Here is a 133,945-nt window from a genome sequence, read left to right on the forward strand (position 1 = left end):
AAAGGGTTCCTGAGCCTTTAAATGGTCTCACAGTCTGGTTCAGTAGGAATCACAGCCATGGGAAAGACTGCTGATCTCACAGTTGTGCAGAAAACCATCATTGACACCCTCCATAAGGAGGGAAAGCCTCAAAAGGTAATTGCAAAAGAAGTTGGATGTTCCCAAAGTGCTGTATCAAAGCACATTAATAGAAAGTTATGTGGAAGGGAAAGGTGTGGAAGAAAAAGGTGCACAAGCAGCAGGGATGACCACAGCCTGGAGAGGATTGTCAGGAAAAGGCCATTCAAAAGTGTTGGGGACTTTCACAAGAAGTGGACTGAGGCTGGAGTCAGTGCCTCAAGAGCCACCACACACAGACAAATCCTGGACATGGGCTTCAAATATCGTATTCCTCTTGTCAAGCCGCTCCTGGACAACAAACAATGTCAGAAGTGTCTTACCTGGGCTAAAGCAAAAAAAACAGACCTGGTCTGTTGCTCAGTGGTCCAAAGTCCTCTTTTCTGATGAGAGAAACTTTTGCATCTCATTTGGAAACCAAAGACCCAGAGTATGGAGGAATAATGGAGAGGCACACACTGAAAGATGCTTGAAATCCAGTGTGAAATTTCCACAGTCTGTGTTGATTTGGGGAGCCATGTCATCTGCTGGTGTTGGTCCACTGTGCTTCATTAAGTCCAGGGTCAACGCAGCCATCTACCAGGAGATTTTGGAGCACTTCATGCTTCCTTCTGCAGACGAGCTTTATGGAGATGCTGACTTCATTTTCCAGCAGGACTTGGCACCTGCCCACACTGTCAAAAGCACCAAAACCTGGTTCAATGACTGTGAGATTACTGTGCTTGATTGGCCAGCAAACTCACCTGACCTGAACTCCATAGAGAATCTATGGGGCATTGCCAAGAGAAAGATGAAAGACATGAGACCGAACAATGCAGAAGAGCTGAAGGCCGCTATTGAAGCATCCTGGATTTTCCACAACACCTCAGCAGTGCCACAGGCTGATAGCTTCCATGCCACGCTGCATTGAGACAGTAATTGCTGCAAAAGGTGCCCAAACCAAGTACTGAGTACATATACATGCTTATACTTTTCAGAGGTCCAATATTGTTCTATGTACATTCCTTGTTTTATTGATTGCATGTAATATTCTAACTTTCTGAGATTGTGTATTTGGGGTTTTCATGAGCTGTAAGCCATAATCATCACAATTATGACAAATCATGGCTTGAACTATCTTGCTTGGCATGTAAAGAGTCTATCTCATATATTAGTTTCACCTTTTAAGTTGCATTACTGAAATAAATGAACTTTTGCATGATATTCTAATTTTTTGAGTTTCACCTGCATCTTATTAGAATGAATTTAATAAATGCAATGTGAACCCTAGTAGAGGCCTTTCATCATTTAATGAAACTAAAGAAGCTGTTTCAAGCCAATCTAATATTCAAAACATCAATTACCAGGCAGAAATTCTTAGATCTTTCAAAAATCCCATCTGAAAGGGGTATTATTTTCTGTAACCACTTGCTTCTTACTGTTCCACTTAACATTTTAACATAAACATTGAGAAAAATATTGTCCATTAGTTAAATATCTAGTAAGGTCTTTCTCAGATTTTAATATACAGTACTATGAAATATCCATTTAATAAATTATAGTTGGTGATACAGTCAGCCAACTGTTTAGAGTAGATTGAGCATTTTTGTCCACCTATTCAGTTCTTTCCATCCCTGGAAAGATGTAGGCAGATGTTATTATTAATATTAAATGTATTTTCGCAGGATGTAAACAATTCAAAGTAAAGCTGGCTTTTGCAATTAACTGCTGGTAATTTTCTCAATGCCCATGGTATTGCTCCAGATATTTTGGAATTCCACTCAACATGCCCATTATTATTTATGCTATCTTTGCTTTCTTTTGCCACAGTCATTCTACTTCTCTTTTCAGGTCTTTATATTTTGTGATCTTCTCCAGTTTTTTTTCTTCTCTTCTGTTGCCTCCAAGTATTGCAAAGTCCACTACCTGGACTTTTTGTCTTTCTTATCAATAATGGTTAAATCGGGGGTGCAGGTGCTTGTCTTTTTAAATTCTAAAGAACCAGAGCATTTTGCCTTCTTCGTTTTCAATTACTTTGGCTATCTTGCAGCCCTGTTTGTTCTTGCTTGCAAGGAAGTGGTTTTTTTTTTACAGACATTCTTATTCACCACTGTTGCTACTTTGTCAGACTGTTGGTTCTGGTTTCTTTACCAATGGTTTTGCCAATTAGCTTTTATCTTCCTGGGAAAAATCTTTTAGTTCAGTATTAATAATTTGTCCTTCAGTTAGAGAAGTCCTTAATTTATGTAACTGGGTATAAAAATAATAAACCTAATAATTAATAGGTTCCATTTTAGTTTTTGTTATTTCAGCTTGCAAGCCAGTAAACTTTGCAACTTTGCCCTCCGACTCTCAGTAATGCTGATTAATACATTTCAAGGAATATTCAAATTGTTCTGAATATCGTAGCTGCAATGTAAGCTTTGTTGCCATAAATGCTTAACCTTTTAAACTTCTGGTTTGGCTGAATCCCACTCACCCCTTTTGACCATGTGCACCAGTTAACAACAGTTCTCCCCCAAGGCAGCGTTTTAGGACCCACACTCTTTCTGCTTTATATAAATGACCGTTGCGATGATATTAGAAGCAGCTGCATCCTCTTCACTGATGTTGTAAAACTATTTAACACCACCGATAATGCTGCTACCCTACAAAGCAACCTTGACTATGTGTCAGAATGGCAACTCCAGATCTCATCTAACAAATGCTCTGTTCTACACATTGGCAACAAAAATCAGAACACCAAATACAAGCTGGGCGGATACGACCTTGTAGACCTTAACTCTGTCATGGACCTAGGAGTACTGATCTCAAATGATCTAAGCCCAGAGCTCACTGTTACAGCATTACCAAAAAGGCATTAAGAGTTGTTAACTAATTTTGCAATGCTTCTTCTCTGGTAACATTGTACTGCTAACTAGAGCATACAAAACCTTTGCCAGACCAATTCTCAAATACAGCTCATCTGCCTGGAATCCACACTGTTTATTGGACATTAATATAATTGAGTGGGTCCAGAAGTATTTCATGAGAAGAGTACTCCACTCCTCTGCTCACAATAAAATCCCTTATGCCACCAGGCTTGAAATTTTGGGCTTGGACAACCTGGAACTATGCCGCCTACGGTCTGACCTAAGCATAGTACACAAAATTGTCTGCTACAACATCCTACCTGTCCATAACTACTTCAGTTTCAACCCCAATAATAAACGGGCAAACAATAGATACAAATTCAAGGTAAATCGCTCCAAACTCGATTGCAGAAAATACAACTTCAGCAACAGAGTGGTCAATGCCTGGAATGCTCTACCTGACTCCATTGTTATATCCTCAAATCCTCATAACTTTAACCTTAAACTGTCTATCGTGGGCCTCACCCCATTTCTAAGAGGTCTGTAAAAGGGGCATGCAAAAGCGCACCAGTTTGCCTACCCTCTCTGTCCTACTGTCCCCATTTATTTGTATTCATTTTCTTTGTTCATGTTCATGTTTATACACCTGTTATCTTGTACTTTTTTGACAAACTAACTAAATATAAATAAAATAAAATAAAGATATAGGAGAATATCTCCTAACTCATCTAGTAGCAACGACTAATAATGAAAAAAGGGAACAAAGACCAAAAGAATATATGCAAATATGTTACTCATCTGATAAGCACAGAGCCTATAAAATTCCCCAGCAGCAGATGGGCTTGTAAATCTTTTGATCTCATCTCCGAGAAAGAGGCAAAAGATTGCTGGATACAAAAAGCATTTAACTTTCTTGTTCTCTGCTAGCGTACAGTTAAATTGAAATCTTTCCTCAGGTGAAGCATTTGTAAAGAAAGATCGGGATAAATCATGATTTTGCACTGATGATATTTCAATTGGTTAGATTGTCTGGAAAGTTGTAAAAGATGGCCTCTTGGACTAGATTTCAGAAATTTAGCAATTACAGGGGCAGTTTCTGAGAGAGATTGCCACTTGCTCTTAACTTGTGAGCACCCATCATCTCGAGTTTAAAATCAACTGGCAATGAAAAGCTTTCTGGAACACATTCCATGTAATTTAAGAAAGCTGCTCAGCATCCAAAGGAAGATTGTTTTTAAATGATATTGTATGAGTGGGATGCCCGAGTATTTTTAAAAGTTCCATCTGTAGATTTGTCATACTTCATCGTGAGATTGTTCTTTTAATCTTAATTCTGACTTTATGGGAGACAGTGATACTTCTCTCCAATGCTTTATCATATTTAAGAACTTAAGCACTCCTGATTTCAAGGTCCATAAGGATCTCGGGTATTCTAGTTTCCAAATCTGTAAATTAAGTAGTCACCTGTTTGGAAATGAATTGCAATTTAATTACTTAAAGCCTGTTTTCTCTAAGAAGTGATACACAAGGTATTAATCCAGTTCTAGCTAATTCACTGAATCTGGGGAGGGAGCCACTGCCCCTTCCTCTCTATCCAGGATTTCAATCAAGTAGTTAAGCTTTTCTCCCTGAAGAGGAGCTCTTGGTTTGTGATGACAGGCAAGGAATCGTCTCCATTTTACAGGACATTCTGTGTTGCTAAAATACTGGTGTAACAAATTTGGCAGTAAATCACTCACTTTTACACTTTCTATATGAGCAAGTCCATCCATAAAGTGGGTCCATCCACAAAGAACAGACCTTATAAAGAGTAGTATTTATGAGGCACAAACCTTCTTGAAGCTATGTCTTCCTAATTCTATGCAATAAATTTGGGTATCTATACTATATGAGTCTGCTTGGGAATGTGGAATCGGGACAGAGTTTAATTGGCATACGTTGGAATGTGTATGAAATGTAAATGTATATATTGTGGAAGTTGATCACCCTATATGGTAATGTTTTGTAACCAATTGGGTACTCACACTTTCGTATTTTCTTGTTGTTTTGTGATAAATGCACCCAATTATTATTTTAGGACTCTCGCCCTTGTGATATTACTGAACATACCCATGTGGAATTTACCAGATTCTGCGGAAACTTAATAAATTTTGCAGAAAGTACTAAAGTTTGTGTTGAATGAGTGATCTAACAAATGTGATTGCCTTAAGCAAGTGAGAAAAGAATGGAATGGAATGGAATGGAATGGAATGGAATGGAATGGAGTGGAGTGGAGTGGAGTGGTGGAGTGGAGTGGAGTGGAGTGGAGTGGAGTGGAGTGGAGTGGAGTGGAGTGGAGTAGAGTAGAGTAGAGTAGAGTAGAGTAGAGTAGAGTAGAGTAGAATAGAATAGAATAGAATAGAATAGAATAGAATAGAATAGAATAGAATAGAATAGAATAGAATAGAATAGAATAGAATAGAATAACAGAGTTGGAAGGTACCCTGGAGGTCTTCTAGTCCAACATCTGCCTAGGCAGGTAACCCTACACCACTTCAGACAAATGGTTATCCAACATCTTCTTAAAAACTTCCGGTGTTTGAGCATTCACAACTTCTGGAGGCAAATTGTGCCACTGATTAATTGTTCTAATTGTCAGGAAATTTATTCTTAATTCTAAGTTGCTTCTCTTCTTGATTAGTTTCTACCCATTGCTTCTTGGATTTGTTTTGTTATGTTGCAATAACCTTTCCAATGATACACAATTATCTTCTTTCATGTATGTCTCTCAGCTACCTCTCAAGTTCAATGGTCAGTTGAATGAAAAGTTGGTGCAGTATGCAGAAGTTTAAACCACAGATAGTCCTCGATCTTCAACAATTCATTTAGTGAATGTTTGAAGTTACAACAGTACTGAAAAAGGTGTCATGACCATTTTTCACTCTTACAACCATTGCAGCATCCCTGTGATTGTGATCAAAATTCAAACACCTGCCAACTGACTTTTATTTATGACAGTTGCAATGCTCTGAGGTCATATCATTCCCTTCGCAATGGTGAAGCCAAATTCACTGAACAGCCTTGTTACTAAGCTAACAACTGCAATGATTCACTTAACAACTGCAGCAAGAAAGGTCATAAAATGAGGCTTACAAATGTCTCATTTAGCAACAGAAATGTTGGACTTAATTGTGATCATAAGTCGAGGACTACCTGTATAAAAGTGAGTTGGAGCAGAATTCAAAGTAGCCTTAAGCCACCCATTTCATATATTTACATCTCACTGAACTTTCCAAACTTTGAAAATGGGAGCGAGGGAGGGAATGAATTTTTGCTCCATCCATTTTAACACATTTGGCTTGATTCGGGATTATGTGTTCTGACCTCAGCTACTGTAATTTACATAATTTTTACTTCATGATTTATGGTTTAGAATTATTTGTGAATTCAATTCAATATTGTTTATTTTATAAATCATGTTCTGACCTAGGCTTCCCAAGAACCTGAAGCAAACTCCTTGTTCCAACAAAGAACCTTTTTATTAATTTACTATGAATTATGCTCATTCACATCCAGCAAAGTCTTCCAAGGGACGATTTACAGTTATAGACCTTATCTGGCTTGGATAGGTGCCTGGCTGATATGTACAAAACTTGGCAAGGAGTCTTGGAGAGTCACAAACCAATTAAGCGAACTAATTATCTCTTGCAAACTCAACTCTTCTTTCCCTCCTCTTTTATTTCCTCTGGGAGAGGCCATTCATCATCCACCTGTGGCCTTAATCCCAAATCAACCCCTGTTCTTTAGCTGTTTCCTTCATCTGACAACTCTGTGCATGCACACTTTGGGAACAGGCTCCAGCTGTTCATCTGTCTCACTGATGTCTGACTCTGAGGGCAGCTGATAACTGGCATATGGATCTGGCCCCCTCTCTGCCTCTGACACAGAGCCCTCATCAGAGCCTTCCCCAAACTCCAGGACTGGCCCATGTTCCTCCCCAACTCCTCACTGTCAGAATCTGCTGTCAGATCCACTGGCCACTGGTGGGCCACAACAAATCATAGTTAGTCAAATTAGGACTCAACCATATACCTCTCTCAAACTTTCTTAACATTGGGTTTGTGCTATGGTAAAAACAGGACATAAAATGTTTTTTTTTAATGTTTGACATGCATTTTAACTCATAATGTTCTATTCAGTCATCAAGGAAAAACCAAGAAACTATAATCTGTCCAAATCAGATTCAACATAGGAGAGAAACAACCTTTCTAAGCCAATTCATTGGATTTATTTGTGAGGCAGAGCCATGTATTTTATTTAAACACATAAACAACACATACTAAATAACAGTCCTTGCATTCCGTCTTGGGATTTCAGCAATTCAAACTTCATTCTCTTGATTTATGGCATCATTAGAATCACTCAATAGATTCCCAGTCCTATTATTCACACTCCCTGTGTGTTTCTTTCTGTCTCTCTATATATCTCACATGCACACATTCACAAAGTGTTTAGGAACTAGAGAGAAGAGAAAAAAGATATTCATCACAAAAGCAATGGTAGTAACTACTTAATATCCTGTATTCATCACACTGTGATCAATTAGCATGGGATACATTAGCTTAAACCACAGCCACAATTTCACCTTTGGTATTAAAGTTTGTTGAAATTTAACATGAAAAAACTGCTGTGCATTTCATAAAACAAAAACAAAATACAAGTGTAGCATAAAGTGTTTACATTTCTTGTTTGCCATTCCCTTAGGGCAGTTCATAAAAAAAAAACAATTGAATAAACCAGCAGAAGGCAGCAAGGATTCCTTTGTTTCAAGATCCAGAATAAAACAGCAGTCAGTCCTTAAATGTCTGAATAAACTAAGATGCCCCCAAGAGCCTACAAACTGGCATTTGAACAAATAATAATATTGAACAAATATACCAAGGAAGGAATACACAATTTGAGATCTTTCTTTGCCCATCTAATTTCTAAAAGGCAGCACCTGTTATGAAGATGACACTCTAGGTTACGATGCCACATCTGTCAATTTGTCAACAGTGTGCTGGAGTTGAGTAGCCAATAAATTTAAATTAATTAATGATTAATAATAGCATCAGCACTTAGACTTATATACCGCTTCATAGTGCTTTACAGCCCTCTCACTAAGCGGTTTACAGAGTCAGCATATTGCCCCCAACAATCCGGGTACTCATTTTACCGACCTCAGAAGGATGGAAGGCAGAGTCAACCTTGATCCAGTCAGGATTGAACCGCTGGCAGTGGACAAAATTAGCCTGCAATACCACATTCTAACCACCGCACCACCTATTTTTTTTTCTCATGACTGAAGCTACATTTTGACAGCTTTTTGTATTTTTTTTTCTTTGCAAACCATATTATATAATTTGAAAAAGAAAAATCCAGTTTGATGTAGTGGTTAAAGTGCTGGACTAGAGAAGAGGAGACCATGGTTCTCTCTTATTCATGGAAACTGACTTTAGACCAGTCACTGTCTCTCAGCCTAAGCATTCACAGGCTTGTTATAGAGAAAATAGGAGGAGATGGAAGCATTATTTATATTGCTTGAAGTTGTACAAAATAAAGAGGTATGAATGTAAAAATAAAAGAAATAATGATGAAAAGTGCATATTGAATTAAAAATAAGGCTTAAGATATCTAATATAAACATAGGTAAGTTTGCATTTGCTTATGAACTGCCGTATTTTTTAGAGTATAAGACATACCGGAATATAAGACGCACCAAGATTTTGAAGAGGCAAATTAAAAAATAGTTTTTGTACTCTGCAGACCTCCCCAAAACAGCCTGTTTTTGTGGAAATGGGCACGTTTAAAAAGGGCATGAATAGCATCTAGGAGGCTTGTAGAGTGCTCCTGGGGGGTGCCCCCCCCAAAATGAGCAAAAATGGCCCGTTGTTCGTGAAAACAGGCCCATTTTTTGACAAAAAAACATCATCCATAGCCTTTAAGAGGTTTATAGAGTGCTCCTGGGGGCTGGGGGCCCATTGTTTGCTAATTTTGTCCTCCCTAGCCCCCAGAAGCACTCTGAAAGCCTCCTAAAGGCTGTGCACAGCCATTTTGGTGAAGAGGTGGGGTTTGGGGCGGCAAAAATGCTGTATTCAGTGTATAAGATGCACCCAAATTTTCAGCCTCTTTTTTGAGGGAAAAGGGTGCCTCGTATACTCTGAAAAATACAGTAAATAATTTTATTTTCTATACGGCACTTAATATATTATTTTTCTCATTGTTCAAATATATAATTGTCAGATACAGTGACGCTCCACTGAAGATGTTTTTACCAATCTTATAGGAATAGGAATAGGAAAGTTTATTTATAGGCCGCCCTTTTCCCTGGGGGGACTCAGGGCAGCTTACAATCCATAGGGGGGGGAGCACAAACAGTAAAACATATAACAATACATAATTAAAATAAAACACAACATTCATTCATTCGGGTGGGGACGGATTACAATCTAACCCCAGGCCTGACGGGATAGCCAGATCTTAAGGGCTGTGCGGAAGTTCTGGAGGGTGGTGAGGGTACGGATCTCCACGGGGAGATCGTTCCACAGGGTCGGAGCTACTACCGAGAAGGCTCTCCTCCGCGTAGTCGCCAATCGACACTGACTGGCAGATGGGATTATCTTCAAGAACATATGAAGAAGAACATGTAACTGTGTGCAAGGTAATTTCTTGTCGGGGGTGGGATTCTACCGGTTCAGACTGGTTCGGGCAAACAACAGCTGGTTCCATCCGCCCGCCTGCCCTTGCGCTATACTAACCTACATTCTCTTTTCTGAAAGCCAGCTGATAGGCGTGGCAGAGCGGACTCTCCAGATTCAGCTGTTTTGCCCCAGGGCTGCAGTAGAAGGTAAGTTTTCAAATGCACTGTGCATGAGCAAAGCACACACTCAGCGAAACTGGTTGAATCCTGGCAACGTTCATGACTAAGGTAACTGATAAAGAACTATCAGTTCTGCAGTGCTATCCTAAAACATAACACAGTAATTGAATTAACAGGAACATGAGATTCTTCCTACTGCTCAAAGCATTACCACAAGAATGAAGCAAACTTTCTCAGCAAATAAACTTGACATATATGGATCACTTTTTGTAACTGGCCTATTTGTTCCCAAACTCTTGGCCTCTGATCTTAGTCATTCTTGCCCTCACAACAAAGACTTTTCAAGCTTACTATATACATACATACATACATCATACATACATACATACATACATCATACATACATACATACATACATACATACGCATTGTCAATCAATAGTTAAAATTCCAAATGAAAATTGGTTAATAAAATTAAAAGCTGTAATTTTACCTCTTGTCTTGCATTTTAAGTAAATACCAAAACCATGTTGAATGACAACATGAATCACAATAAAGACCTGAATGCAAGAAATGAGTTATTAATTTGTCTCTTTAGCTTGGTATTTTGTAGCCCAAAGAGTCCCACCCACTTTCTGGAGAGCTTAAATGACCCCTCTGCTAAAGGATTTCACTTTATGAGCAAGAGTAACTTGGCTGCTGATAGTTATCCTTGTATTTTAACTATTTTAATTCCTCAATGTGCTCTGACAACCTGCCTGATTTGTAACTCCGGGTTGCAGGTATTGCTGAGGAAAAGGAAGGAAAAGGAAGACAGAATTGATTAGGTTTACTTGACTGCTGTGACTTCAGTGTGTATTCCTCCATTTCTAATCTAATGACTGGTTTTTAGGGTAGGTTTTTGCAAGCAAAGAAACTTTTTGTATTTTTGTACAGTTAATCCTTCACTTACAACAGTTCATTTAGTGACCATTCAAAGTTTCAAGGGCACTGTAAAAAGTGACTTATGATCATTTTTCACACTTATGACCATTGCAGCATTCCCACAGTCATGAGAGGGCAGGTGAGGCAAAGCACCTCTTGACATGACATTGAGTTGGCCACCCCCACCCGGCCACACCACCCAGCCAGTCATTAGGGCAGAGAATCAGTTGTTAAAAACTTGCAGCCCACCACTGGATTAGGGAGTCATTAAAAGAAAGATGATGAGTTTGGCGTAGTGGTTAAGGCATTAGGTTAGAAGCCAGAAGACCAGGAATTCTAGTCCTGCCTTAGGTGTTGGACTAATCCTTCACTCTAACTCAATCCTAGGAAGGAAGAGACGGTTGTAGACCATTTCTGAACTCTTGCCAAGAAATCAGCAGGGGCTAATCCAGGTAGTCACCAGGAGTGAAAAACTGATTCAAAGATGCACCAACCCAGATCCAGAAAAGCTACAATTCAGGCAAAGATTCATAATGTCTCCTCCATGCCCCAAGCCACCAGCTTCTGCAAGCTTTCAAAAGATATATTTGAATAGACCAACTCCATAATCATTGCTTTTGTATAGTGCTATGTATATAGCAAAACTTATCAAACTGCTGAGTGAACAAATATAATATGAGTAATAATTGGAGGATAAAGAGGAATGGCGTTGGATTTTATATAATTTTATATGTTCCATGTACAGCAAATACTGAAATCTGTCAAACTTCTACTTATTCATTAAAATAGACATCTTCAGGCTGAAATACTTGATCTAAAATATATAAGAAAAGGCCAGGTACACAATTAAAGCCAAGCATAACAACTCTTGTCTGTTTTAACACAGATATACAATTTTCCTGCCTTTGAAGAAAATTAGTAAAATAGATGTGGCATAACACTCAATAAAAGTACCTTTCCATTTTTTTGAGGATCTTGCTGAAACTTTTATCGTTCATAGTATAGATGATTAAACACATTAAAATGCTTTTAATAGGGAATAGTCTTGAGGCAATACCCCCAAAAATCCATTATTTAGATGCACTATAATAATTTATGGCAAGTTTTCTTAGAATAACTTTTTATTCAGGATGGAAGCTAGTCCTGCAAATAAAAAGGCTGCCTCTGAAATAACAGTCAATAAAAGGTAGAAAACTTAATTCTGTCAGGAAAAATACTTTTTTGTAATGGTCTTAATAAATCAGAGGATGAAGGGATAGAAAGAAGTAAAGAACACATAAAAATATTTTACAGAGGCTTTCAAAGAGTACTAAAAGTCTGTCAAATATGTAAATAAATCTCCATATCCTATTGTGATTTCAAAAACATTGGATATTCAACTGCAGTGGTTTTTAAAAGCATTTCGAAACATTGATAAAATGATGAAGGACTTTCATTCACTTGGCATAAATAACATTTCATAGCTTCTTGTAAATAGAACTCATCCTAATCTGTGTTCAAATTGCAATCTAAACTATGGAATTGTTGTTCCAAATAATGTTCCAAGTTAAAAAAGAAAAAAAGAAAGTTGGTATAATAAGACCTCCTACGTCACTATTTTATTAAAATTTGAATATTTCCATCTGTATTAAACAGAGAAAGCTAACATTAATCAGGGTGTATACAATGAAAGAATGTAGAAACTTTCTATTCTGGTCATTTACTGTAAATGTTGCTTAAGAATTACAATTTTATAAATTACATTATATAGTTAGCCTTGCAATTTTAAATGATTAAAACTGAAAGGTGAACAGGTTGCTACTAATTTAAACTTTACTAATTAATTGACTACTTTATATTCCTGATAGTTAATTTATAACTGAGGATCTGTTTGCACCTGTCAACTGTCAATAAATCCAATATTTCCATAGGTATTTACATATAGTACACTTGATCTTGGCTAAAAAGCTGAACAATATACTAATTCCTATACTATTCTGCCACAGTTTGCTTTAAAATGGTTTATTACCTCAGCTACAACAGGGCACTATGCCAAAATCATATAACTACATTCTGGCATAAGATGAAGCATTGGCCCCAGTTGGTATTCCCAAAGAAGCATTTAAGTGTTTATCTATTGGACAGGACAATTGAAAAGAGCAGCTTCTAACTGGCCACTTAATGAAAATGTGGTTTATTCTGTTGCTCATATAACAGTCAATTCACAATCAGTCAATTATGCTTGAAAAATCATTGGTCAGAGGCAAACATTTATTTTAAAATGTATATATGTATGTTTGTATGTTTAAGGGACTCAGGGCGGCTAACAAACAAGTAGGAAAGGGGGAGATACAAAAAACAAACAAAGACAAAGACAAGATATAAAAAACAGATTAAAAGCAACACAACAATCACAACAATTCAAGTGGGGCTGGGAACTCATCAGCCCCAGGCCTGCCGGAACAGCCAGGTCTTGACGGCTTTGCAGAAAGCCTGAAGGGTGGTGAGGGTCCGAATCTCCATGGGGAGATCGTTCCAGAGGGCCGGAGCAGCCACAGAGAAGGCCCTCCCCCGAGGGGTCGACAGTCGACATTGGCTAGCTGATGGTATTCGGAGGAGGCCTAATCTATGGGATATGGTCTGGGGTTATTTTCATTAATGCATTGTATGGCCAACTACCTTTAAAACATGAGTCCAGGTGCCTCACAACAGTTGTAGAATAAAGTGTAAGGAAAATGCAATAAAAGCAAAAACTTAGGATCCCAACTCCTTCAATGTAGGAGGCTGCACAATCTCTTTCTATTCAACCATCATTACTATCTTCTATCTCCCATTCCACCCTATTCCAGTTCATGGGAGAATAACCAGCTCTTTATGGCTTTGTGTAAATTAAGACAGGGGGGTTGTCTGCCAGATCTTGAGGGGAAGGTGTTCCACAGGACAGATGTTGTGAGGGAAAATACACACTTCATGCAGTGGTGGTGAGGCAGAAGAGAAAGTAGTATAAAAGGTGGGAATAAAATTAAATAAGAAAAATACTATACGATGCAGAGGCCAAGTTGCTGAACATGTTGCAATTTGCTTCTTACTTATAAAAAGGAGAACTTGCTTGATGTAACCTATAACCTAAATAATTCATCTAACCGACCATAGGACATGTGCAAAGGGATGTAAACCAAAAGTAACAGATGGTGTAAGATAAGACCCACCCATGTAACCCACCCACGTATAGAATTGTAGCAAATTCATCACTTATTGAGCTTTCCCTTTTCTTGAGCTTCTCCTTTCTTATGTTTTGTACTGATAAAGAAGCTAGCAAAGCATAATGGCCAGGCAGTGCTGGGTTTGCAAAATGTATAAAAGTAACACCCTGGGCGTAACCCCGGGGTTCAGAATTTGTCATGTTAATGCTCTGAACCATTGCGCAAATAAACCTGTGTTCTCCAACCCTCCGTGGTCTTGTTTGTTTGTTTGTTTATTGGATTTATATGCCGCCCTTCTCCCAAAGGACTCAGGGCAGTGTACAACATTAAAAAACAACATATTACAAAAGTTAAAAAGAAGATTAGCTAGAGTATCCAAAAACAAATCCAATTAATATTAACAATAACATTTAAAAAATATATTAACATTAACAATAATCAATCATTTATTTTATTTTGTTCAGGCCAGGCTGGCTTCCTGGAAAAGCCAACTTTTTAGGGCGCATCGGAAGGATCGGAGGTCAGGGATTATACGAAGCTCTGGGGGCAGATCATTGTCGAGGGAAGGCGCTCCCACAGAGAAGGCTCTCCCCCTGGAGGTCGCTAGCCAACACTGTCTGGCCAACGGCCCCCTGAGGAGGCCAACTCTGTGGGATCGCACTAGATGGTGGGAGGCTACCGGTGGCAGTAGGTGGTCTTGCAGGTATCCTGGGCCTACGCCATGGAGCACTTTAAAGGTCATAATTAGTACCTTGAATCGCACTCGGAAAACAACCAGCAACCAGTGCAGGCCACCTAAAAGTGGCATAACAGAATGAGCAGCCACATTCTGGACCAGTTGAAGCCTCCGGGTGCTCTTCAAGGGCAGCCCTATGTACAGAGCATTACAGTAGTCCAGGCGAGAGAGGACGATGGCATGAGTGACTGTGCACAGAGCATCCCGATCCAAGAAGGGGCGCAACTGATGTACCAGGCAAACCTGATAAAAGACCCCCCTGGTCACGGCCATCAGGTGTTCTAAACTAAGCCACATATCGAGGAGGACTCCCAGATTGAAGGCCCTCTCTGAGGAGGCTAAAATTTTTCCTCCTATCATCAAAGATGGAACAAGATGCACAAATCAGGATGACGGAAACCACAGCCACTTAGTCTTGGAGGGATTGAGCTTGAGCCTGTTTCTTCCCATCTAGATCCACACAGCCTCCAGGCATCAGGACATCACATCGAGGGCATCATTTGGGTGGTTTGGGGTAGAGATGAAAAGTTGGGTATCATCAGCATATTGATGACACCGTACCCCAAAACCACGGATGATCTCACCCAGCGGTTTCATATATATGAGAGAACTGACCCCTGGGGCACCCCACAAGTGACGCAACTTGGGGTCAATCCCTCCCCTCCAGTCAACACAAACTGCGACCGATACCACCATAAAATGGTGCCCCCACTCCCAACTCCTGAGTTGTCGCAGTAGGATACCATGGTCGATGGTATCAAAAGCCGCTGAGAGGTCTAATAGGACCAGGACAGAGGGCCCACCAGAGATCATTGACCAATGCGACCAAAGCCATCTCTGTGCTGTATCCAGGCCTGAAACCCGACTGAAACGGATCCAGGTAGACAGCTTCATCCAGGTACTGGGGAAGCTGACATGCTACCACACTCTCGACAACCTTCACTACAAAGCGAAGGTTGGAGACCGGACAATAGTTGGCTAAAGAAGCTGGGTCCAGGGAAGGCTTCTTAAGGAGGGGTCTCACCACTGTCTCCTTCAAGGCGGTGAGAAAGAACTCCTCCCTCAATGAAGCATTGGTAATCGCCTGGAGCCAGCCTCATGTCACCTCCAAGAAAGACGAGACTAACCAAGAGGGACACGGGTCCAGCACACAAGTGGTAGCACTGAGTCTCCCCATAATCCTGTCCATGCCCTCGGGGGTCACAGGGTCAAACTCATCCCAGATAGTCTCCACAAGATTCATCCCCATCGACTCGCCCGAATCTACCCAGAATCTCTGAACCATTGCGCAAATAAACCTGTGTTCTACCTTTAGTGGTCTTGTGTCCTGAATTGGTGACAAGATTTGCTGCAACAGTGGGATCTAGCCGGTTCACACCAGTTCAGGTGAACTAGTTGTTAAATTACTGCTATTGAAGTAGATCCTGGGCACTGCGCTACAATAGAGAAATGGACAATGGAGTGGCCAGTGTGAGAGAAGGAGAAGGCTGTTTTCCCTCTTTCTTCTCCCTGTTCTTCTTTCCCTCGTGCTGGCTACCCCATTGCCCATTTCTCCATTGCAACACAGCATCCACTTTGATAGTGGAGGGGGGGTGAATTGAACAACTGGTTTGCCCAGGATCAGGTTGGCCATCACAGGAGGCTCATCCCGCATGTGTGGTGGAGCTGGAGGATTAGGAAGGGCCATGCCTCCCACAACAGCCAACCTAATCCTGGGTAAAGCGGTTGTTAAATTATTTGAATCCCAGCACTGACTTCATGAGTCCCATTGGCAGCATCTGAGGGAAAGAATCTGGGCCATGCCTACATTATATGATGTAGTGGAACAGGTAGACATCCTTAAGAAGAAGCCGTCTTATAAACTGTGCCATGTAGGGCTTTACAGGTAATAACAGGTCCTTCAATTGCACCCAAAAGAAAACTGCGAGCAACTGCAGCTCATTAAACAGCGGTGCAACATGGATAGGTCTAGAGGAGCCCAACACTGCACACATCATCACATTATACTTTCAAAGTAGACTTCAGGGGCAGCCCCGTGTAGAGCACATTGCAATACTCCGACTGGGAAACAACAATGGTGTGAGTGATCATGAGCAAAGGCATCCTAGACCAGGAACAAATATAATTTGTACAGGATGAAGCTGTGCAAGGAGCCTAGGGTTATGGATAGTAGAAAAACATGGAAAATATAGCAAGTAGAGGCAGCAGGGAAGACAAACTGCCTATATGTCTTTTATTTGCTTTGCTTTTTAAAATTGTGTGCTAGTCTTCAAAACCAGGTTTGGAATTTTTAAGCTAAGACAATAAATCATATGCAATCATGGCTGGAGTGAACAAAACCCAGTCACCTCCAGATTCCCTATTGCATAATTTAAGATTGGATGTACCAATGCACTAATGAGATGGCATAACCCAGCAGAAATGCTGAATAAAATGCACTTTAATAAACAAACACACTCTAGATTGAGTATTAGGGGTTAGAAAAAGCCATTTACAGATCAATCAGAATATAATGGGAAGTGACTTTGGAGGTCTTCTAGTCCAACCCCCGCTCAAACAGGAGACCTTATATCATTTCAGACAGGTGGCTTGGAGTATCCAGTCTTTTCTTAAAAGCCACCAATGGTGAAGCACCTACAACTTCTGAAGACAAGCTGTTCCACTGGTTCATTGTCCCCACTGTTAGGGAGTTTCTCCTTAATTCCAGCTTGCTTCTTTCCTTGGTTAGTTTACATCCATTGTTTCTTGTCTTGCCTTCTGGGGCTTTGGAAAATAAGTTGACCCCTTCTTTTTTGTGGCAGCCCCTCAAATACTGGAATAATGCTATAATGTCACCCCTCATCCTTCTTTTCTCTAGATCCTTATTCATTTCATAGTATCCATGTTCTATTAGGCTAATAGACACTATTTGCAGATTACTGACTCTAAGAAAACTGATTCCTGTTAGCTCATTCGTGGAAACTTTTAGCCATTTATTCACCGAACATGTATTCCATATATTCCCTTTCCTTTCAGATTAGATATATCCACATTTACTAGCACCCTATATTTAGAGTGCAAACCACCTAACAATAGTGGCCTGACCATCAAAAAGATCACAAATTGTGATTGCCCCCAATCATGTTGCATTCTTCTGCCAAAGCTTAGATCTCTGCACTGAATAAAGGCAGTAATTGTAGTGGTAGGAATATCTATCTATAGATACTGCTCATGGAATACATCCTTTCTGTAGGATAAACATAGGGTAAGCTCTCTGACCATGGAAAAAAGGTAGCGAATACACAAACAGGGCTTGCCTGGGAAATGCAGTCAACCGTTAGTTATAGAATATGTGTTGATCTTATTGAAGGCTGAATAGGAAATGTTATGCATTAGAGTTGTCTGTAGATAACAGGCAAAGCTGAGAAAAGCAGCTTTTATACAGGAATGATCACAACTATGTGTCATCAAAGCACTGCTCTGCAAAAATAAGGGATTGCCTTTATGTGAAAGGAAAAGAGATGGAAGATTTAGAAGTGGCTGAATGATATGCTTTGATAATATACCAAGATCTCTAAAACCTTTTTTGCTTATATTCACTTTCCGGGCCTGGCTGTTGAGAAAGATACCCAAAAAGTATGACAAAGACTGCTGCCCGAGCTTATCAAAGCAAAAAAAAGTTTCAAATAAGCTTTTTTTTTCTTAGTTAAATGTAATTGAGCTTGTGTTGTTTCATGTTCTTAGGAAGACCTAAGTGCCACTGCCTTACAAAGTTATTTTAATAATTTTTCAATGAGAAAAGGAAGGGACAACTTGGTGCATTCCAGGTGTTGATGAATCACGATGGCCATTGTCTTTCACCATTGGCCAAGCTGGCTGAGACTGCTGAGCCATCTTTTAGCAACAACTCATGTGATGCAGGTTGGTTACACACATTAGAACATATGCATCATGAATACTTCTGCTTGCTGTAATGTACATCAGAAAGGTAGTCACATATTACTCATTGTCTCTCTTTATATTGAATGGGGTAGAGAAACAAAATAAAATTCATCAGGATTATGACTTCAGGAAAAACCTTTATGGTTTAAGGCAGTGATGGCTAATCTTTTTGTCCTTGCATGCTAAAAGTGTGTGCACGTAACAGCATGCATGTGTCCACACCCATAATGCAATGTGTGCGTACTTCCTCCTGTCCCACCACATGCCCCATTTTGGGCCGAGCAGTCCTCAAGATACTTGAACTCAAACAGAATCATAAAACCACAAGTACAAAAAACAGAAAGAGGAACACATAACTAAGGCGTGCACTCCCGCTACCAAACCGATAGTGAAGAGAATATAATACCATCACTGTTTTGCAAGATATCAGTTTAGACCACAGGCAACCACATATCCCATTGGACAACTCCTTCTTATCTACCCTCCAGTAGTGGGTTCTGGATTCCCCTCGGCATCACCCACATGCACCCGGGCAGCACACGGGCACGGTGCACACATGCGTTGTAGCTGGAAATGACACTTACGCAAGCCTCCGCAATGCTCCAGCTGCTCAGCGGAGCATCGCGCAGGCACTGTACGTGCCATGCACATGCGCGGAAGCGCCGAAAGCTTTAAAACACAGTAAGGAGCATGGGCAGGCGGGCCCTCTGGAGCACCATACCGGAACGGTATCCAGTGCTCCGCGCTGGCTCCAGTATGCCCGTACTGGGGCGTACCGCCTGCAACCCATCACTGCTACCCTTTCATCCTACTCCTTCAGGAAAGCAATTACCAATTACTTTCCTTTCTGTGGGTGGATCTTCCTGTACATATATATGTTTATATATAAACAGTTGAGTACATATATGGACACACACTTCTAAACAAGATATTAACTCTGCAGGAAGGCTAAAACTACTTACTTGCCATATTATCAATACTGGCTATTAAAACAGAATCTTGCAAATCTAATGTCTATTAAATTTATGTATACACGGATGAGTGCACCTACATGCAGGCAATAACAGCATTTTAAAAACCAAAATCCTTTGTTTCTGGCATCTACTATTTGTTATCAATTCTGCTGAAATAGCACAACAGCTAATATTTTGATTAGCATACAAAAGGTTACTTGAAAGAAAGGGCATTTTGGGGGTAAAAGGAGGTATACAAATAATATGTAGAGACAAAGGAAGATGAACTTGACAGAAATAGGCTAAATTCCTTACCAAAGCAAGAAGGCAAAAAACATGGCTTAAGTCCAAAACAAGTAGAGGTTATGTGAAAGCAACTCAGGCACATATTTCCATAACTGACATGAGACTAAACAAATATTTTTAAAAGTAGCTTCCAATCTTCATCACTACAAACAAACTTAATAATTTGTCACCTCTATAATATTACATGCAGATATTTGTTTTTCCATTATTCACATCTTATCCGTATGCAAATCCATGAATTATTATCAAATCTAATTCAGCAAAAAGTCTGTAATGGAATCCCAGATTTATAAAAAAATGTGCTTTATTTTAACTGTGATCAAACTAACTAACTTGGTGCTTTGTGCTTAATATTTAATGTATTCATATGTTGCAACAGGATTTAATTTCTCCTAAGTGGAAATGCAACAGACAAGCCAAGATATTGACCTGGATAAAGACTTTTCATTGGACTTGCAAAAAAGTTGATTAAGAAATCATCAAGATGAAAAAAAAATGCAAAAATGGAACAGACTTAATCAGAAGGTTGAAAAATATATCTTGTTAGAGCAAGGTAAAAAAAAAAAAAAGAACATTAGCCCTGTGCAAAGAAACCAGTGAAGTCTAGACAGTGTTTGAAACTAGGTCAAAGACTATGACAGATCAAAACAAGAGGAGGATGAGAATTTTATTCTGCTCATTAATAAAATACACAAATGTATTCATAAATGAGACAGAAAGAATTTAAGCTTTAAAAAATGAATATGGCCAAAAGTTGAACTGACATCTTCAGCAATCCTTAATTTAAACAGAAGGTCATGTGATATGGGTACTGGAATTCTTTGAAGTTAGAAGAGAGCTATTGTTTTCCATTTTTCCAGCTATAAAAATGCTAAACAAAAAAAAAACCTCTTAACAGGGAGCTTAAAACTGTTTCTGTTATTATAAGTATTATCGTTTTCCTCTTTCTATTATGGTAGCTGAAAAATATCTGACTTTTTTACTGAATTTTCTATAAGCTGATCCCATTTGCTGTCCAGAGAACCCCTGTCAAATAGAGTTTTCGGTTGAAATCCCGTCTACATACAAACCCATTAACACAGATCAGCCTACATTTTCTGCATGAGTTGGCAGCTTCTTGAAAGCCAGTGGCCTGGTGTGTCCTAATGTGGATCAGAGCCTTCCTGTGATATATTTTATCAAAGGTTACTCAAAGTACAAACTTGTGACATTCCTTAGATGAAGTTTCTATTAAATGAAATTTGCCTTAATTGTAAAAATAGAAGTTGCCTTTTCTTCTGTGTGCAGGAATAACACAATGAGAAAGATGATATTAAAATGGTTGCTGGCATTGCTTATGTCTAGTTTAATGAAGGACTAGGGGTGACATGATAGCGGTGCTCCAATATCTAAGGGGTTGCCACAAAGTGAGTCAATTTATTCTCCAAAGCACCTGAAGGCAGGACAAGAAGAAATAGATGGAAACTATTCAAGGAGAGAAGCAATCTAGAACTAAGAAGAAATTTCCTGACAGAACAATTAATCAGTGGAACAACCTACCCACAGAAGTTGTGAATGCTCCAACACTAGAAGTTTTTAAGAAGAGATAGGACAAGCATTTTTCTGAAATGGTATAGGGTTTCCTATCTGAGCAAAAGATTGAATTAGAAGACCTCCAAAGTCCCTTCCAACTCTGTTATTCTGTTAATTCAAAGTCATGACACCTTACAGCTTCACATTGTTGAACTAGATATTATTGAACTTCCTTGAGCATCCATCACAATAAAAATATGCAGTTTAAATTTACACAGGCACAGAAATAGTAGAAGGAACCACAAGAAACTACCACTGTACTAAATTGGGCTGTCTATTGAGGGATGGTGGCTGAGCTGTTCAGTGAGAACATTCCTGATCTATCCAGTTCCTTTCAAGAACTAGTAGCTATCTAAACATCATCAAGAAAGATAGATATAGGTATAATTAATCAGCATCTGCTAATGTATACACATATATTAGTACTAATAAAAGTACAGTAATTATAATTTTAAGTCACTAGGCAATACATCCTGATATAGTAGGGGAACACAATGACTGAGAAGTTTGAAGGAAAGTATAATATAGCATAGTAAGATGTATGGTAATATGATCACACTCAAGCTGGCTTTAACCATCTACAGCTTTTTAACCTTCTAGGAAGATAAGACTTGTTAATCACATACCTTAGTCACAAATGGTTCAAAGAAGTACATGAAGTACATATCCTATATGAAGTAGTATATGCAGGCATGGTGAATGACTTGGACTGAGACACAACTTGGAAGCAAGCTCTAAAATAGCAAGCTGTTTTTTTCTTCTGATTAGAAAAACAGAACTGATATAGTAGACAGGAAAGGCAGGGAAATAAGAGCCTCTGAACAGAACTTGTTAATTAAGTCTATCAAAAAAAAATCCTGGGTAACTGTTGTTTTCAGCCCATTTCCCTTTCATATTCTCCCATAGGACTGACTTAGCTTTGATTAATTTCTTTTTACTGGCAATTCTATTCAAGCTCCAGGCTTCCACTAGAGAAAATACTAGGAAGTGCTGCCCCCTCCTGTTACACATAAGGCAATAGAAAACTTATATAGTATTACAGTTAAGACTTGAACTCAGCCCCCCCCCCTCCCCTTTCATGGGGAATTCCTAGTTTGGTAACTGCATTTATGGGGAAAAAACTTGAAATAGTAGTTGAAGGCAAACTTTTAGCAATTTTTTTTATTTCCTAAATGAACAAAGGTTGCTATTTTTTTCTCTGTTAAATTCTGTATTATAATTTTAGTCCATATTACTTATTTAACCCAATGGCTTTGAATTTTTTATTTCTGTCTTGCAGAATGCTAATTATCCCATTCAATTCTGTATTCTCCGTGACTCTGATAAACATTCTCTCCACTTCTTCATTCAAGTCATGAATAAAAATATTAAAGAATGGAGGATTCATGACTTTCTTTGGGTCAGCCTACTCAATATTATTTTCAATTTCATGAGAATCCTACAATGAGCATTCACTGAGTATAATTTTTGAACCAGCTATTTATCCATTTCACCAGACTGCCTCATCTATTCGTCACTTACTTTTAGCACGCTTGTGCTCTGAACATCATGAGGTACTTTGCCCAATGCTTTGTAAGTGAAGACCAAGTTAGGGATGGGCTCTTGAAAAGATAAAAAGTTTAACTCTCTCTCTGTTTTACTGGAAACAGCTCAGCATATTGTGGGTGTTTGCTGTTACTTACAGTTTGCATGACTTTAACTTTATTGCTGAAAGCCAACTAAGAGTTTGATTGACCTATTGATTGATGTATTTGTATCCTGCCTTTATTATTTTTACAAATAACTCAAGGCAGTGAAAATAGCCAGCACACCTTCCTCCTATATTTCCCACAACAACCATTTGAGTGAGTTGGGCTGAGGAAGAATGGTGCAAGGTCACCCAGCTGATGCACAGAATGGTACAGAAGATTGAATAAGTAAATAAAAATATAATGTGTCGTTATCATTCACCGGTTATAATGTTGCTTCAATTTTATTTATGGTCTTCTTCAGATTTTTTTCCCAGCCATCTCCAAAGACAGCATCTCAAAAACATGATTGCACAATCCTAACGAGACACCATTGATAACTTTATTGGTGGCTATTTTCATCTGGTGGTGCCAGCTGTATTGGTTTCTTTGCACATACTATCAGAAACCAATTAAATGGAATTGGTAAACTTGAACTTCCACAATCATCATCCAGTTTATGACGTCAGCCTCTCAGACTTCAAGAGTAGCTCATCCTTCAAAGCTTTGCCATTCTCACTGTAGTGCCTACAAAATTGTTGTGTCTCAACTATCCTATGCCTACTCCAAAGAGGAAGGAAGTAGCAAAGTTGAGGTCATAGGCTACTCACAAGTATCAAGCCCAGAGTTTTGTCAAGTAGGGAACTGCTTAAACTTCCTTCTACAAAAATGATATTGATCAACATCACAAAGAAAGACTTTGATCAAGGTCATGTCTTCTTAGACCATCTAACTTGCTAAATAAAAGTCAAGGAGTAAAAACAATCTGAAAATTTGATTCAGTTCTATATCTCTGATCTGTCATGGCCTTCAAGAAATTTGTAAAAACTTGACTCTTCTAGAAAGCTTTTGAAGATTAATCAGATTGGAGCCACCAGCAGAATAGTTTTACAACATACCATACCTTATGTATATTGATATCTTTATCACTTTTTTTTTCTTTCCTACAGTTTTATCACAAGTGCAAGGTCTGCTTGTTTTCAAATGGACCAAATGTTGATCCATTGGTTGTTACATGAATTGACCAATCCACCTTGTCACGCCTGGGTTGAAGAAGAGTGATTGGCACAAAGTCACCAGCAGGCTTTCATGCCTCAGGTTGGGCTAGAATTCCTGGTTTCTAGTCTGATCTCTTAACCACTATCACCAAATTGGCTCTAAGATAAATTGATAGTGTTAGGAATATAATCTAATGGTTGGGTTGGCAATATATAAATCATGTACAATACTATACCTGTTTCTTTAAATCATACTGTAAAATGTGATTGGTTGCTGTTTCCTCAATCGGCCATAAGAGGGAGCCAGAATGACTGTTAGCTCTCTGTTTGTTAGATACTGGGCTGATCTGATCTGAGTGTTTTTGGAAGCTGGCTGTTAGAAAGTGCCATGAGCTATTGTAAGTTTTGCAACTGCTAGCAAACTTTGAGTACCAGACTGTTTCTATGATTATGGACTATGTTATTTGGATTATCCCTTAACTGAAAGACATTGATGACTGACTGTCTTATCCGTGTATGACTTGGACTGTTTGATGGACTCTGATACCTCTATTTCCATGAAAGTAAAAGGCTATTTAAACTGCAGTGTCTTCGTATGCTGGTTTGGGTATTCTCCAACACAACTCTCACAATGCTTCTCTGAACACACTCACTGTCCCAACAGGGAGCTTACCTAACAGATACAATGCTTTATTAATTTTGTATATTGTGCACTGTTAAGAGTCCTTCCTTGTGAGACAATTAAATAAATTCCTTTAATAAACCAATTCTATAATTTGGTGGCAGTCTTCGTCAACCCTTATTCTCACAATGTTTTTGCATTGGTTCTGGATTTAACAAGCATGGTAACCATTAAAACCTGACACAGGCTACACTTGTCCATCAGTTCAGGAATCTGAAAGCCTCTTCAGAGATCTCTGTCTCTGCCTTTCCTACTCCCCTGTAAAAATTTAGCTTTTGATTTGATCATCTATAATAAAACAGTAATAAAAGAAAGTGTGTACAACTTTCTCAATTGTTGTTTTCCCTTAATAACCCTTTGTTAGAATTTTACTTTCCCTAAACTTCTCGTTTCCTTAGTGCTTCAACTCAAGTTAAAATTAACCTCCTTATCAACTTTTGCTTAAACTGATTATGCTTCCTGTCGGGTTCATATAACCACTCAACCTCCAATTGCCCTCTCTGATTCATCTTGTTCTGTGCTTTTGATTTGCATGTTAAGGTTTGTCCTACATCAGCAAACTGACTTCATAAGAAAATATGCTAATATCTCTATTTCAGTGTGTGCCTCTATGTGTCATGTTGATGCATTGTTTATTTGTTTCTGAAGAATTCCTGTGTGTGGTTATTGATGGAATTCACCAAGACATATCTTAATAAGCTTGCATCATGATATTTAGCCAGATATGATAATAAATGGCTATGGGCAGGGAAGTTTTTCATTTAAATACCATTTTAGGATAACTCATTGTTTTCAAGTCTACAGTATATCTATATCTATAGTAGGGTTAAAACAATGTTTTAATAGTAAAGACTTACAATAAATGTCATACAAATGTATGTGAGATATGTTGTATGTTTACAACATATGAAAATTGTTTCACCATGAACATCATGTGGCACCATGAAAATTGTCAATATTTTTATTCCATACTTTTTTTCATCCAAACAATAAGAGTCTGTGACTCTTATTCTCCAACCACATATTATTTTGAAAGCAGAAACACTGTATAAGTCAACTTTCCTTACCTATATTTGTGTTAAACTGCAAGTTAAGATTACTCATTGATTTATATTTTACTCGTACACCCACATAAATTACATAAACCAAGTCATTTGTGTAACTATACTTTCCAAAGCAAATGGAGCCATTTTAGATAGAACAAGAAAAGCAAAGATAACATTTTTATACAACGAGGCCCCCTTTAACTTAACTGGAGGGTAAAAATGGAATCTCTAAACTAATGCTGATACCAAAAGGCACATTCATTATAATTCATAAACAAGTAAGCAACTATCTAAATCATAGGTCTCTGACCTTGACAACTTTAAGACTTGTGGACTTTAACTCCCAGAACTTGGCTGGCTGAGGAATTCTGGGAGTTGAAGTGCAACATGTCTTAAAGTTGCCAAGTTTGGAGAACCCTGATCTAGATCATTCACCCATTTTTTTAACTTCCAAACACAGACTTCCATATTGTCCTCTATAATACTTGCTGTTTTTTTTAAAAAAAATCCAAATTTTAATACATTAATTATGATGGTTCTGATTAAAAAGAGGAATAGCTGAAAGCCACCAAATTCACAATTCAAGACTATTTTTAATTGTCCCAGAAAATCAGGCTGTAAATATGTGATCTATTCCTGTAAAGCTTTATTTACAGGGAAAAAAATGTCACTTGAGTAATATAAATACTGAAAAGAAGTCCTGGATCTTAATGCAAATTTAATCTCATGCTTGAATATCTGCAACAAAGTTAGTTTGTGCAGAAAAATATGCTCTCACTTCCTGTAACATTGTCCCTCCCCTCGAATATAGGGGAGTCAAAGTTTTCATGCCATGAAAACAAAATGCATTTTAATTTCTTTTTTCTTTAAACAATGTCTTATTGGGTATATATTTCCAATAGGGGACCTTTGTTAACAAATAGACTGAAATAATACAGTATCACAGTAATGCTATAGTAATACTGTATTATAAGAACATAATAATATTACTGAATTGATAAATTTTAATTCATTAAGATATTTTTATCAGATCTGATCTGAGTAGACTTTTCTGCTGGCTGATCCCAGCAGCCTGGTATTTCTCTCAGGAAATAAAGCAAATTAAGAGATGCCTAGGTGATACAGCCATCAAACAGTAAGTAAAGAAGATGAAACACAGATACAAGCTACATTCAAGCCTACTGTGTTATGTGTGTGGCAATCAAGGTGGCAAGACATAGCTATTTGTCCATTCTTATTGCATCAATGGACTTTAGTTGCACTATTGAGTATAGCCTAGAAGATCTTGCCAGGGAAGAACAGGTGGAAATAACCCATGTTTACTGAAATTATTTGCATTTATTGTAGTCTTACCTAGAACAGGATGAACAACGACTCAGACATTATCACCTCATGGGTAAATTAATGCAATTGGCTTTGAGATTGAGACTGAGATTTATTAGATTTATATGCCGCCCTTCTCCCAAGGACTCAGGGCGGCGTACAACAATTAAAAGAAACACATAATATAAAAGTTTAAAAAAATTAAATGAAATATCCCAAACCCAGTTAAAATTGACAATACATTTTTTTAAAAAAAAATTAAAATTAACAGTGATCAATACTTAATTTTATTTTGTTCAGGCCAGGCTGGCTTGCTGGGAAAGCCAAGTTTTTGGGCACGTCGGAAGGACCGGAGGTCGAGGATTATACGAAGCTCTGGGGGCAGCTCATTCCAGAGGGAAGGCGCTCCCACAGAGAAGGCTCTCCCCCTGGGGGTCACTAGCCGACACTGTCTGCCCAATGGCACCCTCAGGAGGCCAATTCTGTGGGATCTCACTGGACGATGGGAGGCTACCGGTGGCAGTAGGTGGTCTCACAGGTACCCTGGGCCTAAGCCATGGAGCACTTTAAAGGTCATAATTAGTACCTTGAATCGCACCCGGAAGACAACCGGCAACCAGTGCAGGCCGCCTAAAAGGGGTGTAACATGGGAGCACCTAGGTGCGTGTCCCCATGATAATCCGCGCAGGCTTTAACAAGACTTCTACCATTGAGGACTATTCAGAAACCTTATCTGGTCCACAATACAATGACCTGTAAATGTATTGATCCATCATGGTACTGCCATAATACACACTGCTGCTGGTTCTGCACCGGCTATTGGTAAGTTTGCAAGTATAGGTTGAGATGTTGGTAGTTACCTTTAAGCCCTGAAATAGCTCAGGACCTGAATATTTCAGATATCACATTTCTTGTATTGTTTCTGTTTGTTCACTCCTATAGCCAGAGAGGACTTGCTAAAGCTCCCAGTTATGGTGGAAATCACATTGTGGGGTGGGGATGCAGCTGATAGTAGATATTCTCTTTTGTATATCTCTCCTATAGAACAGTCCAGCCACACCACCACCAGATGGCCTCTTTTCTTTTGACATCCCATAAGCTTGTAAGAACCTAATTCCGAGGACATACTTATGGAGCCATCAGTGCCAATATTGGTGTATTAAAGAACCTCTATTGTTTAGTTTTAGCTTTACATTTTTATTGCTGTTTTATTATATTTTTAATATGTGGAAATCACTTAGGGTCTATCCATCTTGAGACAGGGATACATTCCTTAAATGCATAAATAAGATTTTTAAATAAAGTTAAATAAAGTTATTGAATGCAGCAACCTCAGCTGATTCATACATGGCTCTCGACATCCAAAATAAATCACAAAGATATCAAAATGATGACACTTATATAGTGGTGTGTGTGCCTGTGTATACTGCAGAATTTCCCTTTGCTCCCATATGGAGACCTATGACAGCCAAAATCTGCCAGCCAATGGAAAAATAAGAAGAGAAGAAAGAAAAGAAGTGTTTTATATTAACAAACAGGTCATATTATTCCCTGTTAAACATTAGAGAAAGGTTTGCCTTACCTTGAAAGAGAAATGCTTTGCTGGCGTTATGTAGTCCAGAGACCTGTGTAACTCCGATAGTCATATTGACAAGATCCAATTCTTTGATAATATCAATCTGTAGGCTGGGGTCCATTCCAAGACCTACAACTATGAGATAAAAGATTTATTTCAGTCTAAGTGCAATAGCTAAAGATACTCTACAATAATGTACAGTGAGATATGCAAATATGATATTTAAATCAGCACTTGTCCTATAAGTAACAAACAAATTATTGATTGATTGATTTGACACCCATCTTATATACCACTTAGCACCTTGATTTATATATCACTTCATAGTGCTTTACAGCCCTCTCTAAGCAGTTTACAAATTATTGCCCCAAACAATCTGGGTCCTCATTTTACCGACCTCAGAAAAATGAAAGGCTGAGTCAACCTTGAGCCGATCAGGATTGATTTCCTGGTGGTAGGCAGAATAGGCAGAGTTAGCCTGTCATACTCCTGGTAGTAGGCAGAGTTAGCCTGTCATACTCGTGGTAGTAGGCAGAGTTAGCCTGTCATACTGCATTCTAACCTTTACTTATAAAATGTATTTGCCACCCATCTCATATCCACCAATTCTGGGCGGCTTACAACATAGGAAACATTGAAAAACATTACAATCATCCATTTGTAAAAAAAAACACAGCAGATAAAAAAAATTATCAGATAAAATCTGGACGCAAAATGACAAAGAGGGGAGCCTAACATAAGGGAGAGTGAGGAAGGACGGTGGGGGTTGAATTAATCAACTGAATTAATCAACCAGCTCAAGTATGAAGCTCCCACATTGGGTGCCTAAGCCCTCTGACAAGAGTCACATCTTAAAGATCTTATGAAACGTTAAGAGAGTGGAGCCAATCTCACCTCAGGGAGTGAGATGTTCCAGAGGGCAGGAACCACAAAATGTTGCACTGCCTTAACTGAACCCCATCGTTCAGAACAGTTATGAATTATAATGCACAATAAATTATCATTATTAATGCAGCAACATGACATATTAGCTCTGCAAATGAATATATCTTTAAGAACCAGAGAGATAAATGGTAAAACACAGTGGATGAAAAACATTTTAATTTCTTGGCCAAGCAATGTGTGCCTAATGGTTGCATGGTAAGCGTGTGTCAGATTATAAGCCACGCTTTTTCTTTTAACAGGTTTGTTCTAGGTTTTTGAATATGATTTAGAATGTACTTTGGATGCATTTGCAGTTTCCACTAGAAGGGAAAAGGTTTTACATTTGGAATTATTGGGAGCACAGAGTCAGGATAATTGTTCCCCTGAGAAACTTGGAAAGCTCAGCTGTTGGATTCCCACTAGCTGAGACTAACCTACTGACACAAAGCCAAATTTGCATTTTCTAGGTTCCAGGTTTCCAGGCTGTCAACCCAATATTATTATAAAAAGCCCCCTCTTAGGCAAGGGCCCATTTACCTTAAGGCAACTTTGCATGGAAATGACTTCTAAACAGGTACAAAGCATGCATGCACAATGGTTTTATACTGACTCGGCACAAAAGAGACTTTCAAGCCTGCAGTTGCTTAAAGAAACAACTGTGAGCTGCCTAAAGGCTGCAAACATCTGCACCACAACAAGGATTCCAAGCTTTTCACAGTCCAGCAGGCAGTCGGCATTGTCAAAACTGACATGCCTCATGTGTCCACCCGCAAGATCCTCACATGCTCTGGCACATATGCTCCACTGTCACAAATAAGGAAGATGTCTCCTCAAGAATATTATTTTGTTCATACAGTTCTGAGTTCTGGTTCATCTATTTTAGAATTTCTAATACTGCAATGGTCTGTGTGAGACAAAAACAAGCCAACAGCCAGAGCACCCACGGGGGAAATGATGACAAGAGGGGGCTATGTCAAAATCTTAAAGATCGCAGCTTCACAGTCCAAACCTGCCCTTTTATACATATGTTCAATATTGCATAGTTTACAAAGGCAACCAGGCTTTTATGCTCACTATTTGACACATTTTTATCTCCTTCCTAGGAACACCTGTGTCAATACCTTTGTCATTTCTGACAAAAGCAGGTTTGCAACTTGACTTTTATTTCTCGCAAAATAAAATATGATTACTGTCTACCATTGTTATTTTTCCTTCCTTTTTTGACTAAATCACTTAAAAACACTTAATATAGACAATGTAATTCCAAAGTAAGTGAAGGACGCCCTCAGTCAAATAAACTAATAAGGGGAGGAGTATCTATTAAGGCTATATGTCTGTTAAATGGCAAAAAAAAAAAAATTAAGCCCCCCCCAAATATTTAAAGCATGTGCCCCTCCTGTTATTCCGTGGAGCCCCCTGTAGCACTACTCCTCATACATGGCTTAATAATCCACATTAAATCATACAAGATTCTGAATTAATTGATCCCATTCCTAAATTGATTCCTCAATTTAGTGGACCTCAGTTTTAGCATATTTCAGATTTAATGGACAAAATCTGTGGTATATAAATGTTGCCTGACTGTTCATTATTATATTAGGACTTCTTTTTTCAGTAATAATTTTTCAGAAAATGTTTTTTCTATTTCTTTATCTACAATAAAGAATGGCATTTAGGAGGTATAAATACAGCTGTTAAATAAGGAGTGGGATTTCAGTCATTGCACTTGTAGCATACATTGATCAAGTCATGGTTTAGTCATTGAAACCAATTTTCCAAGTTTCACACTCCTTTGCTTGCAGTAATTAAACAAAATGCTTAGGTAGGAAGGCAGGTTTACTCATACACATCTTTGCTGTACTTCAAGGTCCTCCTCCATTACCTCAGAATTGACGATTGAGCCACAGTTCCACGCTTACCACATAGATCAGGCTTGCAGTATTAATTTGTCTAAATCATCTCTAATATAACAGCTGCCTGTGAAATCTCATCATCCACTTCAAGAGTGGAGAACCAGCAGTAGATCTTGGAACTCAAAAGTGAAGCATTGTGTCCATAAGGAATCTGCTGGAAAGAGTTGCACAAGGAGAAGGTGGTGATTTCACTGCTGTACAAGTGTTTTGGGGGCTCAAAAATCCCATTTGCCATTTAACTGACAGCCTTAACAGCTACCCTTCCCTCAGTTCTCTTAAATTGAGGGTTTACTATATGCTGTACTCAATGTTTCAAAATATCATTTCCCTGCAAATTATGTATACCCCACAAACCCCTACATTGGAAAGCTTCATCCACATGCTTTGTGGCTTGAAAATAATTCGAACTGAAAGCATCTATAGGAAACAAGCTGCAAAACTAAGGAGTAAGCTTTCTTTACTCCTGGTTTTTTTTTAATTTTGAATGGAAAAAACAACTGAGAAGCAAGAGTCACATTCATTTAACTTCTTAAAGTTAAATGGATGATTTAACTTTGGATGATACCTTGAAAAAAAAGTTGGACTGGTTGAACAAGCAGCAGACTGCACAATCCAGAGCATTTCTTCAAATCCTTTTAAAAATAAAACGTTCTAATAAAAATATTCTCTGTTTTCTGTCACCCAGACTTACTCTATGTTTTAATATTTTTTTAAAAAAGTGAATTTTCTCTTTCCCTCTCTTTCTAAAATTATATTAAGGGCATAAAACAATCTGAGATTGCCTTTAAGAGGCAAATAATGTAGCTTGATATGTAAAACTATAGCAAGCAATAGCAGTTAGACTTATATACCGCTTCATAGGGTTTCAGTCCTCTCTAAGCAGTTTACACAGTCAGCATATCGCCCTCACAGTCTGGGTCCTCATTTCACCCACCTCGGAAGGATGGAAGGCTGAGTCAACCTTGAGCCGGTGAGATTTGAACCGCTGAACTGCAGATAGCTGAAGTGGCCTGCAGTACTGCACTCTAACCACTGCGCCACCTCGGCTCTTCAGTAAAACTGACTTTAACCCCTGGGATTACTTTAGCTGGTTCAGGATCAGCTCTAGGCTAGGCCACATCAAGGCTCTATGACAGGGGAGTCAAACTTGATTTCATTGAGGACCGCATTGCGTTTGACTTCGGGAGGCGGCGGCATGGCCAGGATGGGCATGGCCAGCTTGATGTCACTCATGTTGGGGGTGCCCGCAGCCTTTCCAAGTTTGGTTTTCGCTGACAGAGGCACTGTGGCCAGTCCTTCACAGTTTCCAGGGCGACCCCACGGGCCAGATCTAAGCATCCCACGGGCTCCCTCCCAAGGTTGATTTTCATTGGCAGTGGCACCATGGGCCAGTCCTTCACTGTTTCCAGGATGGCCCCAAGGGCTAGATCTAAGCATCCCACAGCTGGATCCAGCCCAAGGGCTTTGAGTTTGACACTCCTGCTCTTTGACTTGGGGGGCATTAATTTGTAATGAATAGATGAATTTTTTAAGATGAGAGCAAGGAACTCTTCTCGACGGGTACCCTCTCCCATCCCAATTCTCTCATGCGCGCCTCCTCACCCTGTCTGCAGCTGAAAATCATAAGTTTAAAACTCAAAAATGTGAAAGAAAGAAACAAGAGGGCACACTTTGAAATTCCTAACAAAATCAGACGATGAGTCAAACTATAGGGGGGCGCCAGTATATGATTTTGCTTAGCGTGCCTAATTATCTAGAGCTGATTCTGTGCAAGTTATAAGTGTGATTAATAAGTTAATCTGCTCAAACCTATTTAGTTTGACATGAAGGAACCTCAAATGTCTATATTGGCATCTCTTACTTCGGGGAAGCTAAAAGAATTCTGAAGTTTTCATTTTTGTTTAAGTAACAGGTTTTTGGGCTGTCTGGCACAGAAGACTGTAAAATAAGAATGAATGGAATACTTAAGCATAAATTAACATAAAATCAGTTGTGACTATCTGTAATTTCAAGGCTAGACAACATGCCAAACTTCAATAAATGAAAAGCAGAAATTACCGACCTCCTTTTTTTCTTTCATGAGTGAGTAGCATTCAGAAGACTCATTGCTATACATTTACGCTACACTAAATTGTGATTTAGCTTTTCCATGATCACGCAATTCACATTTCTGCCTCTATTCGTGAGCTACACTCTATCATCTGTGAAGCTTGCCTGAGTTGCCCTAATTATAGGATATGTGGTTAATATTATTTCAGCGTTGAAGCAAAATATTCCTCCGAAGTTAAAATAAAACAGTGGGTGTTTATGTTCTTAAAGCAGCATGAAAGATGTTTTACATCTGTTTACACAACTACAAAATTCGGAAATAATTCAGAAAAGGGTCTTTCAAAATTCAGAGCAATGCCAATGCAGCATCTCTCTGTTACTCTTAAAAATAGCCACATCTTTTTCCTAAAATATTTCCTAATATAATATTTGCACTCTGCAGCTACCGATGCTCCATTTGATCTCCTGAATGCTCTGAAGGATTTTTAGTTTTATTTTTAGTCAAATATGAAGCGTTGTACAGACTGGCTATTTAAGCAGGAAGGGAAAGATAATGGATAGTCTCAAATAGAGTCTCAAAGTCTCAATTACTTTGCTGGTGAGTAAACATCTTAGTAGGGGTCATATAGGTTCAACTAGGTCAGAGGAAGGTAACTTAGGGTTCAAAGATCATATTGAACACTCCTTGGGAAGCTGAGAGGTTGCAGTGTGACAGGAGCTAGTTACTTATGTATTTATCAATCATATTTTAAAAAACGTCCATCTCCTTCATAAATCAACTCAGGGTGGTGTGCACATAGACATAAAACATAAAAGCTACACATAAACATAATAAAAACCAATTATAAACAGCAATAAAATAGTATATAGATGTATACAATTTATTATACAAATGGGCAGGGTTTGGAAGGTTTTGAAACCCAACGAAGAAAGAAATGTGTGAAGAACACACACTTTACATGATTTGGCGGAAAAGAAAGGGAAAGATGAGATTCAATAGATTAAAGCTATAAAATATAGTTTGGAAAATTCACATTTTCTGATATTTATCATCCACTCAAAATGTTTGTGGGATTTATGAACCTTATGTGGTTAATCATCATCTCTAAAAGGCAGGTGCCTCAAAATCTGCGCATGAGGAAATGTTAAAGACTTCTCTCAAAGGTGGTTTTTCAAAAGGCAACTGGACTATTTCTTCTTTGAGGAAGAAGACGACGTTTCACTTCTCATCCCAAAACTTCTTGGATAAGAAGCAAAATATCTTCTTCCTCCTCAAAGGAAAAAAAAAACCAGTCTAGTTGCCTTCTGAAAAACCACCTTTGGGACAACCATGACCTGGATTACTGAGAATCTCCATAGACGTGGAAGTCTTCACTTACTGATCTCATTCATAAATCAAAGAAAGAGCTGTTCCAAAGCCATGTGGGAAATCCAAACTGCTCTTCTCCATGCCACCAAACTTCATAATAAAATATTTAATAATTTGTCCTCCTTTAAGAGACCCCAAATCTACAGGCTAATAGAAGGAAACTGGAATATGCCCACTCTGCCCAAATGAACCAAGGAGAAAGAAATAAACAAGAGGGTTTTTTTAAGAATACTTGGATGTATGCGAAAATAAAGGGTGGGGAAAGTACAGTCGTATTTTATTAAGTGCTATAAAAAAGGGGCAGGATGAGGTATCAAATGCCTAACTTTAGACCTTCCTTCCCTCTTTCCTTCCTTCCCTTTACTTCCCTGTAGTCAATCTTGATTCCTGCTGATTGCATGAACAGATCCTCACGGCTTTTCTTAGAAATATTTTTCAGAAATATTTCTCCTTCAGGCTAAGAGAATTCCAGAAGTTAACTGTATGTTGTAAAAGAGACAACAATATGGAAAATAGTCCTTCAAAGTTGTAAAGAGATTAAATTATATGAATAGAGTTGAATTACTCCGCATCTACAATCTCTGACTGTAGAATTAAGTACATCTAGACAAGAACAATTCTGAGCCAAGTAGATTTTCATGTGTAGGTTAGGAGGAAATGTCTACTATCCAGAATATAATGTGGGGTCTCAGGAATTGTTTAGCTCAATACTTTACTAATTAGGGAAATGACAGCATGATGGAACTGCAGTCATCCTCCCCAGAGAGAATACTGAATCGGCAGCATTCAAAATCACCACAACTATGCTATGTTTGTGATGCCAACATGGTAGATATTTAAATGTAACTCCAGTCACAGACTCCCAATTGTAGTATCCACTGCTGAAAATCTCTAGGTAACATCATTTTCTTCCGACAGTCAATGAAGCTTACTTTCCATTGAATTAACAGTAAGAGAGGACAATTTCCAGTTTGCAAAATCTGAGGAAATAATCAAGCTGTAAGGGATATTATTGGGAAATGGTGAGGGAAGATAATTCCAACCATTTAAAAAGAAATCTCAAGAGGTTTCTATAAGATCTGTTTTGTAATTACCATTCAATATGCAAATGCACTAAAGTGGGAACACTCACTGCTTTAACTATTGCCTATATATCTCCCTAGATAAAGTTTCATCCGCATCAAGAAAATTATAACATTTAAAAGAACTATGTCAAGTCTATAAAATTATAGGAATACAATCAAGACTCTGTGATTTTGTCCAATTAAAAAGAGCGACCTTAGCCAACTCAAGATTAAGCTTTTTGACTGAACATGAATACTGTACTCCAGAACTTCCTATCAGTCCTCTTCTGCTGGCTTTTGATACTATGGTGTGTGTCTGTGTGTGTGCTTGTGTCTATATACATGCAAATAAGCAATTTGGACAGTGGGGTTAAAGTAATCATAAAATCCTAGAATATAAGGTTTGGAAATGACCTATGAGAGCATCTAGTCCAATCCCTAGATGATTGTGTTGATTAATAATTAATCAACCCAACGCTGCAGCTTCAGTTGTATAGCCACATCTGCTTTCTTCCCTGAAGCTTTAAAATCTCCTATCAAATCTTAAGTAGAAACATATATGGCTATTTCATTTGCATCCAGTAGAATAAATAGATGACTGAATTCATTTTGCTTCTTATAAATCAAAAGATCAGTTAAATGGAAAATCATTTGCTCTAAAAATTGCAGAGATAAGATCCTAAGAGTCCACATCCTGACTTTTTCTTTCTCGTTCAATCTGATTAATCTAATTTTGCAAAAATAAAAAATAAAATAGAAGACTTTGACTAATTCATGGTCAAAGCATTAGAAGTTATCATAAGACTGAGCCAGATAATTCCTAATATCGACAAGAAGCAAAGCCAGAAAATAACCTATTTGTATCGTATGCCTTAGACATGCATTATCTTAATATCTTTTAACAACCATTCCCTGACATGGAACATGACTGTCACAAAAGTGTTTTGGCTCAATTTATACATGCATTTATATCTTTAAACTGTAGGTCAGATTTCAAATATAGCATATAAAACCTGTTAAGACTCATTTTGGTGTAAATACACTAAAATTCCCTATTCTTTGGCAAAATACACTCCTGAGCAGTTTGATGAAACTTCTTTCCAAATTTAGTTCCAAGCACCATTCTTATGAATGAGAAATATTTCATCTAGCTAGACCAGTCAAGCAACATTTCCATGCAGTCCTCAGAATTAGGACCTGATTGCTAATTAGGTCCAATTTGCAAAACTCAGGAACAAGTTGAAGGGGTGACTTATTCATCAAAGGACATACAATTCATTGCCAGTGAAGCATTGCTATTGGTGTCCCTTTAGCTCACTTCACCAAAATGAATAGCAGTTGCAACTGAGTTTAGACCGAAAAAAATGTTTTTCTGACACAGTCCCGCTTCTTAAATACTTTTAATATTTAACAGTTTTGCAATCTTTCACTTCTCTATAAAAAGTTCGCTACGTCAATCATTTGAAAAGCAATGAAAGCTACCCAAGATCATAGTTAGTTTTCCTGTGCAGTGATTTGAATACAGGTGTAAATATGAATAATACATACTTGACCATAGAAATCTTAAGTATAGAGGGATATAAAATAATTGCTCCTCTAGTTCTATAGCTTGGGGTATAAAATATAATATACATTTCTACTATATAAGAGCTAAATTATAGTTGCTGAAGATGTTGTGCTCTGCAGTACACACCGGTAAGAGTACCAGCCTGTTCCTTAAAAGTGCTTTATTCTAGGATATAAAAGCAGTTATATTGAACACATCTTAGTAAGTACCATAGCCTATAGAGCTACACTGTAGATTCAGAAGCAATAATATAATGTGTGAAGGAACTCTCTAAATACACGTCCCTCAAAAATCACCTAGAGCTAAATTAAGAATCCTTTTAAGAAAAAAAAATACAAATATAAACAAACATAAAGGTTAAAAACAAACCATTAGCACACATTTTTTTCACTAAGCAGCAAGGCTGTTGATGTTGGCTTATTTGTTTCAGTTAATTTGCACATGTGAAAGCCATATTGCTCCAGAGCATAAAAACTAAAATGAGAGTAGTTTAATTACTGGAAGCTGCAAATATTTGGGGAAAGACACAATTATAGCAACACCTGTGTGCCCATTCTTTACTTTGATCTGCATCCTGTTGCCCCAAAAAGCAGCCAGTTCTTTACAGTTAGCTGAGACTCTTTTTCTTTGTAATGTATTTGTTTACATTCCCAGCCATACCTTCTATGCCCTAGAAGACAATCAGGTAAAAAAAAGAAGTTCATCCATAATAAGACACTTGGGGTGGGATCAGAGAAGAAAGAATATAGTGATTTTATGCCTTAGAGAACTCGACCCAAGTAAATATTTCAGTGGGCAGCACTGAGGAAATAAATGTTCCTGTAAAGGACTCAGGAAATTTCTTCCTTTGATCTTGGTTAAAACAACTTGGCCAAAAGCAAGGGAAGAGTTTTTCTGTTTCTTCTTCCATTTGCTTTTTGCTCTCTGTCAAGTGAAGGATGGGGGGTATCCCCCTCACCACCAAGTTGCCTTTTCATCTTCTGTATAAATAAATAAAAAAACCAAGCAGAAAACTGGGAGAAGCATCCCTAAACTTTGGATTATTTTTTGGATGAAACAATGGGCTGCTTTGGAGAGCACAAAATAAAAGCCAATGGAAGATTGTCATCTCCCTTTCCGCCCCCTCCTCCCCACGTCTCCAACGGAAGCTAACGGGGGTGAAAATAGTGTAAAACCAAGTGTCAGATTTGCGCTACTGAGTCAGTCTGCTTGTCAAACCACGCCGTTCCCTCAAGCTTCAGCACCAGATTTCCTCGAGGGATGGGCGTGAATCTCCGCCCCCCAACATCTCGCAAGGCCATTTGAATGGAGGGCCATCCCCGCATCCGATTCCCAGATGTCAGCCGGTCTTGTATCTGTGCGATCTCCACCCACCCCCATCCACCCCCGCCTCCCCCTTCCACAGATCTCCCCCTCCTCCCGAAACAGCCCTCTTCTTTCAGAAGAATGAGGAGGCAGCTGCTTGTTAGCGGCTGAGCGAAGACAATAAAAGAGTGTCAGCCCCGTGCAAAGAAACGGGCACTTTGCTTCTTCTCCGGCATAACCTTCCCTTAATGTTCGGGATGTGGAGGGGACGCTCCCTTTGCTTTGACCCTCTCCGAGGATCTGATTTACCACTGACAGGCAATCTTCACCTGCTGGCCCCGGCGGCAGTTGGGATAGCAGGAGAGGAAGATCAACCACCCCACGGTTGCCGCTGGCCTGGTGCCTCTTAGCAAAAGACTAGGTCATTAAAAGAATGAATGGATGAATGAATGAATGAATGAATGAATGAGGGAAGGAAGGAAGGAAGGAAGGAAGGAAGGAAGGAAGGAAGGAAGGAAGGAAGGAAGGAAATAAAAGCCCGGAATTTGGATGGGGGAGAACAGGGACCATGTGGCAGATCGAAGATGATTTGCATCCAAGCACGCACTGCCTTCCCCAACCGGCTATCCTTTCTCGCGTGTCCCCGGCGCGGGAGCTTCCTGACGCCGTTCTACTGGGGTGGGGTTTTGCCCGGTCCTCCGAGAGCAAATGCCATTACGAGGCAAAGTTTCCGAGTTCCGCCTGGCAAGGACGAGACCCCGCAGGGGCTCCGGGGCGGCGCGCCGAGTCCCCTCCGAAGCCACTCCGCGCGATTCTTCGGCCGCTCTTGGCAGCCCCTTCTTTTTCGGTTCCCCATCCCCACTGACCACTACCGTCACACACACACACACACACCGCCACTTTTCAAAAGAGAGATTAAGCCTCCGGCAGTTTATGTTTTTTTTTTGGGGGGGGGGGTATTTTTTATTTTTCAAATATAAACGCTCCACCCCTTCCTCCCCTCCCGATCCCTTCGGCTACCATCACTAACACGCAGCCCCCACGTTGCCTCGCGAACTCGCAGGGGAGCGCAAACGCGGTTCCACGACCCTACTTTGTAGAGAAAGCGAGGAGGGGGGTGGGAAGGAAGGCAGAGCGAAAGAAAAGAAAGGAGGTGAGTGGAACCTCCCTGCCGTGTACCGGCTACCTATTGTCTTTGCATTTAGAGAGCCCGATTCCTACTCTTAGGAGGATTCCCCCCCCCCCCGGAACAGCCTCCCCGGCGGTACCAAGACGCCTCTTTGCGAAGCTTTTCTCCCATTCCGGTCCTCACTCACCACCATCCCCATCTCCGTCGCGTGCGAAGCCGGGGCGGAGATTCCCCCCCCCCAACCCACTCCTTTCCCGGCTCTTACCTGTTCTGGCCGCTGCCAGGCAAACCCAAACGCCTACCATGACATCCATCGGGGCTGATCGCGCTGTATTCTCCGAGGAGACCCCGCAAGGCAAAGCCTGGCTCTAGTTCTCTTCCGAGCATCAGAGCCTTCAAACTTACAGCGCTTGTTTGGCCGCTGCTCGGAGCAGGAGCAGCAGCAGCCGAGAGAAAGAGAGAGAGAGAGAGCAGCGAGACAGCAGTGCAAGCACTAGCATCGGTCAGACCTGCTACCCTGGAAGAGCCCACGTGCTTTCCGTGGGGATGATGCCCGGCTCAGACGGCCCTTTCCCGTGGGGCTCCGCAAGCTCACGCCCAGTTTTGACGTTCAATCTTTGTTCGGCTCCGTCGCGTCGACGCCCCTGCCGCCTTCAGTTGCTTCGGCTTGCCGGGGAGGAGAGGCGGACCCGCCAGCTCGCGGGTTGGGTGCGGGATTTTCCCCCTCCCCTCTTGGATCTTAATGGATCGGTCTAAACCACCCCCGCCCGCCCCCGCCCCAAAGAGGGAGGTAAAAGCATCTCGGAAAGAACTGAGCAAGTGAACGGGAAAGGAGGCTGTTATCCAAGCATCTGACCAACTTGTCGCTGCCCTCCCCCTGAGTGATAAGGAGGCTGAGTTATCAGGAGGAGAGGAGAGAGCGGAGTGCTAAAGACGCCTTTTTCTTGGGCCACGGTGATTGGTGATGATCCCTCTTTGGGGATACCCTCTACACCCTGGGAACGAGGCTCTGGGCAGCAGAGAAAGATGCCTGTCCTTCACCTGATTTTCCCTAACCTGTAAGGTGCCTTCCTTGTTATTTCATACCCATAGCTATTTAAAGACCGGGCTCTCAAGCAAGTCCCCAGCATGGAGGAGCGGGCTTCAGCATGCCCACTCCCGCCCAGTAGCAAGCTAGGGCTGCCTTGGATAACTCACTCCCTTAGCCCACCCAAGAAAGCTTCCATATGCTGAAATGATCTGATGCCCATTCTGAAAATCAGCGGGAGCAGAAATTCCTGGGTCAGGTTTATCCTATAGTGCAAGAGAGGTGCAGCATGTCTGAGCTCTTGATCTGAACCCAAAACTCTGAGGAACCCAGCATAGGATTCTCCAGAACATTAGGTTACTTCAGGACAAGCTGGCCATGTCTCGCGAACGCAATCACACTTCTTTTTTAATGATTCATGGTAGGTCAAGAAGATGCAATAGTGAATAAGAAGGATAATTTGTCAGATTAGTAATTAGCTAGGATGTGAGGATCTTCCCTGAGACTTGCATCACATTAATAGTAGTTGATTCATCACAAGAACTGTTATGGGATATGACAGTCAGGTCTTTCCTAGTTTTCAAATTCTTAAGGAGTTTGGGGTTTAAAAATAAAATGGCTTATATTCAAATTGTGCACCACGGTTTTCCTTTCAATAATTGGCTTGGCAACCCCAACTAAAACTGACACATCACTCCAATGCAAGAAGACAATAAGTGCAATAAGTTACATATTTTTTTAAAAAAAGAGAGAACTATATCAAGGACCATGAAAATCCAAGCTACAAGTAGAGCATAACAGAAGTTCATGAATATATTAAAATCATTGTCCATGACTCTGGCAATTTTTTTAGAAACCAGAAGGTGAAACTATGCTGACTAAAATGTGTTAAACATTTCCTGGAGGTTTCCCAGCTAATTCTGTTAGTTCTAATGCATTCTGGTTTTAGAGGAATTCGTTATTTTTTCGAGGCTGGATTTATTTTAAGATTTTGATGCAGCCATTCAACAGCAACAACACTTCCAGGAGGCTTTTAATTTTAATGTTTTAAATTATTAGTTTAGTGATTAAAACAGCAGAGGAAAAATTCAGAGTAGGTCACAAAACAGAAAAGAAAAAAAAAGTCATAGTTGAAATAGGCTTCCAGTTAGTGAAAATATATTGGGAATGACCTACTAAGCTCAACTTCCTGCAGAGAAAACAGGTGCTAAAAAGAGCACGGAGTCTTACCAACATGTAAGACATGTGACCTCAAGAGAGGGCGTGCATTGCAAGTCAAGATAAAGCCATTTGCATTTGGCCTACCCAACCTGATTTTTGGTAAGATCAGGTTGTTTGGAAGACACTTTCAAAGGAAGTACTCAACCAAGGCACCCGTTTTAAGCTTCTTGTGTGCTTCGTTTCCCCAATATTTTGGACTCTCCCAATTCCTATCTCTGCTTAGAATTGCCTTATCAAATGCCCTGGAGTCAAAAGTTGCATTCATTTGAATGTCTCATGAATGGTCTATTCCAGGGGGTCAGCAGCCCGTGGCTCTGAAGCCACATGTGGCTCTTTCATCCCTCCCTCTCACTGCTCCACAATTTGATAGGGCTTTCAGTTAGGACAGGTAGAGGAGGAGACTCTATGGTGGGGGAACTGGACTTTTGGTTGGCTCCAGAATTGAACGGGGGACTTCCAGTTAGGACCTTTGTGGCTCTTTGAGTATTTAAGGTTGCTGACCCTGCTCTTTTCCAAACAGGTGACAACTCTCTTCCTGTATAACATGGGCAACTATCAAATGTTTTCTAATTTGCATTTTACCAGGACTAACTGCAGCAGCCCCCATGTGATCATCTCTTAAGATTTATCTGTGTTGGATCCAGAGACATCATGCTAAGATAAAAGAAAAACCAAAATAATTTGTATCATAGGAAGATGCCATGTAACAGATCAAGCCATTTATTTCTGCCACATAATATAATTGCTGACTGGAAGTTACTCTCCCGTATCAGAGCCTTTTTAAAGTTATCCAAAATGAAATCTGGAATATGAGTTCAAACATTGAGCTACAGAAGGTCTATCAATTGTGGGTTGCAGAAATCTAGAGACCCACTACATGGCATGAAAGTCTAATTTTGCTGCCATCTAGTAGCCATCTGGATTTTTTAAATATAAAGTACTAAGCTACATTCTTCCCCTGCTCAATATCAGATCAGGCCATTGGACTGTATCTCAGTAAGCTCTAGCCAAGGACCATGGAACCTTTTAAATTTAAAATGCATGTACTACCAATGAGTTATAGCCTTTCACTTAAATAAGGTAAAATGTATTTTTTTCTTTAATTAAATGGATTTCTAAATCAACCAATAACCAGACCTCTCTCGGCAGTCAAAATGTTTAATCAAAAATAATATAGCTTGTGTAGAAAAATTAATCTGATTGTGTTGATATTAATGACAAGCCCACTATTCAGTATTGGAATATTGGACTAGATTCAATATAGCAGAATTATGCAGCATTCTGATTCAGGACTTAATGGAGAAAGATAGCACTAAGCACATAGATTTACTATGTATACCACTTCACAATGCTTTACAGCTCTCTCTAAATGGTTTACACAGTCAGCTTATGGCCCTGAACAATCTGGGTCCTGGTTTTAACCGACCTGGGGAAGGATGCAAAGCTGAGTCAACCTTGAGCCGATGAGAATCAAACTGTTGAACTACAGGCAGCTGGCAGGCAGCAGAAGTAGCCTGCAATACTTTATTCTAACCACTGCACCATTGAAAAATGCTTTGGAATGCACTCACAAAGTACAGGTTGCCCATATTAAGAGACCATTCACAATTGCATAATTGAAAAGTAATTTTGCAACCAATCCTCTATTTATTACCTTTGCAGGTTTGTGAGGCAAAAGAAAGTTGATGTAAGATCATTAAGAGTTGTAGTTTCACCTAGTAATCACTTCGTTTAATGGTAGAGTTGTGTCTATGCAGAATCTCAGTCATCCAGGTCACAGTTGTTCCAAAGGTGCTTTTTTCCAGAGTCAATTGGACTTTTTTGTTTTTCCTTGAAGAGGTTTCGCTTCTCATCCAAGAAGGTTCTTCAGTTCTAGAAGAAGCTTCTTGGATAAGTAGCAAAGCGTCTTCAAGCAAAAAACAAAGCCTCATTGGCTATCTGCATCTGTTGGCAATTTCTTAAAGGTGCAGCATCTTTCATTGGAATTATGACTTTCTTTAACTGCTGTGTGGTCTCAGGAAAAGATGGTCAACTCTATGGGCCTATTTCAGTATTATTGGCTATATTTCCTCATAGGAAAAAGCCAAGTAGATTGTCTTAAGTTGTTTGTAGGAAAAGAGGGTTTTAGCATGTTACAGATATGCCTGTGCTGTATAATAGGCCTGCTAAGATAAAAGAGAAAATCTCCAAAACTAGCTGTTGCTAAGATAAGGAATATTTGAAGGAATCATATATACTGTATGTTAGTTTTGTTTTCCTTTTTTCTTCTCTTTTTTTTGGCTTGAGTAACATTTTTAACTTCTTGCTGTCACTAGTCATTTCAGCGTAGGTCACCTTCATGCTGCCTGTGAATCCCTCTCAGTTGTTGTTCCTGGCAAAAAGAATCCTATATATTTCAGACGGATATCTTCATCTGTGACTCATCAACCTGTTATTTGTCTTCTTTATGATTGTACATGATTCACTGAAGGGGGGGAGTGGGTCCATTAAAACAAGCGCTAGATAATCCCATGCGGCCTTTAACCCTTGCTGAATGGCATTGAAGAAAGAATATGAGATAACAATTGTACATTGCTTTATTCTTACACTGAAAAATACAATTAATACATTTCAATGTTATTTAATCACCTAGAATCAGATATATATGTGTTCGTTAAAATGGGAAAAATTGGATCCATTGGATATGGACATTCTTTGGGATTAATTAAATTTTCCACCACAAGCATTGTTAACCAGATTTCACTTAATCAGATGAGGTGCCCGATTAGAATATTACATGTTATTAGAATTAGTATGATTAAGATATTACCATGACTTACTGATTTCTCCCCTCATCATTTTTAAACCAACACAATCTATTTATATTCCATACAATATATGTAACATGTATGGATCTTACTGAGAAGGTGCATAGATTTGTTTCTGATTGCCTGTGGTAAATAAAGATTGGTACAGTAGGAAGTCTTAAAATATTTTTTGTACTCTTCTCTTGTTTTAGTTGCTGGCTTTACACAATTGATATTTGTTTCGAGATTCAAGATCTTCACATTTCTCTTTACCTAAGTGTGCTGAATAGTTTTGGATGTCCTTTAATAAAATATGGGATAAGACTATTTGGGGAAGTGCCTCTCCCTGGTTACATCCAGGGTTGGGATTCTACCAATTCGGACAGGTTCAGGAGAACTGGTAGCTCCGAAGATCAGCTGGGAGTGAATCGGTTCACTCCCACTTGCAAGTCAGCCCACCCGCCCGCCCCTTGCTTTACCTATCTTTATCTTCTCAGCCAAGTCACGCAGCAGAGTGAGTTGCCATTCCTCAGATGTTTTCCTTCCCAAGCAGTAATCTGGAATATAAACCTTCTCTAAGGCTTATATTCGCATGCACGCATAGCGAACCGGTTGTTAAACCAGTAGGATCCCCCCCCCCCGGTTGCATCTACCTGTACCATTAGGTCCAGCAGGAGAGGCCTTCTCTGAGCCCTATAAAGGAGTGCCATCTCACAGGGCCCTAGAAGAGAGCCCTTTCTGTTGTCATGCCCACCCTTTGGCCATCATCTCCAGAGAGAAATCAGTGTCAGATGACTCCAACCCTACCGATAAGGTCTTAAAGACATGGTTTCATTACTAGGCTTGGGGATTTATGTGCCTGTGTCTATCAGTCGTTTGGTTGGTTGTGGTTTAAAGTTTTTTATACCTCAGCTGCGGATTGTGTTATATGCTTTTATATATATATATATATATATATATATATATATATATATATATATGTGTGTGTGTGTATTTTATTTGTGCTGATAAATAAATAAAGGGAGACTAGTATAGATCTATTTCAAGCTATTTAGCTCTCATCAGCTAGCCATACCCCTACTGGGATTCAAACCTGTGCTGTATTGCATCTTAGGCAAACGTCTTAGCCATTAAGCCACAGGTCTCCTCCTTATTAGCTGAAGGTATATATTTAGTGTCACAACCCCTGGTAAGCCCCAATTATGGGAGGAAGCTAACTGCCTCCATCATCTGTCAATCGGCTCGTCACAAGAGTCCATTATGACAGAAACCCAATATTTTTACTGTTGCCTTTGTTATATTTGTGGTTTTTTTATTTATTTATTTATTTATTTATTTATTTATTTATTTATATGTGTGTGTGTGTGTGTGTGTGTGTTCTTTTTAATATTGCATTTTGTTGTTGTTTTTTAATTGCTGTAATCAGATTCAGGTATTTGATATAGGTGGCTATACCAATCAATCAATGAAAAAAACAAATAAAAACAAAAGTAACTGGAAAATGAACTGAGAATGTGAGACCTGGAAATATTTCAGGAAAGTATCATTCAGATACAAAAGTGATTTCCTAAATGAAGCCAAAATAAGCACTGTCCAATGCAGCACAAAATGTTGTATGCAAATTCTCCAATTTAATAACTTTCCAAGTCATCAGATTTTTTTAAAAAATGGGGCAGAAAATTGAATTATGTCTTTATTTTGAAATCTAGCTCCAAAATTATAGGTGCAAAATAAACACATAGGTGAATTTACTTCATAGGATTAATGCGACTAGCAAGACATTAATTTATTATACTCTTCTAAAAATCAAAGCATTCATTACTTAGGGGAGGAGAACCAAGTTTACGGTCTCAGTGAGGTTGAGGAAAAACTGAGAAGGGCGAATCTACCACGCAGCAACAAAACACTTTCTAAGTCCAAGATATTGTACCATCTTCTGCTTCATAATTTCCTAGTAGTTCCCTGTACTTTCTATGAGGTTTTTGGTAGGTAAAGGTGCAGTCCTATTAACTCTGTGATTTCATTGAATATGTGCTGATATACCCACTCGCTTGTAATTTTACATCTGTGATGTATCCCAGTACCGGTGGTGTTTCTAATGGGAAAAGTTGCTTTCAAAAAGATAGTACCTTGCTTCTTCTTCCTGACAAATTAAAGATTGTGCTTTCATTTGAGGAGATATCTGGCACTCCTTATCTCTTACCTGCTGGGATCCCATCACAGCAGAATGGTAACATGATTTAGATAAAGGAGCCCACGTGGACAACTGCCAGCACGCCAGCACTGGAAGTTTGAAAGCAAGATAGAGAGAAAAATTACTTTGTGAAAGAATGGATGTGTGGGAGGTTAAGGGTGGACTTAGAGAAACAGGATGAGGGGGGGGCAAGCAAGCAGGCATTTATTGGCTGAACAATGTCTCCATTCAACTATTAGCCAGAAAAGACATCTGTCAATTTACTTGTGGTTCTCCAATATAGATACAGGCAACTACCGTATGTGGCAGAACCCTGAATAAATTTGGAAATAGCAAACCTGGCTCCCCATGGATGTGTTTTAAAGTGGCCTCAAAGGGAGTAGAAATGGAATGAATTGTTATTTTGAAAAGACTTCTATAATACGTTCCTTCTTTGCTTGCCATTTACCTCCTCAGTTCCTAGTAAAATACAGGTACTTGGTTTGAAGCTTCCATTAGAGATTTCTGCTGGAAGAATGTTGGCCTACTTTTCTTCTCTCTTCCTCACTTCAGCACTACTTGAGTTCTTTGGAGATCTTCCAGAACAGCAAAGTGTCATGAGAATATAATAAAAGGAGGAGAAATAAAAGTAGCCTGCATTATTTTCTTTACCTTCTCTAACTGTCTCTTTTTGAGCAAAAATTAGTGGCTATCTTGTGCCAGGAGCCAGAACAAAGCAAATCAATATAGTGTATGCAAGGATTCCGTCTTGTCGTGAGTTTAGAATTTGCTGTCTTGATTTGTAGGATAATATATATCTGGGTGAAATGTATGGTGCTTTTTAAAATAAAATTCATATTTCTGGAATTGTTTAAATAGAATAGAAAGGGGAGATGTTTTATGGGTTTAAATGAATGCAACTCATGGGATAAGAATAGTTTTGATAATTTTATATCATCTTTAAAAAGTTAAAGAAATTTTAAATAAAGACTGTAAGAGAAACTAAAGATAATAAAGAATTATAAATACTGAAAAATAAAATAGAAAAGGAAAAAGAAGAAAAAGAGAAGGAGGAAAAGGAATACTATAAAGAAGTGAGTTCCATCTTCTTGACAGTGGTTATGTATTTTTACTTTGTTCTCTTTTCAGGTTATATCATAGCAGTAGACTTATATACCGCTTCATAGGGCTTTCAGCCCTCTCTAAGCGGTTTACAGAGAGTCAGCATATTGCCCCCAACAATCCGGGTCCTCATTTTACCCACCTCGGAAGGATGGAAGGCTGAGTCAACCCTGAGCCGGTGAGATTTGAACCGCTGAACTGCTGATCTAGCAGTAGCCTGCAGTGCTGCATTAACCACTGTGCCACTTCAGCTCATATCATAATGTCCTTCTTTCCATAAGCTACCTTTCAGAACTGTATATGTCACAAAGATATGATACTATCTTTTGGAGGAAGGCCAAAAGTGCTTTTAAATGTAGAAAGAGACCAAAATGCTGGTGCAATTGGGCACAGATCAAACTGATGGAAGTTGCAGTCTATAAGACACTCCATTGTCTATATCAATCCAATATAAATCTCCCAATTACTTTGTCAATTAGTGGTGGCAGTCCCAATTATATATGCAAGTTATTGCCTAAATATATATTTTATATAGAAAAGCTAGTCCCTAAACCTTTGAAGTTATTCACTTCAGGTGAACTGCATATTAGCTCTGCTGTGTGTGTGTAGGAAGCTGATGTGTAATTTGAATTGAGGTTCTGGTTTGGAAATAGAAGGAAATGAATATTATTGTCCTGCTAAAAGTCTCAGTGGATTTATACCTTAACCTATAATTGATATGACATAGTACACAGCCCCTGTTACCTATAGCAAAAAGAAACAACATTTTGAGTTAGTCATGGAGTTCAAATGTAATTTGTGGTTTGGCTCTTAACTTCATAACTGTAATATAATGGAAAGGTTTCCCTTTGGTATGCTTAGCCTGATTATTTTTTCTGTGCCATGCTGTGGTCTTCAGATTGAATGTCATTTTTGTCAATTTAGATCTTAGAGATGGTTTGTCAAAAGCATTGGTACATCAACATTTATCAGTGCCAACTCCAGAAATGGATATAATTACTACATAGGTTCTTCTCTTTGCATTACAAATACTAATCTAGGTAGGCACCAATTGTCTTTACCTTTCAGCTAGAAACATTCCTGAAACTTTATATGTAGAGGAGCTGTGGGTTAGATGTATGGATTGTTCAGAATGAAGCCACTTTAAACCCAATAATATTTCGGGAAGGGGGAGATTTAGCTACAGGTTTAAGACTTCCATGCAAGTGAATGGGTGTTTCAATTGCTTTACTCATACCTGAATGTGATCCTGTTTTGACACACTGGCCAATTGAACTGCACATTTTTAGCACAAATCTAAGAATAGTTGTTCAAGCATGAGAACTGCTGAGTTAAATGGGATGTACACTCAAAAAAAATTACCTTTTGCACTCTGGAGTCTCTTTTTGTCTCCCTTAAGGAAATAAATTACCGCAACTTTTTTCCTCTTTTCTTCTACTTCTTTTTAATATTGTGTGTGGTTGGATTAATGTAATAAAGGAGTTAAACAAATCCAATATGTTCTTTGTTAAGTAATTAATTATTCCATGTGCTGCAGTGCATTCAAATCATTAAGACTCTAACCACCTAATTAACATTTGCTTCTGCATCTGTGTACTACTTTCTTCCCTTCAAACTACTGAGAATTTTATTTTTGTTATTCGGTGACCACTCATATTTGTTATGCTCAGGAGAGAGAGAGAAATGGAAGAAACATGTTTTGAAACATTGAATACAGTCACAATTATTGCTTTTTTAAACACTAAACGTTTATTTAGATTTCTTTTTTTTTCCTTTCCTGACCTTATAGATTAGAGGATAAATTCTAATTTGTAACATCAGAATATAATAGCCAAATATATAATACAATAAATTGCATTTGTACACATAATACAAAATTTGAGGTAGGGCCTCAAGGACAATGATATTTTTAATGAATAATGTATAATATATCATTATAGGCGCTATATAAGATATATGTATATATATGATACACATCCTTTGAAACATAAATGCTTTTTATTAGCTTATATGTGGACAAAATATAACTTCCTGATTAGGGTACATATCTTTATCCATAGGCAGCAGTACCCCTATTGAATGCCTGTAAGTATTTATGACATTACGCAAGTAATTAAGAATTAACCTATTCCATGATAGGTCCACAATAAAGTGCCTAAAACTACAATCCTATATACTCTTACTTGGGAATAAGACTCAGTAAAGACAGTGAAACTCACTCCTGAGTAAATCGGCATCGGATTGCCCTGTAGAAGACACAAAGTACACTATATACTCTAGGTGATGGACAGCAATATATTCTAGTCAAATATTAATTTTATTCTTAACAATGAAATACACCTATAAGGCAAATGGTTACCTGAAGATGTATTTAAAATATGGTGGGCAAAATCATACTATTGCAAGCAATAAAGTCTAGCCCAGCTTTCACATTTTAAATTCAACCTGTTGAAAATACAACACTTGTCCCCTCTTTCTTTGGTTATTGGCTGCCTCGTGGTAACAGAAAGCAGAAGCCATTATTACCATAAATCCATCCCCCCCCCCCCTACTCCTTCCTCTTTAGTCAAAGATGGAATGCTACATTCTAGGCCACTATTCAAAGTTTTAGTATATGCAAGAAGTTTAGCTACGGTTTTGGACAATAGAATCATTAGCCAATGTAGAAAGACTTTTGAGGTTGTCAGCATATACCTAGATCCTTGCATCTAAACTCACCACCTATGCTTTTGGCTTATGTTATTTCCTTTCAAATAAGTATGCCTTATATTTTCAAGACATTTAGTAAGGCTGCGACTGCCACACTTTTTTTAATTGTTAATTAAACAAATTATTGATAATTCATTAAACAATGATTGCCTTCCATGATTTCACTTGATCTTGCACTGCTGGGGTTCCAGTTTTTAACAAGTGTGCCAAGGTAAGTGTAACAGGTACAGCGTTCTATTTCCCAGAAGGAAAACAGCTGGCTAATGTAAAAGGAATCAAAGCAATATATGAAGCTATTTTGTATCCAATCATTGGTCAATCTAGCTCAAAACTGTTTATACCAAGTAGCAGCAGCAATTTACTATGGCTGATGGCAACAGTTACAGTTTTCTCTTGAAAACACTTGCTAGGAACCATCTAACAAATACTAACACTGCACACCTGTTCTTACTTTCATTGGGACCTATGTTGAGTTATGATGTCCCATTCAAGTTACATATTAAAGGACAACAGCAACACCTGCTAGATTAGCCTGTCCTTGCAGCAACGGAACCCCTGCCAAGCTGCAACTCAAAGCACTGGCATTTTTTTCCTCGTTTTTATCAACCTGAAATAGAAAACCTGCAAAAGGTACCATTTAATAAGAAACAAAGAAAAATAGCAACTGCATGAAAACAGCAGTTAACTCTAGCAAGAGATCATTCTGAACTATACAAGGGTGCACATATGCTAAATGGTATGGCACAGCAGTGCAGAGGCTAATCAATGCTAAGTGCTATTTTATTGCCACAACTCCTGCCACCATAATTGATGTGAAAAGCACACCAATCCAATCAATGGTACAGAACATGATAGAACTTGATAGAAAGAATAACTTGATCCAAATTAAACATAAGCCTAGACACATTTCAAATCATTTTGAAATAGATAAAAGTTAAAACCATTTTTCTTAAACAAAGTGCCACTGAGTCAAACCAAAATATATTCCACAGGTAACTATAAGGAATTTGAAGGTGGAATATTTTTGCATTGATCTTCATTTTAATATATACATTAAGAAGAGTACATCTGATTCATTAAAAATTGACCTCATTTGGTTAGACAAATTTGCCACACAGACAATTTACATTAAATTTCAAGAGTGTTTCTATTCTTTGTAAGATCAACAGTTACAGAAATATTTATGACACTTCTGCAATATGGCTTTTTATTTTACTCTTATTAATTTTTAAAAATTACATTTACTAAAATATTTTATGATGTTCAGGATGTGCTCATAAAATATATGCATTTGCTACTAGACAATTCAAAGAGCTGTAAAATACACATTATTTCTTTTCAACAAATCAACTTTTGTTGGGCAAATCAGAGGCATACTATATTTGATAAATTTAAAAATGAAATGGTTTTGCTCTTACTGAAAAGGTCACAGTAGCGTAGCCTGATTTTCTTTCTCTTCTTAATTTTCTGATTCTATACCATAGGTGATTCGACTAACTAATAATTAGGCTGTTCGTGTTGAACACCCTCGACTGAAGCTTCAAGTCAAAAGTGGCTTTGCCATCAAATTCAGTGGAAAATTACTACCATTTGAACACCAGGAATAATTTAAAAGCAGTTATTTTTCTCTACACAATAAAATTAGAAACTAATGTTAGCATCAGGTGGTCCATTCCTTGGTCAAGCTAAAACTGCATAGTCTTGGTCCAGATCAGGAAAATGCTGTGTATATTTTAAAATAATTATGTAGATTTTTATGGCATCAAGAGGTAATTTATAAAATGTACAGAAATGGACTGTTCGAAAGACTAGCCTTTAAAATATTATATAGACTAAGTTCTTGTTTGTGAAAAGCACATAGATTCTACATTAAGAAGAATGCAACTTTTAACATCTTCCCTTTTCAGCATTATTTAATTATTACCAATGTTTCTGTACAAGGGTGACTACAGACCAACATATTAACACTTTTTAGGTAATCAGGCGTGCTCTAAAACATGCCATGCATATTTTCCTTTCAAATTCATGCATTATCAACTTACTGAATGAGTCAATTTACAGATAATTGTTTTAAGTAATTTTTTAAAAATGGTTTATCTCCAGTTTGGCTTCATGTTACTGTGGTTTCATTTATGAACAGCAATAAGATAGCAGACATAAACTCCCCTTTCCTAACAGAAATGGAGTCAAATCAACGAATGAAATTATTTGAGACAAATCATTGGCTCATGTACCAGAAAACTATTTCTACAAATTGATAGCCAGAATTTGAATTTATAAGCTAGCCAATTTTCATGGACTCCATTTTTTAACCTAAAATTTTCAAGAGTTAAAAATTGCATTTGTAGCACCTAACATATGTGCTCTTGCTTGGAATATAGTTCTTCAATGTTCTATGATATTGTTGCTTTCTTGACTCCCAGGAAAATATGTTGGTTGCATGGCTATTACTATCTCATTTTGATTACTGGAACACTAGCATTTACCTCCAGTAAAGTTTGAAATGACATCTAATTGACTGCGCATTGACATATTGTTGGTAGAGATAGGTTGACATATCATTGGTAGAGGGGGAAATTATATTTAATTGATATTTGCTTGATAACATTTTTACTATTTTATTTTGTAATAGTTTTAAATGTTCTTTCTGAATGTTTTACCAAGTTTAAAATAATGGCAGGAAGATAATTAAGAAATATACAATGTATATTGTATACATTGTCAAATATACAATTTGATTAAAAATATATAAGGTCAGACTGAAAATAAAATATGCTAGTTTCTTCCACTGTTATTTTTTTTTTAAATGTAGTAGTTAATTATTCATTTCCATGTGCAACAGATTTTTATTCCCCAGCTACTAATGCCTACAGAAGTTAATTTTCCAGCTTATGTTTATGAAATTTTGTCATGCCAAGAACAAGAGGTATTTCTTGAAAACATAACTTGGACAAGAAATAAATCCCAGAACAAATACAAAATAGCAGTTTCCCACGGAATCATCTGGCAAAAGGGCTCTCAGCACTAAATTTAGGCTGGTAAGTTTGACTTAATGCTTCAAGCTACACAATAGCAATAGCAATAGCAGTAGACTTATATACCGCTTCATAGGCCTTTCAGGCCTCTCTAAGCGGTTTACAGAGAGTCAGCATATTGCCCCCAACAATCTGGGTCCTCATTTTACCCACCTCAGAAGGATGGAAGGCTGAGTGAACCCTGAGCCGGTGAGATTTGAACCGCTGACCTGCTGATCTAGCAGTAGCCTGCAGTGCTGCATTTAACCACTGCGCCACGTTGGCTCCCTCAACGAAGAACCTTAAAGGCATACACAACATGCTGACTATCAACTACCGCAGTGGTTTTCAACCTGTGGTCCATGTACCCCTAGGGGGCACTATGTCATGACAGGGGGCCTGTGAAAGCTTGACGAAATGTTATGATTTAAATCTTGAGTTAAATCTTGGGGGTCTGTGGCCATAGTCCCTGGCCACATAAGATATTTAAGTGAAGAAAAGATTGAGAACCACCGACCGTGAACTTTCACACTTCTCCCCTCATTTCATTGGAACCTTTTGGATGAAAATTCCAGCAAATTGTAATATGTAACATAAACGAGAACAGGGTTAATAGATTTTTTTTTTTAAAAAAACTATTTTCTACTCCAACTGATGGCAATTTGTTTAATTGTGCTTCTCCTTGGCGGCTCAATGATTGACAGTCATCCAATAGTGGGAAAGAATTGGCAATGCCATTTGCCCCATGAAAAAGAAAGTTCAGCAAAAGGATTTCAGGCGACACTTTGGCTAGTCTCAAGCCCATGTAAATGTCAATTATTTCCATGAAGTGATCTAAACACATTTTTAAAGGTTTTTTTTTTTACTAAAAATAGAAGAAAGTGCTGAACTTTGGCTGGAATACACCCCATTTTATATATTTAATATAAATATAAAATAAATATTTTGAGAAATATTTTTTAAACCTACAACAAAATTTAGAGTCATTTTAGTTTTCTCTTTTTACATTTATCACCCCCCCATCCCCCAAGCAAGATGAAATCTGCCTATCTACAAACACAGATTTTAAACACAAGAGTTACCTGAGACCCTGTAATGTGAAGACAAATAGACAAAAGGAATTAAAAACAGTCCCCTGAAAGAAATACAATTAGTTCAGCTCTTACAAACACAAGGAGTGGAGAAGAAGCAAGCAAGCTACTGTATTCAAAATTCACCATCTCTACACTGGTTGCTAAGATATTTTATAGGGACATATAACAGCCCTACCTAGAACATGCTACATGAACACTGATCACTTTTAAAACCTCAAGAGATGCATGTATAAAGTACAAGAGGATGCTGTAGGTTACAATTGTGCCAATTATTAAAAGACATGTCTATCTCCTCCATGGGTACTGCATTTACAATGAACTGGTTTGTTTCAGTAGAGTTCATTGTTCTTACGAAGCTCTCATCCCAAACTACTCAATAGATTAAAAAATTTTTGTAAATCAATACTTTCACAGCACTGTATATACTGCAGGGAAATTCTATGGGCTATACTGTGTGCAGAAATGCAGAGTTTATCTATGGAAGGAATGCCATTGAGCTAAATTCTTGCCCTTTCTTGAGTGATAACATTTCTTTATCATCGCAACTTGTAAAGGTGGGTGTATGATGTGACTACGGATGTGACTGGTGGGATTGGGTGAATGAAAATAAGGTGCGCGCACCTCAAAACAGTTGTTCTGAAGAAGAATCTGTCTTTGTGAAGTTATGTATTATATATCATCATAACAACAACTATTACTAACACTACATTTATATAGAATGGGGTCAGGATTGAGCTATTTCCCTCACCCTGTTGACTGAAAGAGAAGAATACATCAAAAGGTTGTATAAATAACTTTGTAAGAAAAAAGCAGGGGCAAATCACACAGTGAACTACAGAGCTAAATACTAATAACTGTTCTGTACGTGGAAGCTAAGATATATATTCTGCTATATCAATATAAAGTTAGGCACAAATTATACGATGGCTTCTTCAGAAGTAAAAGTTAGAACTCAAAAGAGAGGAGAAAGGAACAGAAATCAATCTGGGACCAACCTGACATTAGAACCTCTTCAGTGTGCCAAGAAAATCAAGACACAATCAATACTCATAAATGAAGCATTTCTTTAAGGAATAAAAGGATGGGGAATGCTGAATTCTTAAAATTAATAAATTAGTGCATGGGTGCCCATCTGCCTCAGCTTGGTATTCTTTTTTAGCAGACAAATACATCTTTGTGAGACATGACACAAGTCAGTATGCTTTGCTTTGCTTTGTTTACTATATACAACTTTTTTTAAAAAAATCCTGAAAGGCATATTCATCTTTCTCCAGATCTATGCTAAAACATCATTCTGTATGAGTGCATTATATTAAAAGGCTGCAAGTGGTAAAAAGCAGCTCAGTGATGCCAAAGTGACTAGCAGCCACTGAATGGAAGACATATTGGCAGAATCAGTGGGCCACATTCAACTCCTAGGGCACAATATTGAAGAACTCCGTTCAGACTCAAGTGAAGCCCTTCTGCACTTGGATAGCGAGGTAGGAATCTAGTCTCAGCTGTTGTGTACCGTTCTTAGCTGCATCCTCTCCTTTGTTTCATGCATCCAAATCCAACTTCACTTCTATGTGTGACATGCCTAATGACTACTTTAGAATAAGCTCCAGATGAGCATATATTTCGAGCTACAGTATTTTAAGTTGAAAACTCAGCTTGTTCCATAAGCAGATTTTTACAGTGGAAAACACTGGCTTGAGGCACCAAGTTTCAGAACTGGCCAGGCTTGGCAGCAATAGGCCACTGGCCTGACGTATCTACTATTACATATAAATAGTTGCTATCACACATTTTCATTAACATATGAGACTGATGGTATCTTGGGAAATACAGATATGAACAATGGATTTGTCCCGAATGCAGCCCTACAACTTAGTTGTCAGCTTTAGACAGTTTTGCATATACAGCAATCTGATTCAATGATTCCTAGGTCTAATTTAATGTCCCTTAAAATTAATGAGCACAAATATGATAAACCCAGTCAGGGAAAGCTGGTCAGCTTAACTCGTTATCTTTGCTTTGCCCTTGCTGGCTTTTCCATATCATATAATTATGCAAAAGATACTTTTGTGCTAGGTTGGTTGGTTGTTTTTTTAAGATCCCAAGAAGATAACAATCACAGGTGTACAACTCCCCCCCCAACAAATTAACAACCCAGTGCTGTACAAAGTTGCCAATCCACTGGTCTATCAGTAACAGTGAAGCAATGTTCTCTGGATGTCCATATGGTGTCAGCAATTGCATTATTGTATTCTACCCATGTGGCTGCAACAAACAAACCAAATTATGTAAATTAGCCCTAAGAGCAAAATTGGCCCAGCATTCACAAAACAATTTATCCTACTGCAACATCTGTTACCGTTCTACAGTGAAGTATTCCTTCCTGGCACCAATGGGTATGAAGAACAAAATCTAGTACTTAAAGTGGTCTATCTAGTGTTTACTGTGAGCATGCAACAATAAATCTTACTTGCTAAAGAACCACTTTTAGAGATGAATGAAAGAAAGAAAGAAAGAAAGAAAGAAAGAAAGAAAGAAAGAAAGAAAGAAAGAAAGAAAGAAAGAAAGAAAGAAATGTACAACATAGCCACAAGTAGGAGAATTACTAGGATTGCATTTCCAATTCAAAATCTTTTGGTGGCAGTTTAAGTCCAAGGGAAGACGTTCCCAGTGGGTCTATCATATTCTGATAACGCACACCACGATGTTTAGCCAAAAATGGCCCCCAATCTGGCTGTGGAGAGCAGACCAACTTGAGCCTCTGTAAGGGAAGGGAGAATCAGTTACAAATACAGATCAGGATCAGTTACAGTAACATTACTCAATGTTAGTCTGGAAAACAATATTAAAGTATCTGAGGTACAGAGTTTGTTTAGCTCAAGATCAATAAATAAAAACTCCATTTACTTATGTAGCCTTCACCATTATCAATTATCTCTCCATTTGAGTCACTAGTAACTAAGCTCAAATGCCACGGCAAATGTTCTCAATTGCTTAACCAAATCATCTGAGCAGTTGGTTCGGGCATCAAGATAATATGACTTCTGCTTAGCAAATTTCTGAAAAAAATGCAGTGATGACCAGGAATGTAATAAACAGCAGGAAATGAAAATATATATATTTTAATTATCATACTACAATTTTATTTCTATCCGCAGGCAGGAAACTAGGATATTTCTGCAGAGTTTGAGGCAATGAAAATCTGAATTCCGTGTTCAAGACATAATTTGGTACATGTTATACAGAAAAAAGGAAACATATTTATGACAGTATTAAAGGGAACAATTATATGTTTACTACCTATTAAAGGCAATTGAGTCTCCATACCAATTATTTTAATTCTTACTTAATTACCACTTTGCAACTTATGCCTCCCTAATCAATTGCAATAAACTGAGAAGCTCAGGAAATATTCTGCTGAAAATGAAATATGAACAAATTGTTTCAGATGGAGTCAGGGGAATTTTGCCCTATCTTGAACCTCACTGGAAGCCTATTTCTCTAGTAAAAATAAATAAAAACAGTACTTTTAAGGATAAGTGCTGTTATAAATTAACTTTGAAAGTTTCTAAAATATCACTCTTATCTTTGTTTGTTGGGGCAGTGGTGGGATTCAAATAATTTAACAACCGGTTCTCTGCCCTAAAGATTTCTTCCAACAACCAGTTCACCAAACTGCTCAGAAAGCTAACAACTGGTTCTCCCGAAGTGGTGTGAACTGGCTGAATCCCACCACTGAGTTGGGGTAATGTGAGAGGCACTAAGCAAAATGCACAAACTGTGGTTCTTCCCCATATTTTACCTATTTCAGTGTGTTCTTCACATTGGAACGATCTAAAGTATAAAATTTTCTGGATATTTCCACGGATTTCTTACAGTTGTACATGTTAGACGTATGTTTTGAATTCATCTGATCACAACAGTCATCCTTCAGATGATGCTCATTCATCCAATGGAAACAATGATCAATAATAACCAAAGAGTAAAACTTTCTAAACATAATTTTGGAAACATATGATAGGCCAATCCTATACTAAATTCTGAAAAAAAGGGGAACAGAATAGAAGGCATAGGAGTTACCTCAATGAAGTTCCCAGGAGCTAGATGCATTTTTATCACAAACATAATAGGAATCCAAATAACAGAGCAAGCCAACATCAACCATCCTAGTACCATTGACCAGCCTGGATAATGATAGGTGGCATAAGTCATTGGCTCCCATTGGTAGAAGCTGAAGGAAAGGATGAACTAGAAAAAAAACATGTGTGATTAGCATCAAGATATTAAATGAATACAGATAATTTCTATGAAAGTGTAAACAATTGTGCGTATAGATATACGACTTCATAATAAATGACTGTACAGGTAATCCTCAATTTACAACACTTCATTTAGTGACTGTTGATTGCAGCATCCCCATAGTTACATGATCAAAATTCACATGCTTGGCAACCAATTCATATTCATGATCATTATAGCATCCCAGGGTCATGCGATCCCCTTTTGCGACTTTATGACAAGCAAAGTCAATGGAAAAAACAGTTCACTTAACAACCATGTTACTAATTTAACAACTGGGTCAAGAAAAGTCATAAAATGAGGCAAATTAACACATTTCTCACTTAGCAACATAAATTTTGGGCTCAATTGCAGTCATAAGTTGACGGCTACCTGTATATGATCAGATTTAAGGCAATGTCACCTAATGTAAATATTATATAACTCAATGGAAAAAGTTAAATATTTTTTGAGTAAACGAAACCACAATATTATATCTACAGTTTAAAACAAGTTATTATTCAGTCTATTGGCAGCATAGCTTAATGTAATTATCTTATTAGTCCACTACATTTACAGTATAAAGAGCCACATGTCCGTATGTTGGTGCATAGCTCGATGTTCTCTGTGAACTGCCTATAGATGCAATAATTTAATGGAGGTTTATCAAAGAGAACATATAAAAGTGGCTGAGTTAACTTCAGATTAACAGGGATCAATTCAAACTGTAAGATTAATTATTTCAAGGTATCAAATATTAGTTTTACTGAATGCCTTAACCAAAAAGAAAAAATGCAAATGATTATAATGCATCTTCAATAACCTCATAATATGAAATATATTTAATTGCTCCATAGCTAAATTGGATCCATCTTTTCCTGATATGGAACAACAAGAGTAATATATTTAGATGAAGATTTAAAAGTAAACAGTTAAAAATGGATCCATTGCTACTCCCCATTCCATTTATTTTGCTTCAATCCACATTCAATAATTGCTGTGTTGTATTTAAAAAAATAGCTAAGGGAAAATACAAGTAACAGCTGCACATCAATGTTGTATTGCTAAGGAACACAAAGGGAAAAAAAGGAAAGCATTTTAGAGGTATTTAGGAAAAAGTCTAAGCTGCAGCCAAAAGTATTCTGTTTGGATCCTGAAATATAAAACAGTTAACCTGCACTATGTTACTGCTGAGAGTCGCACCTGGTGGGAAAATAACTAGTAATCTGGGACAGGCAGGGGATTTGGACTAAGCTGAAGCTCCTTGACCCACTTGCACCCATGTCAACTTTGCAGTGACAGCAAGGCAGAAAAGAGCCAGCCACGTCTGGCACCAACAGCTAAACTGAATGGCAGAGATACATCTTTGCAGAACTTGGCAGATGACTGCCTATTTTCATTTCCCCCAATGCTGCCACAGGCCAATCTGTTCCTGCTACCCCAGTGCACCTGCTCAGGAATAATAAAAGAGAGAGAGAGATGCATATGTATGTATGATGAAAAGAAAAGAGTTTGTGTGTCCTAGATGCTTAATTCTTAGCATTATTTTGTATTCCCTGCAGCAAACCAAATTCTTAGGTTACATGATGTGCTTAACACTGTTGTGTGACTTTCTATAGCAGGGGTGTCAAAATCATGTCATCATGGTGGTGTCACGTGACATGTCGGGACTTTTCCCCCCTTCATTAAACTGGCTGTGGGCGTGGCCAGCATATGCCGCATATACCCCACAGACCAGGAGTCTGACAGTCCTGTTCTAGAGCAATCCATGTAGAAATTATTTACTGCTTTCAAGTCAGGCCAGTTGAATCTGGACCAGATTGTTTCAAAGGCCTGATCATTTATTCAAATGCTGTTGGTTGCTGATGAACACATTATTTACTGTAGGCTGTGCCCTTTTCTTTTTTTTCCAGAAGACTCCGTTCTTTTAACTAACAGGCACTGCCTGCTGAAACACGAGGCTTTAATCTTCAGATGCACTGAAGTTTGGACTTCAGTCACATCTGATAGGATTAAAGCAGGTTCTCAACAGCTGAATGACTTCAATGCATGAATGATAACAACGTCCTTCCAAGTGTTTACTTTGCCTTCTGAAGATATAAAAAAAAAGAGATATGCTACTATAGAATTTATGGATTTAGGAAAAAAATGAGTCTTAAGTCAGAAAAGACCTCATCTAGTTGAGAAACCTTTTTCCCTAATGCAGTGTAAGGACAAACTTTTGTTTGTTTCTTATTCTATATCCTACTGGATTATAGCTGGGAAGGATCACTGTCAGACAGGGATTACCCACCTTTCAAATCTCAATTTTACATATAGCAATACTTTCAGGGATCTCTAACCACTTAACCTTGAAATCCTAAGCATATGTGTAGAGACTAAAGACAATGCTGCTTGGAGCAGAAGAGGAACAAAGAATACAATACAAATTGAAAGCTTCTCCTATGATTTTTTTAAAAAGTAGGCAAAGTTTCCATGCCATAATGTGATGATTTGAGATTACAGCCAACAATTCAGACATAGGAAACCCCTTTTTACTTTCTCACTAAATTGTTAGCTGTATTTAGCAACAATGAGATATGTGTATACTGTGGACAAAAATGCAATAGGTGTAATTGTGTACAAAAACATTTATAAATGAATAAATGCCTAAAACTCCCTCTATGCTGACTTTTAAACAAAGAATGACAAATAAATGCAAACTCAATTCAAAGTAAAATTATTTAAGAGAGAAAGAGAGAGAGAAAGAAATTGACATTTGCCTTTATTTATTGTACTATCTCAAAATGTGTTATGTTTTAAAAGTGGAGTTGCTTCAACAGAGTGACACCTAGTGGCGCTGGGAATTAGCTGTTCCTAAATTCTCCTGGATGTCTGTCTGTCTGTGCTTTCCTTTGGAATACATTAGCTTTGATCTAAAAAAGGAAAGCCATGTTTACTAGAACAATTTGTCACAATTGCTCAGCTTCAATGAATGAATTTGAGTAATGGAACAACTGTTGTTCTAAAAAGTAATGAACATTTTGCAAGAGATGGCACTACCAATTCACAAATATGTTTTTTAAAAATAGTAATTTTAGTGCTGCACAGAAAGCAGCTTTGTGCCATTTCTATTTTTTTTAAAAGCATGTAAACATACAACTTATTTTGAGGATTCTTCCAATTACCTGACACTAATAATGAGATACATGTGAATGTTCAGTGCATTCCAAACAGTGTTTGGATTCAAATTTTTTTACTATCGGTTCTGTGCACGTGGCTTTGTGGGTGTGGCTCAGTGGTGGGTTTCAAAAAAATTTAGAACTTCTTCTGTGGATGTGGCCTGCTTTGTGGGAGTGTCTTGCCAGCCATGTGACCGGATGGGAGTGGCTTGCCAGCCATGTGACTGAGTGGGAGTGGCTTGGCAGTCACGTGACTGGGTGGGCATGGCCAACTTGTAAAATGTAGTGAAACTCACTTAACAACGCTCTTACTTAGCAACCAAAATGTTGGCTCAGAAACTCTGGCATTTGAAGCACACAAGTCTTAAAGCTGTCAAGTTACAAAACCCTTGCACCCCTAACTCTTTAGAAAAAAACCCCCAGGGGTATTCAAACTTGACAGCTTTAAGACTTGTGGACTTCAACTCCCAGAATTCCTCCTCTCACTCTTCATCTTGATGATGTGTGGACGGGCAGGGGACCAGTTCTAAATGGCACTGTAGATTTGTGGAACCTCCTCTATAGAAGAGGTTAGAACTGGCAGGAACCCACCCCTGGTGTGGCTTGATTGGTGTGACAGGGGAAGGATGCTGCAAAATCCCCCATTCCTTCCCCATCCCACTAACCTGCTTTCCAGCTCCATTCTCCTGTTCAGGGCAACAAAAGAAGATTGGCAGGGGGGGAGGGAAATCTATTTGCCAGTTCTCCAAACTACTCAAAATCTCCACTACAGAGTGGAAATTCAGAGCCTGTCTCTAGAGCCTGTCAGAACTGGCTGAATATCACCTCTGATTCCAAGCATAATAATGGTTTGGAATAGACTAAAGAGTGGTTATACTGTTTATGTTTTGCAACTAATGACATCATTCTGAAACAACCTATGCAGTAATCTTTGGTTTCTTTTAACCAGGGTGTTACTAAATGAGCCATATGGCTTGGTTGACATATAATGCTAAGCAATAATGGACTGAGTCACTGAAACCATATCGCATTATGGTTTACTGTTAAGCATAAGCTGGGGCACTGTTTTCATGTACTATATTTGTACTAATTATTTCTGGGCAATTTGATTTCGTCAAGACAATTTAGAAAGAACATCCGAGCAACATTCTGTGCTGTCAATATAAGCCTGAGGTCAATTGCACAATCTTAGCCTTCTGTATCCAAATTTAATGACTATTATATGGGAAAATATCCCCACCCAAATGATCCTGGCATACATATTCCTGTTATATTAATATGCAATCTCACCATTAAGCGGTTCCCACATGGCTATTTAAAAGAAAGACATAAAAGCATCCATTAATTGGAAATGTGCTATGAAATATGCAAGATTTCCACAATGACACTAGAGAAAATTACTATAGAAAGCAAATATTTCTACATGTAGGAAATTGCAATGGGAGCGGTATTTTATTGTGAGTATAGACACATATGCACATACCCACACCCACTTTAAAGGTTTGTTTAATTCATATTTATGCAAAATATAATCTAATATACCCATGGGGAAGAATTCTGGTTACAGTCCACTAAAATTTCTTTTGCTTGGATGCCAAAGATAATAATAGAAGATGCTATGCAGACACACAGTACTTCATTTCAGCACATTTCAATAGGGCTTTTAATGGAGAGTTTCTTGGCATCTAATTAAACTCTACCAGCATAGTGCTAGATAAGAATTGAATAGATTATTTATGCATATCAAGTATGAGAACATGGAAGCCAAGGATCAACATTAAAAGGAAAAATAACACCCAGTGAAGAAGGTTCATGCTGAGGTATATCCTGGTGCTTGAAATTTACATAAATGTAATTCTAGTGCTTAAATACACCTTAGAAGTCTGTATTTTAGCTTCATGATTTTTGCTTCTATGAAAACCAAATTTAACCTAATGTATGTTTTGGCCATTAATAGCAATCAATAGTGAAAAGCTGCCCAGACACACCTATAGAGATTTTTTTAAAATAATTTGATGGCATATAAATACCAGAAATAAATAATAAAGACAATTTCCCCTTTTAATCCCCGCTCCTTGAGTTCTTACTGTTAAAATAGTTGGGGTCACAAAAGCCCAACAGACTCTCCAGAATCTATTTGGTTGGAATCCAATCATCATTTCAATGTCTTCACAAAATCGTTCCAAGCCTGTAAAATAAACACATGTAAATCCAAATGCAAAAAGAGACTGAGCTACAATTAAGATCTCTGGTGATCCCCCTTGTGTCTAATTATAGAAAAAACAGGCACTCTGATTCGTCAGTCAAGCTGTTCAAGACCATAGATATTATGATATCTATAATACGGATTACTCATATGGGAAGCCATACTAATAGGTGAATTACAAAGTTACATTTTATATAAACATTAATTTAATATATTGCAATATAAGGAATAAAATGAACACAACCTGTGGTCTACAGCAACAAGTACTTAAGATTCTTATTTTCAATTCTGAAGCATTTTTTTTATTGATGAAGACATGTGAATATTTAGAAACTTGAGTTGAGGGGTCTCAGTTTCAGAATTCTGAAATTGCTTTCTTGAAAGCAAATTGAACCGAATTTTGGAAAATATGATTCTTTTCTATTTGATTTAGTAATGCTCACAGCTAATATTTATTTTCAACACTGGTTGATTTTAAAAAAATCCCCTTAGATGAACAAAAATCTTTCATTTTTTAATTGGGTACTATTATTTTAGATATTTATACAACATATAATAAAAAAAGCTGTATGTGTTCTAATCTCAAATCAAGAGTAAAAATTAGGGGGATGGAATTTAAGAATATTTTGGATATAAAGCTTTGGATTCTCCAATAAGGAAAAGAAATCAAGGCCTGAAATTTAACTTTGAAATTGTTCAACAGCAATACAATATTATTGTAAATGTAATGTAAAATACCACAAAGAAATCCAGATAGTTTTCCATTAGAAACAGAATTGTTTCTTTTGATGGCAATAATGTAGACAGGGCCATCATTTCCACATTATTTCAGTCCATTACTTCTTTTGATTGCCAGGCCTTTGCAAGACTTTCACATTATCTAGTTTGCTGCACCAGTTTTATGCACACAGCAGGTATATTTTTGCCTTAATGAAAAAAGGACTAATATTGAACTGGTGCAGCTTCCTTTTCAGTCTTGCAATTCAGCAACAGAACACCATCCAGTACCAACCAACGATGGATGGATTGTGTGACTTCCTTTTCTTTGACTTGTTCATCGCCATTCTTCACATCTCTTTATCACTAAGCAAGCTCAGTGACAAATGCTTTCCAACAGGAACTCACATAACACTGAATCACTGCAACAAACATTAATTATTCACTCCCAAAGTACAAAACATCCCATCTCGAAAACAAAAACAAAAATGTGTGACTTTTCTTCTGGAGAGAGTGACAGAACAAGGCTGACTGCTGCTCTGAATATGTTTAGATATTACTCCAGCATGAAATCTCAACCTTTCATATACACCAGCTTCTGTTACCACAGCAGCAATCTATCATAGTAGATGGAAAGTGTATAATGTAAAGGAAGGAAGAAAGAAAGAAAGAAAGAAAGAAAGAAAGAAAGAAAGAAAGAAAGGGGTGGAGAGAGAGAGGGATGGAGAAAGGAAGGGAGGGAGGGAGGGAGGGAGGGAGGGAGGGAGGAAGGAAGGAAGGAAGGAAGGAAGGAAGGAAGGAAAAGTAAGTAGGTGTTTGTGTGTCAGTGTGTGTACCAGTGGTGTGATTCAAAAAATTTTACTACCGGTTCTGTGGCATGGCTTAGTAGAAGTGGCGTGGCTTGGCGGGTGTGGCTTGGTAGGCATCACAGGGGAAGGATACTGTAAAATTTCCATTGCCACCCCACTCCAGAGGAAGGTTACTGCAAAATCCCCATTTCCTCCCAATCAGCTGCGACTCGGGAGGCAGAGAATAGATGGAGGCGGGGCCAGTCAGAGGTGGTATTTACCAGTTCTATGAACTACTCAAAATTTCCACTACCAGTTCCCCAGAACTGGTCAGAACCTGCTGAATACCATCTCTGGTGTGTGCATGTACACATGCATACTTCTCATTGCTCAACAATGCAGTAACCATTAATTTGATTCCCCTTTTAGATGCTCTTCATTCAATCATTATATCTAAGACATTCTTCTCAGGACCTTAATACAACATACCAAAAGCCAAACAGATTCCGAGTACCAAATGCTAACCTTTCTCCGATAGTAACACGACAACAATAATAGAATGTTTAATAATCATTTCCCTTTTTTAAGGATTCTAAAAGCTTGCTGCCGAATGAGCTTATTGTATGGATTCTCCTAGATTAAAACCTAAACTAAAGTTTGCAAGAAGGAATTCAAGGAGACATTATTGATAAAATAGATACCAAAAAAGCAATCAGTATGGAAAAAAAACAAGACAACAACAAACTATAAAACTAAAGCCTTTTTTTGCAGATTCAAGATTAATATGTCTCTTTTTACCATCTATATATTCTAATGAGAGCCCTTTGTTTTACAGCAGCAGGAATGCATCAAACCTATGCATTGTTAGTGGATAGGTTAGCTCAGGGGTGTCAAACTGGTGGCCCGCAGGTCAGATGTGTCACGCGCAGGCCACGCTCACCCACCTCCACGAATGGGAAAAACATTGTGAAACATCACATGATGGCAACGTGACATGGTGAATTTGACACCCGTGGGTTAGCTCACTGTTAGCAGATAAGTTGGCTCAGTATTAGCAAATAGATCTGCTTCTAGAGTTGTCTGATCTAGATCTAATTCATCTCCCAATTATCTCATTTCTCCATAAAGAAGTGAGCTTCTCCCAGGAATGAAGAGCTGGTAAAGTTTTTGAATCTCTCTGTATTGTCAGCATTTTGGCTTGAGATGTTGAAGTTCCTCCCTCTTCCTTCTCTAGCTCAGGAAGAAGGGAGAGAGGAAGAAGGTTGGAATATCCACAGTCTGAATGGAACAACCAAATGCTTTAGGAATCTTGTTGTTCATGCCTGTTTCTTCATGTCCCATTGGATCATAGGATGCTAGGACCCCCTAGCATCCTATGTCCCCATTGTTTCCCAGAATTGCCCAAATTCATGTTCATTTCATTGATGATGCTATCTAACCATCACATAATCTGCTGTCCACTTCTCCTTGGGCCTTCAGATTTTCCCAACATCACAGTCTTTGCCAATGAGTCTTTTCTTCTCATTAGATGGCCAAAGTATTTGAGCTTCAGTATCTGCCCTTCCAAATAATAGTCAAGGTTGATATCTTTTAGGATTGACTATTGTTCGCTACTTGCAGTCCAAGAGACTCTCAAGAGCCTTCTCCAGCACTACAATTTGAGACATTTTTCATATTTGCATCATCAGAAATTGAGAGGTATCAAAGGTCATATTTTAAAATCCTAAAAAACTTACATAACATTATCTCTTTTTTAACAACCTGGATTGTTGTGAGTACAATAAATCCTCACAAACCTGTAGGGGACCCTGGATATAATATACTTTTTTTGTTGTTCAGATTTTGCCCATTTTTCATAGATACTGTCTGTTAATTAATTAAAGAATTTGTGGATTAAATCAAGATTTTAATGAAAATGGGGCATTTACAGCCATTATGTAATTATGCAAATGATGTAAATTTATAATATTAACCAATATTCAGATTCAATAGATATCGTCTCTCTTAACAGCCCATTAAAGTTTTACTGTTTATATAGCTTTTGGCCTATAATTGTGCCAAAAGTCACATCTATTCACGCTTTCTTCTAATGAATTAAAAAATAAAATGTCCAAGCTCAGTGTGTTAATGCTCATATAAAAACTAACCCTGCTAATGACAAGGGATTTAACACCATTATCATAAATAGCACCAAATGTAGTATTTAAATTTTGTCTATCAGTTAAAGTAAATGAAATGTTCATCAGTTTGTTTTGTTTTTAATCTGGCTTTTGCTTTCTCGTGTAACAGATATTCTAATAATTGTATTTATTTTAAATTATTGCATTGGTGTTTTCTGGGGTTCTCTGCATTACCTTGTCACCAATTGCCCTTCTGCACCACTTAAATTTTTAAAGTTTGAAACAGTTTAAACATATTACTCATGAATAAAAAATATAAAATGTTGATGAGCTATTTCCAGATAGTCCTTTTGTTGGGACTGTTTTTCACATTGTAATGACTCCCTCTTTATTACAATTTTCACAATCTGATTATAAAACCAATTATAAGTTGTGAGACTAAAGACACAAATCTGATTGTATTAATGGAGATGGAGGAGTAAGATTGAACTTTAATGGAATTGGGTGAAGAGGTTTCTGTTTACTTGTTTGAGGTGGGAAGAGGGTATCTCTCACTTTTGGACAACAGTACTGTTAAAACATCCTAAGCCAGTGTTTCTCAACCTTGGCAACTTGAAGATGTCCGGACTTCAACTCCTAGAATTCCCCAGCCAGCGAATGCTGGACATCTTCAAGTTGCCAAGGTTGAGAAATACTGTCCTAAGCATTCAGAATGCAAAGGTCCTGAATAAAAGTATATAACAGAAAGAGCAGTTAACAAAAGTACACAATTTGTTAGGCCCAAGAATCAAGAACCAAGTTTGTTCAAATGAGTGCAGGTTTAAACCATGTTAGCTCACTTCAAGACTCTGAATAGGTAAGGCAAATTGGTGGTAGATAAGAATCAATGGAGTTCAGGGGGCTGGACTAGATCACTTGCGGGTGCTAAGGGACTTCAAACTGAGCCCGGTCATTTCCTAAACCAGAGGTCTTCAAACTTGGCAACTTTAAGACTTGTGGACTCAAACTCCAAGAAGTCCACAAGCCTTAAAGTTGCCAAGTTTGGGGGTTCCCTGTCCTAAACAATTCTAATCTTCTCTACTTTGGCTTTGGCTATTCCAAATAAGTTACAAACATTCTTGGAACTCTCAATAATGTCCGAAATAAACCTAGTTTTATGAATGAAGGCAAACCTAGTTTTGATTATGCTCTCAAGAAATAGGAGGGAGAATGGAGTATGTTAAATTAGTTTAACTTAAAATCCAATTTATTAATTTGATTTATGGATTGTTTAGGTCTACTGCTACAGGACCTCTGCATCCCAACCATTCGCTTTTCATTTAATAAATTAAAATGTATATAGGTATACCTTATACATATAGTATACAGCATATGAAATGGATATCATGTTTTCTGAAAAATTATAACATTGAATTAACCATCTTTCAAAAGAAAAACTGATTCCTTTCCCTTGCTTCCTGACGTTTCTAATTTAAAAATCTAATTTAAAAATGGAAGAGAAATGAAATCTATCATAAAAGCCCTTGCCAGATACAATAACAACATGCCCATTAGTTTTAAATGCTCAAAGAAAGGTGTTGCCTAAATGTTAAAGAACTTAATTCTCTACAGTTAAAACATACAGCATATCAAATTGAAAGAAGTATTTAGGAAAAAGAGAAAGAGACAAAATCCAAAACAAATTAGAACAAAGGTGTAAATGGCATTTGCCAAGAACTGAGATGCTTTTACAAGGGGTTAGTCTGGAGGATATCACTTCGGAATTTTGTTAATGTGCTACCGAAAAGAGAATCACTCTAAAATCAAATCCTGTTCAATTGAGCAGAGTGAGGAGTAAAAAAATAAAATAAAATAAACTTTGAAGCATAGCATCTTGTTACAGCTTGCAGATAGTCCTCGACTTAACAACAGTTCATTTAACGAACATTTAGTGGCTCTGAAGTGACTTATGACCATTTTTCACATGACCTTTCCAGCATCCCATGATCATGTGATCAAAATTCAGATGCTTGGCTACTGGTTCATATGTATGATGGTTGCAGTGTCCCGGGGATCATGTGATCAGCTTTTGCAACCTTCTGACAAGCAGAGTCAATGGGAAATCCAGATTCACTTAACCACCCCGTTATTAATTTAACAAAGGCAATGATTCACTCAGCAGCTTTGGCAAGAAAAGTGGTAAAATCAGGCAAAATCACTTAACAAATGTTTCATTTAGCAATATAAATTTTGGGCTCAGTTGTGGTTGTAACTCGAGGACTACCTGTACTTTCAACCCTGATTGAGAACGAAACGGAAGTACAATGTTATCGTTGTTGCTATTACTGCTATTATTATTTTCATCCTATACAACTCTTTCCTGAGATTAGTCCTCTACAACAGCAGTCACCAACTAGTGGTCCGTGAGAAAATTTTGGTGGCCCGAAGAAAAATTATTTGCATTTTTTATACTGCACTAAATACTAATTATCTTTTTTAAAAATTCATATTAGTGGTCTGTGGGATTTAAAATTATGAACTTAGTGGTCCCTGAGATCCAAAAGGTTGGCGACCCCTGCTCTACAAGGTAGAGCTGGTGTAAACTACTCCTGGATCCAAAGGCACTCTCAGACTACATCATTTTGGGGACAATGCAGTAGATTTCATCTCATCTTTCATATCAGAACCTCTACAATCACAACCTCCATCTTATTTGGATTTACATTTTGCATGCCTGCAAACAGACATTTAGGGAGATAAGGCAAGAGCAGTGATGTGCAGAATGTTGTGTGGGTGTCATCAGTATATTCATAACACTTTACACTGGACTATATATCAGAATAGTTGCTATCTCACCCTTCTTCACTATCATTTTTCTTACTGCTATCAACTTAAATATTACATATTATTGAGAAAAATGATTGATGTTTCAGAGAAGCGACAGAGGTTTCAAAGGCGACCGCAAGCTGTGATAAAGTCATTCTTCCCAATTTCACCTTCAGTTAAAGTGAAATTGCAGATATTTATTTTAGAAACCAATATAATCTTTTAGAATGGAGATGAAGGGGGAAAAAATACTGTATGGGTACATGCAGTTTAAGGGTGATTCACTCAAATTCCTTTGAATTCCTTAAAAACTATTACAAAATGAAGATTGATGTTATGTAACTTGGTTCTGTGAGTTCTGCATTAATATGCATTATTGTTTAAATTTGCTTGTGGTCTACTACATGCTTTTGATTTTTTTTTTCAACACTGAATTACTACATTTTTATCCTTATATTTTGCTTGCCCTCCTTAGGTGGGCTTGCTCCAGAACCTTTGTTTTATAAATAAGCAAATCAATCAGTTGTTGAGAACAACGAGCATGAAGGGATAATAAGAGCCGTGTGATCATAACAACTGACATTTCATTTGATATCATCTGTACCTCTGTTAAGAATAACCCTATTCTGTCAGGTAGAATTTGTTGTACTTCTGCCACTCTGTGGCCAAAACCAGAATAGCATAGAAGTTTCATTGGTTATGGAGAATAACTCAAAACGCATTTTCTTTAACTTTTTCTGTTTCAATGCACTGCCTTCCATTAAACTGTAAACAAATTTTATTGTAATGTACTGTTTAGCCATTGTTGTACAAGTTTTTTCATTAGCCAAACTGAAAAGACTATCAACAAGAACAGGGGTGAAATGCTACCAGTTCACCCAAACCTGTAGTAAAAAAAATGCTACCAGTTTGGGTGAACTGGTATTTCAAGCAGGATTTACTGTTTTCTAGGTAATCTAAATTGCATGGCACAGCGGATTTCCCCTTCCTCATTGTTTTACTTACCTTTGCAGGTGTGCCTAGTAGCAGGCTCTGTTCACCTGCCCGAATGTCATCACATCCATTTTTTATGCTCAGCGCATGGGCGCACGCGCTCACATTTGTGAACCAGTAAGGAAGGTAAGTAGATTTCAACCCTGAACAAGAAGTATTATTTTCTGACATATGCAGCTTCCCAGAAGCAATTAAAGAACTAAATAGGATTTCCCTTTAGATATGTTGAACTTCAAGTTCCATAATTTCAAGGCAGCATGTTTCTAACTGGCTAGAAATTACAATAGCATTATAATGTAATCTAAATTATCCAAAGGGCTTTACGTCAGAAAAGATTACATCTTGATCAAAGACACCAAAACTCTTATGTTTACAATTAAAATACCATTCAATACCCTTAAAAGGAATACATGCTTAATAATTTTTATTATAATATTTAATTAGTATTCCATCCTGTTTTTAATATTTAATTAGTATTGTATCCTGTTTTTCATGAAGGAATTTAAGGTAGTATACATAAGATATGGTCTGCTCCTAGTTTTTCTCTGCAACACAGAGAGTAAGTAGAGATTGCTCAGGATTTCCCATGATATATCTAAGAATAAGGTTGAACCTTAATCTCCCAAATACTAATCTAACAAGAAAACCCGCAAATGGCTGAGTGATTATAAGCACTATGGGAGGCACCACATATAGCATGTTTTTCTGCATTAGATACTACAACGACTTGGATGGTCAGTCAAGAGACCATGTCCAAAGCTGAAGAGTCATTTAATCCCAAACTTCCTACAGTCCTAATTAATAAACATAATGGTAAACTGGTCTTATAAGACATTATAGATGTAGTGGGGCATAGTACTGAAACATGGTAGTCAAATTACAAGGTATATAGTTGTTCCTGGTTGTTCCCAAATTCTGTGGGAAACACAGGGAGCACCCTATGGAAGAGGCATGGCCTTGTATGTGAAAGGGACTATTGACTCAAATGATCTTCACATCCCCCAAGTGGAAGATCAACAGAATCACTCTGGGTAGAAATATCAGATCCTAAAACAAGTAAATACTGGAAGTGTACTATTATCCCCTTATCAAGATGTTAGCTCTTGAAATGGAGAGGGATATCAGAGAGACATCCCAAAAAGGAAGTCTTGTAATTATATGAGATGAATGTGCATTCAAGTTATGACCAAGGAAATATTCTTAGATATTATAAATGACTGTCTGCCAGAACAGATAGTCACGGAACTGACCTAAAGAAAGGGGCAACGCTGAACCTATCTACCTGCTCAGGAGAAATATATGTAGTTGAATGAATTTGGGATAGTTACTGTAATGCCATAAAGCTGAACATTGAAAAAAGCCATAGCCTCGCTAGCAAATCCCGTACAGTCCTATTAGACTTCAGAAATATAAACATCTCAAAATTAAGAAGACTAGTGAAACTCGGGAAAAAATATCAAAAGGGTATCCCCCAGAAAGCTTGATTGTTGTTTAAAACTTCAATAAGACACAAATAAGGAAAATGCCCCTAAAGTCCAAGAAAAGTTCTGCATGGTTCATTGACATAGTAAAGGAGGCTATGGGCGCCAAGAAAGTATTGATTGAAAGTAGAAGACCTGTCTTAATCAAGAAAACAAGAAGCAACATTAACTCTAAAGAAATGCAAAGAGACAATGAGGGAGCCAAAAAGAAAATTTAATAGGCATGTTGCCAAAGCTGTGAAAACACATAATAAAAAAATTCTTCAATATATTAGAAACAGAAAACCAGCCAGGGGAACCATTGGTCTCTTGAGCCAGTGGTCTCCAACCATTCCTGCTGTGCAGACTGACAACAGTGGTGGCAGTGCATGGTGGCAGTGGTGGAGGAGGGGATGTTTCATGCATTCAACCAGTTGCACAGCCCAGTTCCCAATGACCCACGACTCAGTACCTGTCCACAGCCCAGGGGTTGGGGACCCCTGTCTTGAACAATGAAGGAATCAAGTGTGCTAAGAAAATTGCAAAGAAACTGAATGAATGCTTTGCTTTTGCCTTCCTAGGAGCAAAATTGGGTGAGATTCTCAGGAAGAGACTCAGATGAACTGAACTATATTATAATGGGAACAAGAAAAGAAGCACTAGACTACAATGACAAACTGAAATTCAACATGTAATATTGACAGCATCTATTGATGGGTTAAAATCCAAGTCCATAAACTTTCTAACTAAATATGAAACTTGTCTTTACACATGGCCTTTGAAGAGGAGAAATGGAAGATGTAACTCCAATTTTTAAAGGTTGGATTAATTTATGGAAATCACTGAGATTATTGGCTATTAGCCTTGATGTCAATGAGACTATCTCTGAAGACCATCTGCTGGGAGATTAGGGGGCAATGGATTGACCACTATAACAACAGATTGCTGAGCAAGATGAACCCATGTTCTTATGTTCTTAACCTAATTAGCTTTTGAGCCCAATACAATCAGTCAGAGGTTGCCACCAGTTGAGATTGTTAAAGCACCTTTTTATATTCCAAGTCATAAAAATAATCAAGGAAAGAGAGAGAGGAAAGATCAAATAGGACATTACAAGTGTTTAATCTAACTGAATCTGTATGAGAGGGTCAGATGGAATAAGTGAAAAGTAACATTTGAAAAGGGTATCAAAGCAAAAAAAAACATATACTCTTTAGATTAAAGGGAGAATAAAAAAGAGAACAAGTCAGAGGATAAAGACTGAACTAGAAAAAGTTTAAGGGGAATGAATTATGCTGGTATCTCTCAGTTTCTACTCTGAATCTCTATTTCTTTACGAATTTTGCAATAGTGTTGCACAGAGCTTGATCATTTCTCAGTGAAAGAGAGAAAAATTCCTGACCATTTGACTCTTTCCATTTGACTCTTTCCTATATTTTAGGTTTGCTGTATTAGTTTAACATAGAAGTAAATCACTTTTCCCATAGATAACATATTCCCAATAATTGTAGGGTAATGCCTGGGGATAAGAGAAGCAAATAGCAACTATGAGCCATGGTGGCACAGTATCTAGAGTGCAGAAATGCAGGCTACTTCTGCTGACTGCTGATTGCCAGCAGTTTGGTAGTTCAAATCCCACCAGCTCAAGGTTGACTCAGCCTTCCATCCTTCTGAGGTCAGTAAAATGAGGACCCATATTGTTGGGAGCAATATGCTGATGCTGTAAATCGCTTAGAGAGGACTGAAAAGCGCTGTAAGTCAGTATACAAGTCTAAGTGCTATTGCTATTGCTACTTGACATTCTGTACCAGAAGCAAGAAGATAATTCCATTTTTATCCACTCTAAGGAGAAACATAACTTATAAGAATATTCCTTTATGGGAAAGCTTTCCTCTTCCAAGTAAGTCTGCAATGAGTTTCTATTGCAATAAAATAGCACAAAGAAGCAATACAAATCTTGTTAGGAGGTCCTAAAGTTGAAATGTCGTACAATATTTCTAGTGAGTATTCAATTCATTTGCAATCATTCAATTTGGAAGATGTAAAGAGTTGCCTGTCATTTAAATGTTTCCTTCTTGAGACATACGGCAGCATGCAATCACCCATTTTATAAACAACATCTGGAGCAGTGTTTCAAAATATTGCTGTATTTCAAAGCTACATGAAAACGAGGAAAGCGCTTTACTTCAAATCTATACCCAATATAATCCTGGTAGGACTATTTCCAACTTCAGAATCTGAGATGTGTCGGCAGCTTATTTATTTATAAATCCTTCTCTTGACTAAAGATACATATGTCTTCCATTGGTTCCCATGGAAACAGGGTATGTGCATCATTTGGCTTTGAAAGGTCTTGTGAATAGTTATTTCTGGGCTAATCTACAGTATTGGCAATTTTTAGAAAGTGAAATCTTCTCACAAGTGATATAGGCTTATTTAGACAGATTTCTCATTCCTTCTGGTAAAGCCTGGAATCTTTCAAACCATCATGATTTTTGGGTTGTGTAATTGTAACAAAGAAGACTATTTAAATCAAGGTCTTCTCACTTGTGTTTAGGGAAAAGTACCTCATTCATTCATCATCTGCTGTAATGGCAAAATGTGGGCCAATATAGTAAAGAATTTATAATTTATAATATAAAAATTTGTTATTTATAAGAAAGTGCTCTTGAGATCAATGATAAAAAAAACCAAATTAGTCTGCTATATATTTCATATTAGCACTTGTTTTTAAAAGTAAAAATAAAACTATCAGCATGGAAGATAGATATAATAACTTTTAGAATCTTCCAATTTAATGGCAATATACTATCAGGTAACACCAATTATCAGGTGACCAATAGCTGGTACCTGTGAACAAAATATTCCTTTGTTCTGTTTGGGTGTTGTCTGTTTGACAACACCCCTGCAGTTATTTTTATAAAAATGAAATTCCATGAATGTGCCAGGTTCTAAATTATAGCTAAAAGCCTCTCTTAGAAATCCCAGATCTCAACATGCATACCGGACCAATTATAAATCTCCGTAACATTGAAGGATGGCAACAGGACATTAATAACAACACTCTTTATTGACATCCCTATTGACCTTTGGTAACAATGCAGTGTTACTAAACACCATCAGCCTCTTCAGGAAAAGAGGTTGCTGTTGTAAGCGGTAGATAGAAAATTGCTTTTTCTATAAAAGGAGATTTAGTCGTACTGGATGACCTAGAACATCTTGTGGCATTATGGAAAGCAGGCAAACAAAATATACAGGGGAGGATCATCACAGTGGAATAATGATATTTATGCAAAGATCATATATATGGAAATCACACTTCACTTTTAAAGTCATAAACATGCTAGAGTTGTCAGTAACAGCCTGTTCTACAATAGTCAGACTAAATTAAGTAAATTTGATTTTTAGCTTAGATTCAGTCGTTGCCACGCATGTCTGTCTGTATTAAGAAACTTTGCTGTCCAAGACAGATATATGGTCAATTCAAAGTTAATTGCCAAAAGAAATGTCTTAATTGTCTTAAAGTACCTGCAAGAGCAGGATAGACGACATTGTCACAGGCAATACTTTTTTAGGCAATATTTGCAATTACACAATGGAAGAGGGGAAATAGTGATGTTATCAAAAAGGGCAGGCTTTTTAAGGAGGGGGCTGAAGTTTCTTCTTGAAAAGCATATTGAGCTATCAGCCATAGTTTACTAGAAAAATTATGTCAGCCAAGATCAGAAATTTGCCAACAAATTTAGCACTGCTATTCTTGGGATTCCAAAGAACACACAAATGTATTCCACAGGATACACATTCGTATCCTAGAGAAAAAAGAGTTATGAACATTCTTCCAATGGATAATAATTAATATTTTCTGTGAGTAAAGCTCGGGTCATTCTTTGTAAGAGATGGTAATCTAAGAAGGATGAGGAATCAATAATATCATCTCCATTGGCAGGATCATGAAGTCTTCCATTGATGGAACAAGTTCTTCCATTTGGAGACAGCAATTACCTATTCTACTGGTCATAATTCTGTTGTTACCATTTTGTATTTTCTATGAATGCATCTTTGTAATTAAGCTCAAATATGCCATCATTATTCAGTCATATATTCCAGTTAAAATATTCACGTGGATTGGCCTTGAAAAATCATAAGAAATACATTAATTTGTAATCATTTTAGAACCCTAATCTTGACTGCTGCACGCCTACATACTTATTTGAGGGCTGTATTAATTAGTGTAGATTATATGCTTCATTATTACTTTTATATCTCTTACTAAGTCATATTCACATTAATGATAAACTTGCTATCTATTTACTGACTTAATCAGTTTTAATATAATTGTAACAGTACTAAACATTGCCCTTGATAGAATATCCAAAAATATTTGGTTAAGATTCTTTTAGACATATATTTTGAAATGTTAAATGAATAACATTTTAAAACTTGTATTTGTGGAATTATCTGTTACTTATCAATATCCCAATTTCACATGTAAGAACTATTTGCATAACCTAAGGATAACATATCCATTTCTTACCATAAATGTACGAAATGCCAACAAGTTCAAAGATGGCTATTATAACAAGAGAATAAGATGCTGCATAGGTGTCCACAAGCTGCAACATGTACATCCCACCCTAAAATTAAAAACAAATAGTTATTAATAGAAATGCCACTGGGTGGGATGCAGTCAGCAGGAACCCAACTAATAATTACGGTAAGAAAAAAAATACAATTACTGCTGTTTTGTTATCAAGCCACATCTCACTATGAAAATACAAATATGAAAATATGAACTATAAATATAGACCTTTTCAAGAATGTCTATTTTTGATAAGCCTTTACAAAAAAAATGGGGGGAGGAGTAGCCAAAATGAAATGAATATCAAATTAGGTTTTTATATGATGGCAGAGCTTTTCTATTTGAAATTCCTATATACACTAGAACCATGAGAGCAAACCTATGGCACGTATGCTACAGGTGGCACGCTGAGCCATTTCTGAGGGCACGCGAGGTGTTGTCCTGTCAGCTCCAGCACTAGAGGTAGGTTCCTACCAGTTCGCATCAGTTCGGTAGAACCGGTTCGTCAAATCTACCGAACCGGTTAGAAGAGGTTCCACCAGTGGACCTGGAAAGCAGGCCACACCTAAAGAAGAGGTTCCAAAAAATTTTGAAACCCACCACTGTCCAGCGCGCATGCGCATACTGGCCAGCTGCTTTTTGGGCTTGATTTTCAGCTGTTTTTTGTCTTCCAGAGGCTTCCTTGAAGGCTGGGTAGGGAGAAAAATGGCCCAAAGGGACCCACCAGAAATCTGGAGGCTTCAATGAGCCCTGCGTGTGTGTGTTACAACGGCATTGGAAAAAATGACTTATTTTCACACTGTTGCAGCATCTCCATGCTCACAAAATTCAGGCATTTTGCAACTGATTCATATTTATAATGGCTGCAATGCCCTTGGGGTCATGTGATCAACTTTTGTGGCTTTCTAACAAGTAAAATCAATGGGTAAGCCAGATTCACTTAACTACTGTGTTACTAACTTAACATCTGCACTTATCAACTATGGCAAGGAAGATTGTAAAATTCACTTAACAATGGTCTCGCTTAGCAACTTTAATTTTCGGCTCAGTAAGTCAAGAACTACTTGTATATGCTTATCGGGGCCTTCAGAACTGTCATACATTTTCATGATCAGTGAAATTTCTCTTCAAACTGCACTTCCTCTGGAGTTAATCTACTCTTAGAGCTGGTTTTTCTAATTGGATCTGGCACATAAACAGCACATAATGTAATATATGTTTACCTGAGTGATCATAGGAAAACCCATGATGAAAAAGGAAATGCAGCATCCAAGAGTGAACAGTGGCTTGTGGGTTCGTAAATACTTCGGAAATTCATCTGAAACAGATGTCACTATGGTTTCAATAGTGGCAAACTGAAATGTCAAAGAAGAAAGAAAAAAATCAGTAGCAATCAGTGAGTAAAACATCAGATTTCTGGTTAGTTTGAACATCATATTTTAAGGGAAATCCCTTATCTCACTATGTTTCTGCTTTGTCCATTTTATATTTTACAGATTAAAAATTAGGAATGAATAAATTATATTCATGACAAACCTAAGTATTTTAAGTAAGCCAAATATTATTAATAAAGTACAGATCATTTATTACAGTCGAAAATTAAAATAAAAAAAGATGGGGAGAAAATCATGTGTCATTCAAATGATTTACAGAAGCAGTTTTCATCTTAAACATTAGCTACCCAATTTCACCACATTGATTCTTCTTAATCTCTTGTCATTCGCTATGTTTATGACTTCAGCCTTTCTGGAACAATAATACAGGTGGGTACACAGCATCCTATTCTCCCCATTCACCAAGTTGATCTAAATACATTTTAAGCCCTCCCATTCTTCCATTTTGCTTCAGTCCTTATTTGGATTTCCATCTGTTTGAGATTGAGATTTAGATTTATTAGATTTATATGCCGCCCTTCTCCCAAGGACTCAGGATGGCGTACAACAATTAAAAGAAACACATAATATAAAAGTTTAAAAAAATTAAATGGAATATCCCAAATCCAATTAAAATTGACAATACATTTTTTTAAAAAAAATTCGAATTAAAATTAACAGTGATCAATACTTTATTTTGTTTTGTTCAGGCCAGGCTGGCTTTCTGGGAAAGCCAACTTTTTGGGCGCGTCGGAAGGACCGGAGGTCGGGGATTATATGAAGCTCCGGGGGCAGCTCATTCCAGAGGGAAGGCGCTCCCACAGAGAAGGCTCTCCCCCTGGGGCTCACTAGCCGACACTGTCTGGCCGACGGCACCCTGAGGAGGCCAACTCTGTGGTTTCGCACTGAACTATGGGAGGCTACAGGTGGCAGTAGGTGGTCTCGCAGGTACCCTGGTTTGAAGCATGTGAGTGATATGCTCCATACAGTTCTGATTAATGTTCTGACACACACACACCCTTTTTTATATAGCAGTTTAGCAATTGTCTGTAATTGATAATTAGTCTATAGATACTATTAGTTTATTTTTTTTTATTTGATTTCGATAGCCACCCATCTCAGCAAGGCTAGGAGGTTTGCAATTCAGAAACATATATTATACAATTAAAATCTTAAAACATTCAAACCATTAAAATGCCAAAAAATTAAAACTTCTAATTTGAGTCCATATAAAGTACAACATCTGGCCTGTTAACTATCTATCCAGGAGGCGGGCCTTTGGCACATGTAGCGCCCTAGGCTCAGGAGCATAACAATATCTTTAAAGCTTTATGGAAGGCTGACAGGTTTGAGGCCATTTTAATCTCCAAAGGGAGAATGTTCCAGATAGGAGGGGCTGCTGCAGAATAAATTTATATTCTAATTCCTGTCAGCCAACATTCTTTGGTTGACAGGATCTGCAGCATGGCCATCCAATTTGGTCTAATTGGAAGGGTAGAAATTCTTGGGACAAGGTGTTCCAAGTCATTAGTTATTTGTAAACCAAAGGCAATTATAATAATAATCTCAAATCCTGTATAAATGAATTCAGTGTCACTTACTTTGAAGAAACATGTATAGCATCATCAGTTGTATGCTAAATTTGTCAGAAAATCTGTGCTGAATCCCAGCCTGCAACCACTTACATTAATTCAATGTACTGTTGACATTCTGAACTTTTAATAAACAAACTGGAAGTCAAATTAAAAAAAAAATATCTACCATTGTGTCCAATCCAAGTGTAAGAAGCATCAAGAAGAAGATTATAGCCCAAAATGGAGAAAGTGGAAGCCTAGTTAAGGCTTCAGGATATACCACAAATGCAATGCCAGGACCTAGAATTCCAAATAAAATAGACAGAAATCATATTGATAGCTTAAATAAGAAGCATCCTTTGAATTGTGCGGTCAAACTGACAAAAAAAAATCAATTTCAATTTAAGATGACAACATTTAGAAGTCAGTTTCCCACCTTCCAATTGAATAGTGCATTATAGGGTCACAGAATGTAATATTCCAATCATACACTTTGAGCACAAGCAATCTTCAGAAAAATCTAGCTTTTCACAGAAAGGGGATGGCAAAGATCATTATTAGAACAGCAGGGAGTTTGCTATGTATCTATTAAATACAAATATGCCCTGACTTTGAAAGAGAATGTGATATAGTGAAACATTTCGAGAAATGTTTGTGACTCTTCAGAGTACACCCTGTTTCATTTTATTGATGCCCAACAGCAACATAGAAACACAACTTCTCTTTAAAATATTTGTCTTTTTAATTGCACTCCCACTTGTTTCATTTACTATACACAAATTTCCTCCATCACTTTTATGTACCAGGCATCATCTGTTGGAGAAACTGGTGCCATCCCAATATTTTTATTACCAACGTGAACAATGGTTAGTTTGGCAAAGCTACTGCATTGGGTATTTAAACCCAAAACATCTGGTAGGCAACAGATTTCCCTTTCCTGAGTTACTCTGTAATACATCACTGCCCATTTATTTTAGCAAAGCAAGAGTTAATTTCACAACCATTATATATTTCCCAAAAATGTTGGAAAACTCTTGTCAAACATAAAATACTGCTTGAAGACTTTTTTTATTATTATTACTGGTGTGAGGCAATGCAAGAGGCTGACTTTAAAGCCTGCTGTTAACTGGGAGTTTTTCTTGGCAAGAAGGCTTAGGGGATGTTATATATTCATGAACATGCTCTTTCATCTCCTGATTAAAGATTTTTTCTTGACTACTACAGATAAAAATGCTGCTTGCAGTAGCTTCTTGCACGTTTTGGAAATTAAATTAAGGGATCAAAATAATGAGTTTCTAGAATTCATCATACTGTGGGAAAACCTAATTGCAGGAAATGAAACTGCAAATCTCTCTTGATTGGGATCCTTTAAATTAATTTCATGGAGAGTTGGAGGTTATGACCAGGGAGAGCTAGATACAGATAAGGGCAGTTGCTGGGCTTCAATACCCATTTGGGAAAAGACAAACATTACCCTTTACAAAATTAATTCACAATTCAAGCAATAATTCAAATAGTACCTTATAGTAATGGAATAACTGGCATCTTCCTTTTGGGACAGCCATATTATACAAATATCCACCAAATTTGGTTATTTGGCATTTCAAAGCACACATATAGTCATACTACAGAACAGTGGCGAGATTTTAAAAATTACTACCAGTTCTGTGGGCGTGGCTTGGTGGGCGTGGCATGGCTTGGTGGGCATGGCAGGGAAAGGATACTGTAAAATCTCCATTACCACCCCACTGCAGGGGAAGGATACTATAAAATTTCCATTCCCTCCCCATTTCAAGGGAAAGTTACTCCAAAATCCCCATTCCCTCCTGATCAGTTGGGATTCAGGAGGCAGAGAATAGATGGGGTGGGACCAGTCAGAGGTGGTATTTACCGGTTCTCCAAACTACACAAAATTTCCACTACTGTTTCTCCAGAACAGGTCAGAACCTGCTGTATACCACCTCTGCTACAGAAGAGCGTTGGGCCTTAAGAAAAGGTTGCTATATGTCTGCCTTAATTCTATGAACTTCTGAATCACATGAATGCAAACATTGTAGTTCCGTTCTAGAGTTCTTATTCTTCAGCAAATTCTATTGTGCTTCTGTTTGGAATCAAAAGCCTACCTTATCAGGTTGTTTTGAAGTTTTAAGCATTAATATACAACTTTTGCATCATTACAGTTTGCAGTTGTCTGGATTCTGAAGCACTTAAACAGTACTAAAGCCCCCTTTTGTAAGCTGAATCTAAACTTTCACAATCGCCTAAATGCTCTTGAGTTTTTATCTCTTACTTGAAATCCTAGAGATTTTAAAGCAATTTTTAAACATTTCTAATACAGCAAACTAGACAAGAGGAAAGGAACTAAAATATACATGCTGCTTTGCACTCTTGCACATGTCATTTTAAAAGAAAGAACCATTCAATTTAATGGGATCATACTTCGTGAAAAGCAGAAACCAAAACTTACTCATTAGCTGTATTAACTATTTTATGGTTTTATTTAGCATTTAATGGTACTGTTTAATAACTCATAAAGTGAAGTAGGTTTATTTATATAGGTAAATTCTGAAAGAGGCCTGCACATTTCTTCACATAAAATACAACTCTTAGAAACTGAAGAATCTGGATAGAATAGTTGTCCAAATGAATATTACATATTGTATTAAATCAGACATATCCAAGCAGTGGCCCATGGCCTCGTGCTTCCCTGGATAGCTAGTAATGCAGCCCCACAATATATTTTAACATTATTTGTGTGTGTGTGTGTGTGTGTGTGTGTGCGTGTGTGTGTGTGTGTGTGTGTGTGTGTGTGTTTTCATAGAATATATATATATATATATATATATATATATATATATATATATATATATATATATATACATACACACACACACACACACACACATACATATATACATACATACATATATTCACACAAACACATACACACATTCACACATACATACATACATACATTAACTATATAATTTATACACAGCCAAAGATAATCCCTCTTCACTCATTGCAAATCAGGCAAGCCAAAAGGTCAAACCCACCTGTATTCAATAAAGAATTATGAGTAAACCTTTCAAGGAATGAGTTGCAAATTTAACATGATACGTTCACAAAATGAACAATTTTTGCCTTTGATGACATGCAGGTATATATCAATACCTCTTAGTACTTAGACTTACATACCTCTTCGTAGTGCTTTTACAACCCTCTCTAGGCGGTTTACAGAATCATTATATTGGCCCCAACAATTTGGGTCCTCATTTTACCCACCTCGAAAGGATAGAAGTCTGAGTCAATCTTGTGCCAGAGAGATTTGAACTGGCAAATTGCAGGCAGCCAGCAGGCAGCAGAAGTAGCCTGCAGTACTGCACTCTAACCACTGTGCACCTTGGCTCTCATATACATGTTTTCCCCTGGAATTCATGGGTAACTTGTTTCTGAACCTTGGATTATTGCAGGTTTCAGTGAAATTCCTGCAATCTCTTTACACACACTCTTCTGTCACTGCTGAAATATTTTACAGAAGCATAGAAGGAGCAAATGCTTACATGTACAGTAATTCAGCTTGGACTGGCCCAGCATTTCAATATTCAATAGGTAAATTCCCCAGTGTTTGCACCTATTAAATAAATTATTATTACGTGCCAGGAAGGTTTTGTGGAGTCTGAAAGTGGTTTAGGAATAGGCAAGCTCATAAGACAATTATCCCAGTGATCAAATATTTATAGCTTGAGAACATATTATCAAATGCATGTACATTACCAAGATCGTTTGCAAACCTTAAAATTCAAATTATATTTTGACCAATTTGACAGCAAAGATAGAAGAATCAGTTCCATTCTGATTCTACACTGACAATTTTCAGCTTCAACTTGTATAAATAAGGCAATTGTATTATGTCTCACTGCATTAAAGAATCAGTTAAAGGAAGCACTCATCTTAAGAAAAGATTGTGATATTACATAGTTAAACCTGTCAATATGTGCTGTTAGGCAGCCTATACAAGATATGAATGGGGAATTAGGGCTTTGAGTGCAGCTTGACTTGTAGTTACTTCATGGACACACCTACATAGTTTCCTTAGCAACCATACAGAAGTAGTTTGCTTCTTGCTTCTTCAAGATATTTTTTCCCACTGACCTATAAATGTAATATTTCCTGCTGCAGGAAATCAACTAATTTCTTTGTTGTCCTCAGAGGATGTAAAGGGAACACAGATACTGTCTGACTAGCTTCTACACAAAGCAAAGATAGGAATGGAATGTTATCCTTTGACTTAGATGGCAACCATTCTTATAGCATGTTTCAAGGTGTTCCGAGTTGTGGCATTTTGCTCAAATGCTTCGTCTGCTCTAATCCCTAGGTATATGCAGGATATCTTGCCCAAAAGAAACCAGGACAAAATCAGTACTGCCCAATAATTCAATATTCCAAAAATACATTTATATGAAAAACAAAAGATCCTACCTTGGTCTGCAACATCTTCAATATCCACTTTGAGTTCATTTGCCATGAATCCAATCACTGAAAAGATGACGAAGCCTGCAAATATACTTGTGGCACTGTTGGTACAAGTTACTATCAAGGTGTCCCTGAAGAAAGGAAAGGCAAAAGAAAATATGTTTACCAGATTTTTAATTGAGTAATAATGATGTAGCAGGTAATGTGTTCTGAGTATGTAATTATGTCACACTAATGACATACCAATATTTAGTAACTATGATACCAAATGCTATTTATTATTTATTCATTCCATTTGGATAGCTGCTCATTCAACAACTGAGCCTGGGCAGCGAACAAAATTAAAATAAAATAAATAATAATAACAATCAGAATCAGGAGCAGGGCTATCCATAGGGTGCTACAGCAGAAAAGCTTCTTCTGTGCCCAGCAAACTAACATTCCTTAACCCATGGGGCCCTAAGCATGCCCATCTTGCCTGACTAGTTTGAACAAGTAGATATAACTGGGAAGTAAGCCAGTCCCAAGTAATTTAAATTTGAGAAGCAATACCTTGATTTGAGCCTGGAAGCTAATGCAGCTCACAAAGAAGCGGTGTTACATGCACTAAGTTACCAGTGACATCTACTACCTATTGTGTCACCAGTTAAAGCTTCCAAGGGTTTTTCAAGGACAGCCCATGTAGACTGCATTGCAATAGTCCATATAAGAAGTCACTGGGGCATGAGTAATAAGTAGGGGGTCTTACTCCCAGAGAGGGTGCAAATGATGTACAATCCACATTTCCATTAACAACACTCCCCACCCACAAAAAGGCTTCACTAATAAAAATAATTTGATTCACTTTATCAAGGTAGATATTATACAATACTAATGCTTTTAAATACAGTCATTCTAAGAAAGTGATCACTAATTCCTGACTTCATTGTGTCTTTCAATTCAAGTATTTCACTATTAGCATCAACAGCATAAATCTTATTTTTTAAAAATTTAAATTTAAAATCTTAGATTTTAAAACAAGGAAAACAATAAGTCAGCATTCACAAACCCTAGTACAGTGATGGCAAACCTTTTTTGGCTCACATAGCAAAAGTGGGTGGAGTGCAGTGGGGTCATGCATGGGCATGCCACACATGTGTATGCTTCTCACCTCTGCACGCATGTGCACACGACCAGCACCCTTTCCACCCCCTGCACTTTTGGCACTCTTTTTTTGTCCTCCTCAGGCTCCAGAGGCTTTCTAGGAACCTGGGCGGGGCGAAAAGAGTCTCCCTGCCGCTCCTGGAGGCCCTTCGAAGGCTTCAGGGGCTTCCCTGAATCCTCCAGAAAAACCACCCCTATGGGCAAACCGGAAGTTCGGGAATGGACTTCTGGTTTTCTTGTAGGGCTGTTTTTCGCCCAGGAGGCTTCCCTGAAGGCGAAAAATGGCCTTATGGTCTTATGGCCAAACCGGAAGTCATTTCCTGTTTGCTCATAGGGCCATTTTTTGCTCTCCAGAACTTTCAAGGAAGCCTCCTGAAGGCTCCGGAGGGCAAAAAAATGGCCTCAAAAGAAGGCCAAAGTCAACTGGCCAGTGCGCACATATACGCTGGAGATGACAAGGCAATATCTCACGTGCCCTGACAAATGGCTCCGTGTGCCATCTGTGGCATGCATGCCATAGGTTCACCATCATGGCCCTAGTACAAACCTCACAATGCCTAAAACAATGAAAGGTAAATCTTAGGTGGACCTTATCAAATAATGGAAGTGACCACTTATAGGCATTTAAGATGTTCAAGTGAAGATTTGGGGAAAAAATTATGTTACACTACATACCATATTTTTCGGAATATAAGACTTTCCGAAGTATAAGACATACCTAGCTTTTAAGGAAGAAAACAAGGGGGGGCGGATCTGCCTCTGCCTCCTAGCAATTTGCTTCCTTGCAGCAAACAGCAAGTTTCATTTTCAGTTTAAGCATGGTGTCCCAATGATCAGCTGTTTCAGGCTGCAGGGATTGCCATAGCCTATTGCTGCCTACACAAGCCCCATTTTCTCTGTTTGCTGCAAGGAGGTAAATTGCTGGAAGGCAGAGGCCAAAGGGTGGGGCCAATGGGTAGGTGGACCTACAGTCGGTGTATAAGACACACCCAAATGTTTACCCTTTTTTAGGAGGGGAAGATCCGTCTTATACTCTGAAAAATATGGTAACTAAGAAAACATTTGAGATAAATTGTATGTTCTTATGATGAGTTCAGTTTTTCCCATCCTGTACCTTCTTCATAAGTTATCCAGTTTTAATACAACCAAAGGGCAACAGATTGGAAATCCTACTTTGGGTGTTATTTCTGAATGCTGAAACTCCAGTTTCAAGTGTCTAATCAGCATCCCATTACTAAGCTGCTTCAAGACAAACTCATTGTATACAGAAAAGTGATACATTGTGCACGCATAGTAGATCACTGAACATAAAATTCAGTCTACATAATCATCAAATGCATGCCTCAATAATTTAATGTTTATAAAAGACAGATGTCAACAAAAACATTTAACTCGCAGAGAGCTTTAAGAATGGGCACACGAAATGTGATGCTAAGCATGTAAGGAGATTTAGAAGAGTTCCTTAGCCATTACTTTGAAAGTTCAAAAGTTCAGTTCACACTTATCCAAGGCAGTTACAATAGTAGGCATTTCTTCCTCTACTGCCCACAACAGTTTCATGCTGATTGAGGCTACGTGTATTTGGAGAAGGCCTTGTTTTTTTACTTGATTTTGTTTTTTGGCCTGCCACAATCCCATGATCTCAGCAGTTACAATGTCACAATTAAAGCAACAAAAAAAGTAGAACACACAGAGGAAGGAAGGAAGGAAGGAAGGAAGGAAGGAAGGAAGGAAGGAGGGAGGGAGGGAGGGAGGGAAGGAAGGAAGGAAGGAAGGAAGGAAGGAAGGAAGGAAGGAAGGAAGGAAGGAAGGAAGGAAGGAGGAAAAGCCCCAGGTGATGTTAGACACTAGCTCTTCAAAAGAATTCCTTTTTTTAATAAGTTCCTAAAAGCTATCAGGAAGATCCTTCTGATCAGAGTGGAGGATGCATTCCATTGGGTCAGCATTGCTATGGAAAAGCAGTACTTACTAACTTGAGCTCCCCTGACATTTCAGAAAAGTGGACAACACAGAGCTCTCTCCCACAATCTAATAGATTGAACTAAATCCAGTTAGAGGAGGTAGACCTTCACATTACCAGGGGCCAAGTATCAAAGGGCTCTTTAAATTTAGCTCAGAAAAACTGAACCAGTGCAGAGCCTGGAATATACAGTGTAGGACAGCTAAGGACATGTAAAGTTCTACCATGAACTTCATATGCTATTAAATAGAAGAAGACATGAGGCTAAAAGATAAGATTCCCAAATCATGAACTACTCCTAGAACAGATACAAGTAGTTCTCAACTTACAACCATTCATTAATAATTATTCAAAGTTACAACAGCACTGAAAAAAAGTAATTTATGATCATCCCCATGTTCATGTGATCACAGCTCGGAAGAATGGCAACTGGTTCATGTGATCTTGTTGTGACTTTTTTATAACCAAAGTCAATGGTTATATCAGCTTGTTAAGTGTTACTATCTCATCCACTTAACTGTGGCAAGTAAGATCATAAAATGGGGGCAAAACTCACTTAACAACTGCCTCACTTAGTAACAGAAATTTTCGGCTCAGTTGTGACCATAAGTCAAGAACTACCTGTAGTCTCATCTAAGGACATCACTGGTATTACAGGAGACATGTGAATGTCAGTTCTGTGTTACTTGGGTTTAATCTGAGCCTGTTCTCATCCATCCAGACCGTCACAGCCTCCAGGTCCCAGGACAGAATATCAACAGCATCATCCACACAGAGGAAAATTATAATTGGGTATAATCAACATACTGCTGGTACCACAGCCCAAATTACTGGATGGTTGCCCCATCAGTTTCATGTAGCTGTTAGAAAATGGGAGGATAAGGACAAACCCTTGCAATAGTCCATTAAGTGGAAAACCACTGAATCAATCTATCCTCCCCACTAGAACAAACTGAAATATTTATAAAGGACAGTATAGAACTAATGCAAATCTTTGCAAACAGTGCAGTAATATACCATGCCTAATATTATTAAAAATTGCTGAGTTATCTGAAAGGACCAAAGGGAGATGCAATGCCCCAACTCAGGTCATACACAAAAGTGAACCTTTTCACACACACACACACACACACACACACACACACACAATTTACAATCGATTGGAAATGAAAAATTCCTTTTTATTCCCTGTATCTGAATTTATACCTATTTACCAATACCGTGTCTGATTTGTTAAAAAAAAATCAGTGACAAGTTTATTTACACAATAAATATGTACCATATACCTCATCAAATTATACTCCTCCAATAGAAATACGACAACAAAATTGATTCTGTCAACATTTTAACGACATATAAAAATAAATGTTGTTGTTTCTGTCTTGCCCTTCACCATGCTAAGCATACATCTGTGCATGCATTAAGCATGCATTGATATCAAGATCTCTTTCAGACTCTATCTCAAAGCAGTGCATTCATGATTTCATACTGGATGCAACTGCAGTCACATACCCAACAGCAATAAGGAATTCAAATAAAGGTGGTAGATTTTTTTTTCCTTTTTAGTACAGCAAAACAAAACAGCATATCATTGCCGAATTGATTATTATTAGTTCACAACACTGTGACGTCACAGCTGCCAGTTCTTTAAATGCTGCTGACCTTCATACACATTGGATTCTTCCCAAGAGCTCAATGTAAAATGTATCAGCGTAGCTTATATGTGATTTTTGCAAATGACAGATGCAGAGTTTGTCAATATACAGATTTTCTAAGTAGTATCCAATATTTTTTGTATGACACACGGTGTGCTGATAATTGTGGAACTACCACAATTTCAATTTTCAGATCTTAATGCTTTGTGATCTTTTCCAATTCTTTGTCTTTTGTTCTACTATCTCCTGGTAATGCCTCATCAACTATGATTTGATGATGGCCGTGATCATAATGATTTACTCACACAGGCCTTGGAATTTCTGTCTTGAGCACGTACTACTTTTCTCTATTACTTGTTATTGGATTTTCTTGTTATTCTTAATTTGCTATTTTAAATTGGGTAAATAGGAAGGAAAGTATATAAATGTTTAAATTTATAAGAGAACAGAGAGAAGGATGGAGCATCAGCTGTTGAGCAATTTTAAAGCTGTTCTTCTCAGTTATATACGAGCTTACCAATTAAATTAAATCAAATATTCTATTCTTATGACACTGGGAGCTTTTTCTTTATCTGAATTTGGAATTAATGCAACGACCAGAATTATTAATGTGCTACTGATACCGTAAAAATAATGGCACAGTAATTATAGCAGTGAAAATCACAAATTATCTTTGCTGCTTCAGAGCGTTCCTGACCTATTTCTCAATTACAAAGCTTTCTTTAACAGAGATTATGCGTGTGCTGTATTTCATGCTGCTATCCTTGACTCTTGACACTCCTCTACATTGCTTTCAACCCAACCTATTTATAATTAGGGCAGCCATTCAGGAGGAAATAGGACACACTAACCCCAGTAGTCTCATGATTTTTTCTATCAGATCTGCAGTGCAAATATTCATACAACACTAAATGCAGTTTTTGAGTACCATCCTGTTTTCCAGATTTTGCAACTCATGTCTGGTAGTCTTACTTTGAAGTTTTAGTGACAGATTGATGCTATACATGACAATAACAGAGATGACATCAAACATCATTCCAGAAGTACCTGGATTTATCTTTGCCATCTAATTATTGAAAACATTGCTGAATGTTCGCATGTTACCTGTATAGATTGTTATGGAATTTGTTATAGGAAGACAGAGTAATCAGACCACCCCATGCAGCAGATAAAGAGAAGAATATCTGAGTAGCAGCATCTTTCCATACCTTTAAAAAAAGATCAATAGAGAAAATTAGGTTTTTAAAAAAAAAAATAGAAATAGCAATAAGAACAATTAATGTGATTACAAACAAAGCTACCAACCATGCCATATGTAAGTTGTGTGGCAGTACTATGAATCAGACTGACCCAATAGGAGAATTCAGGAACTATCTGTAGTAACAGATACTTGAATGAAGAAGGAATATGATCTATTTAATTGCCAGATCTGGAAGAAGGGATGTCTTTAGTCTGCACTGATAGCTGGCTTTATGAACTTCACTACATGGATATGTAAACCAACAATGAATGGACAAAACAGCAATGAATTTTGAGCTGTGATTAAATATTTAGCTCCTAGTGGACAATATACATAATTGTGTATGTCAATGTTCCCTCTAATTTTTTTTCAGTGTGAGCAGAAAAGTATAGTGTTTGAGCGGCATATTTTCATGCCTGAGCACCTGAATTTTTTTCACAGATGTCACCTAAGACAACAACAAAATCAGTATTATTTGAAACTCAGTTATGTTTATTCAAGGTACCCTTAAGTTTCCCCCCATCTTAAGATTGCAGGCGGCCCTTCTATTAAATCTATTTTGCATCATTTGTACTAACACCACATTTGTTTCCAACTTCCAAGTCCAGTTTAAGATACACTGCTAGCATTAGGCTTTAACATATAAACAGCTTGGGATCATGCTATCTGAAGGGCCTCTCCTTCAGATAGCTTGATAGATGGCTATAGATAGTCCACCAAATTTTAAGCTGAACAAGTGAGGTCCTGTCGTCTGGTTTCTGATAGATCAGAGAGAGATGGGCAAGCAGGTGGCCTATAACTAAGTTTTTGTTAACTTTAAAAAGATGTTACATCAGACTACAATACAAGTAATTAAATGAAGACTAAAATAAGTGTTTTGGCATATTGAGCTTTTTATATTTCTTTCTTATATTGCTTCCTTAGTTGAGAACTTGCTCCTCAGCTTACTTACGCATTAACTGTTTGTTGCTTTTATGGTTTATTCATTCACTGCTCCATCTTCAGTTTTTTTCACAGGGGGCAGGGCTGCCGTTGAAGACGCCGACGAGCCCCTGCCTCCACTAGAATAACTGCTGCCTCCTCCTCCTCCAACAGCAGATAGGCCGGTGATGGGAGTTAAAACACTCCTTTGGCCATAAGTGCAGGCAGGCTGCCAATCTGAACTTTGATCATGTGACTGGGGGACTGTAATGGTTTTAACTTATCTTTGTTGCTGGTGTTAAATAAATTCCACCAATTGTTAGCCAAGAACCCACTCTAATCCAAGTGATTCTGTCCCTCTTATTGGGACTAGCGGAATTATCTACAGATCACTCCAGGTTTGTTTTTGTTCTGAGTCCATTGAAAGAAGAGGCTACTGAAAGGGATATGCTCCTTATTGAAGGCAAAAATCAATTGCTGAATTATTACCCATATTTCATGCAAAGATTTGTGATGAACTGGAAAGAACAACAACAGTGATTTGGGAAATTCACAAACTAAAGAAAGGTCATTGCAGAATTGGTATTTATATATTGGATTTCCAGACATTGTCAGGGATATGGAATGGAATAAACTTGCTTTGACCAGTTTTGGAAGAGACTTGCTGACAAATTGAGAAATGAGTTATTGGCATATGAGAGAGTTTGGAGAAATTGTTCCAATGTTGTGTTGTAGTTGATGGGCAATTAGAGGAGTTGAGACACAGAGGAAAGAATAAGAGAAAAGAGCTTTTATAGTTCTCTTCTCTCTAGAGTCCTGGCCCGGAAAGTAAAAGCCACCAGGGCAGGGCGCCCTGCCTCTCCTCTCCTCGCCCGCCCCCTTTGTGAAGGGCCCCGTCCGCTGGGCTGCACCGGAACGCAGGTGCCGGACCCCCCCACGCCCACTTGCCCCTCTGCGGACCAGGTTCAAGTTAGGGGTGCGGCGGAAGGAGGGGGAAGCAGGTCGAAAACCGCCGCAGAGGGGGCAGCGGTGGAAAGGCAGCCAACCAGCCTGCCACCGCCGGCCACCGTCAGCCCCGCTGCTCTTCCCGTCCCCTTCCCAGCCCCACAGTCCAGCGGTCGCAGCAGAAGCAGCCCTGGGTCTCCGCTACCACTCCCCGCATTTTCTGGACGGGGTCTCGCAGGAAGGAATCCCCTCTCCAAGGGATCCCCCGAACATGGACTTGAAGAGCCATGTTCTTCAAAACAAGTCTGGGGAGGTCCTTTGCAGGCGGCCAGTTCTAGCCGCCTGCAAAGAACTTCCCCACGTTTGCTTTACAGAAATCTCTGCGCAGCAGATAGAAACTGCTGCGCGGGGTTTTCTTGCCATGTGTGCGGCCGCGCAGCCGCGCACCTTAGAGGGAACAGTGGTGTATGTATGTATGTATGTATGCATGCATGTATTTGTGTATACAGTATGTGTACACACATGCAACCACACACACACACACACTATACAAAGATAACAAGTTTTGGGTTCACCCAAAAGTAATAAACTCTTATCACCTAATTGCAAGTATTTGAGCTGCTGCTATAAAGGGTATGTGTGAAGGGTATGTGTCTTGAAAGGGTAAAGAAAAAGGCAAAAATGCTGTTACCACTAAGGAATCTAATCATTTTGAGATATATGCATGACTCCCAATGTTTATATAATTCCAATATGTAACATATATCCTGGAGTTAACTTTTTTTATGAATGAAGTTAAATATACAGTATTTGTCCCAGGATAATGTTGCAGGAGCCAATCAGAGTTAGTCACCAGGACAGGTTTAGTATTCCAAGCTTTTGGACTTGTGTTGGAACCCATCCTCAAGGAACTTCTCTCTAGCAGAATGTGTGCTTTGGCTTGTTCTATGTGTAGTATTTATGGGGTGGCTTGTTATGCGTGGCTTTTTAGTTGTGGTTTGTGGTGTTAATGGCTGGATATTAAGTTGTTGGTGGTTGTTTCCTTGGGCTGCAAAGCTCTCTGCTTCCTAAGTATCTGATAAGTTAGTAGTAAATCAGCACTCCTGTTGACGGGCAAGGGGCCCATTTCCCAAGCTTCAATCATTTCCCTGGCTATTTTTGTCCCTGCTTAACCAACAATCTTATTAGCTGCAAAATTTCAAAATTATCAGTCAACAAGAGTGCTGATTTACCATCAGCCTATCATGTACCTTGGAGCCAAGGGCATCACAGCACAAGGAAACAGTAGCCAACCAGCCATTAACACCCCAATAAAAAAAAAGCCACACACAACCAAGTATTACAATGATACTACACCTAGAACAAATCAAAGCACACATTCTGCTAGCGAAAAGTTCCCTGAGGAGGGGCTCCACCATGTGTCTGAAAGCTTGGAAGATTAAAACTCTGGTCCCAGGGACCTACCCAGATTGGATTCTGTAACTTGTTTTACTTTCAGACAGAAATATTATTATGATACATACTTCTAACTTGCTTTTACATTTTTATTTCATCATGCATTCAATAGTAAATAATAGAATCATTAAAACAATCACCCTTTATTAAAGAATAATGCAGTTGTAAAACCAATAAAATCTATAGTATTAGAAGCAATAATAAAACCTTGGCAGATAAAGCAATAAAAATATATAAAAAGCTGAAACTAATAAAATAATGTTAATTCAATACCTAAACTCATCTAGGTAGTGCCAGGAGAAACTTTCCAGGGAGATACAAGTCTCAGAAGAAGAAAATATATTTAATCATCACTTGTCTAATTTTTAGAGGATGTGGTAGCTAAAGAATATGCGCTGCAAACAATTTTTACAATTAAAAACATTCATATGGAAGACAAAATATTTTAGATACATGGGCCCCAAATCAAATCAAGAACTTTTCTAAAAGTTAAAATTAACACTGTGAATTGTACCCAGTAAGTGGGCATATTTTTAAAATGCTGATACATCTAATGTAAATTTCAAAGCCAGCTTCCTATACACCACTATAGTAGCTCTTCTATATATCATTAGGACATAATGACAAATTAGTAGCATACTTAACTATTCCTCATTTGACATTAGAGATTATAATGACAAAGCAGATCTTCAGCCTTCCTCGAGTATCTATTTAAGGTTGTTCAGACTATCCTACTGTGCTACCTTATCGTGGTAAGGAGATGTTCCAAGAATGGATGAGCAAAGGATACCAGTAGTGTATGCCAAGTTTATACATTCCCAGCAACATCATTCATTGTACGAAGTTCATCTCAGATACCCAGATAAAGTTCTAACTGATGGTTTAGCATTAGATGCTGTCCAGAGTCACTGGTGTGAAATAGGCAGCCATTCAAACCATATAAATAAATGAATAAATTCCATAATTAGTAACAGATTACTGTTTCTCTTCAATTTAGCTACTCTGTAGGAATCCTTAAGAATGGAATAAACAGATACCAAATAGCAGAGTTTTTAGCTTAGAAAAGCTTAGAAAAGTCCACAAAGTAAACCAGCTAAACTCACATAACAAGTATTCATTATGTTACAAAATTCTCAGAATATAGTTCAAACTACTGACTGGTTATAATCTGAAAGTAAACTTATAGCTATAATTTTTCTTTCAAGCATCAAACATTTGGAATGTTTCTATTCCTATATTGGTTTCTATGTCTTCTCTTGGGTGTCTCTACTTGGTTGTGTAGCCTCTTTTGAGTGTCATCTATTGTCATTTAAAATTAGTATTGTGATTAAGAGTAGCAAAAAACTGCATTACTCATGATTATACCGTCATGAAATGATCTCCATTCTGAAGCACGTAATTCTAAGACAGTTGTTAGGACTACAGGCTTAGAATTGAGTTTAAACTCAACAGCAATATCCAATTTGTGTACACAACAAGTAGAGCTAAGTATACTTCTGGAAAACATAATATTCTTCCAATATACCTGTAACATATGTTTACTACATCTCTTCCTCTGATTGTGGAATTTTCTTCCAACTGATTGTACCTATATCTTTAGGATAGGTAATTGCATGTTGTATTCAGGAACACTTGGTTAGATTTATAGCAAGTGACTTTTTCACATAGTACTCTGGATCCAATGCACAACCAAATATGTAAGATGGACTTTAGTTTAACCAAACATTCATCTTCACAGCCATGCTGTAGTCCATCATGGTTTGAACAGGATATTATGCCTTAAGCAAATGAAGTATTGTCCTGAAGGAGCCAATAACATTGATCAGATAATGTTAGAAATACAGCTGTCATTTTTTTTAAAAAAAAAATATTCTTTTAAAATACAAAAATACCAAATTAAGAAATACAAGCATGGTTAGAGCAGAAAATAAGCTGTCATAAACATTCATATCACATAATGCTTTCTTACTCAAAAATAATTCTATATGTGGCTTTATTCCATTATAGTATTATATCTGGCATAACAAGCTTACCATAGCGTCAATTAATTTCTCCCATTTAGGTGTGATAAAGTACCACATTCCAGCCCCAGCTCCTGGCAGGGTAACTCCTCTGATAAGTAAGATGATAAGCACTACTATGGGAATGTAGCAGTAAAATATACCACCTAAAGAAACATAAACAGATAATATAACTATTCATTCAACTATTCATTATAAGAATTTATTTACAATTACACATATTTCTATGCTACTGCAATCTAAGTCACCCTCAGAGACTTACGTAGAAAAAAAATGTTCTACGTAAAAAGTTAAAACAGCCATGGAAAAAAATAATATCACTGGCTTACTGTTCACAGTAAATTATTGCACAACTTGTCGGTGACATTTGCTCATGGGAATATAAACATAAAAACAATAGAATGGTTGCTAAAATGGTGTGATGTATGCAAAGCCTAAATTAATAAAATAGCAATGTCTGGGGATAATTAATGCAAAAAATAACTGCATGTCTCTCTGTAGAGAATATCTATTCTCTAAAGAAATATCATTTCTGTAGATAAATGTTAGTATATTAGAGATACATTTCTCTCTACACTATGACTACTACCAAAAGAATGAAAATTGCAGAGTTGTCAGTTTTCTAAAACAGAAGCGACTAGTGTAAAATAGTCAATTCCTAAGCTCTTTTTTAGATATGAAATAAATTACGTTGCGGCTTTTATTCCAGCAAATGTTTTTCCACACATAAAGGTGAACATAAAAAAACACATTCTCCAAAAGTTCTGTTACATCAAGCAACCGGAAGACCAATGTTGTCTTCGGAGTCTGGGTATGCCTGTGTGATTACAAAAGGGCAATATTTCTCCCCCATGGCATGCCCTCCTGGATGATTAAATGGTCTTGTCTCCAAAACAAAACACTAATAAGGTAATCGAGACTGATTGCTAAAAAAGCGAGGAACATTCTGTAGATCCAGCAGTCAACTCTGAGGTACCATTTTCATAACTCCGAAGGAGAAATAAAATAAGCAATGTGTTAATCTGATGAGATTGTAGGAAAAGGAGTGGCAGAGCCTCGGGGTAGAGTTTAAAAAAGGAAGTAGAGTTTTTTTAAAAAAACTAGAATCCGTAGATAGTCAAATCTAAATTAAATTCAACTTCCTTTGGATTCTGTTGACCCTTATCTAACTCCAAGCAGTGCTAACCATTGGTTATTTCTGTGAGAATATTTCTGTGCATAGGCATGATTAACAATACATAGTTTAATGGACCTTCAGGTATGGACGTGATGTTTGTGCCTGATAGAAATTGAAAGAAAAGAAACAAACTGGACTTAAGTCCTACATTAACAAAAATCCATCTTGTCTAAATAAACCCAAAATAACTTTCAGGACCCTGAAATGGGAACAGATACTTGCCTTTAAGAATTAAACTTGCAGATGGTATGACAGGTTTCACGAGGGGGTTCTACCACAAATGCGCGAACGACAAAAGCGCGCCTGACTAAACCGCGGTGACAAAAGCGCGCCGACAAAAGCGTGCTGACGAATGAGCACTGAAGCGCGCCGACAACAGCGCGCCGACAGAAGCGCACTGTAACCCTAACCCTAAACCTAACCCTAACCTAACCCTAAACCTAACCCTAACCTAACCCTAAACCTAACCCTAAACCTAACCCTAAACCTAACCCTAAACCTAACCCTAAACCTAACCCTAAACCTAACCCTAAACCTAACCCTAAACCTAACCCTAAACCTAACCCTAAACCTAACCCTAAACCTAACCCTAACCCTAAACCTAAACCTAAACCTTACCTTAACTTAAATTGCGCTTCTGTCAGCGCGCTTTTGTCAGCGTGCTGTTGTCGGCACGCTTTTGACATCACGGTTTTAGCGCCGCGGTTTTGTCGGCACGCTTTTGTCGTTCGCGCATTTGTCGGGTCACATCACGAGGGTTCTCCAAATACTGTTAAATTCTAACATTCATACTACTACTACTTCTGGGTCAGCAGCACTGATGTGCTTCCATGATGAAAGTATCTGCTGATGACATCACAGTTGCCCCAAGGATGAAGTTGCCCACAAAAGTGGTACACATTTATCTACTTCCTGTTGTCCACTTTCAAACTGCTAGGTTGGCAGGAGCTGGAGCACGTGACGGGAGCTCACCTCATCACAAGGCACAACAATTGGATCTCAAACATAAGCCTGCCAATTGTCAGCCCAACATTCTAATCTCATGAACCATCATGCTCTTCTTCTAACATTCATTAATCAACCCATAATGGCCAATAATCAAGGATGATAAAAATTTTACTCTAATAACATCTTAGAAGCAACTGGTTTCCATCCCTAGAATACATGTGTATTTCCCGTCTCCCTTTTCTTTTTAACAAAGCCTGTTAACACAAATAATTGAACAATATTAATACTAGAAAACATATCTTTCATTTATTCTAGCCTAAAAAGGAGGCAGCTGGCACAGAGAACATATATACCCTTAATTCAAGTTATTTATGTGTGACTTCAACTGGGAAGTTCTTGATCAGGAATTGATAGAAACAAACAACTCACCAGAAAAGATGAAAGCTAATCTTTATTATCATTATAGGTACTAGTTACTCAGTTACTATGATTTTTGGACTATGATTACCTAAGAATAACATAAGGACACCTAAACTGTAAAACACTATAAAATAGCATGTTATTCTATTCTTCTATAAATAGCATTATTATATTCTGATTTTCCCAGCTAGCTAATCTTTGTTGCCCAAATTCATATTTTACCATCTTCTTTAGTCATATGATAAGCAAATTTCACTTCAATATATAACCTCTCGCCTTTACTCCTCCTGAAAGCCAATGGAATCAAAAAGCCATGCCATGAAAAGGCCATGTATGAAAAATGAGAACTTAAAGTTTAACCAATATGCATATCAAAGAAAAATATTTCACTAGCTGTTCTCAAGCTATCATACAAAATGGCAGGTACTAAGTTGCTACAACATTTCCCAAAAAGCTATTACATATTCCAGGAATGCATAGATTTTGGTATTGCAAATATAGTCATTTCTGAATTAAAACTAGAAATGGTCTAAAATAATTTCTTACTTTTCCTGATGTTTTTATTCCTTTAGCCAGGGAAGCATAGACAATAGCCCAAGCTAGAAAGAGAGCCAGTACCAAAGGCCACCTGATTTCACCAGGATATTCAATTCCTGCAGAAATCTTCAACACAAAGTACCTAAGAGCCAAAATGTCAGTAAGTCATGACCATTTGTGAATACCTAGCATCAGCATTAATTAAAGTTGCTGGAGCATTTAAGATTCTATTCTTTTACTTGTTCATTATGATTTTTTTAAAAATAAAAACAGAGAATACTTCACAGTCATTAAAGTCAACTTACAAAGTCCCATTGTCTTCTAAGATACATCTATCTTATAATTTAATTTAACATCCATTGTAAAATGTTAACAAAGGGGAGAACATAGGAGGGGAAGGGATAGGGAGGGCAGGGCAGGGCAAGGGAGAGGAGGGGACAGGAGGGAAACTCTAACTCTCTAAATGATTAGAACCTTTCAAGATTTACCGTATTTTTCAGAATATAAGACGCACCTTTTTCCCCCAAAAAAAGAGGCTGAAAATCTGGGTGCCTCTTATTCACTGAATACAGCACTTTTTTGCCTCCCAAAACCCGCCCCTTCACCAAAATGGCCCTGCAGAGCCTGTAGAAGGTTTTCAGAGAGCTCCTGGGGGCTGGGGAAGGCAGAAATGAGTGAAAAACAGGCCATTTTTGCTCAATTCCCCCCCCCCCCGCAGCCCCCAAGAGCACTCTATAAGCCTCTTAAACATGCAATTTTTTTGACCAAAAAACAGGCCCGTTTTCGCAAAAAACTGGCTGTTTTTTGCTTTGGGGGGCTTACCCCTCAGGAGCACTCTGCAAGACCCATAAAGGCTAGCCATGTCTTTTTGGGAGGTTTGCATAGTGCAAAAACTTTTTTTTTAATTTGCCTCTTCAAAACCTTGGTGTGTCTTATACTCCGGTACGTCTAATACTCCAAAATACGGTACCTATTTCATGAACAAATTTCATGAAGTCACTTTTTCAGTAACTAGATTCCTGTATCATTTCCAGATTTTGTTACTGATTACGATCTGTTTCCTAAGTAGAAATGTATTAAATGATCTCAACCTGGAATTTATTCAGATGGATTCCAACAAACCTTGGACATTTTATGAGTTGATTTTATGACTCCCACCAAAACTGTGGCTCCTTTGCAATATAGAAGTAATTAAGAGCTAATTTCTTCCAAACTCCCAGTGCTGCTGTTTTTAATATACACCAAGCTGAGTGCAATGAAAGTTTCAGAGACAGATAGAATGCAGTGAAGAACATTTCATGATAAGTCTAATCAAACTAAAGCTAATTACTGAGCCCATCCTTTGGTAAAGGGGAAGAACACTTTTTCTCTACCATTACTGTATCCTAACAATATAATCTATCAGACTTTTCCAAGAGTTTATTACTAAAAAAAAAAAAAACCAAATAGATTCTCAATGAGGTTGTCAGGCCTGCAATTATATTCCTTTTAGAATTTTGGCCTGCCACACTTTCTCTTATTTCATTATGTTGTTTTCATAGTATAGTTGATGGGAGGGGGAATAGGACAGGAGTGAGATTGTGGAATGTACTGTTATGATTCTTTTCTAGAAGCTCAAGTTCATCTTTTGTCTCCGTACTTTCACACCTGACCAGAAGCAGCTGGGTGTGGATGCCAGTGTGGAAGAAGAAGATGGACCATGTGATGGAATGTGGGTGTGGGGACAAGATCATGAACTTTTAACTGGGTGAAATTCTGATGTCACTTCCAGTATTGGGATTCCATAGCACGATGCCAACATGTCTGTCTTATTAAATTGGAACTTTAAGGATAGCTCTGCCTTGGACTCTGATTTAATTCTGCATGATATTTGGAACGCTATTGTAACATGCTTCTAAAATATTTTGAGATCAAAATCTCTTAGGATTATCACAATTACAATTATTAGATTTTTATCCCAATATAGATATATGATATATAGTAAAGTAAAGGTGGTGAACAACCATGATACTCCTGTCTCTTAATTTCCTCACAACAACCCCCATACGTAGGTTGAGCTGAGAGGGGCGTGAGTGACCCAAAGTCACCCAGCTTGCATTCATGCCTAAGGGAGGCCGAGAACTCACAGCCTTGTGGTTTCCAGTCCCGCGATTTAACCTCTACACCAAACTACCTCTCTGGAACCTGAATCTGGTTTAAATATCATGGAAATATCTAAGGATATCACTAATTCTGGCTTTTGAGTCTTAATATAGGGGCAAGGTACTTTGCAAATTCAAACTATTTTTTTATGTCTACCACTCCTCACCCAACTCGTCCCCAATAATATATATTACATCTAGCAGGAATATCCAGTATTACTTTGGTGCTAAGGCAGTGGTACCCAATGTTTCCAGTTCTGTGGACCAGTGACAGTGGGCAGCAGGGGAGAAGAGGGGATAGTGTTTCACATGCGCACCACTTGCACAATGAAGCTTTGGGTGGTTACCCTTTTGCACGCCCCAGTTTCTAATGGGCCATGACTCTGTACCGAGATGTGGAACAAGGGTGGGGACCCCTGCTCTTTGGAATTAACATTGAAGCAATATTTAGGAAATGTAGTCACATAGTTAAAGTAATATTCTGATCACTGAATGCCAAGCATGTTTGAATCCAAAACCAGGACTTGTTTTGCCGACACATGTACAATGATTAAATAACCTTTGTCCGAATATTAGCATCGCTTCATATTAATCAATATAAACAGAGATTAGATATGCAAAAAAATCATATAGCAAAACTAGAGGAAAAGCATATAGACAATATTGCATTATTCTTTTCACTTGTTTTGATTGAGAGTTTCAGTATATGGCTTATCATACATGGACTAGCACTATTTCTTACCATTTCACCTAGATTAGTAAAACACAATAAAATATAAATGTTAAAAAGATCTATGCCCACATACCAATGTCTAGGCCAGTGATGACGAACCTTTTGTGGCTCGCGTACCAAAAGTGGGGGGAGCGTAGGGAGGTTTCGTGCATGGGCATGCCACACCCGTAATGCTATGCACACGACCCCAGCACACATGCATGCATGACCAGCACTCCCCCACCCATTTTTGGTGTGCTTTGTTCACCCTCACAAGGCTCCAGAGGTTTTATAAGAGCCTGGGGAGGGTGAAAACAGCCTCCCTGCTGCCCAGAAGCCCCTGAAGCCTCCGGAGCGCGAAAAACTGGCCCTATGGGCAAACCAAAAGTTCAAGAATGGACTTCTGGTTTGCTCATAGGGCCAGTTTTAGCCCTCCGGAGGCTTCAGGGGCCTTCCCTGAAGGCTCCAGAGGGCAAAAAAAATGACCCTACTGGCAAACCGGAAGTTCAGGAATGTACTTCCATTTTGCTTGTAGGGTTATTTTTTGCCCTCCAGAGCCTTCAGGGAAGCCTCATGAAGGCTCATGAAGGCTCCGGAGGGCTACAAACGGCCCTTCGAGCAACCCGGAAATATGTTGCTGAATTTCCGGTTTGCCCATAGGAGCGTTTTTTTTGCTCTCCGGAGGCTTCAGGGAAGCTCCTGAAACCTCCGGGGGGTGAAAAATGGCCTTAAAAGAAGGCCAAAGTCAGCTGACCAGCACTCATGCGGGCTGGCCAGCTGACTGGGCAATGCCTTGCGTGCCCAGACAAATGGCTTCGGGTGCCACCTGTGCCACACATGGCATAGGTTCACCATCATGGGTCTAGGCCATCCAACATATTGATTGAGAAGTGTAAATGACCGTTTGGTCCTGCATCCAATGTTATCTGAATGATTTTCCATTTCCGTAAGCACTGTTGGGAATCAAGTGACATATAAATTTGATAAATACATAAGTTAGGAATTTTCTTTACCTTCTTTTCTGATATTTGCTCTGGAGAAGTTTTCAATCTTTTGAATCAGATATGAAAATTGCAGAGAAAAGTGGGGAAATCAGCAATGTTCAATTGCTAATTGCTTAGAGCAGGGGTATCAAACTCAAGGCCCGCGGGATGGATCCAGCCCACGGGATGCTTAGATCTGGTCTATGCGCCACCCTGAAAACAGCAAAGGACTGGCCCACGATGCCTTTGCCAGCAAAAACCAAGCTCGAGGGGCTCACAACGGCCCTCGCGAGGTCCGTTTTTAGCCACAATGGCCTCCTCCTCTTTTCCTGGCAGTGAAAATGGAGCTCAGGAGGGCCATGTACAGCCCTCCCAAGCTCTGTTTTCACTGGCAGGGGGTTGCAGGAGGTTGTCACAGTCAAATATGAGCTTGGGAGCCTGTTTTCACTGGCATAGCGCTTGGGCCACCACAGGGCACCCCTGACATAAGTGATGTCAGACCGCCATGGCCACCCTGGCCATACCCACCCAGCTTTCCCGAGGTCAAACACAATTCTGATGCGGCCCTGAATGAAATTGAGTTTGATACCCCTAGGTTAGTGCTAACTAAGTGCCAACCATATCCTTAAAATGAGCACTTGATGCAAAATAGTTTTAAACATGTAATACATTTAAATGTAGAAATAAAAATATCTACCACCAAGTGGTTTTTCTGCCAAAGATTTCCTTTAGTTTCTTTTTTAATAAAACTTTTATCAAACAATCTTACTTGAAATATTCTTCACTGCCACTGACAAAAGTCTTGTTGCTGACATGGCTGGTATAATTGACCATTGTCAAGTTTGGATAGGCACTCATACAGGAAGTAGAGTTTTTTATTTGCAACGTGGGATGATCACCAATGATACAGGAATCTGATAAAAGAAACAAATCAAAAGATTACTGTTGTGGACCAATTATATGCAATGACTGTCAGGGAATCATAATTAAAAAACTACATTTTATGGTGAAAATATATTTCAGTTCACACATGTATATGTAGTTCCTGAGTTAAATTACAGCTGGAATGAAATTTACATTGCTAAGCAAGGAGGTTGTTAAGGGAGTCACACCAGAGGTGAAATTCAGCAGGTTCTGACATGTCCTGGCGAACTGGCAAATACCACCTCTGGTTGGCCCCAGAGTGGGATGGGAATAGAGATTTGCAGTATCCTTCCCCTGCCACGCCCACCAAGCCACGCCCACAGAATCGGTAGTAAAAAAAAGTGAATTTCACCACTGAGTCACACCAATAGTTACAAACTTTTTTTTTTTGCCAAAACACTGTAGTTGCACAGTGTATTACTATTACAGGGTGTTAAGCAATCAATGACTTGTCAGAAACAGGTTGCAAATGGTGATACATGATCCCAGGATGCTACAACAGTCAACGAGATATATGCTAGTTGCCAAGTGCCTGAATTTTGATCACATGACTGTGGGTATGTTGGGACAGTTCTAACTGTGATGACCATAATTCACTTTTTTCAGTTCAGTTGTAATTTCAAATTGTTGCTAACTAACGGTTGTAAATCAAGGATTACCTTATTTGTATATAAATACAATCTCATGATCATAACAACTCTCTTAAACTATTTTGACCCACCTGTGCCTACACTTTGGTAGTGCCCCTACCCTAAGAAATAGCTCCCACCCCCAGAAGTTAGTTTGGTGTGAACTTTGCCAAACTTATCAAAATAAAGTCATTCTGTAGGGCTTCTGGAAGTTAATATTATCAATATTTGGGTAAATGCCTATAGTTACAGTAATATTTTTAAAGTTTATTTGAAATGTTTTATCATGTTGTAATTTTTATAGTATTGAATAACATAATTTTAAACTGAAAAAAAATTACACAATTTAGTTTATATACATATTTAATAAATAAATGCAAAGTTCCAATAAGCAACCTGTGTTTTATTAATCACCAATCTGGTTCAAAACTGATTATTTATTTTACATTGCACTTAATAAAAAAAGTTTATTGTACAGTTTAATTAAATAATTAAAAGTAGCAGAATCATAAGACAAAGTAAAATGTATTAAATCATATAGTTGATTTAATTAGCATAGTTAATCCCCTTTATAAAAGCCGTCCAGAATTGCTATATCAGTCAGCTGCATGACATAGAAATTTAATAATAAAATAAATACATATAATTTTGGTACGTTTTCAAAAAGCAATAAAATACAAATTAACATAAAGAAAAAGGGGGAGTAAAAAGAAAATTTAAAAGGCAACCAAAATACATAAAATAAATTTATATAAAAATTGACCTCCAACTTTCTTCAATAGAGAGACAAACTGAATTACAAGAAGGCCTCTATAACTTTAAGTAAATAATATCAATACCTTAAAACGTTTTTAATATGAATAACCAATATTTGAAAATATTCATATAGTCTTACTTTAACTTTAATTTAACGTATGAAAACCTATTAACTATAAATAAATCATAGTTACTAGTTGACAGTACAGTGGAATCTTTATAAAAACATAATACAGGAGCAGACATGCTCTCTTCATTCTGTTTTTTAAAGCCCTTTTTTTTCTTTTTTCCAGCAGTAACTCCTCTATATTAATAATTGCAGAATTTCAGCAGATTCAGCTTAAGTCAGTGTACTACATGCCACAAAATGATGCAATTGCAAAAATGCTCCAATGAACAAAATTATTAAAATGGTATATTTGTTATATTTTATAATACCGTATCTAGCACATTTAACCTTTTTTAATAAATTCGCAAAACTATCCCTTAGTTAAAATTAGTAGGAAATTACTAGGAAAAATTATCAATGCAGGAAGCACAAAACTAGGAAACTACTATATCCTTGTTGTGAAGTCAGATATTTATATGTCCACCATTTTCAAATTCTGGTATGTAATTGCTATTACAAAGTTCAAACTTTTTTTACAAATGACATATAAATAATTTTGGTGTTATATCTCAAACTACCAGCAGAGGGTAGAATAGTTGTATGTATCCTTCCACAGTTCTTTTTCTTTTTTAATGTTTCCTATATTTATTTGGGGGTTAAATACTTTTTTTTAATTGCAAATGTTTTTGTATTTGATTTTACATGTCTTATGTTATAGTTCCTCTAAATAAATAGCTGCTTCTTACTTTCTAAGCAGCATACTTTATTTATATTCCAACCAGCCTTCCTTCCTTTGAGGATTTATATAGTACACGAGCCAGAAAGAGGGCTAAGAAAATATCCAAAATTGAGATAGAATCCCAATCCAATTGCAAATTCTGGGGAAGGGATTACCAATGCTACCAAATTTCAAATCACAAAAAACTATATTTAATTAAAATTTGAGATGTATTTATTGAATATGCTGTTGAATGCATATTTGTAAGACTTAATAAATAGCACCTTAAAATTATTGCACTGGTTCTCAGTCATCAAAAAACTATAAAACAATGGAATGCTATGTATAATCTACTCAAGAGAATTTCTCATTCAGTGTAATGCGATTTACTCACTGGTAAATGTGCCATAATGTGCACACATAAGACATTTGTATTTATGGAACCAGGTCAGGGGTGGGTTTCAACTGGTTCGTGGCGGTCCCCGCGAACCGGTTGGTCGGCGAACCCGGAAGTAAGTAACTTCCGGGAACGGCGAAGGGCCCACCCGCCCGTCCGCCCTCCTTACCGGTCTTTGAAGGCTTCTGCGCTTCCACGCAGGCGCATGGCACATACAGCACCTGCGCGAGTCTCTGCGAGCAGCTGGAGCATCGCGCAGGTGCTAAGATGCATGCGTGAACTGCGCACGTGCACGAGGACGCCGCCGGCCCCGTTCCAACCAAACCGGTTGGAACAGGATTAGCAACCCACCCCTGAACCAGGTTATATATGGGACCATCTCTCCCCTATTACATCCATTTAGTCCAACAGAATGGGAATTTGGGGCATATTCTGGGCCCCATTGATTAAGGATTGTAATCTGGTTGGACCACAAAAAAGGACTTTCTCAATGGTAGCCCTTTCTTTGTGGAATACCATTCTCCCCTGAGGTATGGTTAGTCCCCAACTCTGCTGCTTTCCCGGAAGGCCTTGATAATGTGGTTTTCTCAGCAGACCTGGTGACCACAAATGGAGATAGAACTGATCAAGTGGTTGTTGCTGCCATGAGGGGTGAGGTGGAAGTTTTTTAATTGATTTTATTATATGGTGTATTTTTTAAGTTTTGTAAGCTGCCTATAGGGACATTCGTGGCTCAGTGGCTAAGATGCTGAGCCACTTTCTGAGATCAGAAATGTTGGCAATTCGGGGGTTCAAATCCCTAGCCCTCTCTAATGGAGTGAGCTCCTGTTACTTGTCCCAGCTTCTGCCAACCTAGCAGTTCAAAAGCACATAAAAATCCAAGTAGAAAGATAGGAACCACCTTTGGTGGGAAGGTAACAGTGTTCCATGTGCCTTTGGCATTTAGTCATGCCAGCCACATGACCACAAAGATGTCTTCGGACAACACTTGCTCTTTAGCTTTGAAACAGAGATGAGCACTGCCCCCTAGAATCAGGAACGACTAACACATATGTTATGTCTACCTTTACCTTAAGCTGCCTATTTGTGAGTTGAGTGGCTGTATATTTATTTGGTCAACAAATAAATTATTACTGTTGTTTCTTTGATAGTAGTCCTAAGGTACATAATAGTAAAGCATGTACAGGATATATAGCAGAATATGTGTAAGATGGATTGGCTTGTCTTGCTTTGACCATATCTGAGCATGAGCAAGATCTCAGAGTGACATATAAGGTCATTTTTGCTGCACTGCAGCAAGCTTGGCTTTTGTTTTGTTTTTTTTTTTTAATTCAGCTTAGTTTTCCTGAGTTGGTAATTTGCCTGCACTAAATAATTCAAGTCAGCAGAGGGAGCAACCATTTGCAGCAAGAGACAGAATAATCTTTGCATGAAAACAGAAAATTGAGGAGTTTCACATTTTATGTATGCAATTACATATCCAAGAGTTCAATAAATTTGCTTATTTTTACAATGCCAAAATTGTTTTAAGAAATAAGACAATACGCGCTAGTTGGATGTTTTAAGAAGATAGCAGGAAGGGCTACAGAAATGAATTGCGCTTCCTCTTACTACATATCTAATATGATTTCTAATTTGTACAATTGTAGAATAGGCAAATGCTGTTATTTTCCTCCTTTTTTGAACTTTACAAAAATTAGCAAAGCAAATTATTGATTTACAGGATGCCTTATATAATTCTACTACTTTTTTTTCCCCTTTCCACTCATTCATGTAAATATTTCTTCCATTCAATCATGTCCAACTCTCACAGCCTGCCTGGACATGTCCCTGCAGTTTTCTTGGCAAAGTTTTTCAGAAGTGGTTTGCCATTGCCTCCTTCCCAGATTTTTGAGAAAGTGACTGTGCCAAAATCACCCTTCTGGCTTTGTGCCTAAGGAAGGACCAGAGAGTCTTCCAGTTTCTAGCCTGATGTCTTTTACCATTACATGAAACAGACTTGCATAAAAACTTAATAAATTCTGTAACGCTACTCTAGTCAGAATTATGGGGTATCTATTAAAATATATTAGGAAGAAAATATGTAATGGAAGTCATTGATCAGTCAATAATAGGTAGGGGAAGGTACTGATTGATCAAAATGAAAGTAACTTGACACTTTTGTGAAGAACTGCTGTTTACCCCAACTCAAATCTCTAGCCAAGTTGCTAGTCAAAATGGCTCTTTCTCTTCCTATATTGTTGTATATTTCAAATTTTCTTATTTGGTTAGACAGAAATAAATTACTTTGACTGCATCTCTGAAGAAAAATTCAGCCAATTTTCATGGGGCTTGATTTTTTTAAAGATTTTTTTAAAAAATCCCCCCTCCCTTTATTATTTTTATATATAACTCAAAACAGAGAACACATCTATTACTCCTTCCTCCTCCTATTTTTCCCATAACAACCACTCTGTGAGGTGGGTGGGATGAAAAAGTGTGACTGGTGCAGAATCTCCCAGTCAGATTTCTTACCTAATATAAGACAAGAACATTGTATTTACTGTATCTTAATAATAAAGTGGCTCAGGGACATTCTAAATTCTAAAGTAAGTTCTTTTACAATCTACCTATAGCCTCACTGAGTTCCCACCTTGCATCTAAAGGCAACATATCAAGAGGGGACTAATTTTTTATATAGCAGAAAGCATGGATAACACTATAAACTACAAAATGTTGGGGCCATATACAGCACAAAATGCTATCAAGAAATACATACATTATTATTTAAAACAATTTAGAACTAAGAAAAATGCCCTTTAGCATTTTGCAGCAGTAAACTAAAAAATAAAATAAATCTGGTTCACTAAGGGTGAGCTAAAAAAAAAAAGTAGAAGAACCTTTTGCAGGGAAAAATAATTTATGGAACTTTTTAAAAAGTTAAATTAAAATATAGATTGACACAGTATTGATTTATTTTATTTTAAAAACATATGTATTACACCTTTAAAATTCAACTTTTCTCAGAATGATTTACTAAAATCATTTTTCCTTTTGCATTTCTGTCCTGAGCACACATGTATCAACTCAGTAAACCTTCAAACTGAGTAGTATTCATGTTAGGTATCAGAAGATACACTCCATTTGTATATGCAATATATTCTTAGTTAGGAATTCTTTTCCAGCTGTTTTAAAAGAGTGAGTGCTTTTAATGCACACACACACACACACACACACACACACACAGAGTTCATTAGCATGATTAAATCTGATGGATTCCTTACTTGGAATGAATTATTTGAAGAATCACCTTAGTAAGGCAATTTTTTTGTTATGACAGAGTTCATGTAGCCTGCCAAGCACTCGTTATGTGAGTTTTCTTTATAACATTCTTACCCAGAGAAAATACTATTAATCACATCAACGGTGGCCTTAGGACATTAAAGACCCATAAAACATGTACTGATTTTAACTTAAGTCACGTTATATTAAGTGATGATTTTGTATTTATTAATTGTATGACTCAATTTGGCAGTTTTCAGGCTAGAAACCAGGAGACAGGGAGTTCTAGTTCACCTTGGCTGGGTGACATTGGAAAGTGACCCAGTCACTTTTCTCAACTGTAGGAAAAAAGATAATGGCAAACCATTCTGAAAAACATTGCCAAGAAAAGTGCAGAGATTTGTCCAGAGAGATTCTAAGAATCAGATACAATTGATTGAAAGAAAATAATATTTCTAGATCATTGATTTTCTAGCTTTAACATTTTAATTATTTAATACTGATATGATGAAGATGTAAATAACTAAACTATTAGTTATTGGTATTTATAAAGGCATCATTAAGACTTTCTAATGGATAGAGATTAGTTCAACAAAAAGGTTCGCCATATAAAATAATTGACCAGTAAAACAAAGGTAAAATTATCAGTACCCTTTGATTTTTTAATCAGCTCAGCAGCAGGATACCTACTAGTGACTTAAAATTTATTTTAAAGTCATCTAATCATTACTGCTCAGTAAAGAAAAGACAGGCTTTGTATGGAGAATTGTTAATTTACAGTAACAAATCTCTGAATATGCTTTAGCTTGTTACAGGTATAGTACAGATCAGAAGCATAACAGGAATGTGAGCTTTAAAATATAAAAGAAAGCATGCCTCAACTTACCTAACAAAAGTTTGTTTTTATCTCTACAATCAGGTGTATTCCAGGGATTATTACAGGAAGCCCAAGGTAACACAGGTGAAAGGGATGCAAAAAGGTAGAAAAGTGTATAGCACAATATAATATTATAATATATGGCTATTAGGACAGAGATAATCAGCATTGCAATGCCACAACCTGAAAAAAAATAATAAAACAGATATGATGCTATCTTGTTTTATATTCTTGGGACCAAAAAATAATGATCAAACCAACTAATCTTATGCAACTATTGTATTTTGTCCACTGAGTACATTATTTTTGAGTCATTTATAGGAGACAATTCAATATGCAGCCCCGTTCTATTTTATTTCTAATCACAAATTGACTGACTGAATTACGCTCGAAGTAAATACATATTTGATTCTGGCTTGCACCAAATTGTCATCATTCACATATGATGATTATCAGATTAAGTACAGTACATTGGGATGAATACATTGCAATCAATTTTTAATGCATCAAAGTATGCATCCTTGCATCTTACTGTGCACCCTCCATCCCCCTGATATAAATATGATGCACGGGGTTTGCATGGATTTTTTTTAAGTACGGAAAGTACTATACTGCAGTATCACATGTGTTGGATTCAATCAGAATGCTGCAGCTACACTCCCCTGCTGCAGAATGCAGTGAAGGTTCACTAAAACAGGAGAAGTGCTGCATTATTACCACATCAGTCAAGGCAAGGTCCATTCAAGGTCAAAATAAGACTGCAAAGCATCAGCCGCTGCTCTCTCACAGCGCCACCCAAAGACCAAAGTCATGTCCTATCTCTTGATTAAACTGAAGTTAATCCACAATTTCCTAATTTCTGAAAAGCGCAGGAAGTAATCCGTTTCCAAAGCTTACCTTGTAAGGCAGGGATGGCTTTCCAGACAGATACAGGTCCCTGACTAGCAAATTGTCCCAGAGAAACTTCCAATAAAAAGATAGGGATTCCAGCCAGAGCCAACATTGTCAAATAGGGAATAAGAAATGCACCTGAATAGGGGGGGGGAAAGGACCAAGTGGGAGAAACCTTAAACACAGAAAACAACCAATCTGCCTTTCTTATTGCTGCTTTACAGTTTTACGTATTTAATCTCAAGAAATTGTATGGAACTAAGATATTTCATCTTTAATAAATTTTGCCAAATCGGCAGCCTGGAGCTGTGTGGAATTACATCTCCAATTGTCCACCAGCTCAGTTAAAAGATGCCAAATTGAGGAAGCCTGTCTTAGAAATTTACATTTCTGCCCAATTGGGGTGGGGCAACATGGACTGTATATTGATCAAAAACAGACATAATTCTTTGGGAAGCAGAACAACAGGCATCTATGGGATTATTTAACCTGACTGTCATTAATCAATATTCTATTATTGAATGGGTTTACTTAAATAGCATTAAATCTGGATTTTATTAATAACTGGCTTTAAACAAATGCTTAGCCATATTTTTTTCTTCAATTAGTTCAGTTGAGAGTTTTGCATATCGTATTATCCCAGAAAATTAAATACATAGGTTAATTCCCTACGTTACACTAAAAGGTGGCAAACTACCACACCCTATCACTAAACAAAACAAGATTTACAAGCTATAGTGGTTAGATTTGCTCAATATGTTAATCTGATACATTATGGATTAACATAACATATGATCCAAAGTTTCTTTTTTTCATCCACAGTGTAAGTTTTATTTTTCTCCAGGCCAACTTAACTTTTAGGCAAAATGAGGCAGTTGATTCAGTCATGTATAGGTGGGGCAAAGTATCAAGGGACAAACGTGTATGCACCATTCTTGCCCCCTATAGGTGTACAACATTAATGCACAGAGAACAACATTATCCTATTGTCAGTAAGATTAAACCAGCCCACATTTCTAACTGAATTGAGAAATACAAGGGGGTCTTTCTTTAGTACACTATTAGCATAATTCAGTCCATTTCTTCTACATAGCACCCTCATTTTGAAAATATGGACTGGTTTATAGCATTTGTTTCTGTATACTTTCCAGAGCACTCTGACAGATGAAGGATTGATAAGTTCATAGAGGGCAAGTATTTACACACCATGTCTTAGTATTGGAAAATAATCTGATTATTTTCCTGGAATATGAATGGTCAGCATAAGACTGAAATGCAGGCTGTTTCTGGAGGAAGATAAACTGAGTTTATACAATCCAAGGGGAAATGGACAAGTTAATATAATCTGACTCCAGTATAATTTACAAAAAGGGCCAAACTTTACTAATTTCAGGTAGCTGAAAGCCAATCATGAAACTAACTCTAACAACTCCCATTCTAAAAGAAAATTATTTTTTAAAGAGTTCTTTAATTCCTTTATTATATATAGTGGTAAAACATATCTAATAGTTCCTCCTCTATTTTCCCCATAAAAACAGTCCTGTGAGACGAGTTGGGATGAGAATAAGTGACTGGTTCAAAGAGACCCAGCCAGCTTTCATGTCTAAGGCAGGACTAGCATTCACGGTCTCCTTGTTTCTAACCTGGTGTTTAAGCATTAGATTTTACTGGACTTGTAGCCAAGAATGACAACCTTCAGCAATGGTTAGACACATTGGCAGCTTACCGAACATGACAAAGAGACAACTGCTGGTCAACTGTGTCTAAACTCCAAACAAAGCAAGGTCGGGCCTCCTTAGTACTTGGATGGGAGACCAATTCCAGGAATTTCAGGACCGTAAACTAGCTTGGGACTTCTCAACGTTGGCAACTTGAACATGGAGTTGAAATCCAGACAAGCTGCCAAGGTTGAGAAACACTGAACTAGATTGCAAAGGCAAAAAAAAAAAGGAGAAAAAAATCCCAGGAAAGGCAGTAGCCAACTATTTCAATTCCCTTGCCAAGGAAACTATATGGATGTGTCACCCAATCTAATTCAGAGCATCTTTACCTCTATCATAAATAAGCTTCATTCCCCATCTAAAGAGTTTGTTTGTTTGTTGGTTTGTTTATTAGACTTATATACCGCTTTTTTTTTAGCAAATTGAGTCAGAAACTTGTCCCCACAGTCCGGGTCCTCATTTCATCCACCTCGGAAGGATGGAAGGCTGAGTCGACCTTGAGCCGGTGAGATTTGAACCGCTGAACTGCAGATCACAGTCAGCTAAAGTGGCCTGCAGTACTGCACCCTAACCACTGTGCCACCTTGGCTCTATATTGTTGAAGATCCCATCCTGATAAAGGCACTGGGATATGCATATGAAGAACTTCACAGGGATCTCTATGGAGATTCTGAGTCATCCAGGTTGTCCCAAATGTCCTTTTTCCCCTCCCAAGACTCAAGTGGACTTTCTTGTTTTTCTTTGAAGAAGCTCTGAGCTGAAGAAGCTTCTTGGATGAGAAGTGAAAGGCCTTCAAAGAAAAACAAGAAAGGCCAGTTGCCTCTTGAAAGGAAGGAAGGAAGGATGGAAGAAAGGAAGGAAGGAAGGAAGGAGAGAGAGAGAGAGGGAGAAAGAAAGAAAGAAAGAAAGAAAGAAAGAAAGAAAGAAAGAAAGAAAGAAAGAAAGAAAGAAAGAAAGAAAGAAAGAATCAATCTTTGTGATTCACAGAGATGACTTCCCAACAAGTAACCCCTTCTGGACAGGATCTTCTCTAAATCAGCCACTTCCCCCATCCGCTTCCCTCCCCCCTCGGGGTATTTCATAGATTATTTTTTTCCGGCCCTGCGTTCAACAAGGAAGACGTGGGTTGCTGCCATGGCCGCCGGCCTTGCTGCAGGTGGCGCGGCTAATTCAATTAGGGCTAATCATTTTTCTCATCATCACCTACAACTGTGCCTCGGAGCTACCTGGAGTGTGACGGCAGATAACCCGGGGGGGGGGGGGGTACCGGTTTAGGCAGAATAAACAAAAACAAAAACAAAGCGAAGCCAAAGGGACGGAAAGCCCCTTAATCGCATTTTTAAACATAACCGGCTTGCTGGAATACGGCGCTCGCGGCTAGAGGATACAGGGGGACAAGAGCGCACAGCGGCTTCATCGTCTCCACACTCCAGTGCGCGGATTTTTGCACATCCTCAGTTGTCCCAAAGTTGCTTTTTCAGGAGGCAACTGGACGTTCTTGTTGTTTTTTCCTTGAAGACGTTTCGCTTCTCATCCAAGAAGAAGCTTCTTCACCCCCCCCCCTCTCTCTCTCTCTCTCTCCCCTCCCACTCTCCCTCCCTCTCTCCCTCCCTCTCTCTCTCTCTCCCTCTCTCTCTCTCTTGAAAAAAGCACCTTTGAAAAGGGGGATGGAGGGGAATGGAAAGATTTGTCTTCCTTGTACATACAGTATACTTAGAAATAAAGATTTCTGTTCTTCAAAGAACAAAACAATAGAGTCCCGTTGCCTCCTGAAAAAGCACCTTTGGCACAACCCTGATGTGGATGACTGAGAATCTCTACAGACACACACTCCGTTCTTAAAGCCAACCGCACTGCTGGGACGGCTCAAAAAAGCCACCCACTCTTTAGCCTTATTGGTTAGGGGCGAAGGGACCTCGCTTTTCTCACGCCAAAAACATTGGTCTCAAGGCTGCATCCTGAGACTCGGGCTTCCAACCTAAACCCAGGCAGCAGTAATAAAGATCAACGAAAAGTTTGCACGGTCGGAGTCGGTTCGGGTTTTTTTTGCAGATTAGGCGAGGTAGCCTGAGGCTTGAATTGAAAGGGAAGCGAAGTACGCAAATGTGCTCGCAGGTCCTATTCGGTGCACACTGGCGTCAGTCCCCGCTAAACACAACGAATTCACTTCTGGGTATGAATTTCGCCCGTTGGTTTTTGGCCCCACTAAATTCGAAATCTGTTCCCAAGTCATATTCTACAGTTTAACGCCAAGATATATCGTATTGTTTTCACTTTCTCAGTTGCTCTGTTCATAATAGAAATAAAGCCTGACACCCTTTCATAATGACTGGATATAGTAAAAAGAGTAATAACTATGGTGCCCCCCTTTGTATATATGCTCCTGCGTTCGGTGGAATTTATTCCTTGCTAATTTTTACCGTTCAGGTTTTTTTTTTCATTGAAGTTAACCTATGTAATCTATTTATCTTTATTCGGTTTTTTTCTGTAGAAAACGGGGGGGGGGGGGGGGAACAAGCCAATATTTTGCAGGTAAAATGCACTTTCTTTCAAGTAAATCTGAAGCTTCTGTGTCCATACTCCAAAACTATTTAAAACTATAATTTATAAAGAGAAAACTAATTTTTATCGCAGTATGTATTGCTTAGTACGTAAGCAGCATTGGCATTGGTATAAGGCTACCAGATCTGGATTGCAAAAAGTCAGGCAATCTCTAGATGGTAACCATATCTGTAGGAAGGTGTAATTTCTGTATCTGTAGGAAGGTGTGGTTTGTTCTAAAGGGAATGGACAGCATATTTACATAAATAAGTAATCCTTTATGTTTTAGACTAAAAATAGCCATTCTAACCCATAGCCTTCAGCAGTTCTACTCCTGTTATTTCTTAAACTCATTAAGTTTAGCAGAATTTACATTGGCTCGTTCTTCACTTTTAAGCATTTCCCCCTTTACTGAGGAATGAAATAAGTGCATATATATTTTCTAATCCCAAAGGTGCTTTTTCAAGAGGAAACTGGACTTTCAGAGTTTGGGGCGGTTTTTTTGGAAGACTTTTCACTTCTCATCCAAGAAGCTTCTTCAGCTCTGACTGTATGGTGGGGAATGGAAGCCAAACGCCTTCAAAGAAAAACCTGAAAGTCCAGTTGCCTCTTGAAAAAAGTACCTTTGGGACATCCATGACCTGAATGACTGAGAATCTCCATAGACATATATTTTATAATTCAAAATGAACTCACTGAAGAATGGGAAATGTTAAGGAGCCTAAGGATTTTTTGCTGCTCATGTCAAAGAGAGAACCAGCCTCCCTCATCAACTTCTCATGTCCAAGGGATGGGAGTGAGAAGTCCTTATAATCTATTTTTGTCTCCTTGTAGAGTTTGTCACAAATAGCTCTGAACAGGTTACTTAAATTAGAATTACACTTATAAAGAATTTTTCACACATGTCCCTGGTAAGAAAGACGATACATTTATATGCCATGTCCAGTTGACTCTTCCATGTTTGCAATGTTTGATGTGAATTAGAAGCTCCTATTTTGTACTGGGGGAAAAACTGCAAGGACATTATTGTCCTTTTGTTGCTCACCCTTAAGAAATTCTGATTACAGCATAGGATGCCAAAGAGCATTGTAATCTGCATTTTAATGATTTTTAACTGTGAATATCTACATTTTAAAACCAATTAGTAAGTGATGATTGTAATTATAATGGAAAGACATGGGTCTATTTACTGCCTTGGTTGCAAAGCAACACTCAGAGGGAGAGTGGACAAAGTTTGAGAGTCTTCCACTCTAAGGTTATTGTAGCTCCCACCTGCTTGCTGGGTGACAGCACTGAATGGATTTTTGCTGCTGAGTCGATTTTGGTTGGACAACGTCTGGGAATTCCAAACATGTTCTGACCTCACCAAGCGTTTCCTTGAGTTTTACCTATCTTTATAGTGTCTTCCAACCATCTTTGTGGGACTATAAAACCTTTTTCATTGTGGAGATGTTGTCCTTTGTTAAATGACGCTATACATTCCTATAGACGAAATGCCAATCCTTTTTTTTGCCTTTCCCCAATCCACTCCCAACCTTTCCTGTTAATTTGCTAACTGTAAGCCCAATCTCCAAAAATAGTGAAACGGATGAGTTTGGATTCAAGTCAACCCTCCCACCAGTTTAAGTTCAATTAATTTGGGGGGGTTATCCCCTTTCTGAGCTGCACGAGGTAAAAAGAGTCGAAAATCCATACCTCCCCCATTCTTAAAGGCCAGGTACGGGAACCTCCAGACATTGCCCAGCCCTACTGCATAACCCACCATGGAGAGGATGAAGTCCATCTTGCTAGACCAATTGCCCCGGGCTTTATTTTCATCTCCTTCATCTTCCTCCTGTTGCAGAAAGAAAATAATAATAACTACAATAATACATTGAGTCAAGAATCAGCTTTCGGAAATCTGAAATCTGAAGGTGCCGAAGCAACAAAGCAAAACAGAGGCTGACAGTGTGCTTTACCTTATCAAATGATACACTTATGGCTCCATGGCTACATTCACACAACTGACTAGTCCCAACTCGTGATTAATTGGATTGAACTAACCCAACTGTTTACCTTGGCACAACTCACTGGATTATGAACTGATCAATCTAGTATGTTCTGGTATTCCGACAAACGACCTAAAGATAAATGTGTTGGAAAGGAGTGAAGCCAATCAGTCTGAAGAGTTGGGCTTGGCTGTAATCCCTTTCACTAAAATTAAGGAGATTTTAGTATAAATAATGGTTTGGTCATGCTCAAAGAATTACAGGTTCTGGCAGGTTAATGCAGAGTGTCAAACGCCATTCTACATGAAATTACCGTACCTTCTGCTTCAGAATTTATTTGTTTTTTAATCTGGCTATAGGCTTCCTGCTAACCAGCACAGTCTCAGTTTGACATCCCCATAAGAGCCCTGCTTTTGAAAATGAAAAGCATAGAACTGAATGGCACACGTGTTCTTTTAACCCACTCCTCTGCCTTCACAGGGTATGTAAAACTGTGAATAGGTTGGTGGGTCCTTGGCATAATTCTTCCAAAGCGTTTGCTCGGCTTCTGTTTTTAGAAACTTGTGCACAAGGGCCAATGGCTCGTCCTCCCGTTTAAGTAAATCAAGAAAAGGTGAACTAAATCATAGTTGATGTACACTTCAAGAGAAGCTGGCTCTGGAACATAAATCCTGCTGACAGTGAGGGTCAGGAATCGGGCAGACTGGATTCTCAAAATATACACTGTAAACTTGGGGGCAGGGAGGGCAGGGAGAATAGGTTGGCAGTTTTCCAGGGTGCTTTTGATAGGCAGCAGGGGGTTCAAGTTGCAACCTATATTGGGAGGGGGGACCCTGCAGGAATTCAGCTCATTGACTTCAAGCACTTTGCCTGCTGGCTCTCTGTAGTTGTTAAATATGGTGTAACCCAGGGAGATCTCCCTAATTCAACGAATGTGAACATTCCTTTTTTTGTCCTCCCCTCCTCCATTGAATCCTCATAGTTCAGGTTCTTGGGAGAACCATTTTTTTTTTAGAACGGTGTGTTTAATCTTATAACGTCATCCCAGAGGTTAAATCAGTAACCTCTATTAACTGAAAGGCATGTTCCAGTTGGATAACAACCAGGGTGAGCGACTGAGAAGCTGCCTCGTTTGCTAAGATCCTGAAATGAGAAAAACAACCACGAAAGATATTTCAGAAGATAAAGGACTAGAAGGTTAAACGGAAGCCAGAGAAGATGATTACACTTCGTCTTCCCAGATAGTTGTTGGAAAAAAATATTCCACCTGAAGGAAAAAGTTTTACCTATCCAATTCCCTCTGAGCTTATATTACCCTATCTTGAGGACTTATCGACGTCCTGATTTGTCCACCAATACTACATAACCGTGGTCGGGCCGGGGATAAGCTCCACTTTGAGGTGATGAACCTCTACGATGCCTTCCACTTAACTTGCTTCCGGAGACCGGAAGGAGAAAATCTTCCCGACCAGTTCTGTGCAAAGACCAGAAGAAGTAGTCCTTTGGGGTAAATGGAGACTTTCCTTTTCTTAAGTGCAGTGCTCTCCAGAGAGCTCGGACTACAACCTCCATCACTCCCAGCCAATTGAGGAGGTTCCTAGTCTGACCTGAGAAGGCTTGGCAGAACGCGTTCGGAGCGCTTTGCTTCCTAAGCGCCGGAGCTCCCGAGCGGCTGCTGCTCAGCGAAGGGATCAGGTGTTCCGCAGTGGCGGCCCGGAGCTCTGTTTCTTACAACCCGCCGCAGCGCCAGAGCTTTGCGCGCTGACTGACTCCGAGTAACGATTAAACTGTCTGAAGTGAAGTGATTGATCGCCCAGCTTGGCCCACAGGGGCTTCAGGAGGCGGGTTGGCCCCGTAGGCTCATTGGTTGGGTAGTTTTTTTTCGATTGTGCTCCGATCAGGGGCCAGGCAGGCCGACAGACAGACAGGATCGCAAAGGGTGACCTGCCCGACCCCGCTCTCGCTTGGTTTTACCACCAGCCTTCCATGCAAAGCAGCGCAATCCTGGAAGACGGAAGGCGGGCCGGCAAACACTTCTTGGGAGTTAATTTCCCCGAAGGCGCTACTCTATAATCCCTTGTTTCCAAAGTACTGGGCTGGCACTTTTAAACCAGCTCTAGCAACTCATCCGATGGCTTCGCACGCAGCATGAAGCCACAGAGCTCTCAGGGTTCAAGTTAACCTTGAATCGTACTTTGAGCCAGTCATTTCCTCCCAATCTAGTTTATGTGGTTATTAGGAGTATAAAATACACCTCCTGAAACGGCTTTTACGGACTACCGGTTGAAGATTTTACCTTCTTCCTTTTTGAACAGAAACGCCTGCTGTCTTTTCCCTTCCGGCATTGGAAGAGGCAACGCAAGACTCTAGCCTCGATTTTCTTTTTCAAGGTCGCTCCTCGCCTATCTCAGTTTTGAATTGTTTTAATTAAAATTGTTTCGGCCTATCCCGAACTGGGAGATGTCGACCTACACATCCCCTAAGCCCCAGACCGCAGGACTGTTTGGCAATGATGGCAGCCAAGCACTTCTGGAATTAAGGGGCCAGCTGGTGTCAATGATTTAAGGATATCGGAGGAGTTGACTTTTGTGGAGTCAGGGTCCTTCCGTGAGTAAGGAGCCCCTGCTTGCATTCTGAAAGGGACCGAGTAACGTATATGGGATGGGAGGACCAACTCACCTCAGTGACGCTGCCAGGCCGAACAGATGCGATTCCATCTGTACCCAACACCACGGTGCTATGGCTCATGTTCACCCAGCCTGTATTGGTATTGTTTGGCTCCACCAGGCTCTTACCAAGACTTTGATTAGCCGGCCCAACGGCGCTCTGCAAGGGGGCGATTTTGCAGGGGGCAATGTTAGCTGGCGCGGCGTTCCCTGCACAGGGGGCATTCTTGAGCGTACAAAGATCGGCGGGGTCTTTGCCGTTTGGGGGATTGCCTTGGGCGGAGGCGACTTTGCCGATCCCAATTTTGGCGCGCTCGGTCTCGTGGGGTGGCCCTTCGTCGAGAGGCCAAGGCTGGATGTCGCCTGAGAGAGCTGTGCCCACTTTAGCCAGCTGAGGCGGGACTTGGGACTGGAAGTTCTGCGGCTGCTCGGTTTCGGGACTGTTTCTGTGGATCCCTGCCCTCTCTAGTGGCCCAGGGGCGACCACCTCGGGGCTTTGAACCAGTTGCTCGCTCATCTCCTTGGGATAGGCGTAATCCTGCAAGAGCAGAGTGACAATAAGAAAGAAGGAAACGAACAGCTGCCCGCGGTCGGCTCTGTTGCTCGAAAAAGCTTTCTGGAACGTTTAGAATTCGTATGAAGGTTGCGCTGCTTAAGGCATCAGGGAGACGCTGCGGCAGATTCCATTTCACACTCTAACCTAAAATCGTTTCTTCCCCCTGCAGCCCCACATTTCCGGCGTAGGAAACCCCATCGCCCCCAGCTCTCTCCTTGCAAACCTTTTTTATTTTCTCGTCACGACTGAAAGACGCTCCCCTCTCCTTGCCCCACTGTAGAAAAAAAATATCTTTAATTTTACGCCTCATTTCCTTTCTGTCTTCAGCAGTGCATACTAGCTTTGAGCTGGAGAGGGGGGCGGGGGAGATAAAGCCGAACTACCCTATATGCAGCTAACGACATAGAGAGAAATTCAATAATACTGATTTCTAAATATTCCCAACCTTGCCCCCCCCCACATACTTATACCGATGGGGGAGGAGCACGAGAAGCATAAAAATCCTGAATTACATTTTCTCACATCCCGTTACTCCAAACAGATTGTAAATTTAATGGGATTTGTTTCTCAGTAGGTACTCTGAGGATCTCATGCTGGGTAAAAATAGGATTGCATATGTAGAATTATAAAATTGGGCCACATTCTCCAATCTGTGCTTTGCTTATCTACCTTAGTAGACAACTCTAGTTCACCCATAAATCATTGCCGCTCTATAAACATTTTTGCTGTAGAGAATGTTTTTTTTTTCTTCTGAAAAGTGTCTGTAAAGACATAACACATATTATTTCCACTTTTGGAATCGACCCCTCCCTCCAAAGAAACTCAAGCAGTCAGCAAATGCAGATCCAGAAAGTAGAAAGAACCAAACAATTTATCTACAGAACAGGAATATGGTTTTTCAGGACCCTGGACAGTGCTCATAGCGTTACAGGCTGACTGCCGCTCGGTACATTTTTACTAAGCCTTAATTTCTAACTACTTTTAACCCGCAACAATACGGAACCATCTGCAAGATTACAAGCAAAATACAGTTTTCTCCCAACCCAAGGCTCCAAAAAGAAAAGACAGATTAAAAAATAAAGCCCACTTACCATATTTATAATAGCATCGGACAAAATCTTGCAGAGGCAAAAGGCTGCAGCTGGGGCGAAATGGTAGAGTGAATTTTGCTCCGTTAAGAGCAAAGCTTTCTATAGCTCCGTGAGAAAGACTGGGTTTGCGTCAGTGCATAGCAAGGTGCCCTTCCTATGACATTTTTTTGATAATCAGAGTTTGATAAATCATTACCCACGGATTCGAATTTTTAAAGCGGCAACAGGAACAGGCGCACAAGCTAGCTGTCAGTCAGACAGCAGTTGGGATGGCGTGCTTGGTGTGACTCAGGGGGAAGGAGGGGGGTGAGACTTTGCTAAGCCAAGCCCAGCGAAAGCAGTGTGCGCGCGTGTGTGGTTAATTAGAAAAAGAACATGTGAGAAACACGTCCTATTGCACCCAACGCGCAAACAGGGGCGATAGAAGTCTACTCCCTCGTTAACGCACCGCTCCCGCCTCCAGTCAGTAGCTCCTCTACCGCCCCTTGGAAAGACCCGGTTCGTCGCCTTTTCCTGCCTTTCATCTGTCAGCAGCGGCATTTTAATTTAATGTCACGATTCTTCTGGGAAGTGAAAAGAGAAGATTCTCTCCCCGCCCCCCACCTTTCTGGACCTTTGTCCGCCAAAAATGCAGCGGGATACCCAAGACAGTGGACGAAATTCACCGCGTGCCCAGAGAAATATTTATTTTCGTCGAGATTATTTTTAGTACATAGAGATGGTAGGAGAAATATTCCTCTGGACACACACAAGCGCTGCTGAGTGAAGATTTTCAAAGACTGAAACCCCAAATCTTTGCTTTAAAGGAGCAAACTAGTATTGGATTACTCCATTAAAAAAGTTAAAAAGTGATGTTGGGGTTGAATTTGTTCAGGAGCATTAGGAAGCTTGATGCCACATAACCAGCCTTATCCAATGTAATCCCTCAAATTGGGTTGGGATTAAAATCTAGAATGCCCAACCTGCATACTCCGGGGAATATCTTTAAGCAAGATTTCTTCATAGACTCATAAGTTGTAGAGATGTGTAAGTAAATCAGGCAATAACTGTAACCTCTGTGTGACACTCAGACTTGACAACCCAGGACAGATGCTGTAGATCCTAAGGAATCCCTAAAATGTCATTGAAATTGGCCACCCATTAGGAAATTGCGATTTTAGCAGCACGAACTTTGATTGTAAATTTCTGTGCAATATATGCACCAACAAATGGGTAAATGGTTGGCTTAGAAACTAGAACTATGAGCTTGATCAAGCCCTAGTTGATTTCAATGTGGTGGTCCTGTTAATTTTAATCGGACTAGAGTCAATCTTTGAAACATGCATGTGTCTCTTTGTATTATTTGTGTGTATCGTATGTGAATACTAGTTTTGATGTATTTTTAAAATGCATATATGTGTTTTGAACAACCAATCACATTTCAGATTTACAATGATAGAAATGTGATTGGATGATTTTTGAGAACGTCCACAAGCCTATTTACTAGGTGGTAGCTCTTTTGAAAATTCATGGACTTTATACTTTGTCACCTCTCTATATGAGATTCAAGGAGTGAGTTTGTTTTATGAATACTCATTGTAACTCCTCAATCACAAAGGCTACTTTATGAAACAATTACAAAATTGTAGTATAATGAAGCATTTAGATTCATCTCATCTAGGACCCATTTTGGAAGTGGGTATTTCAAATCACTTATTCTAGTTCATATCTTCTTTGAAACCTACCTTGCAGTAACAGAGTAGGGCCTACTTAGGAGGGACTTACAATGATGGTGAGATCATGAAATAACATTTCTAGCTTTAAAAATGTAGAAGTGTGTATCTATATTAAGCACTATGAAGGTAGGTATAGAAAGAACTACACTATTTTATCTTATTTTAAAACATTGCTTTCTTATTTTATTTTTTAAAATGAATGTCCATTAAGTTAAACTAAGTTAATTTAGTTAGAAATTATTTCAAGAAGAAAAGGCACAACTTAGCCAGATAAGAGAGTGTTGGAATGTGGACTTTTGCAAACTTTCCTAAAATACATCCCATTGAGCTTACGGTATCTGCCTGCCAGTCCATCCATCCATCCACCCATCTATCCATCCATCCATCCAATTTATATAGCCTCAATTTATATAGCCTCGTATCTCGCAACTAGTGATTGTGGGTAGCATGTAACAAAAATAAAACAATAAATATTTTTTTAAAAAACGTATCATTGAAAATATTAAATATTCTTAAAAACTATAATGCATTAAATATACTCTGAATTAGTTTTATATTTATTTGTTCATATAAGTCCCTTATCTTGTGAATAATGATCCTAACTGGCTCACAAGAACTACCAATAAAACCAGGAAAGTAAACATTTGTGTGGCTTAATATTATTTCAAAATAAGAAGATTTCAGAGTTTTGAACCTAACTGGAATTGTAACCAGTGTCTTTGCTGTCCCTCAGAATGGGGCAGGAGGGGGGGCGCATAACCCAGAGATCCTTTCTAGCTCTGCCTATCTGTCAGCACCATCCCTCCCCACCCCCAAGGTAGAATAATTCCTTTAAGCAGAGGAGCTAAACAAAACGTGACAAGTCACCAATCAAAAGACAAATTTTGTTGGAAGGATCTTCATTTATAAAAAGAAAAAATGTGCTGATGTGTCTCATTCTTTAAGATGCAAATTCATAAATTGTAAAACCTGATTTTTTTTCACTTGCTCATCATCTTCAATGGAGAGGAATTTAGTTAGTTGTTCTTTTTCTTCAATTCAGGCATTGGAATCTGTTTTTGTTGTTGCCCTTTTGTTGTTCTAAGTTTCTAATGTAATGACAGCCAAATAAGTGATGCATCTTGTTAAAAAAAAACATCGCAAACTAATGACTGCATTGGCTTTCGTGAACAATTCTTGTCGTTACAGGCATCTGATGAACTGGCTTCGTGATCCATAAAAGCTGGACCGCTAGCTTTTAAAGTGCACAAAGGCTTTCTGGTGTTGGTTTTTGTATTAACCGAACTTAATTCCAGAGACCCTAATAATCCAAAAGAAGATACGAATTAACTACTGAAGTAGAAATCAGTTGTACACAGTTTTTCCCAAGGGCATCGTGTTTTTTTCCAGTCAAGAGAGAACGTTAAGTTTGTATTTGCAAGCCTCTGCACATTTAGTTAGGAAGACGCTCCATTCAATAGAATGGGACTTATTGCTGACTGATCATTCACAGAACTGCTTGGAGGCTTAATTTAAAAATAAGGCAGAATTCATTTTCCTAGGCAAGGTGACATCAGCACGAATTTAGTTAGCCCTTTCCGTCACACTGCCCTTCTATTTATAGCCAGAAAGTCCAAACCCACCCATATATTCCGGGTACAAATTAAACTCAAGGGGAAGAGTGTTTCATAAATATAGGTAGGGGGAAACTAACATGATGATCCTTATCACTGAAATATTGTTCTCTGTTTTCATGCAACTGGGGGAGATCTGTTCGTCTAAGTTCAGAAACAATATATTCTGCAGATTCCTGTAAAAACAAATAACACAACCCTCTTTTCTTCCTTCCAATTCTCTGCTATGTCCTCGTGACTACCCATGTCACATTGATTAAAGTGGTCATTTTCCTTTCCCATGATCTTCTCGATTTGAAGGCCCGTTATAAATAGCTAAGGCTGGCAAAGGCTTTTTTATTTTTTTAACTCTCTCCACACAACCTTTCCGGAGAGTTATCTCTCCCCCCCCCCATTTTTAAACCCGTCTTCCTTTTGAGGGCAAAAAGGGCGGGCATCTGCGCTGCGAAGAGAGGCGGGAGGGGGGGTCTCGAACACGCGTCATCTTTGCCAGCTCCCGAGTTAAGCTTTCAGAGCCGAGAAGGCTGGAAGGCTTCAAGCCTTTGGCGGATCTGCGCAAAATTGGGGAGGTTGTGAATGGATGACTTCTCCGGACCTTTGAGTACTTTTCGCCTAGGGGGGCTGACTTGGAGGAGGAGCGGGCATGAAGCGGCTGGCGCGGCAGTGACTCAGGATCCTGCGGCTGGAACGAGGGCGCGTGAAGTTTGAAAGCGCAAAACTCCCGCGCCGAATCCACCACGCCGGCAAGGGAAGCTGGCCCTCCTGCCTGGCCGCCAAACAGGCAAGGAGCAGTAAGAGAAGGCGCGGGGACGGGAGGGATTTCTTTCGGCGCTCCCGAGCTTTCCTACAAGTCTCCCTTCGGGCCGAGTCCTCCTCCTCCTGCGCTTTCTCCTCGAAGATGGACGACCGGGAGGCGGGCGCATGCTCTTTGGCGCGCTCTGGAAAGGGACCTGGTGCGGGGGGGGGGGGGAGGAGACTGACTGGCTGTGATTTAGGATTTAGTCGCAGAGCTGTGAAAGGGTGCAGTCCAATTTTTGATGCGGGGGGAGGCAGTGTATCGTCGACTTCAACGCTACAGGGTTTACCTGAGACAGTAGAATAGGAAAAGGGACGGCCATTCTCTCCACATGCTCTCGGAGGCGGATCTGCACCATAGCCGGGCCTGACTGCTGTTTCAGCAGCAATGACCTTACATGTGCTGTGAAAGACGCCCGGTGTCTGCAGTGCTCTTGAAAATGGAAAAAAAAAATGGGCGCCTCCCGTCGAAAGAGGTTCCAATTCTCTTGAGAGGGGTGGGGGTGGGGTGCTGAGGTGATACTACCTGCCCTAGGAATGAAGGGCAGAAGTTGACCACAATAAACATCTGATGCTGAGAGAGGTGCCCTGTGTTTCACCCAGAAGAATTCCTCTTGGGTGTTACGTTAGAGACGCAAGTTGGATCCTGGACAGCTCTCCGAGCACTTCCCCAAATTGCCATGAGTGATATAATTTCCATTAAATGACAGGAGGAGAAAAATATCAAATGTTAGAGTAATTTTATCATCATGATCATATCTTTTCAAATATGCTTAGTTTTGTTGTTGTTGTTTGCCTGGTATTGCTCATTTGTTGGAATGCAAGTTGATACAGCCTCTGGTTTTATGGCATGAAGCGACAAAAAAAGGGAAGACCTAAAAACAGTGTCTAAGGTTTATTATTGTAAATTATGTGTTTGAGACTTGACTCCTGTTGTCTATGTGGACAAGTCCTTGTGGTTTTCTAAGCAACTTTTCTGTAAGCAGTTTGCCCTTACATTTAGATTCGGTCCCGGCTTTTGCTTCTTGATTAATAGCCTTGACTTTCCCAGAACTTTGGACAAGAGCTTGGTCTAAATATAGCTTTGCTAAAAAGGTTGTGGACATCAGCAGAGTTGCTTGGAAGGGGAAAAATTTGAAAGATAGAACTATGATAGTGAAGCACTATCCAATCTTCAAAGGAGAGAAAGCAGAATTTCATGTGTAGGTGGAGATTTTCATGGAACTTGAACCTTATATTAACTATGTTCCAATCTACTCCCCACATTTCACATATCCTGTTTTCTCCCCATAGATCCTAACTTTAACACCAACCTTAAAAGCTGTAGAAATAGTAGAGATTAACCAAATTTCTCCTATTTGTTCTAAGGTACAAATAAAAATCAAACTTTGTGACAGAGTTTGCTTATTAAAGCAAGAGCAAGAGAAGCAAGGATTCAAGGACCTTATAAATTTGATAAATTATATTATGATTATTAAAGTACCAAGTGATACCGGTACATCAGACAAATTTTGAGGACAGAAAGTCTTCAGTTGTTTAAGACATATTTAAACCAAGTGGAGTCAGCATATTTGAAAATTTTGCACCTCATCTATATATTATTCACCAGAGATCTGGATGTCATTGGTGATTAGATTTGGGCTTTTTGCTGGAATCCATCCTGTCATAGCAACTCATTGGCTGAAGAAAGTAATGTTGCCTCTATAATACTGGATTTTAATACTGTTGGCTTTGCTTTAAATAATACTTGTTTTGCTTTTAAACAATTTCCCCCTTTGTTGTAATTGTGGATGTGTCGAACTTTCAGAACCATGCATCCTTTTTCTGCCGTGACTGGTGACCTGGAATGTTTCAATATCATTGGCAAAGGCCAAAATTGTGCCCCCCCCTTTGGGTGGTCTTAAAAGGGCTTTAGAAGCCATACTGATAACTCTTCTACTCTCCACTATGGGAATTTGACCCATTGGGGAATTTTAATTAGTCAATATTTCCAGTCACTTGAAGTCTAAAAAGTCAGTTTAATCTTCTCTGAAGGCTGCAAATGTGATAATAGGTATGCCCTTCAGATTTTCTACCTTTACTTTAAATGATTCATTGTACAGAAAAATGTATAAATGCTTTAAAATAAATATAATAAATTGGCCTGAGGGGAATAAGGGTGGACTGGATCTCTGAAATATTTCTGTGTGTGCTTGTGTGTGTGTGAGCTTCTTTCAGTGTTCTGTTATTATTTTTAAAAATCTTGAGATGTGCCAAAGATCTCTAGCTATTGGGTGAGTGTAAAGCATAGAAATAAATGAAATCATGTTTCAGAAGGCAACCATTCCATCAGACTATGTTCATATGTATTGGACAAAGAAATTTATGAATCTAAAGCTGCCCCAAATATAATCAGAAGGCTATCCAGGCTGTTTGTTCAATTCACAATGCAAAATCCTGTCAAAGCTCAACAGAGCTTATCCTATGCAGAGCCCTGACCTGGCGCTGGCTTCAGTTATATGAACCGTGTGCCCAGTAATCATTGACACTCACCCTCTTCATGAGTGAGCATGGGAGATAAATGTGTATTTGCTATTCCCTCCTTCTGACCTCTTTCTATTCTCTCTCTCCCCCCTCTCCCCTCTCTCTGTCTCTCTGTCTCTGTCTCTCTCTCTCTCCCGCCCTCTCTCTCTCTCTCCCATTCTCTTTCTCAAACCCTCCTCTCCATCATACCTCCCTCACACACACACACCCCAAAGCAGTGCCTGCACACTCTTTAAAAATGGAAACAGGTCCCTCTGGAGTGATTCCCTACTCTCTGGCCTCCTGTTTGCAGTGGATAATCATTTTCCCTACGCTGAAGCAGAACTGATTGTAAATTTGCATCTATCACTGCAGCAGCCATTGAGACTGAATTAACAAGTCACTACAGCCTTAATTACTTTGTCAAAGATGAAAAATAGTAATTGATCTTGTCCTGGATCAGTTCACATCTCCCCCTCCCACCTGTCCCCTTCAATACCCTACCTCACTCCAGGTCCTCACAGATAAGCAAATAAATAAATAAATTTGGAATAAACTAAATAAATACCTATCAGGGAAATCTAGAAAGAGGGCAATAAAAAACCACTACAAGCAATTGTAGGGCTACTCAAGAGGGTGATGAGACAGGAGATAGGATCACTAACAGTGAGATACTAGAATAAGAAGCATAATCCGTGGAAACACATAGTCTTCTAGTTAGCATTTGCCTTGGTTTATTATTCTGGCATTGTCTAGGTGGCACAGCTGGTCTATAATTTTTTTGGCAAAATTATAACACAAATGTGTTATTTGTGATCATCTAAAATGGATTTGCAAACAAGTTTTTCTACTTTAAAATATACATTTTTGATTCTTTTCTCCATGGGAGAATTACTGAACAGGGAAAGTCAAAGCCTACCTACCTTTCTTTCTTTCTTTCTTTCCTTCCTTCCTTCCTTCCTTCCTTCCTTCCTTCCTTCCTTCCTTCCTTCCTTCCCTCCCTCCCTCCCTCCCTCTTTCTTTATTTATTTCTTTCTTTCTTTCTAGAGAGATATTTATCAGTATCTTAATTTAGGGTAGGTATAATTGTCTACTATGAAGGACAATGCAAATTAGGTGCACATTTTAATATCTAGATGTGAAAAAACATTTAAAAATGGGATATCTCAACTATTTTCACTGAATTTTGCTTTAATAGTTAAATGCTGAACTGCATAAAATAAATATCCCTTTTAAATGCAGACTGACTTTTATCTCCACTCAAGCTAAAATCCCTAGTGTTCTGAATTTGATTAAAAATAAACATAACACTTGACTTTCTGACTAGTATTTAATATTTGCTAACCAAGATGTAGAACTGTTTATCTTTTAATAGGAAGAATAAAGCATAATGTATTCAGTGACATTTCTTGGTGATATCCATGTGACTTGTTCATTTTACTTTTTGAATTTATGGGGAGGGGTATAGTAATATTTCACTAACTACTGTTTGTAGTTTTTACTTTTAATCTTTGTCTCTTTGAAAGGTGAATTCACTGAGGATTTTGTAGGTTAGGGGAATATTTGCTTTTATATCAATTTATAATTAACTTTAAGTCTTTTTATTGCTTGATTATATTATATGAATATTATTTCATATAATTCAGCATGCTAAAAATTCACATAGTGATTTCAAAAGCTCAGTTTTATATAGTACAGATTTGTGCTGAAGTAAGTTCCATTGTGTTCAGTGGGAATTATTGTTACCTCAGTAGAAATACAATGTTGATCCTTCTGTATTTGTTAATAGTTCTACAAACCAGAACCAAGAGTCTGTTGTGATTGAAACATCACAGTAGATAAAGTAGCATCTTAAATTCCACAGGACTGAGCTTTAACCAAGAACAACAGTGCAAGATCAATGGTGGCTTGATTGGCCTCAGTTGCTCCATCAACACAATGGGTCCCATTGCTGGTGAGAAACTCATTATTAGCACATAAACTACCAAATGCTTTGTTTCAACTTTACCTTTCATTGAATTTCCATGTAGTTTGATGGTTGTTCCTATCACCTGGAACCAGACTGGTGTAGGGGTTAAGGCATCAAAACTAGAAACCCAAGGAGGATGAGTTTTAAGTCTCACCTGTGGCCCAAAGTTGAGTGATCAGCTGACTGATCCTGGGCCAATCATTTCAGAACTAGGAAAAAGTTAAGGGCAAAACCACTTCTGAAGTGCTGTCAATAAAACTGCAGAGGGCAATTGCCAAGGGTCAAAACAGTTTTGAAGACATACTTGAACTCTGAATACCTGTCACTTAAGAAAAATGCAATGGGTAGAATTTAAATTCTATCATAAAATATGGGAAAATAATGAAAAAATATTACCAGATGAATACAAAGTTGCCCTAGAGTAGCGCCCCTCAATCTTTTGAGCACTAGGGACTGGTTCAGTGGAGACAGTTTTCCACAGACCAGATGGAGAGTGGTTTTGCATGCTGCCTGCATCCCGTAAATGAGTCTTCACTTGTTTGTGCAACCTTGTTTCTGCCATGCTGTGGCCCAGTACCTGTCCATGGACCAGGGGTTATGGAACCTGCTCTAGAATACAACAGTCATATATATTTAGCTACTAGCTGATAATCTGGCGTTGTCTGGGTATTTATTTATAGTGGGGAAATGTCAGGACCAAATGTAATTTCTAATGTTGGATTTTTCCCCTTACCAGAGGGAGCCTGCTTGTGGAGTACTGTGAAGCCATTACCATGGCAACTCCACTGCGCTGTACGGTAGAAGCCATTTTATGGCAGTACAGTAGAAGCCATTTTAAGGCACAACAGGCTGTATCTTAACAGAACACACACCCTGAGGGGTGTCTTAACCCCACAGTATTGGTTTCCATAGAGTAAATCATCTGTATACCAGGTTTGGTTGAAATTGCTTGAGGCGTTCCAGAGTTATACTGGAACACACACACACATACAGCTGTGTGTGTGTGTGTGTGTATGTGTATGTATATGTGTATTCATTTCCTCTTATCCCAAGTAGTTGAGTGAAGTATACTTCACTGATACTTCCTCTTTGCATAGATGGTAGATAGATGGTTTACTGTATATTAACCAGCAATATTCAGAAAATGTTTGAGCCTTCATAGCATAAAACCTTTCCCGAGCCTTTCAGATGTGTTACATTTCAAATTTCTTACATCTAGAAGAAAGAAAACTGAAATGCTTGGGTTTGGGACCTCTTTGCTTTGTTTTTTTCTTCATCTCTCTGACTTCTTTTTTCCCCTCCCCTGATGAGCATCTAATGGGAATGGTCATGAAACTCACAGCACAGGAAGTCTAAATAAGCACTAAGACCACGCACCTAGAAGATAACTGGTTGAAAATGATTATACCATAGTTCAAAATATCTATCACAAACAACAGAAAGAAATGTAGTTCTTGGAACATGAGGATTGGCAGGATTTTGAAGAGATGTGACCTGCTATATAATATAAAAATTGTGTTTGCTATGTAACTCACATTTGGGAGGTTCAATATTATTTCAGGTGGCCAAACCACTTCTCTTTGCATCCACTTGATTAGTTGCAGGAGATTTTATTCGACTCCAAAGTCTTATGCATATAAGTGGCTACACTAAGCTGCTGAAGCTGATTTATAGAATGCCTTTCAAAAAATGTGGTGGATAGAAATCAACCACCACCTAGGCCACATATAGGCCTCTTAATTGCAGTGAAAGGCAAGCAATGGTGCTTGCAATGGTAGCAACAGATTGCTAAGAGCTTAGTAGGTACTAACAGGACCATTAAGGAATCTTTAATTCTTTACAGCCTGTCTCTTTAGAAAGATGGCAGATTAGGTTCCTTAGATCAGTCTTTGCTAACTGGACTTCCAGGTGTGCTAGAACTACAATCCCTTGTAGACTGGAGGCTGTGATGCTTGGGAATTGTGAGAAATGTCATCCCAACCTATCTGGAGGGTATGAGGTTGATGAACACGATTTCTCAGATTTGCCCAGTCAGCTATTTCTTTCTCTGGGGACTTTTGAAGATGAGACACTGAAGATGGTGGCCATGCCTAAAAAGAGCTTTGCCTACTGAACTTTACTCTGAGTATGCCAATCCATCTTCCCAATTCACCTGTGGTAGGAGAAACCCAACTATGAAATTCTTCCGGTCTTCTTCTGTGACTGCTGGCTCTTGTAATGCAAATAATGCATCTGCCCTGCCTC

At 38.5% G+C, this 133,945-nt stretch overlaps 2 protein-coding genes across 2 annotated transcripts in view; both read right to left on the reverse strand.

Annotated features, from left to right (window-relative positions):
- NELL1 (neural EGFL like 1) overlaps positions 1-29,389 on the reverse strand; it is a 532,597-nt gene extending 503,208 nt beyond the window's left edge. The window contains exons 1-2 of the mRNA XM_032212957.1: positions 29,380-29,389; positions 28,738-28,866 (exon numbers count right to left, since the gene is read on the reverse strand). Of these exons, the coding sequence (XP_032068848.1) occupies positions 28,738-28,866; positions 29,380-29,389 (139 nt within the window). The remainder of the gene's footprint in view (positions 1-28,737; positions 28,867-29,379) is intronic.
- A 28,410-nt stretch (positions 29,390-57,799) lies between these two features.
- Positions 57,800-121,599, reverse strand: SLC6A5 (solute carrier family 6 member 5). Its single transcript, XM_032212970.1, is given in 16 exon segments — positions 57,800-57,955; positions 59,275-59,442; positions 64,721-64,821; positions 78,257-78,356; positions 79,525-79,656; positions 81,436-81,548; positions 85,731-85,855; positions 91,587-91,690; positions 97,077-97,183; positions 97,186-97,210; positions 100,156-100,288; positions 104,752-104,896; positions 111,663-111,836; positions 112,551-112,682; positions 118,502-118,640; positions 121,474-121,599. Coding segments are annotated over 16 exon segments (1,923 nt in total). The 5' UTR covers positions 121,543-121,599.
- Positions 121,600-133,945: the final 12,346 nt, after the last annotated feature.

The sequence above is a fragment of the Thamnophis elegans genome, chromosome 1 (assembly GCF_009769535.1).
Source record: "Thamnophis elegans isolate rThaEle1 chromosome 1, rThaEle1.pri, whole genome shotgun sequence".
Taxonomy (NCBI): Eukaryota; Metazoa; Chordata; class Lepidosauria; order Squamata; family Colubridae; genus Thamnophis; species Thamnophis elegans.